Source organism: Camellia sinensis, chromosome 9 (assembly GCF_055761805.1).
Source record: "Camellia sinensis isolate YWXY chromosome 9, ASM5576180v1, whole genome shotgun sequence".
NCBI lineage: Eukaryota > Viridiplantae > Streptophyta > Magnoliopsida > Ericales > Theaceae > Camellia > Camellia sinensis.
The window spans coordinates 113,221,295-113,365,473 of NC_138969.1; positions in this window are offsets into that span (position 1 = coordinate 113,221,295).

The following is a 144,179-nucleotide window of genomic DNA, read 5'->3' on the forward strand; positions in this document are numbered from 1 at the left end:
AATTCGCCCCAATAGCGAGGCCTCCTGCAGTATAAAGTTCCTGGCATACAATGTGGTTGGCGGTGGAGCCGACATTCCGTAGGCTAGATCAGCCACAGATCTCTGAAGATCGCCAATCACTCGCATCAACTCGAAAGTGGTGGGCTCACGGGATTGAAATAGTTGGGGTTCCCAGATCGGATGTGCGGCAGGTGACCTGGGCAGGTGTGGCATGTCAACATCGGTCTCACCCTGCATAGTGATTCCCTAGTTTAATGCGGCTGCCATAACCACTATTTCGTCTGAATTCAGTGTCATCACAAATTCGCTGAACTGATTGGAGGTGATGTGACTGGTGACTGACGGATTAGACGTCTACCTTGTCCCAACGAAGAAGAACACCGGCTATTCTCAACTAAGTCTCTGAGCCCCCCTGAAAGAGAAAACAAGTAGCATTTCAGCCCAATTTCATCGGAATTGACACAGGCATAGCTGAATGACTGTACTCTACTACTGTAGACGTCCCCGAACGCCCCGGGGAGGAACGAGTCCCCGTTCCGTTCAATATTGGGCTCACTACAGTTCGGACTCTCAATTTGTCATGGTTCTAAATCTGAACCAAAGAGTCCAAATCTGGCAAATTGTTTTGAGAAAACAGATTTTCTGAAAGAAGTGCCAAACATGGACTGCTTTGCCAGATACAGAGTCGTCACCTAAATATTTTATTTTGGGGGAATTTAGGAAACCCTAACTCGTTTGCCTAAGGCCACGAGTCCGTCATCACCAAAGTTGCCTCGGCTTGGGAACTTGGGTACGATTGGGGAAGGTCACTCCGTGAGCACTCCCGCTCGCCCAATCAAAGATCGGCCTCTACTAACCATGATATCTATTTTTGAAAAACATTGTGTGTTCTTATTCCGGTTATTAGCCTAGATTTACTATGTGATGCGCACAGCATACAAGTATAGACTGGATCGCCTGAATTGGAACAAAATATTTCATGTTTGTTTTTGAAAGATGGTTTGATGGTGTTACTCGCAAGTAGGCTAAGACATGGATTTGCCACCGTCGGGTGGGCTTAGAAAACATGATTTTGCCACTATCTAGTGGGTTTAAAACACACATTTGATGAATTGTTCCAATCCAAATAATCCAACCTTCACTCACAGGCATTCAGGCAGTCATATCGCATAAGCAAATAGCCTCATGGTAAGCATGCTATCATGGCAGTCACTCACACACATGCAAGGATGCTAAAGCATAAAACTCACCGAGTACTCCAAGCCAAAACAGAAGCTACGTTAGAAATCCATGCATGATCCTAACTATACAGAAATGTCTAATGCAACACATGCAAAAATGAAACTATAGCAGGCTCGGCTATTCTAAACATGGCATATGAAATGCTACAGCTAACATGTATTCAACTTGGTATTGAAAATACAATGCAGTTAGTATGAAGCGTCGAGCCCGGTGCATGCAAAATAGATGAATGAATGCAAGCATGCTATCATACTGTATGCTAATTGAAACATGCCCTAATCTAACCATCATAAGCGGGTAAATAAAACGGAGAAAGACGTGGGGTTGGAAGACATACATCACACACACGCACACTTATTACAGTTGTGCCCTCACGCAGAGGGTCCGAATAAATAATACAGTCCCGAATAAATATTACAGTCCAAATAATTACAAAACCCTAATTAATTAACAAATTAAACTGGGTAAGTTATAAACTAGCATGCAAGCTAGGGACTGCCTTGACTCTTCTTCAGATAATGAATGATGCATGTCCGGGTTGCCTTGCACGGAAATCCATTGTGATGCCCCAATTAGCATCTGTTTTGCAATAACTTTTTGGAAAGCGTGCCAAGCCCCGGAAGACTGCTGATTATTGATTTGCTGCAACAGAGAGTAGGAAAGGGACATGGCAATGTATTTTCACAAATGTATGCGTGCCTCGATCCTCGTGCCAACAATCACGCATATCGATGCATGATGGCCGAGGAGTCGAATTGCACAACTCAATATGAAATGAATGCACATATAAACACAACAAAACCTAAACTCCATCATGGATAATCCAGAGTGTCGGTGACTGGGAATTGAGACACGTTCCGTCACTCGAAGTACGAAACGTCCCTCGTTTTCCGTGCTCAGGCTAACTCCTATCCCAAGCACAATGCAATATGCATGACATGCATGAATGCAACTAAGATACAACCTAACATGCACAATGCTATGAAATGGCATACACGATGCACGAGGTAAAATGGCATACACAATGTGCTAACATACAACCTAGCATACACAATGCTATGAAATGAAATGGCATACACAATGCGCAATGGACTTACACCAAAATGAGTGGACCTCAGCCACACTCACATAAGAGGCCATTAGATGAAAATGAGATACTCGAAATGCGTACACACGTGCACGCAAAGCGAGGACCGAACTTAAGGCACGAATGCCACTCTACCAAAGCATGGCAAGGCATGGAACATGGTATGCAAACATGTAAATTTCAGTAGCAAAATATGATGCAAAACAGCCCTGAAACATGGAAACATGGCACCCGATGCATGAAATGAGACCCGAAACTCGAAACTAGGCGCATGGAATGACTTATAGCTATACAAAGCATGCATTATTTGAATATGAAGCATAAAGACAGAATCAAGGAAGTCCCAAAACAAGTATATTTCCAGTTTTAAGCAAGGCCAAAAGGTGAACACAAGTAGGGCTAAGCTAACATGCAAAAATGGCCTCAAAAGAGAGGTAAAGAAGCAAGTAGCAGCTTCTGGCCCCAAAAAATGAAGAGCCCTTCAACAAAGTTGAAGAGGGGCTCAAAAAAAGGTATTTTATAGTTTATGGCTCAGTGCACAAGTAAGCTTAAAATACTATGCAAGAAATAGGCCTAAAAGAAGGTTTAAACACAAAGTGTAAAAAGTGAGCCTCAAACAGCAAAAGACCCTTGTTCAAACATGAAGAGATGGTCAAAATATGACTATTTTTAGTTCGGGTTGGAGCCCAAAAATACAAGCACAAGGGGCTAACAAAACATGAAAAAATAAGGCCAAAAGAGGGATAAAGAGGCACGTGACAAAAGGAAGCCTCAAACAGTGAGGAGCCCTTCAACAAAGTTTAAGAATGGCTCAAAATAAGCCACTTTACAGTTTACAACATGCCTCAAAACAGTTTAGAAATAGGCCTAAAATTCTATGCAAGAAAGAGGCATACAAGAGGGGTAAAGAAGCAAGTGGTAGCTGGAGCCCTTAAACAGGGAAGGACCCTCAATCAAACATGAAAAAAGACCTCAAAAAATGACTATTTTCAGTTAGGGTCGGAGCCCAAAAATGTAAGCAAGTAAAGCTTAGATATAGAGCAAAATAAAGCACAAAAGAGGGAAAATGGGACTCACCCTTGTAACCTATATCTTTGACAACTCTTGAACAAAGGAAAGGTGCTCTTTGCCTCTGGAAATGGCCTCCAAGCTGCTGGTATGGAGTGAGGAGGAGTGGTGCTATGGGTTGTAGTGTAAAAATGGTCCAAGAACAAAGGGTTTTGGAGCTTGGAAGAGAGGGAGAGGGAGGTTGTGTGTATAATGCTTCAAAAAAAATTTTGTGACCTTCAAAAGAGAGCTGGAGGGTCTGGTTTTATAGAGGGAGAAGTGGAGAAAAAAGGGGGGGAAATGAAATTCAAATTTGCCCCCAAAATAGGCCTAAAAGAGAGTTAAAGAGGCAAGTGATAGTAGAAGATCTCAAACCGAAGAGATCCCTTCAACAAAGTTGAAGAGGTTCTTAAAACAAGACACTTTTTAGTTTATGACCAGCCACGAAAATAAACACAAGTAGGCCTAAAATAACATGCAAAAATAGGCCTAAAAGAGATTTAAAGAAGTAAGTGGTAGCTGGGGTTCTCAAACAACAAAAGGTCCTTAATCAAACATGAAAAGGAGCTCAAAATATGACTATTTACAGTTTGGTTCGGAGCCCAAAAATTCTTGCAAGCAAGGCTTAGATATAGAGCAAGATAGGAACAAAAAAGAGGGAAAAGAAGCTTACCCTTGAAGACCAATGGACCAGCAGGTCTTGGTCTGAGAAATGGTGCTCCCAAGCTCTAAAAAACAGCTCCAAGTTGTTGGAATGGATGGTGGTGGGGTGTATACCAAAAATCGGGGCAAACGGAGGTGGTTAAGCGGTCCCGAACCGAGGCACACGGCCGTCGGCTCTGAAAAATCAGAAACCGGGCTCCAAACGGGAAAAATAGCCTACGACCACGAAACGTAGCCTACGGCCACTGAGAGATGATCTATGAGACCTCTCCCTCCCTTCGGGAAGAGAAAACAGAGAAAACAGAGCCTAGTTCGCAAACCGAGGCAAGACACGAAAGAGCCCGAAAGTCCGGAGGCAAGGCTCGCAGCCGAGACTCTGAAACTTCTGAATGAGTACAATATGCACCATCACCGAGCGCTCAATCGGTGACGTCTGAGTCTTAAGGTCGGTCAAAAATGGGGTGTCTACAGTTGCCCCTCTTTGACAGAACTCGAAAGTCACACGTGACGGGAGTGAATGTCAAAACCCAAAGACGACCCATTTTTGACAAGGCCGAAGACTTAGACAAACAGGCAAGATAACAAAGATGTGCCCACAGGCATGCCCGCAGGCAGGGGGCAAGATGCAAAATGATATGCAATAAGATTTTGATAATTGGACTTATACGATACGCGAAGCCGGTTTGAAAATTGGACTTATACGCTACGCGAAGCCGGTTTGATAATTGGACTTATACGTTACGCGAAGCCGGTTTGAAAATTGGACTTACACGCTACGCGAAGCCGGTTTGATAATTGGACTTATACGCTACGCGAAGCCGGTTTGATAATTGGACTTATACGCTATGCGAAGCCGGTTCGAAAATTGAGGATTCATGTAATGCACTGTAATGTAGTGGCTAAAATGCAATGTAATAGCTAAGAGGTAAAGGTACCTTACAGGGGCAATTGGCATTGACTTACCTCATGCTGCTGGGGATCTTTCGCTTCTTCTTGGTTGAACTGCAGGTACTAGTAGACACCCCATTTTTGACCGTCCTCAAGACTTGGACGTCACCATTTGAACAATCGATGATTATCCATGTTTGTGATCGTTTGGAGTTCCCGAAGGTCTCGGCTCGCGCGCCTTACCTCAGGATCTCCGAACTCAACCGTTTAGTGTCTGGTTTCACACCAAACACTTGTGTTTTGCCTTGGAGGGGTAGGGAATGCCTTGTGAGGCATCCCCACTCACCACCGGCAGTGGCTAGAGGCCACCGGCTGGTTTTTGCTGCCACCGGCAATGTATATTGTCGGCCGGCACTATTTGTTGCCGGTCAGCACTATTTTCTGCCGGTCGGCACTCTTTTTTGACAAAATGGCATTTTTGGCCGGCCGATTACTGTGCATCTGCTTTTGCAGATATTTTATGACAGTTGTCTTGCTTTTTGCTCCCCTCCATACACGTGTGTGGAGGGATCTCCCTCTTATGAAGCTTGTCTTGTAAGCTTTACAAGACAAGAAGTTCTATAAAGAGAGGGGCTCTCTCTTGTTACAAAGGTTAGACACTTGAGATATTTTAGAGAGCTTAGACAGCCATTTTTAGGGTTTGAGTTCTAGGGTTAGGGTTTGATACACATTATCTCTCTCTTTTTCCCTCTTGTGTGTGCTAAAGTGTGTTTGTGTCTTACTATTGCACACAAACACATAGTGTTTCACCTTCCTTTTGCTCCTGAGGTTCTAAGGGGCTGATTTTGGTGTTTGGTGTTAGATTCAAGCCAAGGAGGGTCATTGGAGCATCATTGTTGAAGAGGTCTTCAAGGGTGAGAATCTTACCCCTTTTTTACCCCAATCTTGCATTGTATTTTTACCTATCTTAAATTCGTTTTTGAGCTTGGTGTATAATACAAAAAAGTTCTGTTTTTTAGCCCTCTTGATTGTTTATTAAGGGTGTTTTGTGGTTTGAGGGTGTTTGACCCCTCTTAGGCCTTGAAAGGCCTCATTTTGTGCTATTTTGTGCTAGTTTCGAGACTTTGGTGTTTGGGCCTCTTCACCACTGAAATCTTGAGGGATTTCAGTCGTGAAGATGGTGCCTTAAACTCTCTAAAAGGAGAGCGCCACCCCTTCTCCTTGTTGTCCTTAAAATGGACCATTTTTGGCCTCTTGAGGGAGCACCATGTTAGAGTGTGTATTGACCATGCCTTAGTTGTTTTTTGTGCTTAATATGTCATATTATGCCTCTGTTTTTTGTTGGTCGTGGTACACCATACATGCTTAACATACCTACCATGTAATGCCATGATATTGCCTCAATGTGCCTTAGGTTGTTAGCCCTTGTTAGAGCATGTTTTTGGCTTAGTCTTGTGAAGCTTTTGTGCATATTTTGCCATGTTTTAGGTCTGTCCATGGTTGTTTGGGTCGGATTTGGCATGTATCATATAGCCCCTTTGCATTTTGGCTTGTTGGCCTTAAGTGTGTGCATGTGTAGCATGACATTTTTGCATTGATTTGGTGATTTGGAACCATCCACCATGTCATTTTAGTCCCATTTGCATGCCTATATGTTTACCTCGGTTGCATCTTTAATGCTTTGGAAGCTTGTGTAGTATGCTCCATGTTTTGGCACTTGTGCATGCCTTTGAATTTGAGCCATTTAGATGCCATCTAAGTGGTCTTTTGGGCTTTATTTTATGTGTTAAAATTATGTTTTTAGTCATTTAGTCCATGCCATGTTTGGTCTTGCTAAGTGTAGTTCAATACTCCATTGGTTTACTTTGAGCACTTGGACCATTTGCATGCTAATGTTTAGCCTATCTTGTTGCTTGGTTTGACACCACCTTAACATGATTTTCAATGCTTACTTTGCATGCCATTAGTCCATGTTATACCCCTTTCAAATGTGTTTGAGAGTTGTCCAATTTGTGCCTAAGTGTCGGCCCTTTAACATGTGCATGTGTGTATGTGTTTTGGTCCCTTGTTTTGGTCACTTTGGCCCTTGTTTTAGGCCTAACTAGAGCTGCCCAAATCATGTTTTAGACCACCTTTTCATTGGTTGGTTTTGCCTCATGTTTGCTTGTATGCTTGCATAAGTGCCTTGCCATGCCATGTTGCATCCTTAGCTTGCATGCCTAGGTTGCATTGCATCTTGCATGCATGCCTTGTTCCTTGACTTGGTGATAGGAATTGGGCCTTAATTTGTTTGTTTGGTTTGCATTTCATTTGACATGAAAGTTGCACACTTGGCCACTTGGGCCATCATGCATGGAAATGCGTGATTGGTGGTCCAAGAACCGAGAAATATGTCCCTTTGAGTCATTACCATGATAAGAGACATGATTGGTGCATATATGCCTTGAATTGTGCTGCCATGCTTTGCCTTGCCCTCTGTTGCTGTCAATTGCAGATTCTGCAGGAATACTTTGCCGACCGGCAGTGTCAAGTGCCGACCGGCAATCCTTTCTCTGCCGATATCTTCACCAATGGCCGGTGGCCACATCTCATTGCCGGTGGCAATTTCATTCAGCCGGTGGCACTCCTCAGTGTCCAAGGAACCAGTTCTGAGATTTTGGCAGCCTCCAGAGGAGTAAAGGAAGGAAAACAGAGGCAGCCTATACTGCTTTTCCTAGATTAATTAATTTGCTTAGTTGATTAGGCAATTTGTAATATTTAATTAGCTTGCGTAGTTAATTAATTTGTAATATTTATTTGGTCCCTCTGAGTGAGGGTAAATTTGTAATAAGTGTGGGTGAGTGTGTGAATGTCTTCCAATCCCAACTTCTTTCTTCCCTTTTACTTACCCGCTTTGATGGTTAGTATTAGGGCATCTTTAAAATTAGCATTCCTTATGCTATGCATGCGTGCATTTATTCATTTGTATTGCATGCATCAGGCTCAGTACATCACGCTAACTGCATTTGTACTTCAAATTCAAAAACTGAATATGTGATAGTTGTGCATTTTCACATGCCATGTTTAGGTTAGCCGAGCCTATTCTAGCAACATTTTGTATGCGATGCATTAGGCACTTAACATGGACTTGGATCATGCATGTTTGCTAACGAGTTCTTTGTTTTGGCACGGAGTACTATGTAAGTATTTTAATGCTTTAGCATATCGCATGCGTGTGAATGCTACCATGACAGTATGTTTACCATGTGGCTAGATGCTTATGTGATAAACTGTTTGAATGCCCGTGGGTGGAGGTTGGATTGTTTGAGTTGGAAAAACTCGTTGAAATCCGTATTTTAGCCTACTTGCGAGTAGCAAATTCCAAAGCGCTTTTCAAAACTGAACGGATATGCAATGCTTATTTCCAAATTAGGCAATCTAGTCTATACTTGTTTGCTGTGCGCATAACATAGTAATTCTAGGCTAATAATTGGAATAAGAACACATAACGTTTTCAAAATTGGATATCATGGTTAGTAGAGGCCGGTCTTTGGACCGGGCGAAAGGGGGTGCTCATAGCTGACCTTCCCCGATCGTACCCAAGCTCCCGAGCCGAGACAACTCCAGTGATGACGGACATGTGGCCTTCGGCACTGAGTCAGGGTTTCCTAAATTTCCCCATTAAAAAAATATTTAGGTGGCGACTCTGTATCTGGCAAAGCAGTCCATGTTTGGCACTTCTTTTCAAAAAATCTATTTCTCAAAACGATTTGCCAGATTTGGACTCTTTGGTTCAAGATTAAGAACCGTGACACAACAAAATCGAGTCCGAACTATAGTAGCGAAGGCCCCCTCCACGGGCGCGTCTACAGTTTCTGGCGACTCTGCTGGGGATTTTAGAGAGCTTGACTCGAACTCGTGATATCCTGTTTTGATTTCACTTATGTGTTTCTTTGCATTGCATGTGCATTGGTGCGCCTAGGAACATAGTGTTTGCCATCTGCCATTCCTGAACGGTTTGCCGGAGGCTTGTCTTGTCAAGGCATGACCATAAGGCTGACCGGTTATGGCCTTTGACAGCATGGGAACACAAACCCCGATTTACCAGGGCACCCCGATTTACCGGAGCATCCCTTTTCGACCATTCGACCTAGTGCATATTCGGATCCATAGTGACCATTCCAAGTTAGGACAGGCTGCTTACCCGATATTAGGTTGTTTGCAAACTGCTGCGTGCATAGTGAAACCCTAGCTCCTGACGAAATAGGACAAGGAAACCCTACCCTAACATAGGGGTGTTTTGGTCCTCTTTACTTGCTATATGCTTTTAGAATGTATTTCTACATGGAAAGTATATATCAGTTTGCAAGTTTGAGTATCAGATCTGAGGACACCAGTATCAGTGTCAGTTATGAGAATTAGTTATCTGCGGGTATCGGGTTCAGTTTTGGGACAGTGATTTCTAGGAACAGTGATCAGCAGTAGAGTACAGTTGTTCAGCTACACCTGTGTTTGATCTGTTTGGCCTGAAATGCTGTTTGTTTCTCCTTTCAGTTCAGAGTGTCCAAGAGCCGGTACAGAATAACCAGTGTCCCCCTTGCCGAGGCACGGCTTATGATGACGCAGAATTCAGAAGAGATCGTAGTTATGACGGCTGCATTGGAGCAGGGGATCACTCTGCAAAGTGAGGCCAACACTGATGTGTCACATCCACCCAGGTCGCCTGTTGTGCACCCGGTCTGGGCCCCCCAACTATACCAGGCTCGCGAGCCTACTACATTTGAGCTAATGGGGATGATAGGTGATCTCCAGAGGTCTGTGGCATATCTCGCCTACGGAATGTCAGCCTCACCCCCAGCGGCACCGTATGCCGGGAATTTCATACCACAGGAGCCCCCGCTGCTGGGGCGGATTGTGATAGAGCTCACCCAGCCAAAGGTGGCTTCCAGCTACAGCCACGACATGTCAGCAACAACCGGGCTTCGCTCTGAAGTAGCAACCCAAACCCTTGACCAGGCTGAGGCCGGAGGAAAAGATAAAATGAAGGCAGATGCCGATCCTATTGAACAACTGTTGTGGGCAGTCGAGGCTTTGAAAGCCGGGGGGATGAACAAGCAACAGATATCCGCAGTTGTGGCAAAGACTGTGGAGGATGCTTTCCCCACTCCACCTGAGGGTAGTTCAAGCCAGTCAGAAAATCGGGATAGGCCCCGTCATGCCAAGGCAGTTCCTCCTATTCCCGCCCCTGTACTTGGGAAAGATCCGAAAGCTAAGGTGGCGCCTGCCGACCCTTTCGCCTGTGCAGCTAGTAAGAGCGCTCAGACCCCAAAGTACCTGCCCCAGGGGCGCAGGACTTTTCATGCTCTCTACATGCCTTTGTCCAAGGCACTTTAGATCCTTGCCGAGAGAGGGCACCTTAAACCCTTGGAGCCTCGGCCTCTCCCAAAGAATCTCCCCGCTACGCATGATGCTGCTCAGTACTGCGCGTACCACCAGCAGACGGGCCATGCGACCGACAATTGCTTCCGCCTCCGTCATGAGGTGCAAGATTTGATTGACAACGAGGTTATCCTCCCGCCCACCTCAGCGAAGTTTGTTACCACCGAGCTGTTGGACTTTGAGGATACTCCAAGTATGTAATCAGGAGGTGAACCACCTGCGGGCGGCGTCCGGTGTATTTTGAATCTGGCGTTTGGCACGCATTTTTGAGTGGCTGTGAACGCTAGCTTTGTAAACCCTGGCTTGGGTATCGAGTCAGTCTTTTGTTTTGAGTCTATCTCTTTGTCTTGAGTCAGTCTTTTTGCTTAAGGGTCTGTCTTGTTATAGCGAGTCAGTCCCCTTTGTATAGAATACCAGGTGATTCTGGGGTTGTTGCCTCGAACACCATTTTGTCTTGTAATTACCTGTTTTTGTTTTTGAGTCTGTTTCTGCCGAGGCGCCAGTTGCACCAACAAATCTGAATGAAACAGCTGTTGCTATCTCACTTTCATGCTTACTTTCAACATAAGTGCCAGAGAATTTGATTGGGCTGACAGTACATCTCGCCTGCTCTCCTGCGCGCCAAACTCATTGCATTAACCTAAGTTTTTCAAAAAAAAACCTTTTGAACACTGCGGTGATGAAAACCAAGAGGAAGGAATTCCTCGGGTTTTGCAAAATTTTGATCATTTTGAGAGAAAGAGAGGCGTGCTAAGCCTTTTAATGAATGAAATCATGCTTGTCGGCGTGAGTACTGAGAAGGATCCTGGCTTGATCCAGATTGGTTCCACACTATCTTCGGCACGAGCGATTTGTCGCTTTCTTAAAAACTTTCAAAAACAAATGTTTTACGCGGCCCTGTGAAGACCCGTGTGGAATCGCTCTTGAGATTGCGCAGCCTAGGACCGCTCTCAGCCTCAAGATTCAACCCGTTCGCTTTCAAACCTTAAACCCGTTTAGAACATCCAACAGTCAACTGTCAGAGGAGGCCCGTGTGGCCAGTCTTGAAGCAGCCCTCGACCAAGAGGCGCCGAAATTGAATCAAGAAGATGAAAGAGCTCGTGGAGCAGCCATGACGGAGTCTCCTACAAATCATTGCAACAGCCGTTCTCCTAGACACAGAGAGGCTTCAACTCAAAAAACCATTTGGCATGGACTTGTTACACTTTTACCCTTGAGAGGCTCGCTGGGCCGACAACCCGGAAGGGCGGCCCAGGCAAAAGTTAGAGCAAGAGAAGAATGCAGAAAAGAAAAAAAAAAAGAAAAATACAAAAATACAAAAGAAGAAGAAAGAAAAAGAAGGAAAATTCAAAAAATAAGAGAAAGAAAAACTCGCAAGGTCGAAAACCCGCATCGGGCGCCTTGGCAAAAGTTAGAGCCTGAAAAGTGAAGGTTAAAATACCCGAGTGTACCTTAACCGGAACTACATAAGGCTTGATTCCCATGTTTGGGATATGTAGGCACCTTCATCATGAAGTCCAGCCCCCAACGCTTTCATAGCGTCTCAGTCCATGCAATGGTTTCGATTTCATCTCAAAGTCCAGTCGTCAACACCTTCCAAGGCAACTGTGTCCATATATTTGTTGTGACCGTCCTCGTCATCTCTGTGTCCGAAAGTTCGACCACCACCAACAAAGACTGTTTGCGGACTGCTGCGGCATCATCCAAACAAGGGGCAACTTTCCGTTGCCACGAGTCGCCATGAGCCGCCATTCAAACCAGGGGCAACTTTCCCTTACCATCCACCCCCTTCAAACCAGGGGCAATTTTCCATTGCCTCTGATCCGAGGTTGGGCATCTCAAAGAGTAAGTTCCATGCCCATTGAGCATTGACTGTTTGAAAAATAGTTTTTGAAATTTTTTACTGAGGTTGACTATTTTCTCGGAAACTATTTCATTTTCCAAAACTGGACCATTGTCTTGGACCCAAAAAGGAAAATTTTCAGTGCTTACAGCCTGACTTGCATGATTTTCAAATCAAAAATCGAACAAGTACGTTAATCCGACTCTCATTTTGATCAAACTTGTTTTAGTAGAAAACCAAAATGAAAAGAATGGTTAAAATGATGAACTAGGGGCACAATTGAGCCAGGCGTTCTGTCCCCCCCCCCCCCCCGTTATCGACGTACTTGCCAGAAGAGCACTCTACCCGCCAGAAGAAATAGCCGTGAGCTAACGGTGTTGAGCATGAACCCACACCTTTCTATTTATCCATCAATCACCCCGGGGAGGGATGAAAAATGAGAGAATGAAGAATAGAGAGGTGTAAGTTGAGAGAAAAGTGAGGAAAAGGGTTTTGAGAGAAAATCCGAGTTTGAGAGTCGAGTGATGTGAGAATCACAAATCAGAAGGGGGTGGGAAACAATACCCAGACTAAACTGGCTTCTCGTGGTCCGAGGTCCCCCATCTTCGCTAACGCGTCTGTATGCCGTGTCTTTTGTTTTGTTTATCTCAACCTTTGTTTTAGGTCTTTTTTCGAGCGTGTCTCGTTGTGTTTAGGTCGTGTACCTTTTTTTGTTCGAGTCCTCCCCGTTGTGTTTAGTTGTAGGCTCGATACCCCGGTTGAAAAACCCTCATTCGATTTCAAAAATCATTTATACCCAGAATGCGGTGCCATTCTCTACATTGGAACATGCTTCAACTCCAACCGGTTCCGTCTTTGAGCTCCGTCTTGTCAGACTGGGCTATTTTGCTTAAAGTTCGCTGTGTGCAGAATGAACCGAATGCTGTGCTATGGGCTGTATGCAGATTAATCCCCAACAGAGTAAGGGTTGTGTGTCCAGAATCAGGCAGTGGGTTGCTTGGGTTTATTTTGCTGTTGGCTGTTTAGTTATCTGATTATGACAGTGCAAGTGTTCAATTTTCAAACAACCAATCAATTTCATTTACATTGAGGTGTAACATGATGGAATGCGATGCAATACATGAGATATGCAAATGTAACACTTTTTAAGCAAAATGTGTTCATTTCATAATCTCTTTCAAAGTACAAAGTTTTGAGGAAAACAAAATCTGCCTGCGGCGGTACAAAGTATCCTAACCAACAAAAAGGAAAAGTACAAGAAAGAAGAAAAACAACAAAAATCTATGTCAAGCGACTCCAAGGGCCATCAGTCTGTCCTAGTCCTATTCCTGGATGAGGGTCCAGGAGCATCATCAGCATTGTCGTCAGAGCCCGAGCTAGAACCGCCTCCGGTCTCCTCCTCCGATGACTCGGACTCCGCCTCTGCCTCCGCCTTTGACTCCTCGTCATCATCATCATCCGGGACTGGAGCTCGCGAGCTGCTCCCGACATGAGTGCGCCCCGCTTTGGAGCGAGGGAATACTCGGCCGTCCTCATCTCTCCCTCGGGCAGGGACGGGAGGTCCAACTGGAGCACCTCCTGCCATAGGAATCTGGAATGGAGGCTGAAAAGGTACACAAAAGGGAAATGCATCAGTATACTGTGGATAGTTTGACGGTGCAGAATGCAGTGTATGAGTACAGTGTGTGGATGCCGTGGGCAGTTTAACAGTGCAGAATGCAGTGTATGAGTACAGTGTATGAATGCCGTGAGCAGTTTGTCAGTCCAGAATGCAGAGTACAGTGCAGAATGCAGTGTATGCAGTGTGTCAGATGCTGTCAGATCAGTGTATCAGGTGTTGTGCCGTGCATCAGATTATGTGAAGCGGTGTATGAATGGTTTGAGGCCAGTGTCAGAAGAACGTACCGGACTGCTGTAGAGGGCCAGGAGATCAAAGGTCCGCTGGAGCATCCCCATCATGGAGGCATTCATCTCCAATGACTGTCGGGTGTACGCAAAGGAAGCCTGCAAAAATATCAGATGCATCAATATTCTGTGGAATATCAAATAAACTGAAATGAAATGACTATACAAAAGTGCAGTAATACATACCGGAGGTAAGTCTGGGACACCGACGAACTCGTGATCAGCTGGCGGAGGGGCGAAGGGGATCTGATAGGTCGCCCCACCCTGCCCCTGGAAAGTCAGTACAGCAGGCAGGGCGGGCCAATCAGCCCCCCGTCCTCCCTAAGCTCCGCCCCTGCCACGGACTCGGGGCCTCCTCGAAGCTCCCGCTCCAGCTCCTGCCCCAGCCGCTGACGCCGTAGGCCTGGCCCCCTCCGCTCGACGGCCCCCGCTCAGAGGTCGCATCAGGTACATCTGCACGTACTCCCGGTAGTCGCCGGTGCCTCTGAAGCGGGCCTCCTCCTAGCCGATAGTGAAATCATCCATCTGCTCGGTCGTGAGCCCCTCGGTCTCCCTCATATCCGCAGGAGGGTGAACCGGGACTATCTGCTCAGGTAACCCTAGGGTCTGGCGTAGGAAACGTTCCCCCAGGTACCAAGCCCGACAGACCGGGCCCTCCAACAAGATCCGGAAACGTGAGGTCTCATCGGCACCGGCAAACCGATCTCGAGTCACAGCTGGCAACGGAGCCCACGGCTGCCAGGTGATCTGAAAATGCAACACAGTTTGTTATCTACTGTTATTGAAATATGCAGTGGAAAGGCGAAGCTTAAATAAACTGTAAGTAAAACATACCTCCGCGGGGGTAATGGTATCGAAGTATCGGCGGAAAAAGCCGAATGTCTCTCGTGGCCTCCGGGTGCATCTGCCGTCAAAGCAACGTGAAAAGGGGACGACCAGAGGAGTCTCTGTGACTGGTACGGGAGCGAGCCTAGGAAAGTAGGCGTAAACCCACAACTACAAGGTAAATACCAGTGCATTTATCAGATGAAGCAGAATACAGAATAAAGCAGAAACGGCAGAGCCGCGTGTCGTGCAGTGTATTGTGCAGAGTGTACAGTGTGAGCAGTGTACAGTCAGTGTAAAGCAGAATGTATGTGTGTGCCGTGTGTACAGTATACAGCAAGTATAAAGCAGACTACAGTGTGTGCGGTGTACAGAGTACAGAAAATATAAGGCAGAAATGAAAAGCGGAGAAGAAATGTACCTCCCAAGCCCGCCAATAGCCTCCGAGCAACTGGCCGCTGCCGCGGGAGGCTGAGCTCATGTATCCATAGAGGGTGGCCAGAGCGGCGCCACCCCAGTCGTAGTGCAAAATGTCCCGGACGTCCACCAGTGCGCTGAGAAGGCAGAGAGGCACGGTGTTCGCCCGGTCAGCGAAGATGGTCGTCCCGAATAAGAACATGAGGAAGCCGCGGGCGTACCTCTCCTCGGCCTCCGGGGTCATCGGATCTGCATCACCGAGAGTGGGCTGGACCCTAAACTGTACCACGAACCAGGAGTACCGCACAAAACCTGGGCGAGCGAGAGGTGGGGCCTCCCCCAGCAGATGGACCTGAGCGGCGGTCCACTCGTCCATATCAATATCAAAGGGGATCGGATCACCCCCTACCCCGATGCCTGTGAGCATCGAGAAGTCGTAAGGGGTCATCGTCATGTCCCCTACTGTGGAGAAGTGAAATGAATCGGTGGTGTCCCACCACCTCTCCGCCCGAGCGGCAAGTAGAGGTCTGCACGTGGTAAGCCTGGAGAGTCCTCGGCAGAAAGCGCCGAAGCCCGCCCGGTCCACTATGCGACGGACCGCGTCAGGGAGCTCGTCGTACCACTCCCGAGCGCCAGTGTTCCCATACCCGCGGATGGTATGGGAATCCTCCTGTAAACAGAAAATAACAATTGCAAAACAACACTCAAAATGCAGTTTTAAGAAGCATACAGATGTAGCATGCGTGCAAGTTTAACAGATTTTAACAGATACCGGGTGCCGGTGTACTTACAGTGAACTACAGCGTGTGATGCGTCAGCGTGTTCGGGTGGTTCAGTACAGTATAGCATGTGTGCATACGTTCAGATTCAAGCAGATATCGGGTACCAATGTGAATACAGTGTGCGCCGTGTGTTTGGATGATTCAGGGCTAGTGCAGTGTGTGTGCATGCGTCAGTTTCAAGCAGATATCAGTTGTGTGTATGTTTATAGTCAACTACGGTATACGGTATATCAGCTAAAGCAATTAAAGAGTACAACTAGCAGTTGACAGTTTTGTATCCTACATTGTAGAAAGTAAAGCAGAGGAAAGAGAGTTACCTCGGAAACGCCGAACGACAGGTGAGAGGTAGGCTCGCGCAGTAATAGCTCGGGTGGCACATGCCTCTCGAAGCTCCGAAACTGGCGGAGTCCGTCGGGGGGCAGAACATGGATCGCCGGCCGGTAGGTCGCCGGGTCGAACGGGCGCTCGCGCAAAGGTAGAAGCTCGACCCCGGGATCCATCTCGTGGTCCGGGGGAGTCCCGCCGCGTGGAATGTCGTCCGCCGTGTAGAGAATGATGAGAAAATAGCCGGAGGAAGGAAAACCGGGCTACAATACGAAGAGTCAACCGAAAGGTCAACTCCCGGGAAGGCCAAAAATGACCGGAAAGGCCGGGATGTGAAAGGGCACGAAAATCAAGAGAAAAGCAAGGGGAACAAACTCCAAAAAGGCAGGAACGCCAAACGAGGCACCGAAACGAAGATGTGTTCGGTTGAAAATGTCCGAAACGCGAAGGAAATCGCAAATCCGACGACGAAACGGGCGTAGAACGCGAAGAAACGGGCGAAAGAGGGGAGAAAAACACTCTAGAGAGAGAGGGTTTGGGTTTTCGGCGGTGGAGGAAATGAAAAATAGGGTTTGGAAGCCCTATTTTAAAACACCCGAAGTGAAATCTCGAAACTGCCCCGACTCAGCAACTTTTTGCCGGTCGGCAATGTTTTGTGCCGGTCGGCATAATATTGTGCCGATGGATTTATTATGCAGCCGGTGGATAGCCGGTGGCCTCCCCTCCCGGCCGGTGGTGTTCCCACAGCCTTGTTTAGGCCATATGAGAAGTTTATGGTCTTCATAGCTCAAGAAAGTGCAAGAAAGTGTATCTCCGATGCTCAACCGGCCTCCGTTGTGACCTCGGGTCGTGTCTTCTGTGCGTGGCACTCGAATTTGTGCAAGGTGTATCCTTTTTGTATCCTTTTAAATTCAAAAGTTACCCCATGTACGTTGCACACGTTTATCGCACTACTTCGGTGCATTACATCGTGCTGTCATGAGCCTCACATTCGCATTGTCACGCACATCTCTCATGCATTGTCATTGCATTTTTATTTCATGCATTGTCATGCATTCCGAAACACGTGCGTTGTTACGCATTTAAGTCCATTTACATTTCGTGTGGCACGCGTGTCACACTTGGCATCATTTTACATTTCGGTGTGGCATGCGTGTCACACTTAGCATCGTTTTACATTCCGTGTGGCATACATGTCGCACCGAGCATCATTTTGCATCTTGTGAGGCATGCGTGTCTCATTTATATCATTTGGCATCCTATGGGGCATGCGTGTTTCATTTTGTGTCATTTTCATCGGCCTGTGCGCCTCGTTTGCATAGAACATGCATTCACTCGCACTATCTTGTGCGTTTACACTTTGTATCTCAATCGCACTGTTTTGTGCATTGCATTTCAATCACACTGTTTAGCGCATCGCACTGTTTTGTGCACTGCAAATCCATCGCGCTGTTTTGCGCATCGCACTGTTTTGTGCATTGCATTTCAATCGCGCTGTTTAGCGCATTGCACTGTTTTGTGCATTGCATTTTAATCGCGCTGTTTTGCGCATCGCACTGTTTTGTGCATTTCAAAATCACTCACGCTATTTTGCGCACCGCACCGCACTGTCTTGTGCACTCGCGTTGTCTAACGCATCGCACTGTTTTGTTCATTTCAAATCAATCGCGCTATTTAGCGCATCGCATTGTTTTGTGCATTGCATTTCAATCGCGCTGTTTAGCGCATCGCACTGTTTTGTGCACTGTTTTGGGCATTTCAAAATCCCTCGCGCTGTTTAGCGCATCGCACTGTTTTGTGCATTTCAAATCAATCGCGCTGTTTTGTGCATCGCACTGTTTTGTGCATTGCATTTCAATCGCGCTGTTTAGCGCATCGCACTGTTTTGTGCATTTCAAAATCACTCGCGCTATTTTGTGCACCGCATCGCACTGTTTTGTGCACCTTATTTGCATCTTGCATCTTGCATCTTGCATGTATCCTATCGCGCTATCTTGCGCGCCTTACTTGTACTTGTTAGTACATTGCATTGTTTTGAATACAAACCGGCTTCGCGTAGCGTATAAGTCCAATTGTCAAAATTTTGCATTCTGTGTGGCATGCGTGTCACACTTGCATCATTTTGCATCTTATGAGGCACGCGTGTCTCATTTGTTTCATTTTGCATTCCGTGTGGCATACGTGTCACACTTGCATCATTTTCCATCTTATGAGGCACGCGTGTCTCATTTGTTTCATTTTTGCATTCCGTGTGGCATACGTGTCACACTTGTATCATTTCGCATCTAATGAGGCACGCGTGTCTCATTTGTATCATTTTGCATTCCGTGTGGCATGCGTGTCACACTTGTATCATTTTGCATCTTATGAGGCACGCGTGTCTCATTTATATCATCTTGCACCATGTTTCATTTGCATCGGCATGAGTGTCACATTTTCGCTGGTATGTGTGTCGTCATTTGCATTAGCATGCGTGCCGCATTCTTGCATTGTCATGCATGTTGCTACGTCGGTCTGGCGAGACCTTAAACACGCGCGCTGGTCTGGCGAGACCTTGAACACGCGCGGTCTAGGAGACCTTAAATCCTTGGGAGGTGCGAAACCTTCGGTGCATTGGTGTGCACAGTTCATTTGCATTGCCATGCATGTCTTAAGCCGCACGTGTTGCGCATTTCAAATACACATGCATTGTCATGCATATATTTTGCATCCCAGTCTAGGAGACCCTAAATCCTCTGAAGGTGCAATTCCTTTGGTGTTTGTCGTGCCCGAACGACTTTCGGTGGTCTGGTAAAGCCACCTGCCTATGTTTGCGGTGAGTTCCTAGAAGACCAACTGGGACGGTGGAAACTAGAGTTCGAACGGCTAATGCCTAGAACGCAAAGGTTCGGAAGTTCCGAGACTAAAGTCTGGTTTAAATACCCAGGGGTGTATCCTCGGCTTGAAATCTATATGGAAGCCCCATAGATTGAGGCAGCATGTCGGCGCCTCAATTCTGGATACTGAACCAACCTAGTATATCGCCCTGTTGGTAAGATAGGGAAAGTCGCAATCATAGTCGTTGCATCATAGTGCATTGTCATGCATTTCCATTGTAGCTTGCATGCATCCATTGCATTTTCCCCAGTAGATCGCATCATACTGCACTGTCATGCATTTTGTAAATATCTATCCATTTCCATTGCATATTTGTAGATATTGCATTATAGTTTGCATGCATTCATTGCATTACATCCATCTATGGATCGCTCCTTTCCATGATTGAGCTTGGTCTGGTATGTGCCCTTACTTTTCACGTTAAAGCACAGTTCTGCATGTGTGCGCGCCTATTCCATGCTGGTATGTTGGTTTGGGGGTTGCGGCACCTTTTCTATGTTAGACGCGGCTTGTATGTGTACATGCATTTCCTAGGCAAGATTCGGTTTGGCCTACGTGCCATATCCATTGCATTGTAGTTTACATGCATCCACCGCATTACTTTTATCTATGGCTTGCGCCTTTCCATGTTGAGCTTGGTTTGGTATGTGCCCTTACTTTTCACGTTAAAGCACAGTTCTGCATGTGTACGCGCCTATTCCACGCTGGTATGTTGGTTTGAGGGTTGCGGCACATTTTCTGTGTTAGACATGGCTCGTATGCGTACATGCCTTTCCTAGGCAAGATTTGGTTTGGCCCGCGTGCCATATCCATTACATCCATTGCATCGTAGATCGCGTGCATTCATTGCATCATCTTCCATTTATGGCTTGCGCCTTTCCATGGTTGAGCTTGGTCTGGTATGTGCCCATACTTCTCGTCTCGAAACATAGTTCAGTAGACCGTTCTGTGTTAGACGTGGCTTGTATGCGTACATGCCCTACTTAGGCAAGATTTGGTTTGGCCCGCATGCCATATTCATTTCCATTACATTGTAGTGTAATTTTTGCATCCGGCATTAGGATCATTGTCCTTTCTCCAGCGGGTTGTTTCCCCACTTATGTCAATCCCCCCCAATACTCGTTCTTGTGTCTGTCTACAATGCTCATAGTTCAGTTGACCGTTCTATGGTAAACAGACTTGTTACCTCCATCAATCTATTTGACATAGGTGTGGTCTCGAACCACTCGTGATTGGATCGTGATTCGATTGTTTTGCATATAGTTTGCATTGTTTCAATTACATTGCATCTTCATTTGCGTTGTTTATACATTGTTTTGTATATATTGCATATCATTTTGCATCCATTCTTGCATTGTCATGCATGTTGCTAACGATATTGTACCTGTTAAGTTTGTTTTCTTTTCAGGCACGATATTGTATGTACGGTTCATTTGAGGCTGGTGCAACCAGACGAGCCGCACAGGTATTGTATCCTCCGAGTGAGACGTAGTGAGAATTGCATAATTCTCTTACATCCTTTCTGCATTGTAGTGTAGTTTGGTGTATCCTGGCTTAAAACTGTCGCATGTGTGCTTCGTTACAGCTTTCTTTGCATGACCATAAGTTATGTCCGGCTCTGTGCATTGTCTTGCATTTTGCCCCTGCCTTCGGGCGCATATCTTGTTTGTCTTGCATGTTTGTCTGAGTCTTCGGCCTTGTCAAAAATGGGTCGTCTCTGGGCTTTGACATTCACTCCCGTCATTGTTATGACTTTTGAGTTCTGTCAAAGAGGGGCAACTGTAGACACCCCATTTTTGACCGTCCTCAAGACTTGGACGTCACCGTTTGAACACTCGGTGATTATCCATGTTTGTGTTCGTTTGGAGTTCCCGGAGGTCTCGGCTCACGCGCCTTACCTCAGGATCTCCAAACTCAACCGTTTAGTGTCTGGTTTCACACCAAACACATGTGTTTTGCCATGGAGGGGTAGGGAATGCCTTGTGAGGCATCCCCACTCACCACCGGCAGTGGCTAGAGGCCACCGGCTGGTTTTTGCTGCCACCGGCAATATTTGTTGTCGGTCAGCACTATTTTCTGCCGGTCGTCACTCTTTTTTGCCAAAATAGCATTTTTGGCCGGTCGATTACTGTGCATCTGCTTTTGCAGATATTTTAAGACAGCTGTCTTGCTTTTTGCTCCCCTCCATACACGTGTATGGAGGGATCTCCCTCTTATGAAGCTTGTCTTGTAAGCTTTACAAGACAAGAAGTTCTATAAAGAGAGGGGCTCTCTCTTATTGCAAAGGTTAGACACTTGAGATATTTTAGAGAGCTTAGACAGCCATTTTTAGGGTTTGAGTTCTAGGGTTAGGGTTTGATACACATTATCTCTCTCTTTTTCCCTCTTGTGTGTGCTAAAGTGTGTTTGTGTCTTACTATTGCACACAAACACATAGTGTTTCACCTTCCTTTGGCTCCTGAGGTTCTAAGGGGCTGATTTTGGTGTTTGGTGTTGGATTCAAGCCAAGGAGGGCCATTGGAGCATCATTGTTGAAGAGGTCTTCAAGGGTGAGAATCTTACCCCTTTTTTACCCGAATCTTGCATTGTATTTTTACCTGTCTTAAATTCGTTTTTGAGATTGGTGTATAATACAAAAAAGTTCTATTTTTTAGCCCTCTTGATTGTTTATTAAGGGTGTTTTGTGGTTTGAAGGTGTTTGACCCCTCTTAGGCCTTGAAAGGCCTCATTTTGTGCTAGTTTCGAGACTTTGGTGTTTGGGCCTCTTCACCACTGAAATCTTGAGGGATTTCAGTGGTGAAGATGGTGCCTTAAAGTCTCTAAAAGGAGAGGGCCACCCCCTCTCCTTGTTGTCCTTGAAATGGACCATTTTTGGCCTCTTGAGGAAGCACCATGTTAGAGTGTGTATTGACCATGCCTTAGTTGTTTTTTGTGCTTAATATGTCATATTATGCCTCTGTTTTTTGTTGGTCTTGGCACACCATGCATGCTTAGCATACCTACCATGTAATGCCATGATATTGCCTCAATGTGCCTTAGGTTGTTAGCCCTTGTTAGAGCATGTTTTAGGCTTAGTCTTGTGAAGCTTTTGTGCATATTTTGCCATGTTTTAGGTCTGTCCATGGTTGTTTAGGTCGGATTTGGCATGTATCATATAGCCCATTTGCATTTTGGCTTGTTGGCCTTAAGTGTGTGCATGTGTAGCATGACATTTTGGCATTGATTTGGTGATTTGGAACCATCCACCATGTCATTTTAGTCCCATTTGCATGCCTATATGTTTACCTCGGTTGCATCTTTAATGCTTTGGAAGCTTGTGTAGTATGCTCCATGTTTTGGCACTTGTGCATGCCTTTGAATTTGAGCCATTTAGATGCCATCTAAGTGGTCTTTTGGGCTTTATTTTATGTGCTAAAATTATGTTTTTAGTCATTTAGTCCATGCCATGTTTGGTCTTGCTAAGTGTAGTTCAATACTCCATTGGTTTACATTGAGCACTTGGACCATTTGCATGCTAATGTTTAGCCTATCTTGTTGCTTGGTTTGACACCACCTTAACATGATTTTCAATGCTTACTTTGCATGCCATTAGTCCATGTTATACCCCTTTCAAATGTGTTTGAGAGTTGTCCAATTTGTGCCTAAGTGTCGGCCCTTTAACATGTGCATGTGTGTATGTGTTTTGGTCCCTTGTTTTGGTCACTTTGGCCCTTGTTTTAGGCCTAACTAGAGCTGCCCAAATCATGTTTTAGACCACCTTTTCATTGGTTGGTTTTGCCTCATGTTTGCTTGTATGCTTGCATAAGTGCCTTGCCATGCCATGTTGCATCCTTAGCTTGCATGCCTAGGTTGCATTGCATCTTGCATGCATGCCTTGTTCCTTGACTTGGTGATAGGAATTGGGCCTTAATTTGTTTGTTTGGTTTGCATTTCATTTGACATGAAAGTTGCACACTTGGCCACTTGGGCCATCATGCATGGAAATGCGTGATTGGTGGTCCAAGAATCGAGAAATATGTCCCTTTGAGTCATTACCATGATAAGAGACATGATTGGTGCATATATGCCTTGAATTGTGCTGCCATGCTTTGCCTTGCCCTCTGTTGCTGTCAATTGCAGATTCTGCAGGAATACTTTGCCGACCGGCAGTGCCAAGTGCCGACCAGCAATCCTTTCTCTGCCGATAGCTTCACGAATGGCCGGTGGCCACATCTCATTGCCGGTGGCAATTTCATTCAGCCGGTGGCACTCCTCAGTGTCCAAGGAACCAGTTCTGAGATTTTGGCGGCCTCTAGAGGAGTAAAGGAAGGAAAACAGAGGCAGCCTATGCATGGCGGTGCATTTCCGAGCAAGATCCGGGCATGCGCTGCATTTGGCTCTCCTCCCGAGGCGGTTTACTGCTTTTCCTAGATTAATTAATTTGCTTAGTTGATTAGGCAATTTGTAATATTTAATTAGCTTGCGTAGTTAATTAATTTGTAATATTTATTTGGTCCCTCTGAGTGAGGGTAAATTTGTAATAAGTGTGGGTGAGTGTGTGAATGTCTTCCAATCCCCACTTCTTTCTTCCCTTTTACTTACCCGCTTTGATGGTTAGTATTAGGGCATCTTTAAAATTAGCATACCTTATGCTATGCATGCGTGCATTCATGCATTTGTATTGCATGCATCAGAATCAGTACATCATGCTAACTGCATTTGTACTTCAAATTCAAAAACTGAATATGTGATAGTTGTGCATTTTCACATGCCATGTTTAGGTTAGCCGAGCCTATTCTAGCAACATTTTGTATGCGATGCATTAGGCACTTAAGATGGACTTGGATCATGCATGTTTGTTAACGAGTTCTTTGTTTTGGCACGGAGTACTATGTAAGTATTTTAATGCTTTAGCATATCGCATGCGTGTGAATGCTACCATGACAGTATGTTTACCATGTGGCTAGATGCTTATGTGATAAACTGTTTGAATGCCCGTGGGTGGAGGTTGGATTGTTTGGAAAAACTCGTTGAAATCCGTATTTTAGCCTACTTGCGAGTAGCAAATTCCAAAGCGCTTTTCAAAACTGAACGGATATGCAATGCTTATTTCCAAATTAGGCAATCTAGTCTATACTTGTTTATTGTGCGCATAACATAGTAATTCTAGGCTAATAATTGGAATAAGAACACATAACGTTTTCAAAATTAGATATCATGGTTAGTAGAGGCCGGTCTTCGGACCGGGCGAAAGGGGGTGCTCATAGCTGACCTTCCCCGATCGTACCCAAGCTCCCGAGCCGAGACAACTCCGGTGATGACGGACATGTGGCCTTCGGCACTGAGTCAGGGTTTCCTAAATTTCCCATTAAAAAAATATTTAGGTGGCGACTCTGTATCTAGCAAAGTAGTCCATGTTTGGCACTTCTTTTCAAAAAATCTATTTCTCAAAACGATTTGCCAGATTTGGACTCTTTGGTTCAAGATTAAGAACCGTGACACAACAAAATCGAGTCCGAACTGTAGTAGCGAAGGCCTCCTCCGCGGGCGCGTCTACAGTACTACTTTTCTCCCTGACTATGGTCGCAGTTTTCCCTATTCTCCAACAGGGTGACAGACTAGGTTGGATCAGTATCCAAAATTGAGGTGCATACAGATGCTATCTCAATCTATGGGGCTGCCATACAGATTTCAAGCCGAGGATACACCCCTGGGTATTTAAACCAGACTTTAGTCTCGGAAATCCCGAACCATTGCGTTCTAGGCATAAGCCATTCGAACTCTAGTTTCCACCGTCTCAGTTGGTCTCCTAGGAACTCACCGCAAACACAGGGGCTATACCAGACCACCAGAAGTCGTTCGGGCACGACAAACACCAAAGGAATTGCACCTTTAGAGGATTTAAGGTCTCCTAGACCGGGGAGTGCACAAGACAGTGCGAATAAAGATGCAGGATTTAAGGTCTCCTTAGACCGGAGGATTTAAGGTCTCCTAGACCAGACAGTAAAATAGATACGATGTAATAGATGTAATAGATGTGGTGCAATAGATGCAAAGGGTGAACACACGCCAACCACGCTGGACTCGTGAGTGGAGGAAGAACAAAGAAGATCAAATCAGGAGCGCGTTCCACACACCCTAAGAAAAATTCCAAACACGCTGAAATCATGTGAGGGAAAAGAACACTCTAACCACGCTGAAACCGTGAGAAGAGGTCCGAAAACAATTGCTCAAGTGTGCACACAACGCAACTAGAGATAAAATCCAAACACGCTGAAATCGTGTGAGGAAAAGAACACTCAAACCACACTGAAATCGTGAGAAGAGGTCCGAAAACAACCGCCCAGGTACATACACAACGCAACCTGAGATGAATTCCAAACACGCTAAAAACGCGTAAGGAATGGAACACTCAAACCACGCTGAAATCGTGAGAGGAGGTCCAAACAACAACCGCCCAGGTGCGCACACAACGCAACCTGAGATAAATTCCAAACACGCTGAAATCGCATAAGGAATGGGACACTCAAACCACGCTGAAATCGTGAGAGGAGGCCCAAACAACAACCGCTCAGGTGCGCGCACAACGCAACCTGAGATAAGATCCAAACACGCTGAAATCGTGTGAGGAAGGGGACACTCAAACCACGCTGAAATCGTGAGAGAAGGCCCAAACAACAACCGCCCAGGTGAGCGCACAACGCGACCTGAGATAAATTCCAAACACGCTGAAATCACGTAAGGAACGGGACACTCAAACCACGCTGGAATCGTGAGAAGAGGTCCGAAAACAACCGCCCAGGTGCATACACAACGCAACCTGAGATGAATTCCAAACACGCTGAAAACGCGTAAGGAATGGAACACTCAAACCACGCTGAAATCGTGAGAGGAGGTCCAAACAACAACCGCCCAGGTGCGCACACAACGCAACCTGAGATAAATTCCAAACATGCTGAAATCGCGTAAGGAACGGGACACTCAAACCACACTGAAATCGTGAGAGGAGGCCTAAACAACAACCGCCCAGGTGCGCGCACAACGCAACCTGAGATAAATTCCAAACACGCTGAAATCGCGTAAGGAACGGGATACTCAAACACGCTGAAATCGTGAGAGGAGGCCTAAACAACATCCGCCCAGGTGCGTGCACAACGCAACCTGAGATAAATTCCAAATACGCTGAAATCGTGTAAGGAACGGGACACTCAAACCACGCTGAAATCGTGAGAGGAGTCCAAACAACAACCGCCCAGGTGCGCGCACAACGCAACATGAGATAAATTCCAAACACACTGAAATCGTGTAAGGAACGGGACACTCAAACCACGCTGAAATCGTGAGAGGAGGTCCAAACAACAACCGCCCAGGTGCGCGCACAACGCAACCTGAGATAAATTCCAAACACGCTGAAATCGTGTGAAGAAAGGGACACTCAAACCATGCCAAAATCGTGAGAGGAGGTCCAAACATTAACTGCCCAGGTGCGCGCACAACGCAACCTGAGATAAATTCGAAACACGCTGAAATCGTGTAAGGAACGGGACACTCAAACCACGCTGAAATCGTGAGAAGAGGTAAACAACTCGGGAGCGTGTTCCACGCAACCTAAGTTGAGTCCCGGGGGACAACGATCCTAAACACTGCACGGCACAAAAGGATATAAGATAACACAAGATGAAAATAAACGCAACAAGTGCGATGATACAATACATGTTACAAGCAATGTAGAGCATGATGTTTAGGGAATGCAATGAATAGACAAAGTGGCACTCTAGAAAGCACCTCATGGAGTGAGTGCCGCTGAACCGCTTTACTCTGACGGGGAACGGTACTCAGGGAGAGCACTTCTGATCGCCATTCTAGCTTGAAACAGTGAAACAGTCAACACAGTATTCTGTTCACTTTGAACACACAACTCGTATCGGCATATTGCTTATTCTGAACACGCAGCTCATAACACAATATTCTACTTATTTTGGAACATACGGCTCACGCAGGACACCGCTGATTCTGAACACACGGTCCGTTCTGAACACAACTCATTCTGAACTCACAGCCCATAACACAGTATTTGCTTTATTCGGCACACAGCTCATTCTGAACAGACAACCCATAACATAGTATTTTGTTTATTCGGCACACAGCTCATACAAGACACTGCTCATTCTGGACATATAGGATGCAAAGACGAAACTTGCAGAAGTTGAAACAATCTCGAATGCCCGACATTTTCCCTCTTTTCTTTTGCTTCGTAGCCTGGAACTTTCATAGCTTCAGATGGGTCCTGGTTTTACTGTTTTCATATGACCTGGGTTGAATCCCGCGGCTTTATGAAAGAACGAATCCTGATTTGCACAAATGTGGAGAACGACACGGCACTCTGAGCACAAAACGATTTTTGAAATTGAAATGAGAAATGGGTTCTCAACCAGGTATTGAGCCTACAACTGACCACAGCCAAAACGACTCAACAATGGAAAACAAAGGTAGAACGACCTAAACACAGCTCAACAAAGGAAAAACAAGGTAAAATGACCACATTTGTTGACACTCAAACGACTTAAAACAAGAAACGAGACAAACAAAATGCACAAACACAACACTCAGCTGTGTTACAAAGGCGAGAGACCTCTCGGTGCACGAGGAGCTAGTTTCTCCGGGTACTGTTTCCCACCCTTTCTCATTTGTGATTCTCACATCACTCGGCCCTTAGGCTCCGTTTTTCTAAAAAAGCCATTTTCTCACTTTTTCTCTCAGCGCACATCTCTCTATTCTTCAATCTCTCATTTTTTATCCCTCCCCTGGGTGGTTGATGGACAAACAGAAAGTTGCGGGTTCTTGCCCCTAGCATTCCGATAGATTCTTCTTCTTGTTCACAACAGTGAGTTTCTCCCATAGAGGGTTGTGATGCGGCTGGATGTGCAGCAGATCTGTAATTGACATTGGTTGATGATGCTCCACCGGGGAGTTTGGACGTGATCAGATCATTCCAGTTCGTGCTTTGCACTTGGCTTGATACCTCGCTGCTTAGAGGATGTTGAGAGCTTTCAGCCCTTTTCTGCTAACTTCAGTTGTGCCCTCTTCTGGCGAATACGATGCCCTTTCTGGCAAGTAGAGTGCCCTTTCTGGCAAATGCATTGACAACGAGGAAAAGACAGGAAGCCTGACTCAACTGTGGCCCTAGTTCATCAATTTGACCATTTTTTTTGTTTTGGCTTTCTAAAACAATTTTGATCAAAATGAGAGTTAGATTAACGCGCTTGTTCGATTTTCTGATTTGAAATCATGCAAGTTAGGCTGTGAGTACTGAAAATTTTCCCTTTTTGGGGTCCAAGAAATGGTCCAGTTTTGGAAAAATGGAATAATTTTTTAGAGAAAATTAGTCAACTTCATTAAAAATTCTCAAAAACTATTTTTGCAAACGGCCACTGCTCAACGAGCACGGAACTCGCTCTTGAGATGCACAACTTCAGATTCGAAGGAAAATTGCCCCTTGCTTGAGGGGAACAGCATGGCAACGGAAAGTTGCCCCTTGTTTGAATGGCACCGCGGCGCATTGAATGGCAACGGAAAGTTGCCCCTTGTTTGGATGGCACCGCAGCGCATTGTAGGCAGTCCTCAGAGTGACGAACACAACCAAATCCTCAGATACAGAGAAGACAAAGATGACCAGAACCATTGCATGGACGCAATCGAATTGTTTTACGGCTGGACTTCAGAATGAAGTTGCCTGCGTATCCCAAAGATGGGAATCAAGCCTTACGTAGTTCGGGGTTAAGGTACACTCGGGTGTTTAACCTCTCCTTTTCATGCTCTAACCTTTGCCAAGGCGCCTGTTGCGGGTTTTTGACCTTGCGAGCTTTGTTTTTCTTTTCTTTTCAATTCTTTTCATTTCTTTTCTTTTTTTGATTTTCTTTTTTTTTTTGTTCTTTTCTTTGCATTTTTCTTTTTTTTTTTTTCATTCTTTGCACTTTTCTTTTTTTTTTTGTTCTTTTTGTTCTTTTTTTTTTTTTCTTGCTCTAACTTTTGCCTGGGTCGCCCTTCCGGGTTTTCGGCCCAGCGAGCCTCTCAAGGGTAAAAGTGTAGCTTTGTCCATGTCCAATGGTTTTGAGATCCTGAAGTCGTCTGAATCCAGCAGAATGGCTGTTATTTGCTGACGAAGTAGAAGTCCATCTAATGGGGGCTAAATTTTCCCCTAGTGTTGTGGATAGGAACTCGACTGTCCTTCAGCAATACTTTCATCTTTCCTCCCTTCTGGGATTTGGCATTCTTGCCGATCTTCATTGACTTGCGGAATTATCCACCTTTGGCTCTTCGAGCTGTCTGACATTTTTTTTGCCCCTAGTTCGAAGGGTGCTTCTGACCTAGCATCGCAAGCCTCTTTTGATGACATCTGGTCTTCTTGATCTGACTTCCTTGCCTCTTGTTCGAGGGCTGCTTTGAATCTGGCCACACAGGCCTCACGTTGTAGTTGACCGTCAAACGTTCTAAATTCGAGTTCAAGGTTTTGAAAGCAGAGGGGTCGAGTCTCGAGGTTGAGAGTGATCCTAAGCTGCACAATCTCAAGAGCGATTCTACACAGGTCTTCGCAGGACCACGCAAAACATTTTTTGAAATCTTTTAAGAAAGCGACCAGTCGCTCGCGCTGAAGACAGTGGAGAACCAATCTAGATCAAGCCAGGATCCTTCCCAGTACTCATACTAACAAGCATGATTTCATTCATTAAGGGCTTAGCACGCCTTTCTTTCTCTCGAATGATCAAAGTTTTGCAAAACCCGAGGAATTCCTTCCTCTTCGTTTTCACCGCAGTGTTCAAAAAGTTTTGAAAAACTTAGGTCGATGCAATGAATTCAAAGCACATAAAAGACACAGCTTCTAATCAAATACTGCCATCTCATTTGGAATTTCTGGTACAACTGGCACAAGGCAGAAGCAAATGCGAGAGCGTGAAAATCACTGCTGTTTCATTCAAAATCTGTTGGCACAACTGGCTCCCTGACAGAAACAGACTCAAAACAAAACGAAAAGACAAACACAAAACAAAATGGTGATGCCCAAGGCAACACCCCCTGGAATCACCCGACTCCTATACAACAGGACTGACTCGATACAACAAGACAGACCCAAAACAAAAAAAAGAGGCTGACTCAAAACAAAAAGACAGACTCAAAACAAAACAACAAGACTGACTCAATACCCAAGTCAGAAAGCACAAAAGCTAGCATTCGCAAATGCTCAAAACAGTGCATGCCATCCACCATATCTGGAGTAAACTGAGCGCTGCTCGCAAGTGGTTCATCCCCCCAATCACATCACATTTTCCCCCAAATTCACTGATCAAGTGCCGATAGGCTTTGCAGGGCCTGGTGCGGGGATGACCCCGTTGTCAATCAAATTTTGTATCTCGTGGTGGAGACGGACGCAACTGTCGGTGTCATGACCGGTTTGTTGATGGAAAGGGCAGTACTGGGTAGCATCATGCATAGCCGGAAGAGGGTTCGGGAGAGGCCGAGGCTCAAGGGGTTTGAGATGGCCTTGTCCAACAAGGATTTGGAGAGCTTTGCACAAAGGCATATAGAGAGCATGGAAGACTCTCTGACCTCGGGGTAGATACTTCGAGGTTTGTGGATTTTTGCTGGACGCACCAGTAAAGGGATTGGCAGGTGCTGGCCTAGTTTGTTGATCTCTTCCGAGTGCAGGATTATAATTGAAAGGAACGTTTCTAATACAACAACCCTTCTCCCGGTTTGCCCCTTGATTCAAAATGCTCTCATTCTGAGTGGCAAAAGTGTCGTCCACAGTTTTTGCAACAACTGCGAGCACTTGCTCTTTGTTCAGTCCCTCGGCTTTCAAAGCCTCAACAGCCAACAGAGGATGTTCATGGGGATCCATGTCCGCCCCTATCTTGTTTTCACCACTCGCCTCCACTTGGTCAAGTGATCGGCCTTCTTCAAATGCAGCCCGTCCCAAGATTGGGGAGCCTTTTGTCGTGAAACTCCTAGCATGTGCTGTGGTCGATGATGGAGCCAATGTCCCAGAGGCTAGATCTGTCACAGTTCTTTGAAGGTCTTCGATCATTCTCTTTAGCTCAGAAGTAGTGGGTTCATGGGTTTGGGATGATTGGGGTTCAGATGCACCCATCATGCATAAGTCCATGCTTTCCGGGATAAACACCTCAGGCTTTGGTAGATAGGCCGGGGTGATGTATACGCTGGGGTCATAGGTGGACGGCAGTATATGGATGAGGTTGAGATGGGGAGGTGACGAGTCAGTACTAACCTGAGGTCCTTTGGGTGGAGCTAGGGTCTCTTCGTCAATAAGATCCTGAATCTTATGACGGAGGCGGATGCAACGGTTTGTATCATGACCATGTTGTTGATGATAGACACAGTATTTAGCTGGGTCATATCTTGGTGGAAGAGGATTTGGAAGGGGTTGGGGTTCTAGGAGTTCTAGGTGTCCTTCTTCTTGTAGCTTTTTCAAAGCTTGGGAAAGACTCATGTAAAGAGGGTGGAACTTTCGGGCTTGGGGCCGAGTTGAAGTGGTTGGTTTTTGGCCATTAAGGGAAGTGGTGATAGTGTCTACTTCTGAGCATTTTGCAGCTGTGCTACCATCAGTAGTAGCATTGGAACTGCGAGCAACATTCCTCTTCAAAGGCTCATTATCTTCTGTTTGATGGCATCTGTTTGATGGCGTCCTCGATTTGAACCCCCATTTCATGAAGGGCTGGAAAGGTAAACAGAGGTAGAACGACCATCTTTTGTAGCAACTTGCCATGCAGATTCCGGATAATCATCCTGATCTGATCTTTGTCGGAAGGCCTTGTAGTCATCATTGAGGCCTTCGCTCTCCATCTCGTCACAAACTCTGAGAAACCCTCATTTGGCTCTTGGGGGTGACTTCAAGATCACAAGTTGTGACCTCGATCTGTGTGTTGTAGGAGTATTGAGCAATAAAGGCCTCAGCTAGCTCTTCCCAGTTCCATTTCACTACAACATTTTCTTAGTTTAGTGACATTTGAAAGTGCCACAAAACTATTCTTCTAATGACATTTTTTGGTCTTGTGGCATTTTGAACAAGTGCCACTTCTATCGGTGCCACGATAGATACGAGTGCCACGGTAGATACTTGCAAGTGCCACTGCACCATCATGGCTGAAAACTTTCAATGACATTTTAATGTCATGGTAGATATTATTTGTGGCACTATCAAGCGCCATTAAAAAAAGAGTTAGTGACACTTGTAAGTGTCATTACACCATCAAGACTAAAACCTTTTAGTGACACTTTAATGCCATGGTAGGCACTATTCGTGACACTATCAAGTGTCATTCATGACGATAATTCGTTGTAGAACAATTTGATCCGCTCTTGCAGAGACTCGAACCGCCAACCTTCCGCACCATAAACCTTATACACCACACTCTTTCCACTACACCTCTATAGCACCACATGATTATATATGCAACATATATTATTTATATAGTACATACATCCATATTAATATAAAAGTATATGTATAAACATAATTATTTTATTGAACATAATTTATGTAAAATAAACTATTTATTACCAAAATAAAAAAAAGACCACTTTTGGTGACTAAAAATATTTTTTAGTCGCCAATTCTATACTTTTGGCTACTAATTATTTTTTAGTTGCTAAAAAACTTAACTTTTGTCGACCAAAATCGGATTTGGTCGCCGAAGATGCACTTTCAGCTACCAAAATTTTGGTCACCAAAAAATTATATTCCCGCCTTAGGATTTTAGTTCTCTCGCGCTAAAAATGACCACTTTTGTTGACTAAACTTATTTTTAGTCGCCAATTGTAGACTTTTGGCTACTAAAATTGTTTAGTCGCCAAAAAACTTTACTTTTGACAACTAATGCTGTTTTGGTCGCTGAAAGCTATACTTTCAGCGACCAAATTTTTTTGGTCAGGAAATTTAGTCGCCGAATATGCTTTTTCCTGTAGTGTATATTGAGTTTAATTCATTTATTTTTAATCATTTACTGCATTTTAAAAATTTAGAAAATATATTGGCATTTTTTGTTTTTTCAAAAATGTCATTATAAGCTTGGAAAGTTTTTGGCTTAGTGGCATTTCTCAAAATGCTATAAAATATTTGTTTATGACACTTTTCACCTAAGTGCCCTAAAAAGTAATTTGCACCTACCTAGTGTCCTGACATTTTTTAAAAAATGCCATTGCAAATATTCATAAAAAGTTTTTGTAGTGACATTTTTGTTGTAGTGAAGTGACACTTTTTTTAATTAAATGCCACTAGAGCCTTGTATGTTTGTGGCTCTATGACATTTTTCTAAAAAATGCCACAAAATATTCTTTTTGTGACATTTTTTAAGAACATGCCACTAGTATGGTGTCACTAAAATATGTTTTTGTTGTAGTGTTGTGACACTTGTTCATTGAAATGTCACTAGAGCCTTTTATGTTTGTCGTTTTGTGGCATTTTTCAAAAACGTGCCACTAAATATCATTTTTGTGGCATTTTCTAAAAATATGCCACTAGTGTAGTGCTACTAAAGTATGTTTTTGTTGTAGTTTTGTGACACTTGTTCATTGAAATGTCACTAGAGCCTTTTATGTTTGTCGTTTTGTGGCATTTTTCAAAAACGTGCCACTAAATATCATTTTTTGTGGCATTTTCTAAAAATATGCCACTAGTATAGTGCCACTAGAGTATGTTTTTGTTGTAGTGTTTCACAGAGTTCTCCAATTTTGCATACCAGATTGCAGCTATCCCAGACAGGGTTCGGCCGAATAGTGACAATTTCTGGGCTGTGGTCAAACCCATTGGCCTCAAGATATCAGAAAACAGCTGGAGGTGCACCATTGGGTCTTTAGAGCCATCGAATCGATCGATATATGGCATCTTGAACCGATCCGTTAATGTCACCACTGAGTCGGTATAACCGTTCTCTATATCGGGAATAGAGTGGGCCCCCTGAGACTTTTTGAACAATTTCTCAAGCTTGCTCACTTTTAATGCCATGGGATCCGTCTCGAACTCAAAGTGGGAGTCCGGTGGGTTGATTGGTGCTTTAGACAACTGGGGTAGAACCGGGGGCGGAGCTGGCCCGCCTGGAATGTCCGTATCATCCTGGACGTGGGTTACCTCCCCGAGTATGGGAACTCTTGGTGGGGGAGGAGCCTGGTGTGAAGTAGATACTCCGGTTTGCTGCTCTAACCTGGCAATTGTCTCTGCCTGTTGGGCTATGACCACAGCCTGTTGCTTGGCGAATTCCGCTTGATAGACAGCATCTTGCTGCATGGCTTTCATACTATCCTGGAACTGGCGCACCATCTCTTCTAAGCCTGACATACTGTCCTGATCTGATTGAACCACCAGTATATCTATCTCTACAGTAGACTCAAAATCTCAACCTGGCTGTTCAAAGACCACTGAGCTGGTAGCTACTGTACTGGTGGTTTGTGCCTGACTGACCTTTTTACCCTGCCTCTATTGCCCATGAACTGAATCTCTGACCCGACAAAGTCTATCAACACAAGTTCGGTGTACCTGGGGGATATTGGAGCCTTCTGAAGCTATGGTTCCAGGACTATCTAGCAAAGGAGAAAACATGCAGCAGCTCAGCCTGATTTCACCAGAACAGATATGAGCATAACGGGATGATTGTGCCCTTTACTGAATTCTGCTCCAAAATTTGGCCTGTAAACTGTTACCCTCGGGTAAACTGAATCCCAAAATACTAAGCTGGTGCCCACAGGCCTGATGCCCAAACTTGCAAGCTGATACATGCATTCCTATAGAGACGCACTCTAAAAGCACATAACAGATAAGTGAGAGCCAAAACACCCCTATGTTAGTGTAGGGTTTCCCTGTCCTATTTTGTCAGGAGCTAGGGTTTCACTACGCACGCAGCGGCTTCAAACAACCTATATTGGGTAAGTAACCTGTCCTAATTTGGAATGGTCACTATGGATCCGAATATGCACTAGGTCGAATGGTCAAAAAAGGTGCCCCGGTAAAACCGTGGTTTGGGTTCCCATACTGGCAGAGCCCACAACCGGTCAGCCTTATGGTCATGTCTTGACAAGACAAGCCTCCGGCAAACCGTTCAGGAATAGCAGATGGCAAACACGGTGTCCTAGGCGCACCAATGCAAATGCAATGCAAAGAAACACACAAGTGTAATCAAAACCAAATATCATGAGTTCGAGTCAAGTTCTCTAATTCCCCAGCAGAGTCGCTAGAAACTGTAGACGTCCCCGAACGCCCCGGGGAGGAACGAGTCCCCGTTCCATTCGATATTGGGCTCACTACAGTTCGGACTCTCAATTTGTCACGGTTCTAAATCTGAACCAAAGAGTCCAAATCCAGCAAATCGTTTTGAGAAAACAGATTTTCTGAAAGAAGTGCCAAACATGGACTGCTTTGCCAGATACAGAGTCGCCACCTAAATATTTTATTTTGGGGGAATTTAGGAAATCCTGACTTGTTTTCCTAAGGCCACGTGTCCGTCATCACTAAAGTTACCTCGGCTCGGGAACTTGGGTACGAGTGGGGAAGGTCACTTCATGAGCACCCCCGCTCGCCCGATCAAAGATCGGCCTCTACTAACCATGATATCTATTTTTGAAAAATATTGTGTGTTCTTATTCCGGTTATTAGCCTAGATTTACTATGTGATGCGCACAACATACAAGTATAGACTGGATCGCCTGAATTGAAACAAAACATTTCATGTTTGTTTTTGAAAGATGGTTTGATGGTGCTACTCGCAAGTAGGCTAAGACGTGGATTTGCCACCCTCGGGTGGGCTTAGAAAACATGATTTTGCCACTATCTAGTGGGCTTAAAACACACATTTGATGAATTGTTCCAATCCAAATAACCCAACCTTCACCCACAGGCATTCAGGCAGTCATATCACATAAGCAAATAGCCTCATGGTAAGCATGCTATCATGGCAGTCACTCACATACATGCAAGGATGCTAAAGCATAAAACTCACCGAGTACTCCAAGCCAAAACAGAAACTAGGTTAGAAATCCATGCATGATCCTAACTATACAGAAATGTCTAATGCAACACATGCAAAAATGCAACTATAGCAGGCTCGACTATTCTAAGCATGGCATATGAAATGCTACAGCTAACATGTATTCAACTTGGTATTGAAAATACAATGCAGTTAGTATGATGCGCCGAGCCCGGTGCATGCAAAACAGATGAATGAATGCAAACATGCTATCATACTGTATGCTAATTAAAACATGCCTTAATCTAACCATCATAAGCGGGTAAATAAAAGGGAGAAAGATGTGGGGTTGGAAGACATACATCACACACACGCACACTTATTACAGTTGTGCCCTCACGCAGAGGGTCCGAATAAATAATACAGTCCCGAATAAATATTACACTCCAAATAATTACAAAACCCAAGTTAATTAACAAATTAAACTGGGTAAGCTGTAAACTAGCATGCAAGCTAGGGACTGCCTTGACTCTTCTTCAGATAATGAATGATGCATGTCCGGGTTGCCTTGCACGGAAATCCACTGTGATGCCCCAATTAGCCTTTATTTTGCAATAACTTTTTGGAAAGCGCGCCAAGCCCCAGAAGACTGCTGATTCTTAATTTGCTGCAACAGAGAGCAGGAAAGGGGCATGGCAATGTATTTTCACAAATGTATGCATGCCTCGATCCTCGTGCCACCAATCATGCATATCGATGCATGATGGCCGAGGAGTCGAATTGCACAACTCAATATGAAATGAATGCACATATAAACACAACAAAACCTAAACTCCATCATGGATAATCCAGAGTGTCGGTGACTGGAAATTGAGACACGTTCCATCACTCGAAGTACGAAACGTCCCTCGTTTCTCGTGCTCGGGCTAACTCCTATCCCAAGCACAATGCAATATGCATGACATGCATGAATGCAACTAAGATACAACCTAACATGCACAATGCTATGAAATGGCATACACGATGCACGAGGTAACATGGCATACACAATGCTATGAAATGAAATGGCATACACAATGTGCAATGGACTTACACCAAAATGAGTGGACCTCAGCCACACTCACATAAGAGGCCATTAGATGAAAATGAGATACTCGAAATGCGTACACACGTGCACGCAAACCAAGGACCGAACTTAAGGCACGAATGCCACTCTACCAAAGCATGGCAAGGCATGGAACATGGTATGCAAACATGTAAATTTCAGTAGCAAAATATGATGCAAAACAGCCCTGAAACATGGAAACATGGCACCCGATGCATGAAATGAGACCCGAAACTCGAAACTAGGCGCATGGAATGACTTATAGCTATACAAAGCATGCATTATTTGAATATGAAGCATAAAGACAGAATCAAGGAAGTCCCAAAACAAGTATATTTCCAGTTTTAAGCAAGGCCAAAAGGTGAACACAAGTAGGGCTAAGCTAACATGCAAAAATGGCCTCAAAAGAGAGGTAAAGAAGCAAGTAGCAGCTTCTGGCCCCAAACAATGAAGATCCCTTCAACAAAGTTTAATAGGGGCTCAAAAAAAGGTATTTTACAGTTTATGTCCGAGCCCAAAACAGTGCGCAAGTAAGCTTAAAATACAATGCAAGAAATAGGCCTAAAAGAAGGTTTAAACACAAAGTGTAAAAAGGGAGCCTCAAACAGAAAAATACCCTTGATAAACATGAATAGGGGGTCAAAATATGAATATTTTCAGTTTGCGTCGGAGCCCAAAAATACAAGCACAAGGGGCTAACAAAACATGCAAAAATAAGGCCAAAAGAGGGATAAAGAGGCACGTGACAAAAGGAAGCCTCAAACAGTGAGGAGCCCTTCAACAAAGTTGAAGAAGGGCCCAAAATAAGCCACTTTACAGTTTACAACATGATCGAAACAGTTTACAAATAGGCGTAAAATACTATGCAAGAAAGAGGCATACAAGAGGGGTAAAGAAGCAAGTGGTAGCTGGAGCCCTTAAACAGGGAAGGACCCTTAATCAAACATGAAAAAGACCTCAAAACATGACTACTTTCAGTTAGGGTCGGAACCCAAAAATGTAAGAAAGTAAAGCTTAGATATAGAGCAAAATAAAGCACAAAATAGGGAAAATGGGACTCACCCTTGTAGCCTATATCTTTGACAACTCTTGAACCAAGGAAAGGTGCTCTTTAACTCTGGAAATGGCCTCCAAGCTGCTGGTATGGAGTGAGGAGGTGTGGTGCTATGGGTTGTAGTGTAAAAATGGTCCAAGAACAAAGGGTTTTGGAGCTTGGAAGAGAGGGAGAGGGATGTTGTGTGTATAATGCTTCAAACAATTTTTTGTGACCTTCAAAACAGAGCTGGAGGGTCTGGTTTTATAGAGGGAGAAGTGGAGAAAAAAGGGGGGGAAATGAAATTCAAATTTCCCCCCAAAATAGGCCTAAAAGAGAGTTAAAGAGGCAAGTGATAGTAGAAGATCTCAAACCAAACAGAGCCCTTCAACAAAGTTGAAGAGGTTCTTAAAACAAGACATTTTGTAGTTTATAACCAGCCACGAAAATAAACACAAGTAGGCCTAAAATAACATGCAAAAATAGGCCTAAAAGAGAGTTAAAGAAGCAAGTGGTAGCTGGGGTTCTCAAACAGAAAAAGGTCCTTAATCAAACATGAAAAGGAGCTCAAAATATAACTATTTACAGTTTGGGTCAGAGCCCAAAAATACTTGCAAGCAAGGCTTAGATATAGAGCAAGATAGGAACAAAAAAGAGGGAAAAGAAGCTTACCCTTGAAGACCAATGGACCAGCAAGTCTTGGTCTGAGAAATGGTGCTCCCAAGCTCTGAAAAATAGCTCCAAGTTGTTGGAATGGATGGTGGTGGGGTGTATACCAAAAACCGGGGCAAACGGAGGTGGTTAAGCGGTCCCGAACCGAGGCGCACGACCGTCGGCTCTGAAAAATCGAAAACCGGGCTCCAAACGGGAAAAATAGCTTACGACCACGAAACGTAGCCTACGGCCATTGAGAGATGATCTACGAGACCTCTCCCTCCCTTCGGGACGAGAAAACAGAGAAAACGGAGCTTGGTTCGCAAACCGAGACAAGTCACGAAAGAGCCCGGAAGTCCGGAGGCAAGGCTCGCAGCCGAGACTCTGAAACTTATAAACAAGTACAATATGAACCATCACCGAGCGCTCAATCGGTGACGTCTGAGTCTTAAGATCAGTCAAAAATGGGGTGTCTACAACTACTGATCACTGTTTTCCAAAATTACTGCCCCAAAAACTGAATCTGATACCGGTAGATAACTGATTCCCAAGATACCGAGCTGGTGCCCACAGGCCTGATACCCAAACTTGTGAACTGATACATGCATTCTTATAGAGGCGCACTCTAAAAGCACATAGCAAGCAAGTGAGAGCCAAAACATCCCTATGTTAGGGTAGGGTTTCCCTCTCCAATTTCGTCAGGAACTAGGGTTTCACTACGCACACAACGGTTTCAAACAACCTATAATCGGGTAAGCAACCTGTCCTAGCATTGGAATGGTCACCATGGATTCCGAATATGCACTAGGTCGAATGGTCAAAAAGGGTGCCCCGATAAAACCGGGGTTTGTGTTCCCGTCGTGGCAAAGCCCGCAACTGGTTAGCCTTATGGTACGCTTCTCAAAGCAAGCCATCGGCAAACCATTCAAGAATAGCATACAGTAAACACGGTGTTCTAGGCACACCAATGCACATGCAATGCAAAGAAACACATAAATGTAGTCAAAACCAGATATCACGAGTTCGAGTCAAGTTCTCTAAGTCTCCAACGGAGTCGCCAAAAACTGTAGACATCCCTGAACGTCTCGGGAGGGAAATCCCCCCCGTTTTGTTCATTTGGGCTCACTACAGTTCGGACTCAATTGTCACGGTCCTGTATCTAATCTCGCAGAGTGCAATGCAACACCGATGAATCATCAAAGAGTCCAAATCCGGCAAATTGTTTTTGAAAACAGATTTTTTTAGAAGAAGTGCCAAACATGGACTGCTTTGCCAAATACAAAGTCGACACCTAAATATTTTATTTTGAGAAATTAAGGAAACCCTGACTCGTTGCCTAAGGCCACGTATCCGTCATCACCAAAGTTGCTTCGGCTTGGGAACTTGGGTACAATTGGGGAAGGTCACTTCGTGAGCACCCCCGCTTGCCCGATCAAAGATCGGCCTTTACTAACCATGATATCAAGTTTTGAAAACAATATGTATTCTTATTCCGGTTATTAGCCTAGATTTACTATGTGATGCGCACAGTATACAAATATAGACCGGATCGCCTGAATTGGAACAACACATCTCAAGTTTGTTTTGAAAATGGTTTGCTACTCGCAAGTAGGCTTAAAATGCAGGTTTTGCCACCCTCGGGTGGGCTTAGAAAACAAGATGATTTGCCACTCTCAAGTGAGCTTCAAAACTCACAGCCGATGAATTGTTCCAATCCAAATAACCCAACCTTCACCCACAGGCATTTAGGTAGGTATATCACATAAGCAAATAGCCTCATGGGATGCATGCTATCATGACAGTCACTCACACGCATGCAAGGATGCTAAAGCATAAAACTTACCGAGTATTCCAAGCCAAAACAGAAGCTGATTAGAAATCATGCATGATCCTAAATATATAGAAATGTTTAATGCAACACATGCAAAATGCGACTATAGTAGGCACGGCTATTCTAAGAATGGCATGTGAAATGCTACAACTAACAAGTATTCAACTTGGAATTGAAATACAATGCAGTTAGTATGATGCGCCGAGCTCGGTGCATGCAATACAGATGAATGATGCAAACATGCAAGCATAAGTATGCTAATTGAAACATGCCCTAATCTAATCATCATAAGTGGGTAAATAAAAGGGAGAAAGACGTGGGGTTGGAAGACATACATCACACGCATGCACACTTATTACAATTGTGCCCTCGCTCAGAGGGTCCGAATAAATAATACAGTCCGAATAATAATTACAGTCCGAATAAGTACAAAACCCTAATTAATTAACAATTTAACTGGGAAAGCAAGTAAATTAGCATGCAAGCTTATGGACAGCCTCAGCTCTGTTCCGAATGATGAAAGATGCATGCTTGAGTTGCCTGGCGCGGAAATCCATTGCGATACCCCGATTCGCCTCTGTTTGCAATTAATCCCGGAATGCTATGCCAAGCTCTAGAAGGCTGTTGATTTCTAATTCACTGCAACAGAGAGCAAGAAAGGGGCACAGCAAAGTATTTTCACATATGTATGCAGGGCTACTCCTCAAGAAGTGTAGTCCTCGATCCTCGTGCCACCAATCACGCATCTCGATGCATGATGGCCGAGGAGTCGAATTGCACGACTCGAAATGATATGAATGCACATGAAAACACAGCGAAACCTAAACTCTATCATGGGTAATCCAGAGTGTCGGCGACCCAGAATTGAGACACGTTCCGTCACTCGGAGTACGAAACGTCCCTCGTTTCCCGTGCTTGGGCTAACTCCTATCCCAAACACAATGCAAATGAGAGGGCATACACAATGCGACTACCATACAAACTAGCATACACAATGCAAGCTAGGGGCCCGGGTACCGAAACTAGTGAAGTGCGTTACACTAGAGGTACCCAAAGCAATGCACCAAAGGCAAAACCAACCCCAAACAGATCCTACGCAGGTCTGAAACAGTGGGGAAAAGGCCTAAAATGATGGCTCGGAATGCAACGGAATGGAGCTCATTCAATGGTCGGTAAACGAGGCATACAAGCCCGACTCTCAAACGCATTTAAAGAGATGAAAACATGGCAACATGGCATTCGTATAAGCTCTAAAATTTGATGAAAAATGACCCCAAGGCATGAAAATACCTCAGTATGTGCATGGAATGGATCTCAAAACTCAAAGCTAAACATGGACCTTGAACTACAAGCATGCGAAACTAACATCATTCAACCACAAGACCAAAAAACAGAGCTAGGGCAGTCCAAAATAAGCACATTATCAGTTTAAGGCACAACCAAAATATGCTAACATGAGGGGCTAAAACAACATGCAACCTAGGCTAGTAAGCATTGTTTACATGGCATGTACGTGAAGTATAAGAGAGGTCACCAAACCAGCCAAAAATAGGAACATGATATGTCAAATAAACCCCAAATAACCATTGAAATGCATCCAATGTATGCAAAAATGATGAGCTCCTTTGGAGGGCCATGCAAGGGGTTACTCAACACACACAACAAGAACACTTAACATGGAAAAACCAACTCTGGAAATAAATTATGATAGCCCTAAAACTCACCAAATTGGCCTTGAAATGGGTCAAGGAAGCGCGTAATGAAAGGCCCCTTTGAGAGGCCTTGAATGGAATTGTTCTACACATGCATTATAGACATAAAATATGGTCAAAGAGGCTCTGGACAGAACTAAGGCAGACCTTGAAACTCACCAAATTGGGCCTAAAAAGTGACTTCACAACATGCAAGTAAGGGGCCCTTTGGAAGGCCAACAATGCTAGTAAAGAGAACAAGGGGTGAGAGGGTCACCCCTCTCTGATTTTGAAGCTCAAAAACACATCTAAGCCACTAAAAATCCACTGGATTTCAGTGGCTAAAAGGCCAAACCAAGGCCAATGCAAATGCTCAAATGCAAGGCTCAAAACATGAGGAAATGAAGCATGAAAGGGGGAAGATGATCCCAAACAGAAAAGTGATCTTAAGTAAACATGTTTATAAGCTCACAAGGAAACTTTTTTAATTTTATTAAAAATCTCGAAAATGCTCACAAGTAGGACTAAGATATGAAGCAAGATAAGCCTAAAAAGAGGGATAGAGCATACAAGGAGGTATAGGACCTCAAACAGAAAAGTGTCCTTAATCAAATTTTAAGAGGAGCTCAAAATAAGACACTTTTAAGTTTATGACAAAGTCCAAAAAAACTTGTAAATAAGGCTAATCAATGGAGAAAAATAATGCAAGAAAAAGGGAAACAAAGACTCACCCTTGAAGAGCAGATTTCCAGCAACTTCTAGACCAAGAAAGGAGTTCTTCAACCTCTAAAAATCAGCTCCAATATGCTTGAATGGATGGTGGAGGTGGTAGGCTAGGAGGTGTAGTGCAAATGGTGTGAGAATATTAGGGTTTGGAGCTTGAAGAAGAGAGCTATGGAGGGTGGAGTGTATATGCCTTAGCAAAAATTGTTGAACCCCTCAAATGGAAGAGGAGAACCTTTCTTATAGAGAGGAGAGGCCAAAGCTTCTCTTGGAAGCTTCAAATATCCTCCATGTATGGAGGATGGTCCAAATGCCCCCTAGCTGGCACAGCTATGATGCATTCAGAGAGAGCAAAAAGCAAGAAGCAGGCCGACCAGTTAAGGTGTCAGCCGGCCACTCCACCTAGTCGGCCAACTAGGGGTCAAAAGGGTCAATGAGAAATGCTGGTCGGCCATACCAGAAAGGTGGCCTCCCAAATGAGTGCAACACAGCTATATAGTGGAAAACCAGAAAATGTGACCTAGAAGAGAGGAAAACCAACTTTTTAGGAAGGTTCAAAAGGGTCAAGAAGAAATACTGGTCGGCCTACCCATATTGGTGGCCTCCCAGATGAGCACAACACAATGGTGGCATGAAAAACCAGAAATTATGGCTCAAAAGTGAGAAAAACCAGCTTTTTGTCAGAAAAATCAGCTTTAGGAGAGAGAAAAAGAGAAAACTAGTTTCCAAGGGGAAAAGGTGGCCTCCCACCATACTACCACCTCCCTAGCAATGAAAATAGGGTTCCTGCCAAAAATGAACCTTAACCGATGCAAAACGAGGGTTCGGGGGCCAAAACGCGCGGTCCGGGGCCCCGAAAACAGGCTGTTAAGCACCGGAGGTGGCATACGACCACGAAGGTGGTCTCCCGGGCCACAGTGTCCCTCTAAAGAGAGGAAACAAGGTGTGTGCCAAAAACCATAGCAAACGGAGGTAGTCAAGCGGTCCCGAACCGAGGTGCACGACCGACGGCTCTGAAAATCGGAAACTGGTCTCCAAACGGGAAAAATGGCCTACGACCACAAAACGTAGCCTACGGCCACTGAGAGATGGTCTACGAGACCTCTCTCTCCCTTCGGGAAGAGAAAACAGAGAAAATAGGGCATGGTTCGCAAACCGAGGCAAAACACAAAAGAGCCCCGAAGTTCAGAGGCAAGGCTCGCAGCCGAGACTCCGCAACCTCAGAACGAGCGCAATATGCACTCTCACCGAGCACTTAATCAGTGGCGTCTGAGTCTTAAGGTCGGTCAAAAATGGGGTGTCTACACATGCACCGGGCTCGGCGCATCATGCTAACTGCATCTTATTTCAATTCCAATTTGAATACATGTACCAAGTCGCATCTCACATGACATTCGTAGGATAGCCGAGCCTATCTTAAATGCATTTTCGCATGTTTTGCATTAGCCATTCTAACATGAACTAGGATCATGCATGATTTTAACTAGTTCCTTGTTTTGGCTCGGAGTGCACTGTGAGTGTTTACGCTTTAGCATACTGCATGTGTGTTAATGTTGCCATGAAAGCATGCTTGCCGTGAGGCTATTTGCTTACGTGATTAACTGCCTGAACGCCTATGAGTGAAGGTTGGATTACTTGAATTGGGACAATTCATCAAAATCCGTATTTTAGCCTACTTATGAGTAGCAAACTTCAAACCATCTTTTAAACACACGGATATGCAATGTTTTGTTCCAAATTAAGCAATCTAGTCTATACTTGTTTTGCTGTTCGCATCACATAGTAATTCTAGCTAATTAACCGGAATAAGAATGCATGTATTTTCAAAAACTCGATATCATGTTTAGTAGTGGCCGATCTTTGATCGGGCAATCGGGGGTGCTCATTAAATGACCTTCTCCAATCGTACCTAAGTTCCCGAGCCGAGGCAACTTTGGTGATGACGGACACGTGGCCTTAGGCACGAGTCAGGGTTTTCTAAATTCTCCAAAAATAAAATATTTAGGTGGCGACTCTGTATCTGGCAAAGCAGTCCATGTTTGGCACTTCTTTCTACAAAATCTATTTTCCAAAACGATTTGCCGGATTTGGACTCTTTGGTGATTTATCAATCTCACATCACACGTTGTGAGATCAGATTAAGAACTGTGACATTTGAGTTCGAACAGTAGTAAGCCAAATCCCTCGGGCACCGTCTACAGTGGGCTGCAATACAGGTTCTATGGGCAATTCCATGGGCTGCTCTAGACTGTTTTGGTCTGGTCTACTTCTGTCTGTGGCTGCTGCTGCTATGGGGTGTTCTGTTTTGGTCTGTTTCTGTTGGAATCTCCATGGTTTGGAGCTAGATTTATTGTTGTTCTACTTGATTGGTTTTTGTTCGTTTTCGATTGGCTTCTCGCCAATCTTAGGTTAAGTGCTTACATATGATTGTGCTTCCTTTATGGTGCCAATGTAGTTGAGATTGTGAAGGTTAGCTATGATGCTTGTTGTAACAACCCACATTTATGTCTTAGTCATGTTCATGAGCATTTGTATGATTATGACTCGTTAAGCTTGCATTTGTATGTTTGTGACTTGTTTTGCCTAAGTAAGGTCCATGTCTTGTTTTGTGTTTATGTGATTTGCCTAAGTGTTGTGTACATGCTTTGTTCCTTCCTTGGTGTCTCAAGCCTAAGTTATGTTAAGCCTAGATCATTCCAAGCCAAGGTCATCTTCAGTCTAGAATTATCTTGGAACCACTTTGTTCGACCTCCACCTTCGCCCTGACGTATTGGCCAAGATGTCATTATCTAGGCCGAGGTGTTCATCACCAAGGCCGAAATGTGTATTATCTAGGCCGAGATGTTACCTTTGCACCTAAGCGATCTTGTCCTGGAGTGGTATGACCTAGACCGAGGTGTGGCACATCTAGGCCAAGGTGTGGCACAGTTTAGTCAAGTGTTGTCCTTCCTAGCCGAGGTCATTGTCACCTTAGTTGCCGAAGCTTTGTCCTTAGCCGATGTCATCACTTGCTGGAGTGCCTTACCGGGTAGCTTGTTAGATACACTTTGTCATAGTCTTGTCTTGTCAATCTATCACCTTTTTTTAGGAGAACCAACCAGCCGTTGCCACGTATCTGAGCTGAGTGTTAAGTCAGTCGGCAGAGAGAGAAACCTATCATTTGTTATATCCTTGTTTTGAAGAAGAGAAAGAAGCTCTAGAAGAGGGAGAGGAGTTCTTGAGGGAGAGTAGATTTCCAAGCTTGATCCCTAGAGATCGGACCGTTAGATCCGTGTTTTAAGGTTAGATTCTTGATCTGCTCATGTTGTTCTTTATGTTCATGTTATTGCATTGCATGATTGATATGATTTGTAAGCCATGCATTGCTTTGAAGTTCGATTTTAGAAAGAGAAAATAGTATTCATATGTTCTTCAAGAAAAGTCATGTTTTGATCCTAAAGCTCATGCCAAGATCCATGTTTTTGTGTTTATTTTCATATGATTTTCAAGTATGGGTTACCAGGTCTATGTTTTCGAACTCATAGCATGAAATCCTAGATTTTTGTAATAAAGAAGTTATGATTTTAGCATTCATGTTCTTCATGATCTTCATGTTCATGTTCTTCCTATTCTTCACGGGTGGAAACCCAGATCTCCAAACCTCACTTCCCTAAGTGTAGTCGCCGAGATCACTCCTACCTAGACCTCACACTTAGGCCAAGCATCGTATCTCATCTTGGCCTATCTTGCATGATCACTTACACCTTTAGTTTGTCTTGTGCGCACCTCGACATGCAGCCGCACGTCGAAGCCTAGGTAGCCACACCTCGGCCAGGAGGTGTGGGACCTCGGCAAAGACCTGGTTGGTACCCAACATGTCTTCTTAACATGTAAAACAGTGTTTTGACTTCCAGCATGTTTTCCCGAGATCATTTGCATGCATGTAAGACTTATTTTGAGAAGTACGTTCAGTAGACTTTGCCATGTGTTTGTAGGACTTGGACCTTTGCCTTGATCCCGACGTCCCAAGAACTATGTGAGTGGTATTTCTAATAAAGTTATGTTATCACGTTTTGATAAAGCTTTGCCTTGTTTTGATAAAAGTATTTGTTAAGCATGAATGATATCCCTATTTTATGTATCAAATATAAGCTTTGTTTTGGATGACATTCTTGGAACCGTCCTTTCGTGTTAGGGGACGTTAAGCCTAAGTAACATCGTCCTTTCGTGTTAGGGGACGTTAAGCCTAGGTAATATAGTCCTTTCGTGTTAGGGGACGTTAAGCATTTGTGGCACTAGGCCGTATGTTCCAGGGGACTTTAAGCATTTGTGGCACAAGTCCTTCCGTGCTAGGGGACTTTAAGCCTAAGTAGCATAGTCCTTCCGTGCTAGGGGACTTTAAGCCTAGGTAGTACCGTCCTTTCGTGCTAGGGGACGTTAAGCCTAAGTAGCACCCTTGTTAAGATATCGGCCACTAACGGACTATGAACGGGTGTGCTCGATGCCGAGGTTATGTTTTTGTTTTGCCCGGAATGTCATCACCCCATGTTTTACGTTGACGTATGTTAAGTATCCCAAGCAAGTTTTGAAAGACCAAGGTTCGATTGATGTTTTATTTCAAGTCAAGCTAAGCTATGTTATGTATGGTTTTGATAAAGATATACTATGTATTGTTTTGAAAAGATCTCGGGTATCATTCATTTAACCCCTTTATTACTTGTACCATTCACTGAGTATCCAAGCTCACCTTCCCTATGTATATATGTAGGTAACAAGCAAAAAGTCGGCTACGCCGAGATGTGTGTTTTGTATGTATGTTATGTCGGCAGTGAGAATGTTGGCAATCTGGAAGATTATGTTGCTCGACTTGTAGTTCATGTGTTTGTACATGTCGGCTTGAGAGGCCTTTGATCAAGATGTAATATGTATTTTGCTTATGTTATATTCAAGATGTAAGACCATGTCAAAGATGTATGTCATTTCATTTGACTTATGCACTGCTCTTATGGACCACTTATATTGTAAATTATTGCTTCCGCACATGTTAGCCCCCTATGTAATACTCTGATTGTTTGTGAATTTTGAAAGTTGGCCTTCGGTAATCTCGAATTACTAGCCATCACGGCACCATACTACTAGGGGCAGTTTGGGGTCGTGACACTTGTGCACTTCCCTGTTTTGTTGATGTCTTTGAATGTAATTTGTTTTTTTTCATCAATAAATCTTTTCTTTTGCTAATCAAAAAAATGTATAATGTTAAATATTAAATTTTTTATTTTTAATTTTTTATTGTGATAGTGAGTTGGTGGTGGTAGTGGTAGAGATAGAGAGAGAATGATTATAATGATAGTGGAGAGGTAATATAGTAGAGATAAAAAGAGGGGTGATAGTGGTCGTGTAAGGATGGTAGTGTTGAATGGTGGTGATGGTTATGTGAACAGTGGCAATAGAGGTAAAAGGTTGTAATAGTAGTTGTTGTGATGGTAGTAATAGTAGTAGCGATTGTGGTGGTGCTTGTGGTAACAATACAATGGTGATGAAGATAATGGTCATAGAAGTGTGTTGGATGGTGGTGGTAGCGATAGTAGTGGTAATTGCGGTGGTGGAGGCGGTGGCAATGATGGAGGTGGTGGTGGCAGTGATGGTAGTGGTGGTGACAGTTGTGAAATTATAACAGCCTATGTTAATACTTATATATAAATATTTATAAACTCAATCAAAATTAAGAAAATTTTCTATTACTTACGTTTCTAAAATTTTTAATTTACATTTTAAAAGTTAATTAAATTTTTAAGCGATATCATTTATAGTTATCAAATGAGCTTAATTGATTTTCACTTAAATTCCGTTTGTTTTGACGTAAAATGTTTTTGTCAAAAATGTTTTACTTATTTTTTGTTGTTCAGTTTAATAAAAAGTAAGTAAAACATTTTTTAAATAAAATACTTTTGCATCATTTTTTTTTTAAATGACTTACTTTTAAAAATTTCGTAAGTTAATTTTTACAATTTGACTCTCACTCACTACCTTTCAACACATTTATCCTTTTCAACACATTTAGCCTTTTCCAATTTTTTTTTTTTTAAATAATGAAATATTTTTATTTCAAGGGTCAACCAAACACTTAAAAACAAAAACAAAAACATAAACATTTTTTTTTTGTAAAATTAATTTGCAAGAAAAATATTTTACGTCTAAACAAACGAAACCTTAATGCATTTAATTTTAAGTATTGAATTAAATTATCAAAGATCAGCTTAATCATTCTATGATTTGAGAGATTGTGTTATTTTAATTTTGTGGACAAACAGCAATTAATTACTATCATTTTTGCCGTGTTAGACTTGGCTTACATTTTCTAAGCTCATTGTAAAAAACGTGATTAATTGTGACATTTTCAGAATACATGTGCGTTTGACTAAAATTTTTGATCTATTCTATGTAGATGATGCATGTGTTTGACGGAGGGAGACAAGACAAGCTAATCGCTACTGGGGCATGGATGATATTAAAATGAAAAATATTTGGGAGTTTTAATTAGGCACTCTTAATTCACTTTTAATAATATTTCTATGATTTATATGAACCGATTTTATACTATTTTCCTTTTATTTTTAACCCCTTCTAATTCTATATTATTAGGAATGGAATTTGGGGAACAGTTATATTATAAACTTAAATTTATCAACCTAAATATTATTTAAAATTATTTTATGATTCAAATTTATTTTATATATAGACTTCATATTACACAAATTTAATTTCAACCATACAATCACTCATCTAAAAAATCTTTGTAGATAAGTCTAGGACAATAAACTTATTCTTTTTAAAAACTCATCTAAACTAAAAGAATGAAATCGTCATCAGTGACAATAATTTCAGTAGATTGGGAATCTGACACGTGATTCATTAATATTTTTTTTTAATTATACGCGTAATTAGATAGTTAAGATTAATATTTTTTAACATGATTAGCAATATGACACGATCTGAAAACACAAATATTAATAGATTGCGTAAATATGTGTAACCCAAATATAACCATCTAACTCATAAAAATCTGTATCAACACATGGACATGAAATTGCTATTGACCTGCAAGTAGCCCAAATGTAACTTGAACCCGGTAGTCATAGAACCTTAATGTTTTATTTTTAGTCACTGAATTAAATTTTAGTATTAGAAGATTTTTTTTTTTTTGCTTGTGAAGTTTTGTTGAATGTTTGGATATTAATAGATGTTAACAATTCGTATATATTAAATGCGTAATGAATTATTCTTGAATCTTTTAACTTATTTTCATGAATATTGACATATATATTATGTGAGTGGGTGCTAATGCTTAAAAAAATTACCTTTATACATGTGAATTGAAATAAATTTACTTAAAATAATCTGTATAATTTGCTTATTATTATAGTAATTGTGTGAAACATATCATTTTCAGGTTAATACGATTATAAGTATATTAGGTTCGTATCAAAATAATTGACATATTTAATTAAATAAACTGTATCAATGTTAAGATATTTTGAATATAAACTCATGTTTACATTACACGAAAATGACATGTTTCCTAACTTAAATTTCAGCATGTGAAATTTATCACTCTCAAATGAGTGATGCCAAGGATCCTAAATTATCTATCAAATTTTCTACCAAACATCTTATATAGGTGTGGGACACACACATGTGAATTTATGTGGGTCCCACACCCATGTGAGAGGTTTAATAGAAAATTTGATAGATTATTTGGAATTTATACCATTTTTCCTCTCAAATTGGTGAGGATTAATATATGGTTCTCATTAATTCAATGGTCTGTATTGGGGATAACGTTCAACATGTCTAGGAGATTTATGGAAGCTTTTAAATTTCAGCACGTGACACTTATCACTCTCAAATTGGCTAGGATTAATATATGGTTCCCATTAATTCAAGGGTCTATATTGTGGGTAACGTTCAACATGTCTAGGAGACTTGTGGAAGTTTCAAAAATGCTACTTCGCTTGTTTTGACAGAGAATTGTTGTCCACAAAAACCAATTTTATAGAACCTTAATTCTTTCTTCTTCATTTTTAATTTTTTTTTTTTTTTTTTATCTTTTATAATAAGAAAAAACCGATTTTATTGATGTAATTGTTTTTCTTCAAAAGCAATAAAGAGTACAAGAAGATTACATACAAATTCACCAATAAAAAGCTGGTCAAGTTTAAAACACCAAAAATTGAAAGCTTATTCTAACAACAGATAGATTCTCTTTGATTGCCAATTCTGGTTCAGGAATTGAATATTTTAATTAATTTTTTTTAATTTTTTTTTTACAAAAAGACGTGCAAAAAAATAAAAAAAATATATTTGATTTTTTTTTTCTAGTAATTTTTTTGACTTTTTAACTATTTTTTGACTTCTCAAACAACTCCTAATGGAGAGGGTTGTTGGGCTTAAATAGGCCATTTCGATAATCTAAATGATTCATCTTATAAGTTTTACTAAGTAAAAAAATGATAGCGGTAATAAATTATAATATTACATTTGTCTTCAATAAATTAATGAAATATATATATATATATATATAAATATATATTTTTGGATAATTACACTTTTTACCTATGTAATTTGATTCAAAATTTCACTTTACTCCCTATACTTTCAAATTGAACAATTTAATCTCTATACTTTAAGTGTAATTTCAATTTGGTCTTTTTGTCCAAATTGAATGTTAAAATTAACAATTTTGGACTCTCAAAACATTTTTTCTAAGGTGTACACCTGGACAAAATTATCAAAAATTTAGATAGAATGACTAAATTAAAAAGGGCAAATTACATATACCTCTCTTGAGGTTTGGCTAAATTACAGGTACCCCCTTGAGATTTCAAAAATTACGTCCTGCCCCCTAAGGTTTGTATTTTCATAACAATTTATCTCCTAAGGTTTAAATTTCATAACAAATTACCCCCTAATTTGTTATGCAAATATAGCATTCAGGGGGGAAATTTGTAATTTCTCAAACGTCAGGGGTATTTGTAATTTAGTCAAATCTCGAGGGGGGTATATGTAATTTGCCCAATTAAAAATGGACTTAAAATGTAAAGATCAAATTATTCAAATTGAAACTATATAGAATAAAATAAAATTGAGTCAAACTATAGGGGTGAAAAGTGTAATTAAAACTTTTTTTTTTTCTTTAAAGACAAATGTGACTTAATCATATGACTACCAATATCTAATCATTGTAATTTTTACAAGAATAATTTACTTCAAGAAATTTTATAAAATAAATGTTGTGCGGAGAGTCCCGGAAAACACTCAATCACACCAAGATAGTTGATAGTTGATAGTTTCAAATATGGAGTAGAAAAATCAAAAAAATTCAAAATAGAGAAACAACTACAAACTAACAAGATATCAAGATTTACGTGGTTCGGCCTAAGCCTATATTCATAGACTTTCACAAAGAGAAAGATTCTACTAGCAAAGATAACAATGTCTTGAAGGGTTACAATAGTGACAAAATAATCTCTCCCAAGTAATTAAACTCACCAAAAAACTAAGCTTTAAATTTTTAATAGTTCTCTAAAAAACTCTCTCAAAAAACTCTTTCTAAAAACCTCCACCTCGGGGCCTCACCGCTGGCCGGCCGGCCGCCGCCTTGGTCATGGCGGTCGGCTAGCCTATCTTTTTTCTTCTTGTGTTCTTGGGTTTTCTCCTAATAAACTTGAGCCCCTTTAGTTTTCTCTTTATCCTTTTCAGATCTAATCTCTAGATTTGCTTAGGTTGTTGTTTTGGTTATTTCGTTTTTGTGTAGCCTCCTCCTTTGGTGCCCAAGATAGCTTTGATGGGTGATTTTGGTGGGTTTTTCTCTCGGTTGGAAAGGATCGGTGGTAGTGGTGCTTCAGCCATGGTGTTTCAGCTTCAGCAGTGGGTCTTGGTTTAGGTTGGGAGCGTTGAACAGAGGTGGGTTGGTTCAGGAACTTCATTCGGGCACTTCTTTGCGAGCAGGAGTTTGAGGGGTGGAAGATTTAGAGCTGTTTAGGATCTCCATTCGAGCGCTCCTGTGCGAGTGGGAGTTTGAGGGGTGATTTCCGTTCTTTTCTATGGTGGTCGGTGTCCGTGTTCGGTTTTGAGGAGATTGGCGCTGGTTAAACAAAGAGGGGACTGCCCAGCGTTGTTTGGTGAGGTTTCAATCGAAGGAGTTTGTTTGGGTCACGGAGGAGATCCAAAGGAGGAGGCTGCAGCAACTGAAGTAGAGGAGAGTGAAGCAAGTAGAGGCTGTCGTTGTTCAGCGGTGAAGCAGAGTTGTTTCGGTCCCGGGTGGTTCTCGATGGTGAAGCAAGAGTAGTTTCGGTCACGGGTGGTGCAGGGTGCTCGGCGGCATTGGAGCCTGAGGGTCCGACAGTTTGGAGGTTGAGTGTCTGTCATTGGTGCAGGGTGGGTGGGTCAGGCGTGGGGCTCAAGTGTGTAATAGTGCTTGAGTCAGAGTGTGGTTTGGGGTGTGTAGCTGTGTTTTAGGTGGGGGCTCATGATTGTGGTTTTTTAATTTATTTTGTTTGTTGTTTTTTCAAATTTAAAATCGTGAGGCTAGGGGTTGGTTGTAAGAACGCGAGTAGCAGTAGTAGGAGAGTGAATTTTTACTCTTCGAATCTCTCTCAGTGCGTTTTATTTCCTTGAACCTGTAAATTTCATGTTTTTAATGAAATTTTTCTTTGCCGATCAAAAAAAAAAAAAAAAAAAAAAAAAAAAAAAAAAAAAAAAAAAAAAAAAAAAAGAAGAAGTAATTAAACTCACCAAGTCCAAATACAAGTTTTATCACCAAACCCAAATTCTTTCTACACAAGTCTTGTGAAACTAAAAATTCAATAAAAAAAACACCAAGTGATCAAATGTTATGTCAAAGACCGGAAAGCCTACAAACAAAATCCCCATAGAGGGCTCCGTGGAACTGAAAAGTTCTGTGAATGAAACTGAAAAGTTCAATTGAGTGAATGAAAGACTCTACATATTTATAGCCAAAGAATTTTTTTATAAAGCAAAATAGGTTTCCTTCAATACAAAACCAACTAGGAAATACTAAATCCAAAACTTTAGAAAGTCCAAATTAAGTCAAATAGGTCTCTCACAAATCTAAGCCAATATTAGAGTTAAAACCAAATCAATGTTTAATTATTCACAAATCCTATTTCAATTAACAACTAGAATACCAAATTCAAATCATATTGGGAATAGACATTAAGCTAATAATCTAACAGTAAAAACTTTTGAATCACTAAATGAGCTCTCAAATTCCCATTTAGATCCAATAGAACCTCTCCAATTAGATGATCAACAGGAGAGGATCCAATCCGTCCTACAACTGAGAATAATCTTCCGATTTTTGCAGAGCTAATAAACAACATCAGAAAAGATCAGATCAAAAAAAGTTGCCAAGTAACCAGCAAAAGGAGCACCACACTGAACCCAGTCATCTCAATCAAAAAAAAAAAAATAAATAAATAAAATAATGATGGTGCTTGTAATCATGGTGACGGATTGATAATAGTGATAATGGTAGTGTATGGCAGTGATAATGATCGAGTGGTGGTACTGGGGAGAAGTTATTAGTTGGTCTTAGACACTTTAATGGAGAGAGTAGGGTTCATTAATTTGTGTCAAGTAATTAAAAAATATGAAATGCAATATAAATTATAATTGATGAGAAATTTAACAACGTAATACATCAGAAGCAACCAATAATTTTTTATGCTGGTGGTGCCAACCTTGTTTCGCTGTAAGGGGACCAAGGGTTGTGACTTTTAGCGGAGCCATTGTTACGTCAGTGGTGTTTGATAAGTACACCACTGAGTTGAATTTTTTTTTGAAAATATATGTAAATTTTGATCTAAATCTTTTGGGATTTTGCGAAATGACATCAGTACAATTAGAAAACATAAAAATAAAATTAAGATTTCGTTCGATTTAATGTTTAAATTATAATTTGAGTTTTGAGTTATATTTTAAGTTTTGAGTTTTTGAAACTAATTTTGAAAAGAAAAAATTTATTTGGTTACAAATTTTAAAAAGAGCTTTCAAAAGAATTTTGAAATATATTTTGAGTTTTGAATTTTTGAATTTTGAGTTGTACTTTAAAAAATTTTAAGTTTATTTTTTTAAATATTTCAAAATTATTTTAATTTTAGTCTTTTTAGAGTAAATATGTGTTGTAGTTACTACATTTGTGCACTATATTTTTTTAAATATTTAAAAATTTTAATTTTTTAATTTTAAATATATAATTTTTATTTTACCTATTTTTTAATTTTTTAATTTTAAATATTTTCATTTATTTTTTAAATATTTTAAACATTTTAAATTTTTTTTTGAATATTTTCAAAATATTTACTTTTTTTAAAATTTTAAAATTTTTTGGTTCACCCATATATATCTAAATCATAAAAAATTATTTGGCTAATACTTAAAAAAATAAAAAAAATATTTTTTTTGGAAAAATAAAAAAATAAAAAAATATTTTCTTTGAAAATAAAAATAAATTGTTTTTTTAAACAAAATTTTTTTCAAAAAAATAAAAGATAAAAAATAATTTTAAAGAACAAAATAATAAAAAAAATTAAATTTTTTATTTTTATTTTTAAATAGAGTTTTGAAAAGAGTTTGGTTATGAGTTTTAAAAACAGTTTTTTGAATTGAATTATGTATTTGGTTATGAGTTTCGAAAAATGTTTTGAAACTTTTTAATATAAATCAAGATTTGAGTTTTAAACCAAATGCTAAGATTATATAAATTGATCTCAATATAACGGTAAAAAATATAAAAATAAATTTTGGTAGTGTTTAATACTAGAATAAAAAGTGAAATAGAATGAAAGGATTGTAAAATGCTCATTATCGTATAATGTGAATGGTAATTCTATATGCAATCAATTTTGTATTACCTTTTTAGCGAATCAAAAAATATGAGAACAAACATACGATTATTTCATTTCACTTTCATATCAATAAATCAATCACTACAACCCGCCCGTCAAAATTGTGATAACCTACATGCTACGTTCTCATGTTGTGTCCCAAATTTCCTTCTCTTTTGCCCTACTCTTCTCGTCACCATCTTTAAGAAATCCGTAGATAATTGGCCTCTAGAAGTTTTGAAAATTGGCCTCACTAAATCAAAACATTTTGGGAGCATTCATTGTTGTCGCCGAATAAATGAGATTAAAGAAAACTATTAAACTGGCCGATTTAGCAAACATAGTGCCGGTAAAGAAGAATGGCCAGATCAGGATCTATGTAAACTTTTACGATCTTAACAAGGCCTGTCTGAAAGATGAGTTCCCACTACCTTATGTTTATACCCTCATGGACTATACCGCAAGCCATCAAATGTTCTCTTTTATGGACAGGTTTAGCAGTTACACTCAAATGAAGATGGCAGAAGAAGACGCTAAGAAAATAGCTTTCAGAACACCCTTGGGTAATTTCTTATATGCAATGATGCCCTTCGGTCTAAAAAATGAGGGGCAACTTATCAATAAGCCATGACTGATGTGTTCTATGACATGTTACATCACGAGGCAGAGGTATATGTGGATGATCTAGTGGTAAAGTCTACTAAGGTAGATCAACACTTACAATACTTAGAAAAGGTATTTTAGTGGTGTCGAAATCTCTTGAAATGCGCCTTTGGAGTTGCTACTAGGTAGTTTTTGTGCGTTTTAGTCCACTCGCAAGGTGTCAAAGCGGATGGAGATAATATCAAGGCAATCATGAAAAAGCACCCACCAAATTCCCAAAAGGCCTTGAAGAGATTCCTAGGTGGAGTGTCATACCTTAGGAGATTTCACTACAACAAAAAAGGGTTTTTACGGTGCGCAATGCACACCGTAAAAACCCTTCTACGACGTACAGGCACACGTCATATTATGACCAGTCATGGAAAGTCATTCACTTTCAACGACATGTTTTGTACGCCGTTAAAAACTATTTAATGACAGATTTTGTGCGTCGTTGTTACTTTTTCTATGACATGCTATAGTACGTCGTTAAAAACTATTTAACGGCAGATTTTGTACGTCGTTGATACTTTTTGTATGACTACTTTTACACGCCATTAATTGGTGAGACAAATAACGACGCTGATTGCGCGCCGTAAAATATGTAATACAACGTCTTATTATGCCTGCCGTAGAATATGCAGTTTTTTATTATTTTTTATTTTATTATTTTATTTTATTTTTTTAAATTCAGCAGGTTCCATTTGACCAATTTTGTACAATCTAACAAATATTACAAATAAGCATCACAAAACATTAATCAACTATCGAAATACTGTTTGAAACATCAAAAAGACACTATATCCATAAATTATAAACATTCAACAATTATCTATACATTCCAAACATTCGAAAACTATATCATTGAAGTTCTAAACGGTACAAAAAGTTTAAACCATCCAAAACTATGCATATCTAACTTTCTAAACATATTGTGAAAAATGCCATTAAATTAAAATAAAATATCAAAAGTCACCAATCCTCTTATTTCGTGAACTCTCAACTGTTTTAGATTCTTTTGGTGCCTCTGCAATGGCTGGAGCTAGGTTCTGCAATGATATTAAGGCGAATAGTTCATTATCCAACTAATATTTCATTAAGGAAGACTGCAAATTAAAGAAATGAACAAACACAACAGATAAACAAATTAAATAGTCCAAAATTTAAGCACAAACATAGAAGAAAAAAATTGTTCAATCTGATAGTTGGCAAAGGTAACATATAAATAACATTAATTAAGTCGAAAACCGTCAAATGAAGTGAAGTATTGAAGAAGTTAAGGGTTGAGATGTTAACAAAATGATCATTTATTTACATTGCAATTTGAATTTTTGTTGTAGCTATTCTTCATAATGGAAAGTAAAGCTGATTTTATCTTTTTCTTTCCACTATTAAAAATCTTTTTGAAAATAAATTGAAAACTTAAAAGTTTGGGAACAAAGGGAACCAGAACTCCACCACTCTTAAAAAGGAGAACTATTATTTTAAAGAGAAACATAATTCCACTACTTTTTAGTTTATAACTAGTACAAAAGTAACATCAAGTGTAGAAAGAACTAAAACATAGACCCTCCTTATAGAAAATGAGCCCACCCTCAATTTTAATGCTTTTTAAGTCCAATGCTTCATGTGGAGAAATTATGGTATTAGGATGTTTTATTTTACTCCTTTTTGACATTGTAATTGGAACTCTAATTGAGACCCTTCAGATTTCAATATAATAAAGGGCACCTAGCTTTATTACCTAAAGAAGAATGTCAGGGTAGTATAACACATGACCCCTGTGAAAGAAACTCCTATTTTTTTACAAAAATAAAGCGCATCAATAAACAGGGTTAAAAATTATCAATGTGCACTTTAGGTTGAAGATTTGGGGAAAGAATAAGAAAGCAAGATGCAAAAATGTTCTTGGTTGACTTTAAAATAGAGGAAAATAAAAATAAAGGTCACTTCTTTATATAGATAAAGATGTATCTAGCAGAAATGTTGCACTTAGAAGAGTAAAAAACAATTAGAAAAAGTAATCCACAAAGAAAAGCTAAGTCATTATAGAGGATCCAGACCAAAAAGAAAAAGAAAAAGTTCCATCATAAAGAAAAAGCAAAAGCCCAGTTGTTCATTTGTTCTGCAAAAGGAAGGTATTCAAGGCTAGAAAGTGGTCCGTTAGCATTCTCAAGAACTCTCTATCACTAACTCACAAGAACAAGAAAGTGGTCCGTTAGAGTCACCATTGTTTGTAGACGATACAGAGCATCCATTTTGGTTCCATTAACAGAAGATATCACAATTAATGTAACTCAAAGAAAAAAAAAAACTAAAACTAAAGTAAAGAGAGAGAGAGAGAGAGAGAGAGAGAGAGAGAGAGAGAGAGAGAGAGAGAGAGGAAGCTAGCAGAAAGTCTCCACTCCAAGGCATTCAGGACTTGTACTCTGTAAACACACAATTCATCATTAGATTTGCAAGTTATCCACCAAAATCAAAACCCTTGTAACTAGCTGCCATTAACACATAATTCATCATTAGATTATAGATTCTTATCCACAAAATTGAAAAAGAAAAGTCAGAAAAATCAAAACCCTTGTAACTAGCTTCCTTACATTTCATCAATTGAGATGAAGAGTGAAGCTGAGAACAAATCACGGTTGTGCAGCCAAGAATTTCAACACTAGGAAATTCCCAAAAAAGGGCATTCTTCTGAGCCATCTTCCTTAGGAGGACTGGGATCAACTTAACAAATTTGACCAAATTTGTCAAAAGTAATTCATACCACAATGTTAGATTAAAAAAATAAAACTAGAAAAATGCAGAAAGCTAAGTGAAATTCATCAACAACACATGCTTGAACTCAATAATGGCAATAATGATAAATAAATAAATAAATAAATATTGAAAACCGAACTTTGTAGGAGTATTTTCAAATTACAAGTACATAAATCGCACTTGATTTTGGGTTTTAAGGCCAAACTGCGAGAATACTTGCATAAAAACTTTGAATTTCAAACCTGGAAAGAGAAATCGAAGAACATAGAAGGATCGAAAAATAAAGAAGAAGAATAAGAAGAAACATCGAAACTAACCTGTTAGGGCTGGAAGAAGAAGAAGAAATGTCGAAACTAACCTGTTAGGGCTGCAAGTCGAAGCTATGTTAAAGAAGAAGAAGAATCGAAGCTCTGTTCAAGAATAGGAGTCGCAACTTCTGTTTTCCCTAAGCCGATTAATGTCGAACAACTTTAGGGCTATGTGAGAAAAACATAGATATATATTAGATAGTTTCAAAGATTCAGAAAATAGCTTCAAAGTGTTGAGGCGTTGGTTTCAATCGCCTTATGCCTTATCACGAATTACCTCAAATTTGGACAAAGAGGACTGAGACGAGGGACTGAGATACAAAGAATGATGCAATTACATACCTGACAGACGAAGAAAAGGTCACCGACAGAAGCACTGGTCGCCGTTGATGATGGAGAAAATGGTTATGCTGTTCTCCATATGATGTGTCTATTCCTATTTTTTTTTTAATTCTGATAGTGCTAGTGTTGTTTTGGATTATTATTATTTTTATTTTTATTTTTTGGTTTGTTTTCGTTCGTTTGCCGCTAAATTTTTCATTTTAGCGCTCAAAAATTTTTATTTTGGCACTTTTTTTTTCTTCTCTGATCGTACGTTTCACGACAGCAATTGCGCGTTGTGAAAAGTGTAATATTTTAAACGGCTTGCTTTTGTGCATCGTGAAAAGTGTAATTTTTAATGGCTGGCTTTTTGTCCGCCGTGAAATGTTCAATAGTTTTTAACGGTTGGCGTACTAATGTCGTGTATAGTTGATGTATTAACGGCATGCCATATGCACGTCATAGAAAATTTTATTATTTACGGCTAACATTGCAAGCTATAAAAAAATCATCATTATTAGCATTCACGACATACGCAATAGACACGTCGTGGTTGGGAAATTATTTATGACATGCTAAAAAAGTAAGTCGTAAAAGTGAGAAATCACGGCTTGCATTTACTGTATGTCGTTGATGTGAAGTCGTAAAAACTCAATTTTGTTGTAGTGTTTATCCTCACCCTTGCTGAGATGACCTCTCCCTTTGGGACGTTGCTCAAAGGAAATTATAAGTTTGAATGGCTACAAGCCCATCAACGGGCTTTTGACACAGTAAAAAGGGTGCTTACTTTGCTACTCACTATGATTGCCCCACAACCTAAAAAACCTCAACTATTGTATCTCACCTCTACCTCTCTGTCCATTTGTGCCTTATTGGTACAAGACATAGATGACATTGAAAAGTCGGTATACTACATTAGCAAAAAGGTTAACAGCACGGAGTTGCGATATACCACAATTGGGAGGCATTGTCTTGCTTTAATATTCACTATCCAGAAATTGCAACACTATTTTCTAGCACATCTGATCCAAGTGGTGACTAAAAGTGATCTAGTTCACTACTTACTGAGTGAACCAGCACTAACAGGACAAATGGCAAGATAGTTACTGCCGTTGGTAGAATACGACATCACATGCATCATGCAAGGCCTATCAGGAGTTAAGCACTTATTGATCTATTAGTACAATTTCCATCTTGAGAACATGAACCTATTGGAATACCTGGCAAGGCCTACACCTCAACTGTGGAGGGTGACACTTACTGGGATCTGAAATTCGATGGGGCCTCAGGAGTTAGCAAAGGTGGTGCCATGCCGACATTACATTAACTAGTCACACAAGCGAGAGATTGCACATGTCCTACAAGCTAGACTTTGAATGCTCAAACAATGAGGTCAAGTATGAGGCACTGATATTAGGGTTAATCGCAGCACAAAAGAATGGCATCCGATGACCAAAAATCTAATAAACTCCAAACTGGTGGTAAAACAAACACTAGGTGCCTTTGCCTTGAAGGAACCACTTTTGGCGCCATACTGCAACATAGTCTAACGGTTACTTACTCAATTTGATGACATCCAAATCCAGCGCACCCCCGCGTACAGAATCGCTTTCTTGATGCCTTGGCTACATTGGGGGCAAAGGTGGATATCCTTGAAGATAGTACAGTCATCATCATTGAAAAGCGAACAACACCTGCAGTAGTAACTGAGGGACATGTGGACCAAGACACTGAGGGGTGGTGTAACGCCCCCAAATTATTTGAAACAAAACAATATTCGACATGACATATATATATATATATATATAATAACAAGCAGTGATTGCAAGATTAATCCAAAAGGCTCTCTTTCTCACTGAACTACAGGTTGGGAATCACAAATTACATGATAAGTTGTCATTGTTCAAAATGCTAGAAAGAATCATAACAAATGCCCTGCGAGCTTACAATCTTTGAGGCAAAGCCTTCATTGAACAAAAGGGACTCATGGTGCCAAAACAAAACTAAAACTCCGAAATGTCATACCACATGTTTCAAAGTGTTCTTGGTTGAAACAAAAAGGTTGATCCACTCCTGCTTCATTAGGGTGGTTGCTGCTCACCAAGTCCTGGAATTTGTTAGATAACAATCAACCATTGCCCAGTAGAGAATATATTTAACAAAATATATAAACATTTGATTTAAATCATGCATAACCCATGATTCCTTACCCATGAACACTAGTTCCATAATCTCATATTTCAATGCACATCGTTTCTTTTAATTCCACATTTCTCCATCCTCACACGAATAGCTAACGGGCACCTCAAACCTTTCACGTTCATGGTTCTCACATGATCGAGCATGTGGACACCTCAAACATTCACACATTTATCGTGCTAGCATGATTGGGCAAGTGGGCACCTCAATTTTCCCACGCGGGTAACATTTCATTACCCATCAAATAACTATCCAAAAATCTAAATTTATCTCAACACAAAATGGCTCAACACATTCTTAATTCACCCATTAATTTCCATCTATTTACCAACCAAGACCCATGAACAATGATTAGAGATTCACAAGAAATTGGGGCTTTTCCTTTTGTTCTTTCATTTTCCAATATTCATAGTGTACAAATTATTTTCATTAAGAGATAACCCTTCATTTCAAAAAATTAAAGGCAAGAACCTCAAATCACCATAAAAGTCCATATATCGATCACCCATCTCACATCACACACATATCATGAAATCAACATATAATCAAACCAAAACATAAATATACAAGGGTATAGATATTCCTCTTTGTAGACACCCCATTTTTAACCGTCCTCAAGACTTGGACGTCACCGTTTGAACACTCGGTGATCATCCATGTTTGTGTTCGTCTTGAGTTCCCGGAGGTCTCGGCCACGCGCCCTGCCTCAGGATCTCTCAACTCGACTGTTTTGTGCTTGGTTTTGCACTAAACACTTGTGTTTTGCCTTTGAGGGGCAAGGAATGGCTTGTTGGCCATTCCCACACATCACCGGCCATGGCTTGAGGCCACCGGCTGGGTTTTGTTGCCATCGGCCAAATGTTTGGCCGACTGCCACTCTAGATGGTCGACCGGCCATCTATTTTGGTCAAATTGCATTTTTGGCTGGCCGACCACTGTTCATCTGCTTTTGCAGATATTTTTGTGCCAGCTGTGATAGCTGGCACCCACTTTACTCCCCTTCATACACGTGTATGGAGGGATCTCCCTCTTGACTAGCTTACTTGAGAAGCTTTGCAAGAGTGAGCTCTATAAGAAGGAGCCTCTTCTCCCTCCATTAAGGTTGACAAAAAAAGCTCCAGAGCTCTGAGTTTTAGGGTTAGGGTTTACATATACTCTATCTCTATATCTCTTCCTTCTTTTGGTGTATTAGTGTGTTTGTTCTTACTATTGCACACAAACACCTACCATTACACCTTTCCTTAGTTGTTGAGGCATTAGAGGGTTGATCTTGAACTTTTTGAGCTAGTTTTGATCCAAGAAGAGGTCTGGTCTTGTGATCTTGGAAGTGTTCTTCAAGGGTGAGTGTTCTTGCCCTTTATTCCCCATTTTTGCATAGCTTTTTTGACTACCTTACACATGCTTTCGAGCTTAGAATATAACATATAAAAGTCTTCTTTTTTCTTGCTCTAAATTGTTGTTTAAGAGTGTTTTGTCGTTTGGGGTTATTTGACCCCTCTTAGGCCTTGTTTGGCCCTATTTTTGTGTTATTTTGGTGAGCTCCAGGACCACTTTGGTTGGGCCTCCTCACCACTAAAATCTTGAGGGATTTCAGTGGTGAGGATGGTGCCTTAAGGTCCTAAGAAGGAGAGGGCCATCCCCTCTCCTTGTTGTCTTCAATAATGGCCATTATAGCCTCATGTGTGAGCATCATTTTTAAGTGCATGTTGGCCATGTCTTAAGTGTTATTTGGTAGTATTTTGCCATATATTACCTCTGCTTTTACTTGGTTTGGACACACCATGCTTGCCTTGCATACATGTCTTGTAATGCCATGGATTGCCTTAACATGCCTTGTGCTTTGCGCCTTGTTTCTAGCATGCTTTTGGCTTAGCTTTGTGAAGCTTTTGTGCTTGTTTTAGCATGCTCAAGCTCTGTTTTTTGCTTGTTTTGGTCGACCATGACATGTTTAGTATCGCCACCTTGCATTTTGGTTTATAAGCCTTGGGTGTGTGAGTGTGGAGCATGCACTGCTTGCATCATTTCAGTGGTTTAGAACCGCTTAGCAAGTCATTTCAGTCCTCATGGCATGCTTGTATGCTTGCATTTGATGTCTCTTTAATGCTTTATAAGGTTGCCATCTTATGCTCCATGTTTGGCTTCTTGTATGCTTCCATTCGTAACTCATTCAGATGCCATCTAAGTGGTTCTTGGGGTTCATTTTGACATGCTAAAACCCTGACTTTAGTTGTTTAAATCCTACCATGTTTGGTTTTGCTAAGTGTAGTTCAATACCCTTTTAGCTTGCCTTGAGTTTTGGCCATGCTTGCATGCTTTGCTTGTGTTGATTGGTCGGTTTGGCACCTCTTTTCCATGAAATTTCAGAGCTTATAATGAATGCCATTGGTCCATGTTTATTCTCTTTTAAGTGTGCTTAAAAGTTGTCTCTACGTGCCTAAGTGTTGGACCTTGCATGCATGCCTATTTGTATGTGTTTTGGCTTTCCTCCTTGAGCATGTTGGCCACTGTTTTAGGCTCGTTTGAGGGCTGCCTAAATTAGTCTAAGTCCATTCTCGCATGTTGTGGCATGCTCACCTTGTGTGTTGATTGCATACTTGGCTTATCATGTGTCGTTTCATGTTTAAGTGGCTTTGCATTTGGCATGCATTTATCTTGGTTAAGTTGCCTAACATGTTGTCACATGCCTTGCCTACTTGCATGGCCACATTACATTTTGTATGCTTGTCATTCCATGCCTTGCATGATTGATTCCTTAGGTTGTGTGCCTAGCATCATTACTTGCTTGCATGTTCATATTGCATGCCTAGTTCACATGCCTAGGTTGCATTACATTGGCATGCATGCCTCACCTCTTGATCAAGCCATGATAGAGGTTGAAGGCTCCCTTGTATGTTTATATACATTGCATTACATTTGAAATCAAAATGGCACACTTGGTCCCTTGGGCCATCACGCATTGAAATGTGCGATTGGTGGTCCGAGAACCAAGAACCATGTCCCTTTGAGTGATAAACATGATAAGGGATGTGTTGGTGCACACATTTGCTTGGAACGCATTGCCATGCCCTGTTTTGCCCTCTGCTACTGTCAAAACAGGATTCTGCAGGAAGATTTGGCCGATCGGCCATCTTTAGTGCCGACCAACCAAAAATTGGTGGCCGATAGCTTAACCAGTGGCCGGTGATCATTTCCCTTGGCCGGTGACTATTTTCCTTGGCCGGTGGTATCCCACAGGGTTCATAGAATGCACCTTAGGAATTTTACAATGATCAGAGAAGGAAAATAGTGTGGACAGAGGCAACTTGTGCATGACAGTGGACTTCCGAGCGGAGCCGAACACGCATTGCATTGGGTCCTCTTCCCGAGGCTATTTACTGTTTTATTAGATTAGTTAATTTGATTAACTAGTTTAATTGGTCTGTAATATTTAATTAGCTTGTAGGTTAGTTAGATCTGCATTATTCTTTCGGTCCCTCCGAGCGAGGACAAATTTGTAATAAGTGTGGGTGCGTGTGTGCATGTCTTCCAACCCCCACTTCTTTCTCCCTTTTACTTACCTGCTTTGATGGTTAGTACTAGGACATATTTAATTTAGCATCCTTATGCTATGCATGCGTGCATCTTTCATCAGTATTGCATGCATCGGGCTTGGCGCATCATACTAACTACATAGTATTTCAAATCTAAACTTGAATATATGCCTCAAATGGTTGCATTTCACATGACATCCTAGGATTAGCCGAGCGTATCCTAATTGCATTCTGTATGCGTTGCATTAGGCACTTAACATGGACTTGGATCATACATTGATTGCTAACAAGTTCTTTGTTTTGGCTTGGAGTGCTCTGTAAGTATTTTGTGCTTTAGCATCTCGCACGAGTGTGAATGTTAACATGACAGCGTGCTTACCATGCGGCTAGATGCTTATGTGATATGAACTGCCTGAATGCCTGTAGGTGAAGGTTGGATTGCTTGAGTTGGAACAACTCATCAAAATCCGTGTTTTAGCCTACTCGCGAGTAGCAAATTTCAAAACATTTTCCAAACAAATGGATATGCGATGCTTTGTTCCAAATTAGGCGATCTAGTCTATACTTATTTTGCTGTACGCATCACATAGTAATTCTAGCTAATTAAACCGGAATAAGAACACATAACGTTTTCAAAACGGGATATCATGGTTAGTAGAGGCCGATCTTCGGATAGGGCAAGAGGGGGTGCTCATAGCTAACCTTCCCCAATCGCACCCAAGTTCCCGAGCCGAGGAAACTTTGGTGATGACGGACACGTGGCCTGAGGCAAACGAGTCAGGGTTTCCTAAATTTCCCCATAAAAAATATTTAGGTGGCGATTCTGTATCTGGCAAAGCAATCCATGTTTGGCACTTCTTTTCAAAAAAATCTGTTTTCTCAAAACGATTTGCCGGATTTAGACTCTTTGGTTCAGACTAAGAACCGTGACACAAAAGGGAGTCCGAACTGTGGTGGCATAAAGCACAAGGGCGCGTCCACAGTTTCTGGCGACTCCGTTGGGGATTTAGAGAGCTTGACTCGAACTCATGATATCTTGTTTTGACTGCACTTATGTGTTTTTTGCATTGCATGTGCATTGGTGCGCCTAGGACACCGTGTTTGCCTTCTTCCATTCCTGAACGGTTTGCCGGAGGCTTGTCTTGTCAAGACATGACCATAAGGCTGACCGGTTATGGGCTCTGACAGTATGGGAACACAAACCCCAGTTTTACCGGGCACCCTTTTTGACCGTTTGACCTAGTGCATATCAAAATCCATTGTGACCATTCCAAACTAGGACAGGTTGCTTACCCGATGTTAGGTTGTTTGAAACCGCTGCGTGCGTAGTGAAACCCTAGCTCCTTTCAAAATAGGACAGGGAATCCCTACCCCAACATAGGGGTGTTTTGGCTCTCACTTGTTTATTATGTGCTTTTAGAGTGTATCTCTACAGGGAATGCACATATCAGTTTGCAAGTTTGAGTACCAGGCCTGAGGGCATCAATATCAGTGTCTTGGGGAATCAATTATATTTGCGGGTATCAGTCTCAGTTTTGGGACAGTAATTTTGGGGAACAGTGATCAGTAGCAGAATACAGTTATGTAGTCATGTCTATTCCGTCTGGGCTGAACTACTGCTTGTTTTCCCTTTCAAGGTTCAGAGATTTAGGTTCAGAGATGTGGGTTCGGAGATTTGGTGTTCTCCTTCGCTGAGGCAAGGCAGACGTCCGATCCGTCAATCGCCGGTTGCATCATCACCATTCAGTTCGGCAGACTTATGATGACGCAGAGTTCAGAAGAAATTGTGGTTATGGCAGCCGTGTTAGACCAAGGGATCATCTTGCAGGATGAGGCCAATGTTGATGTACCGCATTCGCCTAGGTTGCCTGCTGCACACCCGATCTGGACCCCCCAGTTGTATCAGACTCGTGAGCCCACCACATTTGAATTAATGGGAATGATCGGCGACCTCCAGAGATCCGTGGCCGATCTGGCCTATGGAATGTCGGCTTCGCCACCAGCTGCACCGTATGCCGGGAATTTCATACCACGGGAGCCCCCGCTACTGGGGCTGATTGTGATCGAGCTCAGCCAACCAGAGGTTGCCTCTAGCTACAGCAACGACGTGTCAACAACAACCGGGTTTCGCTCTGATGTAGTAACCCAAACCCTCGATCAGGCTGAGGCTAGAGGTAAGAACAAAGTGGGAACAGATGCTGATCCTGTTGGATAACTGCTGTGGGCAGTCGAGGCTCTGAAAACCGGGGAAATGAAAAAGCAGCAGGTGTTCACAGTCATGACTAAAGCTGTGGATGATGCTTTCCCCACTCCAACCGTAGGCAGTTCAAGCCAGGCGAAAAACCGGGATGGGCCCGTTCATGCCAAGACAGTTCCTATCATTTCCAACCTTGCACCAGGAAAAGATTAGAAAGCCAAGGCAATGCCTGCCGACCCTTTCGCTAGTGCGTCTAGCAAGAACCCTCAGACTTCAAAGTACCTGTCTCGAGGGCGCAGAGTCTTTCACGCCCTCTACATGCCTTTGTCTAGGGCATTCCAAATTTTGGCTAAAAAGGGGCATCTTAAACCCCTCGAGCCTCAACCTCTCCCGAAGAATCTCCCTCTCTCACATGATGCTGCCTTGTACTGTGCGTACCACCAACAGTTCGGTCACAGCACCGATGGTTGTTTCCGCCTTCGTCATGAGGTGCAATATTTGATCGACAATGAGGTCATCCTCCCACCTACCTCAGCAAAGTCTGTCACTACTGAGCTATTGGACTTCGAGGATACTGCAAGTTTGTGATCAGGGGTTGGACCACCTGCGGGCGGCGCTCGGTACATTTCGGATGTGGCATCTGGTACGCACTTTTGAGCATCTGCGAATGCCCTTTTTTTTGTGGTTTCTGACTTAGGTGTTGAGTCAGTTCGGTGGTCTTGTTTTGAGTCTGTCTCTTTGTTTTGAGTCAGTCTTTTTGCTTAAGGGTCTGTCTTGTCGCATCGAGTCAGTCCCATTTTATAGAATGTCGGGTGATTTCGGGGTTGTTGTCTTGAACACCCTTTTGTTTTGTAATTACTCCTTTTGCTTTCTTTTGAGTCTGTCTCTGCCACGGAGCCAGTTGCAACCAGGGAAATCTGAATGAAACAGCTACGGTTATCATGTTTCCGTGCTTACCGCTTTTTTGAGCTAGTTGTGCCAGAGGATTTGAATGGAATAGCAGTACATTCCACCTGCTCTCTTGTGCCCTGAAAATCATTGCATTGACCTAAGTTTTTCAAAACCTTTTTGAACACTGCGGTGAAAACAAAGGGGACGGAATTCCTTGGGATTTGCAAAACTTTGATCAAATTGAGAGAAAGAGAAGCGTGCTAAGCCCTTAATGATTGAAATCATGCTTGTCAGCGTGAGTACTGAGAAGGACCCTGCCTTGATCCAGACTGGTTCCACACTATCTTCGGCGTGAGCGATTTGTCGTTTCTTTAAAAACTTTCAAAAACAAAATGTTTTGCACGGTCCTGCGAAGACCTGTGTCGAATCGCTCTTGAGATTGTGCAGCTTAGGATCGCTCTCAGCCTCAAGACTTGAGCCCTTGCTTTAAAACCTTGAACCACAATTCGGAGTGTTCAACGATCGACCATCAAGAGAGGCCTGTGTGGCCAGATTGGAAGCAGCCCTCAAACAAGAGGTACAAAAGTCAGATCAAGAAGATCAGATCTCATCAGAAGAAGCTTGTGAAGCTAGAACAGAAGCACCCCTTCGACTAGGGGCAAAAATGTCCGATGTGCTCGAAGAATCGAAGATGGGTCCTTCAGCAAATCAATACAACAGTCACTTTCCTGGATTCAGATGACTTCAGGATCTCAAAACCATTTGGCATGGACTTGTTACACTTTTACCCTTTGAGAGGCTCGCTGGGCCGAAAACCTGGAAGGGCGACCCAGGCAAAAGTTAGAGCAAGGGAGAATATAAGAAAAAGAAAAAAAAATACAAAAGAAATGAAATGAGAAAAATAAAAAAAAAAGAGAGAAAAAAAAAGAAAAGAAAAGAATTGAAAAAGGAAAGAAGAACAAAGCTCGCAAAGTCGAAAACTCGCAACGGACGTCTTGGCAAAAGTTAGAGCCTAAAAAGTGAAGGTTAATACCCGAGTGTACCTTAACCCGAACTACGTAAGGCTTGATTCTCATGTTTGGGATACGTAGGCAACTTCATCTTGAAGTCCAGCCCCCAACGCTTTCATAGCGACTGAGTCCATGTAATGGTTTTGATCGTCCTTGCCTTCTCTGAATTCTATAGTTCGGTTATAACCGGAACTACGTAAGGCTTGATTCCCATGTTTGGGACACGTAGGCAACTTCATCCTGAAGTCCTGCCCCACGCACTTTCAAAGTGACTGTGTCCATATATTTGTTTTGACCATCTTCGTCTTCTCTATATCCGAGAGTTCGGTTGCGATCATCACTAATGAGGACTGACTACAGTATGCTGTGGCGTTATCCACACAAGGGGCAACTTTCTGTTGCCATGAGTCGCCCTTCAAACCAGGGGCAATTTTCCATTGCCTCCGATCTGAGGTTGCGCATCTCGAGAGTAGGTTCTGTGCTCGTTGAGTAGTGGCCCTTTGCAAAAATAGTTTTTGAGAATTTTTTACTGAGGTTGACTATTTTCTCGAAAATTATTCCATCTTTTCCAAAACTGGACCATTTTCTTGGACCCAAAAAAGGAAAATTTTCAGTGCTCATAGCCTGACTTGCATGATTTTAAATCAAAAAATTGAACAAGTATGTTAATCTAACTCTCATTTTGGTTAAAATTGTTTTTAGTAGAAAACCAAAACAAAAAATGGTCAAAATGATGAATTAGGGGCACAATTGAGTCAAGCTCCCTATCTTTCCCCCGATTGTCAATACTTGCCAGAAGGGCACTCTATTCGCCAGAAGAAGACACAACTGAAGCTGTCAGTAAAGCGCTGAAAGCTCTCAACAACCTCCAAGCAACAAGGTATCGAGCCAAGTGCGAAGCACAAATTGGAACGGATCAAGATACTTCATTCCCTTGTCTGGGGCATCGATCAAACGCCACTAGAAGAAATAGCCACGAGCTAACTGTATCGGGTGTGAACCCACAACTTCCTATTCATCCATCAAACACCCCGGGGAGAGATAAAAAAAAAATGAGAATAAAGAATAGAGAGGTGTAATTTGAGAGAAAAAGCGAGCCAAAGGGTTTTGAGAGAAAAACCGAGCCTGAGAGCCAAGTGATGTGAGAATCACAAATGAGAAATGGTGGGAAATAATACCCGAAGGAACTGGCTCTTCGTGATTTGAGGTCTTCCATTTTTTCTGTAAACACGTCCGTGTGTCGTGTCTTTTGTTTTGTTTAGCTCAACTTTTGTTTCGAGTCTTTTCCGAGTGTTACTCATTGTGTCTAGTTAGTTTACCTTTTGATTTTCGCTGTTGAGTCTTTTTCACTGAGTTCAGTTGTAGGCTCAATACCCCGGTTTGAGAAATCCTTTTTTTTCAAAAACAAATCATTTTGTGCTCAGAGTGTTGTGCCATCCTCCATATTTGTGCAAAACAGATTTGGTTCTTTCGTAAAGCCGCGGAGGTTCAACCCAGGTCGCACGAAAACAATGAGCATATGGATTCCAGATTGCATCTAAGTGTGTTTCAGATTCGGCAAATTCAACCTTTGTATTTCGTCTTGTCAGATTGAGCTGTTTGTTCAAGATTCGCTGCATGCAGATTAATCCCCAGCAGAGCATGAGCCGAGTGTTCGGACTGAGCAGTGGGTTGTTTAAAGTGTTTTGTTGTTAGCTGGTTCATTACCTGGTTATTACAATACAAATGTTTGATTTTCAGACAGGAAATCAATCTCATTTACATTGAGGTGTAACATGATGTAATGCGATGCAATGTATGAAATGTACAAATGTAACACTTTTTTAGACAAAAGCTTTGTTTCATTTCATCATCTTTTTCAAGTACAAAGTTTTAGAGAAAACGAAAACCTACCCGCGGCAGTACAAGGTACTCTAGCTACCAGCAAAAAAAAAAAGAAGAAGAAAAGCAGCGAAAATCTGGATCAATGTCAAGCGGCCTCAGGCCTAAGGATCTGTCCTCGTCCTCTTCCTGGACGAAGGTCCAAGAGCATCCTCATCAGCGCCGTCATTTAAGCCTGAGTCAGTGCCATCTCTAGTCTCCTCCTCAGATGACTCTGCCTCCGCCTCTGCCTCAGACTCATCATCATCTGGGATAGGTGCCCGAGAGCTGCTCCCAACATGAGTGTGCCCCGCCTTGGTGCGGGGGTATACTCTGCCCTCTCCATCTCCCCCTCGAACAGGAACGGATGGTCCAGCTAGAGCACCTCCTATAGTAGGAATCTGGAAGGGATGCTGAAAAGTACAAATGCTAAACGCATCAGTATGCTACAGAATGCCGTGTATGAAAACAGTGTGTGAATACTGTGAGCAGTGTATCAGTGTAGAATGTAGTATATGAATATAGTGTGTGAATACTGTGAGCAGTGTATCAATGCAGAATGCAGTATATGAATACAGTGTGTGAATACTGTGAGTAGTGTATCAGTGCAGAATGCAGTGAATGAGTACAGTGTATGAATGCCATGAGTAGTCTTGTGAACAGTCTATGGGCTACAGTATGTCAGATGCCGTGAGGGCCGTGTATCAAGTGTTGTGTTGTGCATCAAATTGCGTGAAATAGTTTACGGCTTGAGACCGTGGTCAGAAGAACATACCGGAATACTGTAAATCGCCAGAAGGTCGAGGCTCTGCTGGAGCATCCCCATCACAGAGGCAGTCAACTCTAGGGACTGGCGAGTGTACTTGGAGGAAGCCTGCAAAAGTGTTAAAAGTCTTAGTATTCTGCGAAATATCAAATGAATTGAAATGAACTAACTGTGCAGAATTCAAAATGTAGTAGTACATACCGGAGGCAAGCTGTAGAACTCGACTAGCTCGTGATCAGCCGGAGGGGGAGCAACGGGGATCTGGTAAGTCGCCCCACCCCGCCCTCTGCATGTCATCGTCGTGGGCAGTGCTGGCCAACTAGCCCCCCGTCCTCTCCGAGCTCCACTCCTGCCACGGACTCGAGCCATCCTCGATGTCCCTGCCTCTACTCCAGCCGCTGGCGCCGCAGGCCTCTCTCTCTCAGCTCGACGGCCACTACTGAAAGGCCGCATGATATACGTACGGACGTACTCTGTGTAGTCCCCTATGCCTCTGAAGGGTGTCGAGTCCCAGCCGATCGTGTAGTCGGCCATCTGCTCAAGGGTAAACATCTCGGTGTCCCTCATATGGTCAGGATGGTGAACCGGGACTATCTACTCTGACAAACCCAGGGTCTGGCGCAAGAAGCGCTCACCCAGGTACCACGCCCGATAGACCGACCCCTCCAGCAAGATCCTGAAGCGGGCAGTCTCCTCGGCATCGGCAAATCGCTCCCGCATCATGGCTGGAAATAGAGCCCAAGGCTGCCAGGTGATCTGTAAATGGCATGCAGTTTGTTATCTACTGTTATTGAAAATACAGTGTAAAATGAAGTTTAAATAAACTCTAAAGTTGAACATACCTCTGCGGGGGTGATGGTGTCAAAGTAACGGCGGAAGAAAATGAATGTCTCCCGTGGTCTCCGCACGCATCTCACGTCGAAGCGTCGGGAGAATGGAACGACAAGAGGGGTCTCCTCATCAGGCACTGGCGCAAGCCTCGGAAAGTAGGCGTAGACCCACAACTGCAGAGTAAGTATCAGTACGCTTATCAGATAAAGCGAAATACAGAATAATGCAGAAATTGCATAACCGTGTATTGTGCAGTGTATTGTGCAGAGTGTATAGTGTGTGCAATGTACAGTCAGTGTAAAACAGAGTATGTGTGTGCCGTGTGTGCAGTATACAGTCAGCGTGAAGCAGACCGCAGTGTGTGCAGTGTACAGAGTATAGAAAATGTAAAGCAGAAATGTAAAGCAGAAAAGAAGATTTACCTCCCAAGCCCGCCAGTAGCCTCCGAGCAACTGCCCGCTACAACGGGAGGCTGAGCTCATGTATCCGTACAGAGTAGCCAAGGCAGCGCCACCCCAGTCGTAGCGCAGGATCCGCGTGACGTCCACTAGCGCACTCAACAAACAGAGAGGCACGGTGTTCGCCTGATCGGTGAAAATGGTCGTCCCCAGCAGAAACATCAGGAAGCCGCGAGCGTACTGCTCCACCTCTTCCTGGGTCATCGGTGCCTCTTCAGCCAAGCCTGGCTGAACCCTGAACTGGACCTCGAACCATGAATATCTGACGAAGCTGGGGCGTGCGAGAGGCGGCATCTCGCCCAACAAGTAAATTTGAGCGACCCTCTACTCGTCCATGTCGGTGTTGAAGGGGATCGGATCACCCCCTACCCCGATGCCGGTGAGCATCGAGAAGTCATAGGGAGTCATCGTCATGTCTCCCACGACCGAGAAGTGGAAGGAATCGGTGGTGTCCCACCACCTCTCCACCAGAGCGGCAAGAAGAGGCCTACTCTCAGTGAGCCGGGAGAGTCCTCTGCAGAAGGCGCCAAAGCCGGCCTGGTCTACGATGTGGTGGATCGCATCGGGCAACTCCATGTACCAATCGCGGGCGGTGACATTTCCATACCGCCAGAAGGCATGGGAATCTCCCTGTATTAAAAAAAACAACAGTTGCGAAGCAATATGAAATATACAGTTTTGAAGAACAGTCAAAATTGATGCAAATATAGCGTGTGTGCACGTTTTCGGATTCAAACAGATATCGGGCGCCGGTGTGCTTACAGTGAACTACAACATGTGATGTGCCAATGCGTTTAAGTGGTTCGGTATAGATACAGCGTGTGTGCACGTGTTCAGATTCAAACAGATTTCAAGTGCAAGTGTGTTCATAGTCAATTACAGCATATAGTGTATCGGTGTATCCGGGCTAAGCAGTTAAACAACAGAATCAACTATAGCAGTTAACTGTTCTACATTGCGAAAAATGAAATGGAGAAGAATATACCTCAGAAGCGCCGTATGATAGATATGACTCCGGCTCGCGCAGGAGAAGCTCTGGAGGCACCGTCCTATCGAAACTCCTGAACTGGCGAAGTCCGTCAAGAGGCAGTATGTGAATCGCCGGTCGGTAGGTCGCCGGGTCGAACGGGAGAACGCTCAAGGGCAAGAGCTCGGCCTCGGGATCCATCTCCTAATCTGGGGGAGTCCCGCCCCGTGGAATATCGTCTGCCATCTCAGAGAAAGTGTGAAAATGACCGGAAGAGAGAAAACCGGGCTAGAATGCGAAAAGTCAATGGAAAGTCAACGTCGAGAGGGCGGAAAATGGCCGAAAAAGTCAGAATGTGGAAAAGGCATGGAAATCAAGAAAAACTTGAGGGAAACAAGCCCCGAGTGGTGAAACTCAAGAAAAAGACACCGAAACGAAGTTTCGTTCGGTTCAAAACGTCCGAAACGCGAAGGTATTCGCAAATCAAGCGACAAAACGGGCCCTAAAACCGAGGAAAATGGTGAATCGAAGAGAGGAAAATGCTCTAGAGAGAGAGGGGGAGGATTTTCAAGCAAGAGGAAATGAAGAAAATAGGGTTTAAACCCCTATTTTAGAAGACCTGAGGCCAAAAGACCAAACTGCCCCGATTCAAGCACTATTGGCCGATTGATGGCCGGTGAGCAGCCGGTGACCTCCTCCAATGGCCGGTGAGCCTCCTACACCTTTGTTTGGGTCAGATATGTGGTTTGGGGGCATCATTGCTCAAGACAGTGCAAGACAGTGCATTTTCGAAGCTCAACCGGTCTCCGTTTTGACCTCAGACTATGTCTTCTGTACGCAGCACTTGAATATGTGCAGGGTGTATCCTTTTTGTATCCTTTTGTCTCTCGTGAGATTCAAAAGTTGCCCCACATGAGTTGCTTTACAATGCTTTGCCATGAACATGCGTTGGTCATACGTCATTTCATACACATTGTTATGCACACATCTCGTCGTAACAGGCACGACTTGCATTGTTACACACCTCTCCCCGGTCTGGCGAGACCTTAAACACGCTCGGTCTATGAGACCCTAAATCCTCGAAAGGTGCAAGACCTTTGGTTTTCGCATGCGTACATACGTCGTAATAAGCACAACTTACATTCATGTGCACTGCTCACATGCATTATCATGCATCTCAAGCAACACGCATTGTTGCGCATTTGAGTCCACACGCACTACCATGCATTTCAAGCGACGCGCATCGTCGCATATTCAAGTTCACATGCATTTCAAAAGCCGCGCATTGTCGCGCATTCCAAGGTCATTTGCATTGTCATGCATCTCAAAAGCCGCGTGTTGTCGCGCGTTTCAAAATCATGCATCATCATGCATTTGCATTTCAAAAAAAAAAAGAAAGAGAAAACAACAAAAACAACAAGCATCATTTGCATTTCAAAAACAAAAGCACAAAAAAAACATGCATATGTCATACACTGTAAATAGCATGCATTATCATGCATTTTCATGCATTTGTCATGCATCCACTATGTATAGTACATATGCCACGCATCATTGTAAGTGTCATGCACAACATTGTAAATATACCATTCCATTGCATATTTGTATATATTGCATTGTAGCTTGCATGCATCCACTGCATCACCCCCATCTATGGCTTGCGCCTTTCCATGATTGAGCTTGGTCTGGTATGTGCCCATATCTTTTCACGTCGAAGCACAGTTCTGCATGTGTACGTGCCTATTCCATGATGGTATGTTGGTTTGAGGGTTGCGGCACCGTTTCTGTGTTAGATGCGGTTTGTTTGTGTACATGCCTTTCCTCGGCAAGATTTGGTTTGGCCCACGGGCCTTATCCACTGTAAATACCATACCACCCATTGCATATTGTAGATATTGCATTGTAGATTGCATGCATCCACTGCATCACCCCCATCTATGGCTTGCGCCTTTCCATGATTGAGCGTGGTCTGGTATGTGCCCATATCTTTTCACGTTGAAGCACAGTTCTGCATGTGTACGCACCTATTCCACGCTGGTATGTTGGTTTGAGGGTTGCAGCACCGTTTCTGTGTTAGATGCGGTTTGTTTGCGTACATGCCTTTCCTGGGCAAGATTTGGTTGGGCCCGCGTGCCTTATCCATTGTAAATATACCATTCCATTGCATATTTGTATATATTGCATTGTAGCTTGCATGTATCCACTGCATCACCCCCATCTATGGCTTGCGCCTTTCCATGATTGAGCTTGGTCTGGTATGTGCCCATATCTTTTCAAGTCGAAGCACAGTTCTGCATGTGTACGCGCCTATTCCACGCTGGTATGTTGGTTTGAGGGATGCGGTACCGTTTCTGTGTTAGATGCGGTTTGTTTGTGTACATGCCTTTCCTAGGCAAGATTTGGTTTGGCCCACGTGCCTTATCCACTGTAAATACCATACCATCCATTGCATATTGTATATATTGCGTTGTAGATTGCGTGCATCCACTGCATCACCCCCATCTATGGCTTGCGCCTTTCCATGATTGAGCTTGGTCTGGTATGTGCCCATATCTTTTCATGTCGAAGCACAGTTCTGCATGTGTACGCACCTATTCCACGCTGGTATGTTGGTTTGAGGGTTGCGGCACCGTTTCTGTGTTAGATGCGGTTTGTTTGTGTACATGCCTTTCCTAGGAAAGATTTGGTTTGGCCCGCGTGCCTTATCCACTGTAAATACCATACCATCCATTGCATATTGTATATATTGCATTGTAGATTACATGCATCCACTACATCACCCCCATCTATGGCTCGCGCCTTTCCATGTTGAACTTGGTTTGGTATGTGCCCATATCTTTCACGTCGAAGCACAGTTATGATATTATGTGTACGCACCTATTCCACGCTGGTATGTTCGTTTGTGGGTGACGGCACCGTATCTGTGTTAGACGCGGCTTGTATGTGTCCATGCCTTTCCTGGGCAAGATTTGGTTTGGCTGCATGCCATATCCATTGTATATATTACATTGTAGTGTAATTTTTGCATCCAGTATTAGGATCATGTTCTTTCATTAGTGGGACATTTCCCCACTTATGTCATTCCACCCAATTACTTGTTCATGTGTCCATCTACATCACTCATAGTTCTGCATGTGTACGCGCCTATTCCACGCTGGTATGTTGGTTTGGGGGTTGCGGCACCTTTTCTATGGTAGATGGACTTTGCATCTCCATCATCCTTTCGACATTTCTGTGGTTTTGAACCGCTCATGATTTGATCATGATTCAATTGCATTGCATTTTCATTTGCATTATTATACATAGTTTTGTATATGTCGCATATCATTTTGCATTCATTTTGCATGTTATGCATGTTGCTAACAATATTGTACCTGTTAAGTTTTCGTTCTCTTTTAGGCACGATATTGTATGTACGGTTCATTTGAAGCTGGTGCAACTAGACGAACCACGCAGGTATTGTATTCTCCGAGTGAGACGTATCGAGAATTGCATAATTCTCTTACATCCTTTCTGCATTGTAGTGTAGTTAGATTGTTGTATGCTAGCTTAAAACTGTTACATGTTATGCTTCGTTACGGCTTTCTTTGCATGATCATAAGTTATGCTCGGCTTCTTGCATTATCAGTTGCATTTCGCCCCTGCCTTCGGGCGCATATCTTTATTGTCTTGCATGCTTTGTCTAAGTCTTTGGCCTTGTCAAAAATGGGTCGTCTCTGGGCTTTGATACTCACTCCCGTCATTCTTATGACTTTCGAGTTCTGTCAAAGAGAGGCAACTGTAGACACCCCATTTTTGACCGTCCTCAAGACTTGGACGTCACCGTTTGAACACTCGGTGATCATCCATGTTTGTGTTCATCTTGAGTTCCCGGAGGTCTCGGCCACGCGCCCTGCCTCAGGATCTCTCGACTCAACTGTTTTGTGCTTGGTTTTGCACCAAACACTTGTGTTTTGCCTTTGAGGGGTAGGGAATGGCTTGTTGGCCATTCCCACACATCACCGGCCATGGCTTGAGGCCACCAGCTGGGTTTTGTTGCCATCGGCCAAATGTTTGGCCGACCGGCACTCTAGATGGTCGACCGGCCATCTATTTTGGTCAAATTGCATTTTTGGCTAGCCGACCACTGTTCATCTGCTTTTGCAGATATTTTTGTGCCAGCTGTGATAGTTGGCACCCACTTTGCTCCCCTCCATACACGTGTATGGAGGGATCTCCCTCTTGACTAGCTTACTTGAGAAGCTTTGCAAGAGTGAGCTCTATAAGAAAGAGCCTCTTCTCCCTCCATTAAGGTTGACAAAAAAAGCTCCAGAGCTCTGAGTTTTAGGGTTAAGGTTTACATATACTCTATCTCTATATCTCTTCCTCCTTTGGGTGTATTAGTGTGTGTTTGTTCTTACTATTGCATACAAACACCTACCATTACACCTTTCCTTAGTTGCTGAGGCATTAGAGGGTTGATCTTGAACTTTTTGAGCTAGTTTTGATCCAAGAAGAGGTCTGGTCTTGTGATCTTGGAAGTGTTTTTCAAGGGTGAGTGTTCTTGCCCTTTATTTCCCATTTTTGCATAGCTTTTTTGACTACCTTACACCTACTTTCGAGCTTAGCATAGAACTTATAAAAGTCTTGTTTTTGCTTGCTCTAAATAGTTGTTTAAGATTGTTTTGTCGTTTGGGGTTATTTGACCCCTCTTAGGCCTTGTTTGGCCCTATTTTCGTGCTATTTTGGTGAGCTCCGGGACCACTTTGGTTGGGCCTCCTCACCAGTGAAATCTTGAGGGATTCCAGTGGTGAGGATGGTGCCTTAAGGTCCTAAGAAGGAGAGGGCCATCCCCTCTCCTTGTTGTCTTCAATAATGGCCATTATAGCCTCATGTGTAAGCATCATTTCTAAGTGCATGTTGGCCATGTCTTAAGTGTTATTTGGTAGTATTTTTCCATATATTACCTCTGTTTTTACTTGGTTTGGACACACCATGCTTTCCTTGCATACATGTCTTGTAATGCCATGGATTGCCTTAACATGCTTTGTGCTTTGAGCCTTGTTTCTAGCATACTTTTGGCTTAGCTTTGTGAAGCTTTTGTGCTTGTTTTAGCATGCTCAAGCTCTATTTTTTGTTGTTTTGGTCGACCATGACATGCTTAGTATAGCCACCTTGCATTTCGGTTTATAGGCCTTGGGTGTGTGAGTGTGGAGCATGCATTGCTTGCATCATTTCAGTGGTTTGGAACCGCTTAGCATGTCATTTCAATCCTCATGGCATGCTTGTATGCTTGCATTTGATGTCTCTTTAATGCTTTATAAGGTTGCCATCTTATGCTCCATGTTTGGCTTCTTGCGTAACTCATTTAGATGCCATCTAAGTGGTTCTTGGGGTTCATTTTGACATGATAAAACCCTGACTTCAGCTGTTTAAGTCCTACCATGTTTGGTTTTGCCAAGTGTAGTTCAATACCCTTTTAGCTTGCCTTAAGTTTTGGCCTTGCTTGCATGCTTTGCTTGTGTTGAATTGTCGGTTTGGCACCTCTTTTCCATGCAATTTCAGAGCTTATAATGCATGCCATTGGTCCATGTTTATTCTCTTTTAAGTGTGCTTAAAAGTTGTCTCTACGTGCCTAAGTGTTGGACCTTGCATGCATGCCTATTTGTATGTGTTTTGGCTTCCCTCCTTGAGCATGTTGGCCACTGTTTTAGGCTCGTTTGAGGGCTGCCTAAATTAGCCAAAGTCCATTCTCGCATGTTGTGGCATGCTCACCTTGTGTGTTGATTGCATACTTGGCTTATCATGTGTCGTTGAATGCTTAAGTGGCTTTGCATTTGGCATGCATTTATCTTGGTTAAGTTGCCTAACATGTTGTCATATGCCTTGCCTACTTGCATGCCCACATTACATTTTGTATGCATGTCATTCCATGCCTTGCATGATTGATTCCTTAGGTTGTGTGCCTAGCATCATTACTTCCTTGCATGTTCATATTGCATGCCTAGTTCACATGCCTAGGTTGCATTACATTGGCATGCATGCCTCACCTCTTGATCAAGCCATGATAGAGGTTGAAGGCTCCCTTGTATGTTTATATGCATTGCATTACATTTGAAATCAAAATGGCACACTTGGTCCCTTGGGCCATCACGCATTGAAATGTGCGATTGGTGGTCCGAGAACCAAGAACCATGTCCCTTTGAGCGATAAACATGATAAGGGATGTGTTGGTGCACACATTTTCTTGGAACGCATTGCCATGCCTTGTTTTGCCCTCTGCTGCTGTCAAAACAGGATTCTGCAGGAAGATTTGGCCGGCCGGCCATCTTTAGTGCCGACTGACCAAAAATTGGTGGCCGATAGCTTAACCAGTGGCCGGTGATCATTTCCCTTGGCCGGTGACTATTTCCCTTGGCTAGTGGTATCCCACAGGGTTCATAGAATGCACCTTGGGAATTTTGCAATGATCAGAGAAGGAAAACAGTGTGGACAGAGGCAACTTGTGCATGGCAGTGGACTTCTGAGCGGAGCTGAACACGCATTGCATTGGGTCCTCTTCCCGAGGCTGTTTACTGTTTTATTAGATTAGTTAATTTGATTAACTAGTTTAATTGGTCTGTAATATTTAATTAGCTTGTAGGTTAGTTAGATCTGTATTATTCTTTCGGTCCCTCCGAGCGAGGGAAAATTTGTAATAAGTGTGGGTGCGTGTGTGCATGTCTTCCAACCCCCACTTCTTTCTCCCTTTTACTTACCTGCTTTGATGGTTAGTACTAGGACGTATTTAATTTAGCATCCTTATGCTATGCATGCGTGCATCATTCATCAGTATTACATGCATCGGGCTTGGCGCATCATACTAACTGCATAGTATTTCAAATCTAAACTTGAATATATGCATCAAATGGTTGCATTTCACATGACATCCTAGGATTAGCCGAGCCTATCCTAATTGCATTCTGTATGCGTTGCAATAGGCACTTAACATGGACTTGGATCATACATTGATTGCTAACAAGTTTTTTGTTTTGGCTTGGAGTACCCTGTAAGTATTTTGTGCTTTAGCATCTCGCACGAGTGTGAATGTTAACATGACAGCGTGCTTACCATGCGGCTAGATGCTTATGTGATATGAACTGCCTGAATGCCTGTGGGTGAAGGTTGGATTGCTTGAGTTGGAACAACTCATCAAAATCCGTGTTTTAGCCTACTCGCGAGTAGCAAATTTCAAAACATTTTCCAAACAAATGGATATGCGATGCTTTGTTCCAAATTAGGCGATCTAATCTATACTTATTTTGCTGTACGCATCACATAGTAATTCTAGCTAATTAAACCGGAATAAGAACACATAACGTTTTCAAAACGGGATATCATGGTTAGTAGAGGCCGATCTTCGGATCGGGCGAGAGGGGGTGCTCATAGCTGACCTTCTCCAATCGTACCCAAGTTCCCGAGCCGAGGCAACTTTGGTGATCACGGACACACGGCCTTAGCCAAACGAGTCAGGGTTTCCTAAATTCCCCCATAAAAAATATTTAGGTGGCGACTCTGCATCTGGTAAAGCAGTCCTGTAGACGCGCCCGTGGGCCTCACTACAGTTCGGACTCAATTTGTGTCACGGTTCTTAATCTGAACCAAAGAGTCCAAATCCGGCAAATCGTTTTGGAAAACAGATTTTTAGAAAGAAGTGCCAAACATGGACTGCTTTGCCAGATACAGAGTCGCCACCTAAATATTTTTATGGGGGAATTTAGGAAACCCTGACTCAGTGCCAAAGGCCACGTGTCCGTCATCACCAAAGTTGCCTCGGCTCGGGAGCTTGGGTACGATTGGGGAAGGTCAGCTATGAGCACCCCCTCTCGCCCGATCCGAAGATCGGCCTCTACTAACCGTGATATCCGTTTTTGAAAACGTTATGTGTTCTTATTCAGGTTATTAGCCTAGAATTACTATGTTATGCGCACAGCAAACAAGTATAGACCAAATTGCCTAAATTGGAACAAAACATTTCATGCTTGTTTTGAAAATGGTTTGCTACTCGCAAGTAGGCTGAAATGTAGGTTTTGCCACCCTCAAGTGGGCTTTAGAAAAGATGGTTTTGCCACTATCTAGCAGGCTTAAAACTCACAGTTTTAATGCATTATCCCAATTTAGTTAATTCAACCTCCATCCACAGGCATTCAAGCAGTTATATCACATAAGCAGCTAGCCTCATGGTAACCATGCTATTGTGGCAACACTTACACGCATGCGGTATGCTAAATCATAAATGCTTACCTAGTACTCTGAGCCAAAACAAAAGCTAGTTAGTAATCAATGCATGATCCTAGCTCATGTTAAGATGGCTAATGCAACACATACAAGATGCAACTACAATAGGCTCGGCTATTCTAAGATGGCATATGATGATACTACAACTAACATGTATTCAACATTGGAATTGAAATACAAATGCAGTTAGTATGATGCGCCAAGCCCGATGCATGTAAGACAAATGTATGGATGCGCGCATGCTATCATAAGGTATGCTAATTTAAATATGCCCTAGTCTACCATTATAAGCGGGTAAATAAAAGGGAAGAAAGACATGGGGTTGGAAGACATACACACACTCATGCACACTTATTACACAATTGCCCTCGCTCGGAGGGTCTGAATAAATATTACAGTCCGAATGAATAGTGCTAAATTAATTATTACAGAAGTTCCAATTAATTAACAACTTAAACAAAGAATTAAAGTGGCCACAACCCCTGCCTCAAAATGCGTGGATGATGCATACTTGACTCGTCTTGCCCAAAAATCCGTACCATGCCACTGTTGCCTCTGTTTACACTGCCTTGCTCCTTCGAAAATTGTGAAACTCCCAAGATGCACTCTCTGGACACTGGGAAGCATCACCGACCAAGTGGAATTTCCACCGGCCATGTCCAGATGGTTGTCGACCATTTTTAAATCCATCGGCAAATGATTAATGGCCAGTCGGCAGTATAGGTGGCCGACCGGCCAAAGATTCCTGCAGAACCTGTTTTTGATAGCAGCAGAGGGCAGACAGTGCATGGCAAGGAAATTCAAAGCAATGTATGCATGGCCATTCTTCCTATCATGCAATGGACTCAAGGGAGCATGGCCCTCGACCCTCGGGCCATCAATCACGTACTTCAATGCATGATGGCCGAAAAGCCAAGTGTGCAACTTCGATATCAAATGAAATGGAAGCACGAAACACATCAAAGGGCCCCAACCCCTATCACGGTTGGTCAAGAGGCAAGGGAATGCACAACGATGCACATGCGACCTAAGCATGCAAACAAACATACGAACATGCAATGCAACTACATGGCACACACAATGCTAACAACATAACATGTACAACGCATTGAAATATGTCATACACAATGCAGGATGGACTTACACTAACATGAATGGACCACAGCCACACTCACATCAGTAGCCATTAGGTGAAAATGAGACACTCGAAATGCGTGCATACATGCACGCAAAACGAGGACCAAGCTTAAGGCATCAAATGCCACTCTACCAAAGCATGGAAAGGCATGAAATATGGCATACAAACATGCAAATTTCAGTACTAAAATATGTTGCTAAACAGCCCCGAAACATGGAAAAATGGCACCCGATGCATGAGACGAAACCCAAAACTCGAAACTAGGCACATGGAATGACTTACAGCTATACAAAGCATGCATTATTTGATCATGAAGCATGAAGACAGAGCCAAGGAAGTCCCAAAACATGGATATTTTCAGTTCAAAACATGGCCAAAAGATGCTAGCAAGATGGATTAAAATAGCATGCGATTTTGACTAACAAACATGGTTTACATGGCAAGTATAGGATGCACATGGAATTTCACCAAACCAGCAAAAATTAGTGAATAAAACATGTGAAAATAGGCCCAAATAACCACTGATATGCAACCATGGCATGCAAAAATGATGAGTTACTTTAGAGGGCCATGCAAGGAGTCATTAAGCACATGCAAGATAGACATTTGGCATGGCATAAAAAACTATGAAAATAAAATATGGCAATCCGAAAAGTCACCAAATTAACCCTAGAAAGTGACTCCAAAGCATGCAAGATAGGGTCTCTTTGGAAGGCCAAAATGACCACCAAACAAGTCAAGGTGAGAGGGGGTCACCCCCCTCTGATTTGGAAGCTCAAAATAGTGTCTTAGCCACTGGAAATCCACTGGATTTCAGTGGCTAGAAGGCCAAACCAAGCATGCAACAAGAGCTTAGGTGTAGGGCTCAAAATGAGGGACAATCAAGCATACAAGGAAGCATATGACCTCAAACAAGAAAATGCCCTTAAACAAACTTGAATATGAGATTAAAACAAGATATTTTTCAGTTCATAACAAATCTCAAAAGTGAACACAAATAGGGCTAATCTATTATGCAAAAAAAAAGGCCCTAAAAGAGAGATTAGAGACAAGGGACAACAGCTGGCTCCAGACAGTGAAGAGCCCTTCAACAAAGTTGAAGAGGGGCTCAAAATAAGGTACTTCACAGTTTGGCTCGAAGCCCATAAATGCTCAAAAATAGGGTTAAAATACCATGCGAGATAAGCCCTAAAAGAGAGATTAAACACAAAGGGTGAGGAGGAGACCTCAAACAGAGAAAAGTCCTTGATCAAACATGAATCTTAGCTCAAAATAAGAATATTTCTAGTTTGGGTCGGAGCCCAAAAATGTAAGAAAAAGGAGCTAAAGCATAGAGCAAAATAGTGCAAAAAAGGGGAACATAGGAGCTTACCCTTGTAGAACAACAACACAACAGCTTTTGATCCAAGGAAATGAACTTCTAGCCTCTGGAAATCAGCCCCAAGTTGATGGAATGGAGTATGGAGGTCGTAGGCTTGGAGGTGTAGTGTAAAGGGTGCAAGAACCTTAGGATTTGAAGGGTTTGTGAGAGAGAGATAGGGAGAGAGAGCTGAGAATTTTTTAGAGAGGGTTTGTGAGAGAGAGATAGGGAGAGAGAGATAGGGAGAGAGAGAGGAAAATTCTTCTTTCTCCAAGTTGTATCTCCCTTTTTTTCTCTCCTTGTGTGTCTCTTTGTCAAGAAGCTTGATTGATATAGAAACATATCAATCTGCAGCTCCTCAGAGCTCCCGCGTCCAGGCATGGGCTGGGGTATGGCCTGGAATGACAGCTGCCAGCCGTCTACAGAAATATCTGTTGAAAACCACATTTGGCCGGCCGGCCATCAAAGTGGTCGATTGGCAGTCAAATTGGTCGGCCGGCCATCACATTTGGCCGATGGCAACAAGACACAGCTGGTGGCCTCAAGCCACGGCCGGTGGAGTGTAGGGATGTCCCAAAAGCCATTCCCTACCCTCCAAAGCAAAAACACAAGTGTTTGGTGCAAAACCAGACACAAAACGGTTGAGTCAAGAGATTCTGAGGCAAGGCGCGTAGCCGAGGCCTCCAGGAACTCAAGACGAACACAAACATGGATGATCACCGAGTGTTCAAGCGGTGACGTCCAAGTCTTAAGGACGGTCAAAAATGGGGTGTCTACTGTTGCCCCTCTTTGACAGAACTCGAAAGTCATAACAATGACGGGAGTGAATGTCAAAGCCCAGAGACGACCCATTTTTGACAAGGCCGAAGACTTAGACAAACATGCAAGGCAAACAAGATATGCGCCCGAAGGCAGGGGCAAAATGCAAGACAATGCACAAAGCCGAACATAACTTGTGATCGTGCAAAGAAAGCTGTAACGAAGCATAACATGCGACAGTTTTAAGCTAGCATACACCAAACTACACTACAATGCAGAAAGGATGTAATTTTCGATACGCCTCACTCGGAGAATACAATACCTGCGCGGTTCGTCTGGTTGCACCAGCTTCAAATGAACCGTACATACAATATCGTGCCTGAAAGAAAGAAAACTTAACAGGTACAGATATTGTTAACAATATGCATAACATGCAATCGAAAGTGCGTGACAACGCAAGTTGAGTGGGACGCATAACAATGCTGTGAAAGCACAAACATATGTAAGTAACGAACACGTGACAACGTGCACAATGTGTATGAAGAAATTTGAACACATGTAAGTAAAGCATGCGGTTTACGCAAGCAATGTGTATAGAAACTTGAAATTGAACACATGTAAGTAAAGCATGCGGTCTACGCAAGCAATGTGTATAAAAAAGAACTTGAACACATGTAAGTAAAGCATAACGCAACAATGCATGCAATGTGTATAAAAGGAACTTGAACACATGTAAGTAAAGCATAACGCAACAACACATGCAATGTGTATAGAAACTTGAAATTGAACACATGTAAGTAAAGCATGCGGTCTACGCAAGCAATGTGTATAAAAAGGAACTTGAACACATGTAAGTAAAGCATAACGCGACAACGCATGCAATGTGTATAGAAACTTGAAATTGAACACATGTAAGTAAAGCATGCGGTCTACGCAAGCAATGTGTATAAAAAGGAACTTAAACACATGTAAGTAAAGCATAACGCGACAACGCATGCAATGTGTATAAAAGGAACATGAACACATGTAAGTAAAGCATAACGCAACAACGCATGCAATGTGTATAAAAAGGAACTTGAACACATGTAAGTAAAGCATAATGCGACAACGCATGCAATGTGTATAGAAACTTGAAATATGGTAAGGACCAGTTATTCATGATGTTGAAATGCCAAGCACTGTAACATGGTATAATTGAAGTGATTTGTGGAATTCACAAGATACGAAAAGGATACGGGAAGGGACGTTCCTTGGGCGTACCAAGCATCGCTCATAGAAGACACGGCTTGAGGTCAACTCGAAGGCCTACTAATGTTCCGAAAGTGTACTTTCTTGCACTGTCTCGAGTAATGAAGGCGCCAAACCACATAGTTGACCCGAACAAGGGCGCGGGAGGTACGTTGACCACAAGGGGAGGTTACCAGTATCAATTCCGATACTTTGCTGCCCTGCTCTTATTTTTGCCTTACTTTCCTTTTTACTAGTAGTTTGAACACATTGCACTGCCTTAAGCAGGTTTTACCTTTTCAAAAATGTGTATTTTGCAAAACACATGAGGGAAATGAAACAACCATTTTATTCAAAATGATGTTACATTTGTGCTTCCTAAGCATCTTATCGCATGGTATCACATAACAATGTGAATGAAATTGAACTCAGTTTGAAAATTGAGCATTCGCATCGTAATAATCAGGTAGTGAACTGACTTACAACTCGATAAGCAAAGCAAGGAAACTCAATAAGCTAGCACGTGCGAGTACAACTCGATAAGCAACAAAGACTTAAAAAGAGTGAAATACAACTCGATAAGCAAATTTACAACAACTCGATAAGCAAATGGGTGTGACGCCACAAAATCCATCATCGGGGGGGCCTTGGAAGTGGTGGCATTCCCCAAATTCTCAGCATAAACAGTTCATAGAACAAGGAGGAAGACCACCGGCCAGGGGTGGAGGCCATCGGCCATGATAACTTGTCACCGGCCAAAACTGGTGGTCGGTCGGCACTATATTTGGCCGGCCGGCCGTGAATGAAAGAATCACCAGAATGTTGACACCTGTCCTCCACTAAATCTTATCCCCTACAAAAGGCCTCAGCTTCGTAGTTCTACTCAATTCAACACTGATTTGCTTGAAATGGAGGGATTTCTTGCCCAAAATCTCTCGTCCTGGATTAACAACTTGGATGGCTCGGAAAAGTTGAATTTCCGGGGTTTCAGCATAAATGAACTATTCACTCTGAGTAGCACCCCGCTTCACTTTCCGTTTCTTCATGTCGCAGCGAGGTTTTGGAACCCGGTGACTCATGTCTTTAGCTTTATCGGGCAAGAAATATGCCCTACCTTCGAAGATTTTCAAGCTTTAATGGAATCCGAGCGTGACGAGGAGATCTTACCCCAGCTTAACTTTGGTCATGTTCAGAGCTTAGGGCGAATGTGTGGACTCACTATGTATGACGCTCGATCTCTGATTTTTAATGGAATGCTAGATATTCCAAGTTTGATTCATCGATTTTCGGATACCGGTGACCGCGACGGCCATCATTGGCAAGGCTTCCGGCGACATGCCCTCTGTTTGTGCACACTATCTCATTTTCTGTTTTCCTCAGGCTCCGGGGGATCTAGCGTCCAATTGATCGACGTTGCCCTAGGCTTAAAAGAGGGCAAGAGCTGCATTGACATGACTCTGGCAGAGACGTTGATGGGCTTAGACGCCTTTTAGCATCGAGAGACGACTAGATTTGCGGGGAGTCCACTACTGCTGCAGGTAATGTTTCCCACCCAATCTTACATATGTATTGCTCACATCACTCGACCCTCAAGCTCGGTTTTTTTCTCACAAAATCCCTTTTCTCACTTTTCTCTCATCGTACTTCTCTCTATTCTTTATTGTCTCATTTTTCATCCCTTTCCAGGTGTGGTTGATGGATAAGTTACAGGTTGTGGACGCTTGGCCAGCATACTCAGCTCGCGGCTACTTCTTCAGGCAACGCCTAGTCAATGCCCTTGACGAGGGATGGTGGTTTGATTGGATGTGCAGCCTGTCCGCAGACCGCATTGCTTGGCGGTGCCCTTGGCTCAATCTACCGGCAATGGGCTACAGCATGTCCCGACAGATCAGGATTCAGTTGATTGGCTTGACCCACTGCATATTCTATTTCCCGTTCCGGTTCCAGCGCCAGTTTGGCCACGACCAGATTTGCCCCGTAGAGGGGATAGAATATCCAGCTGCCTTTCCATTTCGAGGTGCGCAACTTGCTCGGCAGGCTGCAGCGTGGAGGACTAGAGAACTCCTGGCCCCCGCTCCTACTTTCAGTTGTACTTTGTCCGATGAGTGCATAGATTGGCTTAATGAGGAGGCACAGATCGGGCCCAGCTTGGCACCGAGGGTTTCGACCTGCTCTGGGAGGGGGCGCAGGAACACCTGACTTGGCTATGCCCCAAATTTATTGCTTTATTAGTACTTTCAAGTTTTCCTTATGAATGTAATAAACAGCAACTTTAATTTATATGCAAGAGCAGGAGGACTTTGTACGGAAATCAATGAACTTTGAAGGTTATGGTACTGAAAATTTCCCGTTTTGGTCTAGAGATGGTCTTAGTTGTAAAAAGATTAATTTGAACAAAGTCAACTTTTATCAAAACTTTTCTAAACTATTTTCGATATGGATCAGAACTGGACACGCCTGAAATCTGTCACTGAGATGCACAACCCCGGATCCCTGCAACTGGAAAGTTGCCCCCAGTCTGAAAAGTACTGTATCGGAGATCACCACCGAAGCTTTTGAATGCTGAATAGACAAAAATGACCGAGATGATCAAATGGACAAAGTTAATCGGGGAAAAGTTTATGGCTGAACTTCAGGATGAAGTTGCCTACGTATTCCAAAGATGGGAATCAAGCCTTACGTAGTTCAGGCTTAGGTTCACTCGAGTATTTTCACTCTCCTTTTACGCTCTAACTTTTGCCAAGGCCGCCCTTTGCGGATTTTCAACCTTGCGAGCTCAGTTTTTATATTTTCCAATTTTCTATGCTCTAACTTTTGCCTAGGTCGCCCTTTCGGGTTTTCGGCCTAGCGAGCCTCTCAAGGGTAATATTTCTTCAACTTGTCCATATTGATCGGTTGGGAGAACTCTAGGCCATCTAGATCCATCAGAACCACAGCTCCACCAGACCAGATAGCTTTGATGATGTAGGGACCAGTCCAATTGGGTCTGAACTTGCCCCTTGGGTCGTGGATGGGAGCTCGGTTGTCCTTGAGTATCAAATCTCCTTCCTTTAGATTCCTGGACTTGACTTTCTTGTTGAAAGCCCGAGCAATTCTGCGCTGATAACCTTGAACATGGTACAGTGCTTTCAGTCTTCTCTCATCAAAGAGCATGAGTTCCTCAAACCTGCTCTGCTGCCAATCTGCTTCGGCTATTTGACACTCAGCCAATACTCGCAATGACGGAACCTCAATTTCAATAGGTAGAACGGCCTCCATCCCATAAACCAATGAATACGGAGTCGCTCTAGTAGAAGTTCTAATTGAAGTCCTGTAGCCCCACAGAGCAAATGGCAGCTTATCTGGCCAATCCCGGTAGGTTTCCACTATCTTCTACAGTATGTGTCTGATATTTTTGTTGGCAGCCTCGACCGCTCCGTTGGTTTGCGGCCGATATGTGGATGACTTGTGAAAAGCCACGTTGTATTTCTCCAACAAGTCAATCACTTCCTTCTTGAAGTGGGAACCGTTATCCGAAATAATCTCATTTGGGACCCCGTAGCGGCAGATGATGTTGTTTCTAATAAACTTTGCAACGTGCGACGCCTTCAACACGGCATATGATTGGGCCTCGACCCACTTTGTAAAGTAATCTATTGCGACCAGGATGAACTCTTGTCCATTCGATCCCTTCGGAGTGACAGCCCCGATCACATCAATTCCCCAAACTGAAAATGGCCATGGCGAAGTCATATTGTACAGCTTCGACGGCGGAATATTCATGCGATTTGCATGGATCTGGCATTTGTGGCATCGCCAAACAAAACCGATATAATCCTCCTCCATGGTGGACCAGTAGTAACCTTGTCTGAGGATCTTCCGTGCTAGCATCACTCCGTTCATATGCGCACCGCATTCTCCTCCATAGATGGCCTCCATCAGGCGCTTCGATTCCTCGGCTTCAACACACAGCTTATGCATTCCCAGATGACCTCTCTTATACAGCTTACCCCCACAGATGATGAATTGAACGGCCATTCTTCTGATTGCCCTTTTATCCTTGGCATTTACCCCTGGCGGGTATGCTTCCTTCTCCAAGAAATTCCAAATGTCGTAATACCAGGGGTTTTCATCTTGAACCTTATCTATAGCAGCAATTGACTCACAGGCTGGCGCAAATTTCTGGTCAATGATGACTGGACGCATCCGGACTCCGAATGGGGTGTCTATCATGGAAGATAGAGTTGCTAAAGAATCTGCGAACCTGTTATTCTCTCTTAGTAGATGAGCAAAGTTTAGCTTTTCAAACCAAGGAATTAACAAGTCCAAGGTCCGGTGATACATCATCATCTTTTCTTCTTTGACTTTCCAGTCTCCTTTTGCTTGAGACACAACAAGGTTCGAATCCCCAATGACGTCCAACCGTCTTGCCCCTAGTTCCAGGGCTGCTTCTAGACCGGCAATGCATGCCTCATATTCTGCTTCGTTGTTCGAGACTTTGAACCGGAGTTTGAAGGCTAGAGGGATATGGGAATTGTCGAGTGCTATTAGCAACACTCCTATCCCATACCCGTATTGATTTGACGCTCCGTCAAAGTACATCGTCCGATATTCGTCGTCGATGTGCAAAATGGCTTCATTTGGGAATAAGTACTCAACTGCTTCACCTCCTTCGACTGGATGATCGGCTAAGAACTCTGCCACTGCTCTTCCCTTGACTGACTTGCGTGTTATATATTTCAGGTCGAATTCGGAGAGCAACAACAACCAACGAGCTAGCCTACCCGTAAGTGCTGGTTTCTCGAAAAGATATTTGATGGGATCGAGTCGTGAAACCAACATTACGGAGTGAGCTAACAGGCAGTGCCGCAGCTTCCTGGTAGCCCATACCAAAGCTAAGCAAGCCTTCTCCAACGGTGTGTAGCGAGTCTCATACTCTAGCATCTTCTTGCTCAAATAGTAGATGGCTCTTTCCACTTTGTCCTCTGATTCTTGCGCGAGCATGCAGCCCATTGTGGTCTTAGTCACTGAGAGGTACAATATCAACGGTTTCCCCGCCTCTGGCGGTGACAACACGGGCGGGTTCTGTAAATATTCCTTGATCTGTTCAAAAGCAGCTTGGCATCGGCCGTCCCATTGGAATTTCTTTCCTTTCTTCAAGAGACCAAAAAGTGGTTCACAAGTCAAGGTTAATTTTGAAATAAACCGTCTTATGAATTGCACTTTACCCAGAAAGCCTCGCACCTCCTTTTCAGTCCTTGGTGGTGGCATTTCTAAGATGGCCTTGATTTTTGAAGGGTCGACCTCGATGCCCCTTTGTGTGATCAGAAATCCTAGCATTTTTCCCGCTGTAACACCTAATGTACACTTCTGAGGATTCAGCTGCAACCAGAATTCTCTGATCCTTTGAAAGAACTTTTGCAAGGCGGTGTAGTGGCCCTCCCTTTCTTTGGACTTGACAATCATGTTGTCCACGTACACCTCAACCTCTTTGTGGATCATATCATGCAATATTGTAGTTGCGGCCCGTTGATATGTAGCTCCAGCATTCTTTAACCCAAACGGCATCACTCTGTAGCCGTATGTCCCCCACGGGGTGGTGAAAGCAGTCTTCTCCCGGTCTTCGGGTGCCATCACTATCTGATTATAGCCTGAGAAGCCATCCATGAACGAGAGCAAAGCATGCCCCGCTGTGAAATCCACCAACTCGTCAATATGCGGCAAGGGAAAGTCGTCCTTCGGACTAGCTCTGTTCAAATCCCTGAAGTCCTCGCATACTCGGATCCTGCCTTCTTTCTTCGACACTGGAACAATGTTGGCCAACCAAGTCGGGTATTCGGATACCAGCAGGAAGCTTGCATCGATTTGTTTGGTGACCTCTTCCTTAATCTTGATGGCCCAGTCTGGACGAATCCTTCTAAGTTTCTGTTTGACAGGTTGGGCCTCGGGGTCAAGAGGGATCCAGTGCTGTACAATCTCTGGATCGATTCCAGGCATGTCTCTCCGGATCGATTCCAGGCATGTCTTCGTAGGACCACGCGAAAACATCTTTGAAATCTTTTAATAAAGCGACTAAGTGCTCGCGTTCCTCTGAAGACAACGTGGACCCAATCTGGACTAGCCACGGGTCCTTCTCAGTACCAATATTCACAGTAGCGACTTCATCAACTAAAGGTTTAACAAATCTTTTCTGCTCTTGATCAATTAATCGTTGCAAAATCGGAGGAATTTCTTCCTCGTCGTTTTTGTCAAAATTTTGAAAGTCCTGATTTAAGCAATATATCAAAGGCACAGAAAAGTACTCGGAAACCACATCCACATTATTCTCATTAAGTACTTCCAAACCGTCCGATTCTTCTATTACAACAGACTCAAAGGAGAAAGAAAAAGACGACCTGGACAGGACTGTGGCATCTGGGTTATCACCTCCAGGAATACCGGACTCAGACTCAGTCGAGCTGGAACCTGATTCCGACTCACAAGACTCGGTGGAATCAGATTCTGGCTCACTACCTAACCCGGTGCTGCTAGACAAAAATCCCTCTTCATATTGCCAAATGAGAGAGGGTGCGACGGATGCATCCAAAATAGTTGATGGTAGGCCCGCAGCCATTTCATTCCCGATCATGCATACCGAGAAGTTATCCCCCAAGCACTTATGTTCGATCGGAGGATCTGAAAGTAGACATGCCAACGCTACCCCCATTTCATTTTCAGCGTCCTCAGACTGCACTTCCTTACTCTGCTCAGCCTCAGCTAATAGGTCTGTCTGTTCTTTGGCAATGTCATCCCCAGGTAACTGCAGGTCAAAGAAAATCTCAAACCCCGGCACGCGCTTCCTCTCTGCGTTCAACCACGGCTCTGGGAAGCCACAGAACGGAAAGTCCTCCCCCTCCCGGACGAAGCGTCCTTTTAGGGTACCCTGAATGGGCCGGTGCGTTAAGTCAAAAGGCTTCCCCATCTGTTTCGCTCTGGCTCTTCCGGCCATTTCCTTTCCTTTCCTTACCCAATCCTCTTTGGTGGGCAGATAACCCAAACCAAAGGTATGTGGGTTATGTGGCACCTCGGCCAATGCTGCGATGCCCTTCTGGCCGCTCTTTCCCAATCCCATCCCGGAGATATGTTGAAGCTTGTTCATGAGGTATACCGCTTGAGCACTGACATATACCCCCTCGTTAGCAGCCATGATGTTTTGTACAACCCGAGCCTCAACAAGGGTGAAACCTGACATAAACACGTCCTCCATGCCGTGCTCAATTTCCAAAACTGGCGTAGATACTTCCGGCGGTGGATGGATCGATGAATTCCCAAAAAAAATGGCTACTCCCTTTTCATAGGGGTATTTCATCATTTGATGCAAGGTAGAAGAAACTGCCTTGACTTGATGCAGCCACGGCCGCCCCAAGAGTAGATTGAAAGTGGCGGGAACCTCTAGGATGTGAAAGTCAATTTCATGCTGCCCTGGCCCAACCTTGGTTTGGATCTTCACTGTTCCCATGACTTCTCGGCTTGTATTGTCGTATGCCCGAATCACCTGGGCTGTTGGTACGAAGTCTGCAGTTTTCAAGCCAATTGCATAGGCAGTCCTCGCCGGACATACATTGATGGTGGACCCTGTGTCGACAAGCACCACGGGTATCCATTTATTCCTGCACTCCACGGAGATGTAGAGTGGCTTGTTATGGTTCGCACCATCAGGTGGCAATTCTTTGTCAGAAAAGGTCAGCATCGGGGTAGCTCCTCCCAGAAAAACTAGGCCCACTAGCTGTTCGGGCGTGGTGTCTATAGAAAGCTTGGCCTTGTCCATGGCTGATAAGATAGCTTGTTGATGTACTCGCGATGCCATAAGCAGTCCCCAGATAGAGATGTCTGCTTGTGTCTTCTTTAACTGCTTCAGTACAGCCTCTTCTTTGACTTGCCTCTCTTTCCGTCTCTCAGCTTCCTTATCTTTCCCAGATGCCTCCGGCTGGTCTAGGTGCGGGGGCTTGAAATACCGTCCGCTTCTTGTCATGTGGTCGACTTCTCCAAGGTACAGATTGAAACATGATATAATCTAGTAGCTAAAAACTAGTGAAGGAGCCCTTAAGACAACGGAACTCACATTATTCATAGTCCTCGCTGGAGAGTTATATTTCTGCAACCCAAATATCTTGTTGGCAAGGTGCGCCGGAAGACAAGAGGCAAGTTACAGACTTAAGAAGCTTCATGACAAGTTTTGTGGAGACGGGGATATCAACCTATACCGACGCATACAAAGACAATGGTATTACTGGCCAGAGATCGAAAAAGACAACATCGAATTGCAAAGGCAATGCAAAAAATATCAGTCTTATCCCACGGAGGAAGAAACTTGTTTCTTAAGTTATGAAGAATGGAGACAGCCATACATAGAATTCCTAGAGAATGACATACTTCCTGAAAAGCATGCTAATGCTATCAAAGTCAAGAGGCGAGCCACTCATTTCTTCATGAGCCAAGAGAAATTGTACTGAATGAGTTTTGAGATGGCACCCTGTAGACACCCATTATGACTGGCCCCAAGACTTGGGTGCTCTTTTCTGGACATCCAATGATGAAATAGAGATGTACTAATCCTATGAGTTCCTCAGCAAGAAGCCCGAGAGTGAAGCTTTAAATCCTAACCAAGTACCTATTTTGGCCAAAATGCTTTTTGACTAGTTGGAAGCCTTTTCCAAAATGTGTTTCATTGCACAGTTTCATACATTTCTACAATGTCCTGAGGCTCACCTTTTCAAAATTGAAGGTGCTGTCTTCTTTCAACTAGACGAAGTGAAGGATATAGTGTGAATGAATAGAGGGGGTCAAATCCTCTAAAGTGCTTATTTCTCCTTTCAAATCCTGCTAACTTTACTTTACTTATCCAACGATGTATGGTCCAACTGGCCAAACAACAATTCATGATCAGATGATAACATAGTCAGTCGAATATATAATGGTAGGGCCAACTAAATTGTCTAGGAATAGAGCATTTTCAAGAATTTTGGCATTAGCTACGAGATTTTCATAAATATCTCCGATATCTATGTCCAAACCTTTATAAATAGATGTCAAAAACTTCATTTCATAAGGTTACAAGAATTACCCAACACTTAAAAGAGAGAGTGGAGACCCATTCTTCCCTACTTCATCTTCAACATTCACTTTACCAACTTCAACCATCAAAACACAGTTAGAGCTTTACTCCAAGCCTCTTGCTAAGAATCTTAAACATCCTAAGCTACATCCAAAGGACCTTGAGGGTGCTAAGAAAGAGTTTAAGAACCAAGAAGCTTATCTTCTTTAAAGTGGTGAACTTTTGAACTTTGTACCCATCTCTCTCTTGTTCTTTCATTTCTAAGTTTTGAATTTCATTGTTTACTTGTTCTAATCTTGTAATAAGTCCTCATGGATGTGGTTGGGGGTAGAAAGTAGCTACCTATCCTTTGAATTGATAGTTTTCCTTATTTTATGATAGCTTTTCTCTCTTTTCTTACTTTCTAGAGTTATAATCCATTGTTGTTGTATATTGGAACCTTGTGGATGCGATTAGAGGTAGATATTAGCCATTCATCCTCAAGTTTGATTATGTACAGTAAATTCTTTCATTTTTCCACACTTTCTCATCAGATATCTCATCATTCTAGCATGTTGGTTTGTAACATTCCCGATCTGTGATTAGCCCATGATCCTTGATCAAGATTGCTTTAACACGTGATTAAGATGAAATTCTATGTTAATCACATGTGTTATATATTATTTGCCTTTATATCTGTTCATGGTAGGGATATCTGTCTGTATTTCCGATTCGGTATGCGAATGGAAGGCCTTATCGGCATCTGATCACGAAATTGACTTGGTTTATGTGTTACTTGAAATTTTAGAACATTATGGTAGGTTTAATTGGAATTTGATTCGAAACCGAATAATTAGAATAAAATAATTATTATTGCTTAGCTTAACCTAGACTTAATTATGTTTCTCTAATTAAGCCTAAATAAGGCCTATTTGACTTAAGACTTTCAACATTACACCTACATTCATTTTCTTGACACAAAATGTGGTTGGGCGAGGGGGGGAGAAGAGAGAGAGAGAGAGAGAGTAAGGAAGAACTGAATTCAAGCTTAAGGATTGTAGAAAATTAGAAGAAATTAGAGGTTTTGGCTTGGAAATTCAAACAATTAGCCATCCAGAGCACAATTGAGAAGCTAAGGTAGGAATTTAACCCTTAGTTATGTAATTGAGTTAGCTAGTGTTAGAAGTCAAGTGAATTGGGAGATGAATCACATGAATTAAGCTAAATTTGAAGAATTAAAACTCAAGACAAGCATGCATGCATATTTCATAGCATTTTGACGTTGATTTCAAGAAATTCTCTTATGCATGTCATTATTTCACCTTGGTTTTGGCAATTCATCAAGTTTCATGCCATGTTATATAATTTGATCATGTTTTAGAAGGTTAGAGTTCATGACAATTCATGCATGTTATGTTTTGGAAGTTTCAAGTTGAATTTTGAACAACTGGCTTATTTTTAGGCCTTGATTTTGCGAAATGATCCTTAATTCTTGATGTTTTACAAGTTTAGGCATATTTTCTCAGGTTTTGGGGTCCAAAGGATTTGTTTTTAAGCTTTACACTTGAGATTTGCATCTTGAACCTCAATTTGGAAATTCCAGAATTCTACATCATCGCTCGAGCGACAGAACCTGTGCTTGTGCGACCACTCTTTGTTTTGCACTTTTGCTCAAGCGACTCAAAGTTGGCTCGAGCATAAAATTCATGCTCCCAGCACTTTTGCAGATATGAGCCTCCGCTCAAGTGACTGCACCTATTTTTGAACGTTGGCTTGAGTAACCAGAAGTTGCACTCAAGCGTAAAATGAGAGCTCCCAGAAGTTTTACAGAATTTTACAAACTGCTCGAGCGACTAAAGTTATGCTCGAGCGAAGGCCCTGTTTTGAGAAATTTGACTAAGTGTTACAACCCATATTTTGGCATCCTCATTGCATGTTAGGCATTTCTGAACCTTAATTACGACATAATAATGAGGAAAAGGATTAAAAACACACCAAGATAAAAATAAATAAATAAAAAAAATGAAACAAGTTAAGTGTTTTCTGAATGTGTGTTTCAATGTATATCCGTTGTATGTTTGTATAGGTCATGCGCTGTAGAGTATCTGGTTCGTCTACTTTATCTGTTCTGCTATTGCAGCCATCTGTGAGTAATAACTCTATAAAGTTATGTTTAACTCTAATTATTTTCTGAGGATATGAAATGATCAATTTTTTGAAATGCTATGTTTTGTATGAGTGAATGATTGTCAAAGTTTTTGAAATGTATTCGTGGCATCCTTCACATCATATGATATGCATCCCTTTATAGGTCATCGGAATGCTTTTATGGTCGTCCCTTTACGGGTCATTGGAAACATCTCTGTGCACATGAGTCAACAGAATGCCTTTATGGCCGTCCCTTTATGAGTCATCGGATTTGTTAACGCTAATGGATATACCACGTATGATCTTATGGAATATGTGAACTTTGAACACGAATATGAATTTGTTTCTGATCTAAATTCTGAATTCTGAATTTGTTATGGATATCATTCATTAAAACCTTTACCCTGCTATTGTTCATTGAGCTCCAGCTCATTGTATTATTTATGTATGTAGGTGATCAGGCTCGTGATTAAGCCTAAGCTGCTACCTGGATTCTTTTGTGTCGGCCAGCCACTATGCCTCCCGAGGAGGTTCCCGTTTTGATGTGATCATGTTCTTTTCTCAAAACTTTTGTCTTCTTCTAATTAATTGAACAAGTTTTTGTAAGTTGTATTTATGTGGGTTTTGGTGGTGTAAGACTAATCTAAATATGACATCACTGATATATATGTATATAAAGTTCTAAATTTTTTGTCCCATGTATGTCTATATAGCTCTATGGACATTATATGTTTGTATTTGCTTCCGCTAGCCCGTATATTTTGTTTAATTCATTCAGAGGCCTTTGGTAATCCCAAGATTACTAGCCGGTTATGACACTAAACCTATAGGGGCAGGTTTGGGTCGTGACATAGTCCATACACTTCAATCCATGGTCAATCTAAATGAGTAGAGGGGGTTGTTTCATTGGGCCATAAGGATGATCGATCTTTGAGATTTGATGTTGAGAAAGTCATTGTATTTCATAGTGTTTGATTTTTCTTGGAAGTAAAGAAAGAAGCTTTAGGTCAAAGACGTTGAAAACTCTCCTCTATTAGTTGTGAACATAGAAAGGGGTGGAAACACCCTTGTACCATGAATAGAAGATGATTCTTCAATAGCCTTTGATGAATTTCTTGCTTTAAAGGAAAAGCTTCCACTAAGAAATAATGGACATTAACCTACTCTCTCTGATTGATAGCCTCAATCTGGGTACTAACCTACCCTTATTAACAAAGAAATGATTGTAGGTTCCTATCAATTTCTTGGCCTTGAATTTCTATTTGTTTAATTCATTTAATTTGATAAACTGTTTTAGAATATCCATTGTACATAGTTATTTGTTTGATTGCTAAGGGTTGGATCCTATCTACCTCTTCATTAAGTGTTCTCTACAAGACGGGGAGATAGAAAGGATGAGCACCCCTTGGAAAATCTACTTTGTTTCTATTATGGACCTTTTTGCACCAGAAGGAGTTTTCCCCAGAGGATATGTATGGCCGAACATCATTTAAGTCGACCGGTTATATTTGTGGCCGGCTAGATGAATTCTTCAAATCAAAATAGTGCAGCTTCTAGGGAATGTTTTCCTAGGTATTTTGGAGTTGCTGTGTATAATTCCTTATTTATTTTAGTGTGATTTGTTAGATTCAATAGTAATTTGGTTGGATCAATTCATTTGTTGTAATAATTCTTCCAACCCCATGTCTTATTCATTCATTTGCTATCATAATCCCTTCCTCCCACCTCTCTTTCTTATTCATTCAAGTTGTTGTAATAACTCTCAACCCCACGTCTTTCTTTCTCTTTTATTTGTGTACTTTCCATGTATGTTGTAAAGCATCACATTTTATTTATCATATCCATGTTGTGCATCCATTTTTCAAGCATATGGATTTGGTTCATTAGCATTTGTGGATGTTATCAATTCAAAGATGGTTCCATGCGCTATTTTATGTCTTGAATTATACACATGCCATGTGGTAGTAAGTGAATCCTTAGTTGCTTATTGTGGGTGTCTTGCATTAGTTATCTGTATATAAGATCATGCATGTGTATATATACATTATTTTTTTTCTTGCCATCAAGGAGTACTAGGTGAGTATTTTTAACTTTAGCATCTTGCATGTACATGTTATTTATTATACCCGGAATCATACTGTGTAGCTACATGCTTAAATGGAATATGTGTGCGAATGCCAGTGGATAGAGGTTGTGCTGCTTGTGTTGGGATGTTGTTAAGTCTTATGCTGCTTTTTTTTCTTTTTTTGTTTTTGTGCCAAATTGTACAAAAGGCTTTTCAGAAAATGCATGGCATCAAAGCATAACCAGAACAAACGACACAATCTATATCTGCATGCCTCCAATAGTAATATTAGCATTATTAAAACCATAATATGAATATATGGCTACTATAAAATTCACATCATGACTTAGTAGAAGCTGATTTTTTGATCGGGTGAGTGGGGTGCTCAATTTATGTGCTTTTCCTTTCATACCTAAGTTCTCGAGCCGAGACACTTTGGTTATGATAGACAGTGGTCTTTGGCCCGAGTCACGGGTTTCTTTGTTTTTCCAAAAGATTAGATGGCGACTTTGAGATCTAGTGATGTAGTATATTTTCTGGCAAATGTTTTTGCAATAAAATAGATTTTCTGTACAAAAGATCTCGACTATCAATCATGTTTCACATTGCAGTTGTGAAAACTAGATCACGAGCTTGGGAGTCCGAACTGTAGAACTTGATCGGTAACCCCGAAAAGGCATTCCACACACCCCTAGTTTGTTTTTCTAAAGATGAAGCAAGAGAAGTGTTGCGAGAAGCTCACAAAGTGGAACATCAAGGAGGGAAACAATTGTATGAACATCTCATCTGCCTCAGTTATTATTGGTCGACGATGGAAGAAGATTCTAAAACTTATGTGAAGAAATGTCAGTCCTGCCAAAAGTTTGGAAACCTAATACATGCACTAGTTGTCAAATTGCACAAGATTAAGACATCATATGTATTCCATACTTGGGCGCTCGATTTGATTAGATCAATTGCTCAAAAGTCCAAGGGTTGCCGATGGATACTTGTAGCCACTAAAGTTAGCACTAAGTGGGTAGAGGCCATACCCATGAGAAAAGAAAATGGGGCAGGAGAAGCCAACTTCATTTGAGAAAAACATCATTTGTCGGTTTGGCATACCTAAGGTGATAATATCTCATAATGGAACTCCTTTTGTGAACCGACATGTTGAGAGGTTGCCGGAAACATATTAGATCAAACATCATAAGTCCATTTCTTATTACCCTCAAGGGAATGGACAAGCTAAAGCAACTAACAAAACCCTTATACGGATAGAGACTTGTCACTTGAAGCAATACTTCGAGGCTCATCCAATCATAGTGCTCACTGAGCACCCATTGAAGTCTTTACTGCAGCATAGAGACTTGTCAGGAAGGATTGCATAATGGGCTATCATTCTAGGTAAGTATGACATGGAATACCGACCAATGATAGCAATCAAAGGTCAGGACTTGGCTGACTTTGCTGCTAAGTTTACACTGAATTCTATCCTAAGGCGTAAACTTGTGAACTTCGGACTTGGGAGAATAGTAGGACCGAAAGACACACAAATCAGAATTCAACCCCCAAAGCTTGCTGAAGAGGTGGGAACCCAAAAGAAAGAGTTTGAAAAGTCGAAGCCTTGTAACATTTATCTTGGCAATTCCTTTTGGCTCTTAAATCAAGTTAGGATTTAAGGACTCAAACAACAAGGTAGAATACGAGGCGTTGATCGCAGGATTGAAGTTGGCAGCAATAGTCAAAGTCGATGACGTGGTGGTCTGCTATGACTCCTAACACATCATTAGTCAAGCGGCGAGTTTGCCGCCCGAGATGAGAGAATGCAGCCTATGTAAAAAAAGGTCATCCAATTGTTAGGATAGATCAAAAGTTGTTGTCTTCAGTAGGTTTGCTAAGAAGATAATAGTCATGTAGATGCATTAGCCAGCCTGGCTTCGGCTATAAAGACAAAGTCTCCCAAAATCTGGTAGACTATTTGTTGGGTCTAAGTGTTGAGCCCATGATTTGTAGAATATTGTGTTGAACTCGGTTCAAGTTGAATGAACCCAATTGTGAAATTCATTAGAGATGGAAAGTTACCAAAGGATAAGAAAGAGGCGCACATGGTAAGACTTAAGTCGGCAAGATTCTGCTTGTCGGCTGAAGGCCACCTCTACGAAGGTCTTTCATTGGACCATTACTGCGTATGTGTACATCCTTATTGTGTTGAAGACTTCTTATACGAGATACACGATGGAGTATGTTGAAGCCATACTAGTGTAGACACCCCATTTTTAAGACATGGGCTCTTTATTCCAAATACCCGATGATGAAAGTTACACTATACAATCTTTTAAATTCTCAGCGAAGAAATTTGGATTCAACCTCTAATCCCAAACCATACACCCCATTTTGGCTAAACTATTTTAGACCTTGAAATCCTCTTTTCAAATTTTTTTTTTCAAATGTTTCTATGATGTTTCGAGGCTCACATTTCGATTAAAATATTGCACTTTTTAGTAAAACTTGTAAGGACAAAGTGCAAATAAATGAAAGGGAGGTGAAGTCTTTGAAAAATCATTAAACATCTTATTTATAGGTTTGGAGTAGAAGGAAATAGGAGGGGATGCAAGAAAACTAGTTTAGGAAAAGGCATCAAATTGTTTAGAAAGAAAAGAACAGCCTTCACTAAATTAGGCATATCTCTTTTTAAACTTATATTTTAGATGTGAGCCACCACTATTGGAAAGTAGATTTCTAGGGTTTCAATTTAGACTCAAGAATCACCTAAAACCGAGTCCGGATGAGGGAGATATGTCCGTTTGAATTCGGGTTTGAAAGCAGTTTTTTTGGACCCGGCTGAGTTTGTTTAGATCCGGTCGTGGCTTGTTTAGACCCAGCCGGGTTTCAATGAAAAATAGTCTATAGTACCATTTTAGACCCGACCTTTCATTTTTGGGCCCAGCCGTGTGTTTTGTGCCTCGGTCAGGTCTCATTAGCGATAAACAAGACAGTTGATGAGAATTCGCTAGCTGTTGTTTTTTGAAGATATTTTTGACCAAAACATCTCAAATTCTATAAATAGACCCTTTGCCTTCAAAATTAAAGGTTAGCAAATTTTCCAAAAGCTTTGAAGAGCTAAAGAGACCCCATTCATCTTCAACACCTTTCTTCATCTTCAAACATTCTTTGGCTATACATACACAACAAATACACCATTAGAGCTTGTTCTTGAAGCTTTTTGCTAGAGATTCAAACCATATTTCAAAAACTTGAGGGTGTTTTGAATCAAGTTTGTTAGCTAAGAAGTTATCTCTGTTTTCAAGAGGTACAACTTTGCATCTTCTTCCTTACTTCTCCCTCACTCTTTTCCTTGCTTTATACACTATTTTTGGACTATTTTGGGGCTGAAATATGTGATTTAAAATTGCGAAAAGTGGAGGGGTTAGCCAACCCTCCTTAAGCTTTGTTCCATAACTTTTTCTCTACTCTTTTTACTTGCTTTCTCTTGCTTTTGCCACTATTTTTCTTGGTATTTATGGGTTGTTTAATAGTTTTTTTAATTTATGTTTTGAATATCATGTTTGTAGTGTTATAAGTCCTTATGGATTTGGTTGTTTAGGCCTTAGACACCAATCCATTTGAGTTGATTGTACTTAGTTTTCAATTAAATAGTCACACTTTTGTAATAATCAACTTTGCATAATCATCTTTGAAAGCTCCCTCCATTCTTTGTTTTTTGATTAAAGAGTTGTTTTTAACAAAATGTTGTTGTTCAAGCATAAGAAAGAGACTTTCCATACTTAATAGTTTAATCTCTTCGGAGGCTCATTACCAAGGCATTACATCTCTCTTATGCTAAACACAACCTCTTGTTTTTCATTCCTTTTTATCACTAGTGTATTTACTTCTAAGGGACTAACTTTCTAGTTAGATCCTTGGAAATCACAAAGGAAGGTTTCGTTATAGCTTATTATTGGGTTTAGATTTAGAGTCATTATCGCTCTCTCTCGGGTTTGACTCTGAATCCTTTATCGCTTATAATTGAGTTTGACTCCTTCTTTGCAATTTCCCCCCGAAGAAAAGGGCTTGAAAGGTTCATTTCTTGGGTTAAGTCGATGCTTGTTCATATTCATTGCTTTTGGACTTAGTGGACGTAAGCATCACTTTTGGAAAAAATGAAATAAAAGATAAGAAATGGAAAGGCAAGTTGAAAAAGGCTAATAAAATGGGTTTAAAATTGGATTGAAACCGGCATAAAGGGAACTAATAAAATTGGTTGGATTCGGCCGGACGTTATACCGAATCCATCGCTTCTAGAGTCATTTCATACTAATTTATGATGTTTCATAATTCTTGAGGCCTGTCTACCTCTCTTCTTGAATTTCATGATAGGAAGGAGGTATTGTTTGTCTTTCATTGTATTCATTAAACTTTTGAAATCATCATGCAATCAATTTGCGACCACTAATGGTTTGGGAACCGAACCCGCTCCTGACTTGAATATCTCCATAATAGAGAAGGGGCAGAAAGGACAAACATTGCTTAAAAGCACTCTGTCTGAACTGTTTTCACCTTAGTACACAAAACAGTTTTTTGCCAAAAATTAGGGCAAGGCCGGATTTGTTTGGGGCACGGCCGGGCCTCATTATGGGCCAACCGGCCTCCAATGTGTGGTACACATGGTATTTTTAAGAAATATAGAGCAGTGGCTAAGGGTGAATGCAAGGCAGTTTCCCAGGAAGGCAAACATAGCAGTTTTTAAGGAACATTATCATTGGCGCGCACGAGATTATTGGTTTATTTTAAATAGATTGTTGTAATATTATTATTGTAATAGATTAAGTAGTTATTCATTCAAATTTGTAATAAGTAGTTAATTCAGAAACTTGGACATTCGGACCCTCTTGCACGAGGACAGACATGTAATAATTTTTGTATCTCTTCCAACCCCCATTTGTTTCTCCCTTTTATTTATCCGCTTACCGTGGTTGTATAGCATCATATTTTCCTTAGCATTTTCAATGACTCACATCCATCCATTTTGCCTGCAAAAGGGTTCAGCTCATCATACTAATCAATGTCAATTTCAAACTCCTTACTCGAATATGTGCTTTATCGCATGCCTCAAATTGACTCACATGCCATGCTAATAAACCGAATCTCGTAGTTGCATTTTGTATGTATTCCATTAGTCACCTTGCATGCTAGGGCATGCATTTTTCTAATGGTTTTATTTCTTTTGGCTTGCCTCGGTTGAGTACTAGGTGAGCATTTTTTGCTTTAACATATCGCATGTATGTTAGTGTTGCCATATCAGGCATGTTTACCATGAGGCTAAGTGCCTAGTTGATACAACTCTTGAATGCCGGTGGATGAAGGTTGTTTTGCTTAAAATGTAAGTTCCCGAGCTGAGACACTTTGGTTATGACGGACAAGTGGCATTTTGCACGAGTCATAGGTTTCCTAAATTTTTCAAAAATATTTAGGTGGCGACTCTAAAATCTGGCAATGCAGTCTATTTCTAGCATCTTTAATGATTAAATGAATTTTTTTAAAAACTGCTGGATTTGGACTTGTTCGTGTTTTATCTGTTTCACATTGCACTTGTGAAGCCAAATTCAGAACCATGGGAGTCCGAACTATAGGGCTATCATATCAGAGGAGACTAAACCCCTCTGAGGAGCACGAAAAGCAAGCTACAACTAGGGGCAGGTCCCTAGCCCGTAGAGCAATCTTAAGGATACTAGTGGCCTTATATGCAAAAAGTGTCAAAGGTTTACGCATTTGATACACAACCTGCTGAAGACTTGAACCCAGTATCTAGTCCTTAGCCTTTTTCCCAATAGGGCATGGATCTAGTTGGGCAATTGCTTCAAGTGATTGGCTAGAGAAAGTTTCACTTAGTTGCCACTAACTACTTTACCAAATTTATAGAGGCAGCCTTTAGCCAAGAGCCGAGATGTGGACGTCAAGAACTTCATCTAGAAGAATATCGTCACTGGGTTTGGGATACTGATAGCCATAGTAGCTGATAATGGCACGCAGTTCGACATCAAGCAGATCAAAACTTTATGTGCTAAGTATAAGATCAATAATTATTATTCAATGCCTAGCTTTCCTCAAAGAAATGGCCAAGCCAACGCATCGAACAAGACTATTCTGGACGGAATCAAAAAGAGATAAGAAACAACTAAAGGTAAGTGAGTAGAATAGTTGGCTAACGTACCATGGCAATACCACACTACACTAAGTAAATCAACAGGAGAGACTCCTTTCACCATGGTTTATGGAATAGATGTAGTAATACCTTTGGAGATTGGCATTCCAGGACTAGGGACACAAGCAGTAGAGAATGAGCAAAATGAAATATTTCTAGCCTGAGATCTTGATCTGATTGAAGAAACAAAGGACATAGCAACACTTCAGTTGGAGGCACACTAGCAAGGACTTGCTAGAGAATACAACAAAAAATTCAATCCAATAGAATTCAAGGTGGGTGACCTTATCTTGAGAAAGTTGTTGGCAATAAGAAAGATCCTAGGGAGGGAAAACTTGGCCCAAACAGGTAAGGACAGTACAAGATCATCTTGGTTGTTGGTGAAGGAGCATATCGGCCAAAAGATTGTGATGGCAAGCAATTGCCAAGACCATGGAACACTAGCAATTTGAAATTTTTCTTTCGTTAGTTTTTTTTTCATGTAACTTAGAAGTTGTTACTTGAAGTTTTGATTAATAAAATCTTATTTTGATTTGATTCTTGTATGATTTTATTTTGTAATTTTGGTAGAAAGTTAGGATCGATTTAGGCCAATGTGATGCTTGAACGGGAAGCTGGACGTTTAACTTAGACTTACTAAGAGGGTAGAGTAGAACTAAGTTAAAGGGGTGTTTCAATGAGAAACAAGACAAAATTAACTACGACTCTGCCATGGGGCAGTAATGTCTATTTGCCGACCTGGTTAATTTGTAACCAAAAGCCGAGGTAGTTAGTACCGTAAAATATGAACACTAAGGTTAAGCCTTCAATGTTTTGTTTAGATGAGCTAAACATGATGACATCGATCATAGATGTCTAGGTCTGCAGGATTTAAGCAAGAATGAGATGTTGGCCCATTAATGTGAAGGTAAGTTGTACTTACATTCACATTAGGGGGCAGACAACAGGGATAAGTTAATGGAGACTGAGTCAGTGATTTAAAAGTGATACTTGGTGAAATTTTCAAACAAATTTTGTTGAAGTTATTTGAGATAACAGTTATACCTGAGATGATGTAATCCAAGGTAGTTGTGTTGTTTGAGATGAGATTTGAATCCAAGATGTTACACTTAAATTTTTTTTTGAGAATTAAGTATTGAAGACATGGAAGTAAAGGAAGGCATTCATTAACAGAAGTAAAGAAGACATTCAACATTTTGCAAAAAATAGAGATTGCATTTGCACTAAGGAGTTGTGATTACATATGAAGGCACATCGGCCTTGTTCAAACAAAGATAATATTGACTAAAAGTAAAGACAAAAAGAAAATATCTTAAGTGCTGGCTTCAAGATTGGCAATAGCAGAAGTTTCAAACTAACCAACTTCGGTGGTTGGCGCTGGGTCGGCCTTAGCGGTTAGCAAAGTAGTCTTGTCAACCTTAGAGTCGGTTGTTATCTCCTCATCAATCTCGTTCACAGTCTTTTCGACGCTTCTGTCAGCCACCGTCTTGTCGTCCTCTTTAGTGGCAGAGGAAGTGCTCTTAGCAACCTCTTCATTATCCCCTATATGATCCAGGACTTCATCATTGAGAGTGGGGGACTTGGTGCCAGTAGCAAGTTCTTCTTTTTCTTTTTCATCGCTTTCCTCTTATATGGAGTCGGTGGCCAATGTGTCTGGGATGCCTTTCAGGGTTACTAAGTGCACCTAGTAGTTTGGACTCCCAGTCTCTTGATGTAGTTTCACAAGTGCAGTGTGAAACATAAATGATAATCCACATTCGACATTTTGTAGAAAAAATCCATTTTATTGCAAAATCTTTGCCCAAAAATGGACTACTTCTCTAGATGTTAGAGTCATCACCTAAACTTTTGGGAAAACTTGGAAACCTGTGACTCGTGCCAAAGGCCACTATCCATTATAACCGAAGTGTCTCGGCTCGAGAACTTAGGTATGAAGAGGGAATGTCATAAATTGAGTACCCTTACTCACCTGATCAAAAGATCGGCCTCTACTAAGTCATGATGTGATTTTTATAGTCTCCATATATCCATGTTTCGGTTTTAATAATGGTAACATTACTATTTGAGAAATAAATATAGATTGTGTCATTGGGTTTTGTTATGTCGTGATTCCATTCAGTTTGGAAAATCTTTTTGTACAACTCTAAATAAAAAGAAGCTCAGAAATATAAGAGTCAATTGCATTACAACACAAGTAACTGTAGCTCGACTTTCTTCGCACCCCCTTTCGGAGAGCTCGAATTGGTCCTACAGTTCGGACTCCTGTCACGGTTCTGAATCTAATCTTACAAAGTGCAATGTAAGACTGATAAATATCAAAGAGTCCAATCCGGCAAATCATTTGGGAAAATCGATTTTGAATCAAATAATGCCAAAACTGGACTGCTTTGCCCCATTACAGAGTTGCCACCTAAATATTTTATTTTTTGGAAATTTTGGAAACCCTGACTCGTGCCAAAAGCCACGTGTTCGTTATCACCAAAATTGCCTCGGCTCGGGAACTTGGGTATGAGAGGGGAAGGTCCTGAAATGAGCACCCCCGCTCGCACGATCAAAAAATCGGCCTCTACTAAGCATGATATGTTGTTTTTATAAATACATGTGTTCTTATTCTGGTTATTAGCTAACTTTACTATGTGATGCACACACCAGCAAGTATAGACTAAGATCGCAAGAATTGGAACAAAACAACTCATGTTTGTTTTCGAAAATGGTTTGAAGTTGCCACCCTCAAGTGGGCTTAAAAATGCGGATTTGCCACCTCAAGTGGGCTTAAAACATGATTTTTCCACTTCGCAAAGTGGGCTTAAAACTCATACTCGTCGAATTATTCCAATTCAAGTAATAAAGCCTTCATCCACAGGCATTCAAGCAGTTAGTCACTTAAGCAAATAGCCTTATGCAAGCATGCTATCATGGCACCACTCACACTCATGCAAGTATGCTAAAGCGTAAAACTTAAAGTGTACTCCAAGCCAAAATAGAAAGAAAAAGTTAGAGAGATGCATGATTCCTAACTATGTTAAGAAGCCTAATGCAACACATGCAATAATGCAACTAAATAGGCTTGGCTACTAAGATGGCATATGAATACAACAATTTGATAACATGCTTTGAAATACGTATTCAAATAAGTATTGAAATACAATGCAGTTTGAATGATGCGCCGAGCCTCGGTGCCTGCAAGACAAATGAATGATGCAAACAGGCAAGCATAAGGTACGCTAATTGAAATATGATCCCTAATCTAACCATCGAAAGTGGATAAATAAAACGGAGAAAGACGTGGATTTGGAAGACATGCACACACGCACACACACTTATTATAACATTATGCCCTCGTGAAGGAGGGTCCGAATGAATAAGCTAAGCTACACTAAGCTAAGCTAATTATTACAAACCAACTAATTAACTATTCTAGCTAATTAATTACAACAGTTGAAATAAATTAACTGAGTATTCTAAGCTAGCTAAAATATTACAAATCAAATTGAACTTATTAATTACGACACTTGAATTAATTAGTTACAACTAGCTAATAAAACAATAAAGTGGCCTCGCGGGCGAGGGAGATATGCATGCTCGGTTGCGTCCTCCCGAAAATCCATTGCCTTGCCATCGGCTACCTCTATTTGCATTTGCCTTGGTCTCTGAAAATTGCACCAACTTCCAGACTGCTTCTGATCCAAAACAGGAACACTTTTGCACAAAAATGGACTGGTGGCCGGTCGGCCACAAAAAGTGGCTGCCGGCCACCTTAACTAGCCGGTCGGCTAGTATAAGTGGTCGGTCAGCTACCTCAAGTGGCCGATCGGCCACTCCTTTTTCCAGACTTCTGTTTTTGCTACAACAGAGGGCAACAGAGGCAAATCAATGCATTTTTCAAGGAATGTGTATACTGCCACTCTCCTTATCATTTCTCAAGCTCACAGGAGTATGGCACTTGGCTCTCAAGCCACCAATCAAGCATTTTCAATGCATGATGGCCAAAGAGTCAAGCTTGTACAAGCTTAACGAATGCACAAATAAGACTCAAAGGACCACCACCCTATCATACATGGTCAAGGGTGACGGCAACCAAGAAACATGACACGTTTCATCACTTTGAGTATGAAACGTCCCACATTTCTTGTGTTTGGATTAACGTCTGATCCAAACACATGCGATGCAACACAACATGCTTATCTTGCTCTAGTTTTACTTGGTTCATTTTGTTTACTCATTTTAGATTACCGATTAGTCTTTTAACCGATTAAGTCCAAGGTGATTGTCCTCTAATGAGAGAGGGGTCAATCAAAGGATGATTTAAGACATGAGAGAGATCATGCCATTGCTTAGTAGAAACCCTCAAAAAGAGGATTAAAACCATTAAGCACAAGTCTCAATCTCAAGCTTAAACACAACCCTAAGGCTAACCAACCCTCAAAGCAAATGAAAAAGTGAAGAATTAAGGGAGGTTGCAAACTTTTTAGTGCTGAAATGGCATGAAAAATGATACAATAACATGCAAGCAACTCATGCACAACATGTTTAAAGCCTCAAAACAACAAACTAGTGAAGAGCACTGCACTAGAGGCATGCCATACCAAGGCCAGCTGACCAAACCAGCTCAAAAAAGAGTTAAAACATGCCAAAATAGTGGCTAAAACATGCTGAGATGGAAGTACAAAAGGCAAGAAAAACATGCTCACATGTTAATTCGCAAACAAGGCTCAAGGCACAACTCTCAAAAGTAATGAAAGAGTGAAACAAGTGAGAGTGTGATAGAGCTGCATGCACTAAAATCACATGCTAAATGATGCTACAACATGCAATCATCTCAAGCAAAACATGTTAGAGGCCTTAAAACACTAAGCTAGTGAAGGCATTTGCACTACAACCATGCAAGACAAGGCTCATATGACCAAGACCACTAAAAATAGAGTTAAAGCATGTCAAAACATTAGCAAAAATGTGCTGGAGTCAAGCTAACACAAGCTAAAATAATGGGCCAACTCATTAGGCATGCTAGACTAGTAAGCATAATTGCACTACAAGTACAAAGAGCAAGCTTCAAGTGCACCAACCAATTCAAAATAGAGTTGAAACAAGCGAAAACAAAGCCTAAAACATGCTGAGATCAAGTCACAAAAAGGTAGAAAAACATGCACACGTGTTAGGCCATCTACACTTGCAAACAAGACACAAGGAGGGGAGGCCACCCCCTCCTATTTTGGACCTCAAAACCAAGTTTTCACCATTGAAATTTCCCTAGAATTCAGTGGTTAAAAGGCCAAAAAAGAGTTGTTTTAAAAGCTTTGAAAAATGGCACAACACTTACCCAAACAAACAATAAGAAGGGTGGACAACCCCTTAGCACAAAATGACTTCAAACCAACATGTTAAGGCCCAAAAATAAAACTTTTTTGTAGTTAAAAACCAAGCCAAAAATGGTGTAAAAAGATGGCAAAACAAGCAACTAAAACAAAGCCTAAAAGAGGTAAGATTTATATCTTTGAAGCACAGCAACAAACAACCAAAATTCTAAGCTACAACCAACCTTAGAAGCTCCAACAAGGCCTCCAAGAACATCAACTCCAAGATGAAGTTGTTTGGTCAAGGATCTCTATGCAAAAGTGTAGAGAATTGTCACTTTCAAGCACAAAATAGGGTGAGAGAGAGAGAGAGAGTGTGTGTGGAAATTTTGCTCACAAAATTTTCTAACCCCTCAAGTGGGGGAGAGACCTCCCTTTATATAGAAATACAAGCCAAAAGCTTGCATTCATCCCTCCATATACATGTATGGAGATGGCATCAGTGGACAATAGCTAGCACAGCTGGCAAATAAATATTTGAAAAAGGAGAAAAATGGCCGTCGGCCACCTCCCCTAGCCGACCGACCATTTCAAGTGGCCGACAAGGGGAAAAAGTGGCCAACAAGGCCCTTCCCCTATTCCAAGCAAGAGGCACCAAGGTTTGCTCCAAAAACAAGCACAAAACAAAGAGGGTTTAGAGGCTCAAAGACAAGGCACTCGGCCGAGACCTTCGGGCGCTCAAAACTAGCATAAACAAGCATAATCATCGAGTGCACAAACGATGACGTCTAAGTCTTGAGGTCGGTAAAAAATGAGGTGTCTACAATAACACAACCTTTATCCACTGACATGCACACAAATATTTTACCTAAGCATCTAGCCTCATGGCATAGCAATGGATATGACAGATAACATGGACATACAGTATGCTAAAAAAAAAAAAAAACTCACCTAGTACTCCATGGTAAGCTAAAAAGAATGTGTTAGAAATGTATGCATGATCCTACATACAAATAGCTAATACAATACATACACAAAATGCACCTAGAGGTTGGACTACTAACAAATGCCATGTGTATTATCTCAAGGAATGAGGTAGTGCACAAAATCATGTTAGAAATAATAAATCCCACAAATGTAAATGGGCAGAACTTGGATGTGTGAAGAATGAATGCAAATCATGAATATGATAAATAAAACATGATGCTACATACAGAAAACATGTAAATAAAAGGGATAGAAAGACGTGGGGTTGGAAGTTATTACAATAATTTAAATGAAAAAGGGAGAATGACGGGAGGGAAAGATTATTACAACAAATGAATGAATAAGAAAAGAAAAGATATAGGGTTGGAAGTTATTACAAGAATGAATTGATTCAGCCAAATTAATGACGAATCTAACAAATCATTACTAAAATAAACAATGAACTTTACACAACAGCTCCAAAATGCCGAGGAGAACACTCCACAAAAACTATCATGTTTTGCTCTGTGAAAATCATATGAGCGTACACAAATTCATCCAACCAACTAAAAAGATGTCTAGCCGAACATATCCTCTGAAGACAACTCCATTTGGTGTAGAAGGTCCAGAACAGAAACAATGTACATCTTCTAAGGGGTGTTCATCCCTTTTACATCTCCCTCTTGCAGAGAACACTTAATGAGGAGGTAGATAGGCCTCAACCCTTAATAATTACACAAATGGCTATGTACAACAAATATTTTGCAACAATTTAACAAATTAAATAAATTAAACAAGCAGAAATTCAAGCCTAAGAAATAGATAGGAACCTACAATCATCTCTTTTTGAATAAGGTAGGTTAATATCCAAATTCATGCTATTAATTGTAGAGAGTAGGTTAATGCCCACCATTTTTTAGTGGAAGTTTTGGTTCTAAAACAAGGGATTCATCAAAGGCTATTGAATACTTCTCTCCTATTCATGGAACAAGAATGTTTCCACCCATTTCCATGCCCACAAATGATTGAGAAGAGAGTTTTTGACATCTTTAACCCAAAACCTCTTACTTTACTTCCAAGAAAAATCAATGACTATGAAAAAGAACAACTTTCTCAACATCAAATCTCAAAGATCATCCATCTAGCCCCATGAAAAAACCACCTCTACGGATTTAGATTGAGTATGGATTGAAATATATAGACCAATATGGCAGAATGATGAGTTACGTGATGAGAAAGTATGAAAAATAAAAAATAAAAAATTAACTCTACATAATCAAACTTGTGCGTGGGTAGCTACTTTCTACCTCCATCCACATCCACAATGTTCCAAAATATACAACAACTATTGGTGTATATCTCTACAAAGCAAGAAAAGAGAGCAAAGCTATAGAAAAGTGATGAAAACTATCAACTCAATGGATGGGTGGCTACTTTCTACCTCCATCCACATCCGTGAGGACTTATTACATGATTACAACATGCAAACAATGAAAAATAGAGCTTAGAAATGAAGAACAAGAGAGATAAAGTGGTAAAAAGTTCAAAAATTTCACCTCTTAAAGAGAATGAAGTTCTTGGTTCCCAAACTCTCTCTTGGCACCCTAAGGTCCTTCAGATGTAGCTTAGAGTGTTTAAGATCCTCATCAAGAATCTTAGAGTGAAGCTTCAATGGAGTTTTGATGACTGAAGTTTGGAAAGTGAAGGTTGAAGATGGAATATGGCAAAGAAGCTCTCAAATCTCTCTCTAAGCCTTGGGCAAATTTTGTAACCTATTGAAATGAGGTTTCATCCTCTATTTATAGAGTTTTGGATGTATATATCTAAGATATTTGTGGAAACTTCATAGAAAAGACTGTAATTTTTGAAAATGCCCTACTCCTAGACAATTCAGCAGGTTGTACCGTTATGTATCAGGCCGACAATATTTCCATCCAGCTAGGAATTGTTGTCTGGCCAAATGGCAAATACATTGTTGGATTAATAAGGTAAAGCTAGCATGTTTTGAAAAGAGAAGCAAGAGTAGGGGATTCCACCCCTTCCATTCATTCCTACTATATCCTTTGCTTGGTCTTTTTGAAAGAAGACAACACTTTGAGTTTTGAAAAGGCGAGCCTTCGGACATGATGGAAATTTCTGGAATTGTGCAAGCAAACGTACGTTGAAAAAGATTTTCAATTGGTTGAAAAGCTTTTTGGCCAAAACAGTTACTTGGTTAGGATTTAAGGCTTAATTATCGGGTCTCCTACTGAGGAACTCATAAGATTAGCATATCACAGTTTTCATCATTGGGTGTTCAGAAAACAGAACCCAAGTCTTAGGGTTAGTTTAAAATAGGATGTCTACAGTTGTCCATCTTTGACAGAACTCGGTACATGATTTCATGACGTAAGTGAATGTCAAAGCCCGAAGATGACCTTTTTCGACAAGGCCGCAAGACTTGGGCAAACAAACAAAATAAAAATGCAAGTGGTTAAACCCAAGGGTTGCTAATGAATCCCTTTGCAAGGAATCAAACCAGCGTAGTTCAATGGCAAGATGAAAATGATATGCTTGAAATATATTTGAAAAGTTGGACTTACATGCCACGCATGGCCAGTTGTTTAACAGTTGGGCTTACGTGTACCACACTATCAGATTTTGAAATGTTTGATGATGTAAACTGTAGCGATCCCAGTTTTGCCACTTCGCTGAGTATGTCGGGGGTCAAGCTACCCGGTCAGCTCGCGGGGGTCCAGGGAGCAGCGCCTTGGCACGGTTGAAGGGAAGCGCCTCCAAAACAAAAATGCAAAACACATTCGATGTTGCTTGTCCGCTCAGTCGGTCTGGAGTGTCGGGAGTTGAACTGAGAGAGTTCCGGGTTGAGGACCAGGACTGCAGGTGTGGGGCCTTGGGCCACACATGCGGGAGGTGAGGCCGCATGTGCAGGAAACGGGGGAGGGGGTGAAGCACACTGCTAAAAAGGCAGGTGTGAGAATGAGGTGTGGAAGAGGAGGGCTGCACGTACGGAGATGAAGGCCACACGTACGGGAGTAGGCTCTGCACATGCGGGAGCAGGTAAGATCCGAATTTTCTTTCTTTTTTCTCTCTCTTGGGACTGAAGTTGTATCACTTTTGTATACCTCTCTCTCTCTAAAAACATTTTCTCTTCCTTCTCTCTACATTTCCTACCAAAAACCTCACAAGATCTTTGATTCCTCGAAATCCATTAGGATTTAGATCCAAGTTCTTCATCAAAGTTGGTTATCTAGGCAAGGGCTACGTTGTGTGCGGTGGAGATCGAGTTTAGGCGTCGTTGATTTTGGGGTTTCAACTCTATTCTTCTTCAAACTTGAGGTATGGATTTCTTTTGAGTTATATATATATATATATATATGTTTTTGCAAGATCTAGATGATTTTTGAAATCATCCTTTGTTTAGTTTTGAAAATTGATTGTTGATTCAAGAAGAAGAGTAATTTTGAAAGTGGGTTTACTTTCTTTTCCGTTTAAAATGAAAATTGTGGGCTTTGAATTATATTAATTGTAGAAAGATGATTTTGGTGAGATCCTTCTAAATATTTTGGAAATGAGTGGTTTTGGTGAGAAAACCTAGAAATAGGGGTTTTGAAAGATGTTGAAAATCCTTGGATAATGTTGACATATTTATTTTGGGGGTCAAAATAAATGGATGTTTTGAAAATTGTTTATTTATATATATATAAATGATGAAGTTTGTAAAATATGAGAATTGTTGTTCATTTTGGAAATTGTTATTCAAAATGTTGTTTTAGTCTTGAAATGGTTAAATTGTAGAGAATGCTCGAAATGTGGGAAATGTGTTTTTCCTCGGGGGAATTGGAAATCAAAGTTTATATTCATCTTGTGATATTATTATTTTGAAAAGAGAAATGGGAGATTTGTTCACAATGGAATTATTGTGCAGAAATATTGAGAATGGAAGAAATGTTGTATTGCATTTACTCATTTCATGGGCATACCAATTCATTTGATTATGTTGAGCTTTGAACGTTGATTTGAAAACCTTGCATTGAGAAAAGAATATTGGGAAATGAGTTTTTATGAAATGGTTTTGGAGTAAATACGGTGGTAAGTCTTGATAGGTGGTGTAGATGAAATTAATTAAGTTGGCCTGAGTGTCCTTGATGAAAGACCAGAAAGTCGTGTGGATAGGTGTCGAGCCTTTCAGTTAATACCGGTAAAAATGACAATTGGTAGTACTTGCATAGTTTACTTGCAGACGCCAACCTAGGGATTACCAGAGTTGTATTTACCACCCCTTAAGTTAAATTGGTTAATTTTGAACAGTTGGAGTTGCATGCCATCATTGAGCATGATGATCTTCAAAAGATGTAGGTGAGTCTTACTTTTAAAAGAACATAGCATGGCATGTGCATTCATCATCTTGAGACTTGTATAAAATGTATATACATTGTTAAGGATCTCCTACTGGGCTTTAAGCTCACCCTACGGGATTTTTGTTCAGGAAAGGACGTGGTGGTTTCACCCAACTAAGGGCGTGGAAGTGTGTGTGTTGGGAGCACAATGCTCTCACTTTGCGTGACTCTGTTTTGTAAGCCAAAGGCTATATTTCTGTGGTTTGAATAACCGATTTATGTAACCAGGCCTAAGCCTTGGGAACTTGTGAACCCATGAGGGTATTTATTTGTTTATGTTATTTGATTTGAAGCGAATGTGTTATCGCATGAAGACTATTTGTATCAGGTAATGCAAGTGTGGAGATTTATTTTCAGATTTACCTTGGAGAGCCATGATTATTGTATTGTCATTTGGGTATGAAAATTGGGGTGTTTCACAAATGCAATGAAATGCAATGAGATAAAAGAAGGATAATGCTGCAAAAATGGCAAGGGATAAGGCGAGCCTCATGCAAATGACATGAAGTATGCTAACTGATGCAAAAAGAATGCTATTCAAATATGCTTTCAACAAGATTGAAAAAAACAAGATGCATGAATGTGTTTTCTACATGAATGAAGAATGCAAATCCAAACGTGCTCCATGAGATAGAAGAGAAGGCGGCCAAAGCCAAACTCGCTCGTGACCACAAGTTACAGCGATAGGAAATTCCACAACCTCCTCCAAACACACTGCGACAAGAGAGGAGAAAGGGCAGCCGCAACCAAACTTGCATGTGACTGGCAGTCTAAAAAGGTGAACCCCAAAACAAACTCCAAACACATCGTAATGCAAGAGAAGAGATGGTGGCTGAAGCTAAACTTGCATGTGACTGGTAGTCACAGCAATAAAGAACCCCAATCTTGACCTGCAATCAATAAAGGTGAACCCTGAAACAAACTCCAAACACGCCACAATGTGAGAAGAGGGAGGGTGGTCGAAGCCAAACTTGCATGTAACCAATAGTCATAGAAATAGGGAACCCCAACTTAATCGGTAGTCAACAAAGGTGAACCTCGAAACAAACTCCAAACATACCACAATGTGAGAGGAGGGAGGGTGGCTGAAGCCGAACTAGCATGTGATCAGCAGTCAGAACAACAGGGAACCCTAATCCTGACCCACAGTCAACAAAGGTGAACCCTTAAACAAACTCCAAACACACAGCAACGCAAGAGGAGGGAGGGTGGTCAAAGCCAAACTTGTGCGTGAATGACAGTCATAGCAACACGGAACCTTAATCCTGAAAGGTAGTTAACAAAGGTGAACCCCAAAACAAACTCCAAACATGCAGCAATGTGAAAAGAGATAGGGTGGCCGAAGCCAAACTTGCATGTGACCGGCAGTCACAGCAATAGGGAACCCCAATCCTGACCGACAGTCAACAAAGGTGAACCCTAAAACAAACTCCAAACATGCCATGACGCGAGAGGAGAGAGGGTGGCTGAAGCCAAACTTGCATGTGACCGGCAGTCATAGCAAAATGGTACCCCAACCTTGACCGACAGTCAACAAAGGTGAACCCCGAAACAAACTCATAACACATCGTAATGTGAGTGAAGAGAGGGAGAAAGAGAGAGGTCGCAACCTCAAGAAAATAGGCCTAGACACATTTCACACAAAAAGGAAAAAGCAATAGGATAAAGAAACGATGCAACACACAACATGTAATAAATGCAGGAAAGTAGTATAGAAGATATACCTTACAACTTCATGGGTGGGCGTGCCAGCCACAAACTTCGAAGATCGCCTCAAGATCTCTAATGTCGACACTAAGGAAGCCTTATTTTTGTGGTGGGGAATGTTGATTCCAGTGCCAGCTGCTAAGGACTTAGGATAACCATGCTTTTGAAAAATGATAGGGCAACAACCATGTACCTTCTATGATCCTCTGTACAAAACACACTAATAATTTGCAACATCTTCTTTGGGTCAGATAAAATAATAACTGGCCGTATGAAATTATGGTCGATCAGATTAATTGGACGATGACAGGGACTGCTTGCACTTTTCACCTCCCAAAAGCTTTATAAAAGCACGAAACCATCTGTCTTCCACGCATACTCATCCAAAAACATTTCCTACACTCCTTTGAGCTGCTTTAGAACACCACCCATGGATGGCTACAATTTGCTTTCTTTCCTTCCTGGGTCTCTCATCGGTTTAAACGAACCGAATACCCCGAACAACAGTGATTCTTCCTCTGGTCACAACATTGAAGAAGCTTTTGTTCTTGCTATTTGGAGCACATGGATTTGGAGATAGTGTATGCAACAGTGTATGCTAGAGGTCGTGGTCGCTGGAGAGCTCAGGGCTGCAGGGGAGCTTGGGGACGTGGGAGAGCTCGGGACTGAGCATCAGGCCATGCTCATGCACGTGGGCGCTACTATGGGCCAGGCCGAGGTCCTAATGAAGGCCGAGGTCAAGGTCATGGATGCAGTCGAGGTCCTCTACCTCCAGGCCCTTTTCCTCCACACTTTTTGAACCTCCTGTATGAAGTTTCTTTCTTTGACACCTAAGCTGATTTGCTTCAAGTTGCTTTCATTCTTGTTTTTCAATTAACGGTTCACTTTTCTTCTTTGCAAGATGATGAGGTCGATCTATCTCCCTAGGTGATCGTCACTAGCAGTGACAATGACAACAATGAGGATGACCTTGTTGGCTATTTTGATGACCCCCATGACAGTAGTAGCAGTGATGCCAGAGACAACGATGGACTCGGCAGGGCCGTCTCTCCTTTGTTCCATTCGATGATTGCAACCGTAGCTTAGCTCATTTCCTAAACTAATCCTACTTTTGCCATTTCTTTTTCTTTTTTTCTTTCTTTTTTTGCTCTGTGAAAGGATGTTTTGTGTAGCTTTATCTTAGGGTACTCTGAACTTGTGAGCAACTTTTGTGTATCAAGCCAGTTGTAATTATCTCTGAATGAATGAACCTCTAATTATGTACATTTCTTTTGCAAATGAATGAATCAATGACTTTCGTTTTGTTTTTCTTTTTACTTAGTAGTTATCACATATTGTATAGCTTCGTATAGGTTTTTTTTAATCTTTGAAATCTCTTTTTTGTAATATTTGACCAAGGCATAACGCTAAAGCAATGAAAAGAAAGGTTTTTGCACCTCTTGGCGTGAATAGCACCGCACTCAAGCACAAAACACGTTATCTTGAATTTGAAACCAAGACTAGTTGTATTTAAAAACGAGTTCTAGATTAGATGCTAAGCCTACAACTTATCAAAATTGAAAATATAACTCAATAAGAGCGAAACAAAGTAAAAACAACCTATATGCACCTATTTACACTTGTTGGAATGAACAAGACTCAAAACAAGAACTGAAACAAAATTACAAGTAAAAGTTGCTGGACCAACTTGTTTTTGTACTATTTGAAGCCTGTTGTACCAAAATCTGTCCAGCCTAACATAGAATGTCCGACTGGCCTAAACCTTTGGCTGGACAGCTAGAAATAGTTGTCAGGCACTTAAACATCCTTATCTCCTTCAAAAGATGGTCTCCCACTACTTTCGCGACCAAAAGTCAAAAACTTGGAGTTTTGCTCTAAAGATGGACTTTCCATCTACTACTAGGCTCAAAGACTAGATGACCACTTTGGATGGCGCCGATAAAGTAAACTTCACAGGATTTGGTTTGAATGCCCTTTTCATCTTGAGTCGCGCTCCACTCCATTTTCCTTTATTTCAGGAAGTTGTTCATTGCTGGGATCCAATTATGTACGTGTTCTATTTCGGTACGCAAGAACTATGCCCAACCATTGAGAAGTTTTAGGTATTAATGGAGCTTCCTCGAGATGAGGAAATTATGGCCCAACCTAGCTTTGGCCACGCATAGGCCCTGGCATGGATGTTTGGTCTAGCATTGAATGAGGCTCAGTCCATAGCTCAAGGCGAGAAGTTAGATACATTCAACTTGATTCGTCGATTTTCCGTTGTTGGAGATAGGAGTGATCCTATTTGGCGCAGGTATTGCCAACATGCTCTTTGCATGCGTCTCTTGGCACACCATTTGCTTGCCCTTAGCGGTCATAGGGCTAGCGTTCGACTTATTGAGGTGACTCAGCACCACCGAGAAGGCCAAAGATGCATTTCACCGATAGGAGACCTCCTAGTTCGGAGGGAGCCCACTATTTCTCCAGGCCAAGACTTTGATGGGTTTGTAAGTTGTACTTTTGACCTTCCAACTTATTCTAATTTTACTTTGGCCCAGTTAATTTTTCAAAGTTTAGCCCGCGTTCTAATATAATTCCTCACCATGTAAAAAAAATAGGCAGAAAGAAGTCACAGGATGGGTACCAGAACACATTTTAAGAGCATAGAAGATATATATATATATATATGGAAAAAAAATTATACTTTCATTAAATTTTCCACTCAAATTTTATTCTAGTTATTCATTTTTCAATTTTTACTCAAACTTAAACGGTGAGGTAATGGACTGATTACATTAAAACTAGGGTAGCAGTCTAATGATTTAATTGTTGCAATTAGAATGTGAATGGCCATGAGAAAGTTAGATAGGGAAAAGTGTAATTTATCCCAACTTTTTTTAAACAATGTTATTAATTTAAATAAATTCAATTAGTATGAGTGATTAAAAACACAAAATTGATACGATTAAAATTAATTGACACCTAAAAATAAAATTACAAAACGACAAGTATCATTTGTCGTTTTCTTCTCTTTTGTTTTTTTTGTTTTTTTTTTTGTGCATTGTGTATTGTGTTACAAATTTGGCATGAATGGTTTGGGCTAAAATAGTCACAAATAGACAAAATAGGTTAAAAAGTCAAATGATAAAATGTCACATCCAAACCATAATCATTTCATTTTTTCTCTTACAAAAGTCAAAAAAGCTAAAAAGCCGATCCTAAATAAAGCTTTTTAGCTCTAGACTAAAATAGTCAAAAAGCCAAAGAAAAAAACCAACTCACAACTCAAAGGAAGGCAAACTATTAACTATTAAACGTGTTCTATTTTGTAAACAATGATAAAACATTGTTAATAAGTAAATGTTATACATGGGAATGTTAATTTTCTTTTGTTTAAACATGAAATCATATAAATCCAAAATGATTAGTACATATATAATATTTATAACAATAAATATGACATTGTTTTCCTAAATGCCCTAATATCATTACATATCATATGGATATCAAGAATGATATACTAAGGGCATCTCCAATGGTTCACCAAGTATTTCATCAAATCTGAATAAAAAAGGCACGAATTCCTCTATCTAATATCTGCTACTCCAACGATGCTGTCATCAAAACACAGGGCGACCAGGGGGACGACCAACCGGACGTCCGGCCGGTGGACCGGCAACTATTCTAGCTTACAGAGGCAGCATTCATCACCGTTCCAATCTGTGAAAAAATCAACCTCCTCCTCAGTCAATAAAGAACCAGCGGAAACATCTATTGAAGTCATTTTTGTAGCAGTCTTAACCCTCATAATCTGATCAATATCCATATTCAGTTCAGTTGCCAGTGTTCTCTTGTTAATCTCTAACCTTATGGCTTCCACTTCAATCACATCATCACAGAGGCACTAAAGTATCTCAATTTTTACTATTGCTGGTTGCTTGTAATAATCACTCTCAAATAACTTCAAGTATCTCAATTTTTATAATGAACTTTTCTTTGACAGATACTCTTCAATCAGAGAGAGAGAGAGAGAGAGAGAGAGAGAGAGAGAGAGGTGCTTCATAATGGTGGTTGTTGAAGAATGTCCAAAACAGAGCATCAGTGAGAGAGACAGTGAGAGTGTTCTTGATGAGTGCAAATGAGTGAGAGAAGAGAGCGACATTGATGGAAGCACTTTGAAAGTCAGGGGTGAGTTTATGAAAGTACCTGAGCTTTTTATGAAAGTGCCTCATCAACCACCACCACCACCTCCTCCTTTCCTTCTTCCCTCTTTTCTTCTCACTCTACTTCCTCCCTCTCTCCTCCCTCTATCTCCTCCTCTTCTTCTTCTTTCTATTACCCATTTGGCTCTCCTTATTCTTCTCTCTCTTCAGAGCCCAAACCATTGGGGATTTCTTTTCCAGGCCGAACATAAAGAAAGTGCAGAGTTGGGTGTTTCTAAAATAGGTCATCTTTAAAAAGTGATTTTTTTTTTGGGGGGGTGTTTTGAAGCTCAGGTCTTTTTTGTGTGAGCTCTGAATATTAATTAAGTAATCTTTGGAGAGGCAAGTGGGTTTTTGCAATCAGAAGTTGTATATCAGCACAAAACAATTCCATCTATTGTTCTTGGTCTGGCATTGGATGTAACTCCAGCAATTCCATGGTCGAAAAGCTTGATCTTACGCGCCGAGGGCTAGAAGGTAATGTTACTATCATTTCTAAGCTCAAAGCGTTGAAATGGCTTGACCTTTCATATAATAACTTCCATGGATCAATCCCACTTGCTTTTGGGAATTTTTTTGAGCTTGAGTTTCTTGATTTGTCTTCAAATAAGCTTGGAAATTCAATGAATTTTTCAAGGAAGAGGACAACTGGGGGGACATCAGGCCAGACTTCCGATTGGTCGTCCTGTGGGTCCCATTCTCAACAGTCATTTATAGTAAAATGGTGAAAAGTTCCCATATTCTTAGGTGCAAGATGTGCCATTTTCTTAGTTTGATACAGGTTTGGTGAAACCATTAGAGCACAAAAAGAGGTACTTTTTCACCAAATTTGAATTTGATGATGAATCTACTGAAGCGTTGGAGATGGCCTAAGTCTTACAAAAATAATAACTATGTCAGATACTTGACATAGAGATATACTAACTTTAACAAGGGTGTTAAAGGGTTTAGAACATAAAGATAAGCATGGTCAATAATCACCCGAATAGGTTAGTGATTGAGTGAGTTATTAATGTTTTATTATCAATTCAACTTTTTCTAGCAATAACTTTTGGGCCTAATTCGTGATTTGTGGACAATTACATATATTCAGTTGTTGGAGCAGAGCTGTTGGACAAGAGCTTCTACATCACACTCTTGCCATGGTTAGTTTTTCGGACAATCGAGTTTTCGGGTGACATTTGGCTTTACTACTATGCTGGTCATGGTGTCTTTCAGCGATGGAAGAGGTCTGCAAATGGTTCAATAGTTCGAGAGATGATTGGGTTGAGTGGCCGGTCGTGACTGTTAGGGAAAATCGATGTGATTCCCCACAAGTAAATCAATTAATGGGAATAAAAACTAATGCAGAAAAATTAAATCAAAGGCAACACAAGAATTTTTACGTGGTTCCCTCAATGTGAGGCACGTCCACGGGATCGAAATCCGATTCCACTATCAACCAAATAGTTCCAAACGATTACAAACGAGACACGAATGGTCTCACAAAATCACCTTTAGGTGAATTCCAAATAATCACAAATAAACAAGAGGAAAGACCTCACCAAATAGATGAACCAAAATCTTCAGAACCAGAGTTGTAGAAGATCCAAAATAACGAACCAAATCAACACCGAAAACGAAGCGAAGAACCACCCAAATTAATTCCACTGTTCACACACCCAAATAATTGATTTCACCAAAGTGGAGTATGTGTAGCAGCCGTTCTCTTCACCTTAGGATGAGCAAAAAAAACAAAAACCCTAAAATATTGTGAATCTAGGGTTTATTATCAAACCTTAGTTGTTTCCAAATTTGATTGGGTCTCCACAAATTAAATATAATATATAAAAATATATTATTATTAATACTAAACCAAATTAAACTCTTTTTCCAAAACCAATTGGGTCCCACACTTCAAAAAGGAGGTATACCCAACAATTCTCCCCCTACCGACTTAGGTGGAGAAATCAACCATACCCGCCAAAGTTTGACATTTTAAATGTTTGTCCCTCGACAAATCCTTTGTCAACATATCCGAAATATTATCATCCGTGTGAACCTTTTCGAGTTGTAACAATTTCGAATCTAACACATCACGAATTCAATGGTATCTCACATCAATGTGTTTCGATCTCGAATGAAAAGTAGAATTTTTGCTCAAGTGAATAGCACTTTGACTATCACAATAAAACACATATTTTTCTTGCTTTAAACCCAACTCTTGCAAAAATTTCTTCAACCATAACTCTTCTTTGCAAGCTTCTGTAATGGCAATAAATTCAGCTTTGGTAGTTGAGAGAGCAACACATTTTTTTAATTTAGATTGCCATGCCACAGCTCCCCCTGCAAAAGTCATCAAATACCCCGAAGTAGATTTCCTAGAATCAACATCACTGGCCATGTCAGAATCCGTGAACCCATCAAGCATCGGCTTACCATCCCCAAAACACAAACAAACCTTCGAAGTCCTTCGAAGATACTTTAGAATCCATTTTACCGCTGCCCAATGTTCTTTACCCGGATTAGAGAGAAAATGACTCACCACACCAACGGCGTGAGCAACATCCGGCCTTGTACAAACCATGGCGTACATCAAAGAACCAACTGCTGAAGCATAAGGAACTTTCAACATCTCTTCTTTGTCTTTCTCACTTGTAGGACTTTGATTCGAACTAAGTTTGAAGTGACCTGCAAGTGGACAACCAACCGGCTTTGCTTTATCCACATTGAACCTCTCAAGAACTTTCTCAATGTAGCTTTCTTGAGACAACCAAATCAGCCCCTCTTTGCAATCACGAACAATTTTCATACCAAGTATTTGCTTTGCCGGTCCCAAATCGTTCATAGCAAAAGACTTGCTTAACTCCAATTTCAACTTGTTTATCACGGTAGAATCTTGACCAACAATTAATATGTCATCAACATAAAACAAATGAATAATAAATTTGCCATCCAAAAATTTTTTCACAAACACACAATGGTCCGATGTGGTTTTAGAAAAACCATTATTCATCATGAAAGAGTCAAATTTTTTGTACCATTGTCGTGGGGCTTGTTTGAGGCCATACAAACTTTTCTTCAATTTGCAAACAAGTTTCTCTTTCCCTTTTTCCACAAAACCTTCCGGTTGATCCATGTAAATTTCTTCTTCAAGATCACCATGAAGAAATGCAGTCTTCACATCAAGTTGCTCAACTTCAAGGTTCATACTTGCAGCCATGCCAAGTACAACCCGAATAGAAGACATCTTTACAACCGCAAAATCTCATCAAAGTCAATACCTTTTTTTTGCCCAAAGCCTTTCACAACAAGACGTGCCTTGTACCTCAGATTCTTGCCATCGTTCTTCAATTTGAAAACCCACTTATTTTTTAGAATTTTCCTCCCTTTAGGCAACTTCACTAAATCATAAGTGTGATTTTCAAGTAAGGAATTCATCTCCTCTTCCATGGCCTTTTTCCAATCACCTTTCTTTGCATGCTCAATTGCTTCTTGGTAGCTCTCAAGCTCCCCTTGATCGGAAATCAACACAAATTCATTGGGAGGATACTTTCATGAAGGTTGTCGGTCCCTTGTAGATTTCCTCAACTCAAGTTGTGGTGGCAGTTCTTGAGTTGGATGCTCTTCCTCACTTTCTGACTCAACTTTATTAGGAATAGCATCATCCTCTACATCTTCAATAGGTGGCTGCACATCTCCCTCATTTTCATCATCCACCGAAGATCAAGGAGATGGATCCATGTCAATGAGATCACTAATTTTTGGCTGCGGTTGATCACCTTTGCCAAAGTCTTCAATTGTTTGGTCTTCAAGAAACACAACATCACGGCTTCGAATGACTTTCTTGTCGACCGGATCCCACAATCTATACCCAAATTCATCACGCCCATAGCCAAGAAAAATACATTGTCTTGACTTACTATCAAGCTTGGACCTCTCATCCTTTGGAATGTGAACAAAAGCTCGGCAGCCAAACACTCTCAAGTGCTCATAAGACACATCTTTACCGATCCAAACTCTTTCTGGAACATCACCATTCAAAGGATAGGAAGGAGACAAATTGATCATGTCAACCGCTGTCTTCAATGCCTCAACCCAAAAGGATCTTGGCAATTTAGCTTGTGAAAGCAAACACCTTGTTCTTTCCACAATGGTGCGGTTCATCCTCTCGGCAACTCCATTTTGTTGAGGAGTCTTCTTAACTGTCTTTTGATGCCGAATACCTTGGCTGCGACAATACTCATCAAATGGCCTAATGTATTCACCACCATTGTCTGATCGGATGCACTTTAATTTTTGCCCTGTTTCTCTTTCAACCATGGCCTGAAAATGCTTAAATGCTTCTAGAACTTGATCTTTAGTTTTTAGTAGAAAAGCCCAAACTTTCCTTGAATAATCATCAATGAAAGTAACAAAATAAAGTGCACCACTATGTGTTCTAACTTTTAAAGGACCACAAACATCCGAATGAATCAGCTCCAAAACATTTTCTTTTCTAGAAGCAACATTTTTATGAAAAGAAACTCTATGTTGTTTACCCACCAAACAATGAACACAAGTTTTAAGATGTGTACCTTTCAAACCGGGTAGAAGCTCTTTCTTGAACAAAAGTTGCAGCCCCTCTTCACTCATGTGGCCAAGCCGCTTGTGCCACAATTCGGTAGAAGTATCATCTTCAAGTGCATTGACAACACCTTTACAAATTTTTCCTCGCATCGAATAAAGTGTATGCGTCTTCTTGCACTTAGCCACCACCAAAGAACCTTTTGTGAGCTTCCATATTCCATCACCAAATTTGTTGTTGAAGCCTTCATCGTCTAGCTTTCCAGTAGAGATCAAATTGAGGCGAATGTCGGGAACATGCCTCACATCTTTAAGCAACAACTTGCAGCCCACATTTGTTTCCAAGCAAACATTACCCATGCCAATAATCTTGGACAAACCTTCATTACCCATTCGAACATAACCATAATCTCCTTTGGTGTAGGTAGTGAAGAAATCAACTCGAGAAGTCACATGAAAAGAAGCACCAGAATTAATCACCCAATTGCTCTCTTGGCCCACAAAATTGATACAATCATCTTCACAAACGACCATGAGATCACCATTGGTAGTAACTGCTGTTGTGTCTTCTTACTTCTTATCCACACTTTTGTCACACCTTTTCTCCTTGTTCTTGAGCTTTTGGCATTCCCGCTTCATATGCCCTTTCTCATGGCAATAATAGCACTCAATGTCTTTTTTTGAAAAAGAACCATCTTTTGATTTTTCACAGCTTTGATCACGACCATGAGGAGTCTTACTCTTCTCCCTTGTTTTGTTTCGGCCTCTCATAACAAATGCTTCCAAATGAGAGGAACCCGCTGATTTTCTTCTAGTTTCTTTATTCAACAGGCTACTAGTGACTTGGCCCATTGTGACAACTTCATCGGGCACTGAATTACTAACGGTCACAACCAAAGTTTCCCAACTTTCGGACAAAGAACTAAGTAGCATCAAAGCCTGTAACTCATCATCAAAAATAATTTTCATAGAAGCAAGTTGGTTAACAATACTCTTTATTTCATTCAAATGTTCTAGAATAGGGCTGCCATCTTTATATTTTAAATTAACCGACTCACGAAATGGAAAGGCTTTATTTGTGGCTGATTTTCTATCATAAAGACTCTCTAATTTTTTCCATAAATCATGTGTCGAAGTTTCAGTAGCAACATGATGAAACACACTGTCATCAATCCATTGACGGATAACACCAACGGCTTTTCGATTAAGCCTCTTCCACTCATCATCTTTCATACCCCCGGGTTTGCCAGAATCACCCTCAATGGGTCCATATAAATCTTTACAAAATAGTAGGTCCTCCATTTTAGCTTTCCAAGTTACCCAATTGCTTCCATTGAAGCTAGACATACGACCCACATTCTCCTCCATTGATTTACACAAATAAATAAACCTAAATAAACCGTAAGCTCTGATACCAGTTGTTAGGCAAAATCGATGTGATTCCCCACAAGTGAATCAATTAATGGGAATAAAAACTAATGCGAAAAAATTAAATCAAAGGCAACACAAGAATTTTTATGTGGTTTCCTCAATGTGAGGTACGTTCACGGGATCGAAATCCGATTCCACTATCAATCCAAACGATTACTAACGAGACACGAATGATCTCACAAAACCACCCTTAGGTGAATTCTAAATAATCACAAATAAACGAGAAGAAAGACCTCACCAAATAGATGAACCAAAATCTTCAGAACCAGAGTTGTAGAAGATCCAAAATAACGAACCAAATCAGCACTGAAAACGAAGCGAAGAACCACCCAAATTAATTCCACTGTTCACACACCAAAATAATTGATTTCACCAAAGTGGAGTATGTGTAGCAGCCGTTCTCTTCACCTTGGGATGAGCAAAAAAAACAAAAACCCTAAAATATTGTGAATCTAGGGTTTATTATCAAACCTTAGTTGTTTCCAAATTTGATTGGGTCCCTACAAATTAAATATAATATGTAAAAATATATTATAATTAATACTAAACCAAATTAAACTCTTTTCCCAAAACTAATTGGGTCCCACACTCCAATAAGAAGGTATACCCAACAGTGACTAACGCGGTGAAAGAGAAACAGAGTGTGCTGATGGAGCGTGGATTGAAAAATATGGGAAACAACTTCTTGTGCGAGACTGCGCCGTAATAGTTTTTTGTTGGCTGGGGGGTCAGCTTTGATTTGCGGTGGGCAGATTGTTTGGGGACTTAATGTATTTTGAATTCAGTAATATTAGAAATATTAAAATTTTTACTAAATAAATCATTAAATGTCTTATATTGCTGTGAACTCCACAAAAACGTAGACTTCACACTTATATGAGATATTTGGTCATTTATTTAGTAGAAAAGTTGGGATTTATAGCATTTTCCTTTTGAATTTAGTGAAGACCTACTTAACTTTTTTTCAAATCTTGTTTTCTTGTTTGTTTGTTTTTTTTTTTTTAATAAAATGGTTAGGCTATAAGTTGGTTGTAAAGATGCGAGTAGCAATTGGAATGAAGTTTTCACTTTCTGAAGTTCTCCCAATGCGTATTTTTTCCTTGTACCTTTAATTTTATATTTTTAATCAAAATTTTACTTTGTCGATAAAAAAAAATAAAATAAATTTCTTATATTCAATTGTCAATAGAGAACATGAATGAATAAAATAAATGAGGATTTACATATAGGTCATAATAAGTAGTAGACTTGCTGTTTAATAAGTCTTATGATAATTAATAACGTTTTTTATCAAATACTATTAAAAACATCACTAATTGTTAATTGTCAATAACAATTTGAAAATTTTATCAAAAAGAATGTCACGAATTATAATTTCAGCGATTGTTTAAAAAAATGTCACCAAAAAAATTTTAATTTTCAATTTTTAGTGACAGTTTGAAAAATTTGTCAGAAAAAAAGTCAGTTATTGTAAGTTTTTGTAACAATTTATAAAAATTATGACAAAAAAAGTCACTAATTATTAATTTTTAGCGACATGTAAAATATCGCCACAAAAAATTATTTTTAGCGACGACTTATTTTTAATAGGACATGATCAGAATTAAATCAAACTATTAGAAGTTATTAGTAATTTATTCCAAAATAAAATAAATACAATGTGGAAGAAGCGTGGTGAGAATGTGTTTGTACCAGATTTGACACTCCAATGAAGGATCACCACGTGTCTATTTGACAACTTAAACTAGGTTGCTTTATTTTGGTCGCGAATTGGTCGGAATGGATGGATAAAGCAATCATGATTTTTTTTTGGAAAATGATTGGTGGCCCTAAAAAATTTGCCCCTAATGCCCCTAATTTCCATTTTTAGAAACTGTTTTCTTTTTTTCTTTCTTTTTGCCTTTTTTTTTTTTTTTTTTTACCTAAAGTGGAAATTTCGGGGCATTCGAGCCCCGAAATTCGGGCCCTCAAGCAGCGCCGTTTTTTTTTTTTGGTACATCGGAAATGAGTTGCTCAAATCTTTAGGAAAAAAGGATCACGTGGACATCCTATAAATATATATATTAGTGTTATGTACATATATATTTAGAGGTAATGTATCGAGACGACAAGTGGTAGCAATTCATAAGATTCTATATAAAGTAAAAAAATAAATTAAGAGGAATATTTTAGTAAAGATTAAGACATTCAATTTATATTATTGTTATGTACATATACATTTAGAGGTAATGTATCGAGAGGACAAGTGGTAGAAATCCAGAAGATTCCATATAAAATAAAAAAATAAATTAAGAGAAACATTTATGTAAAGATTAGGACATTCGAGAATTAATTGGTTTAGTTTTATGTTTTAGCAATATATACCTTGAAAAGCATAGCAGATGGATTTTCGTGCAATTGTGGATTTGGAGAAGATATAAAAATATGAATAATGTTTAAGAGTCACAATTTGTGTGGCTCAAATGGCTCAAAACTGCCAAAACGACGTCGTTTTGGCATGTTTTGTGCTCAAAACGACGTCGTTTTGGCAGTTTTGAGCCATTTGAGCCACAAAAACTGTGGCCCTCTACCATTGTCCTAAAAATATATATATGAGTATCAATTATGTCATTTAAGACCTTGAAAGTCTTATTTAGATCTAGAATTTTTGGGGTGAGAAAAATAATTTTTTTTTTCTTATATATATATATGTATTAATCAACCTACAAATTCAAGATCGAAATATCATTGGATCCCAAATAGTAGTTTAACAAGTAGGTTTAGATGGCAAATATGCATAAAATATTTAAAATATCATTCTTATCAAGTGGGTGCTTGAGAGGTTGTTTGAGTTGCTCAAATCTTTAGGAAAACAGGATCACGTGGACATCCTATAAATATCTATTATTGTTATGTACATATACATTTAGAGGTAATGTATCGAGAGGACACGTGCTAGCAATCCAGAAGATTCCATATAAAATAAAAAAATAAATTAAGAGAAACATTTAAATAAAGATTAGGACATTCGAGTTATATTATTGTTATGTACATATACATTTAGAGGTAATGTATCGAGAGGACAAGCGGTAGCAATCCAAAAGATTCCATATAAAATAAAAAAATAAATTAAAAGGAACATTTATGTAAAGATTAGGACATTCGAGTTATATTATTGTTATGTACATATACATTTAGAGGTAATGTATCGAGAGGACAAGTGGTAGCAATCCAGAAGATTCCGTATAAAATAAAAAAATAAATTAAGAGGAACATTTATGTAAAGATTAGGACATTCGAGAATTAATTGGTTTAGTTTTATGTTTTAGCAATATATACCTTGAAAAGCATAAGAGATGGATTTTGGTGATATTGTGGATTTGGAGAAGATATAAAAAAATATATATATGAGTATCAATTATGTCATTTAAGACCTTGAAGGCCTTATTTAGCTCTAGAATTTTTGGGGTGAGAAAAATAAATTTTTTTTTCTTATATATATATATATATATTAATCAATCTACAAATTCAAGAGCAAAATATCATTGGATCCCAAACAGTAGTTTAAGAAGTAGGTTTAGATGGCAAATATGCATAAAATATTTTAAATATCTTTCTTATCAAGTGGGTGTTTGAGAAGTTGTTTGAGTTGGTCAAATCTTTAGGAAAAAAGGATCACGTGGACATCCTACAAATAGCTATTATTGTTATGTACATATACATTTAGAGGTAATGTATCGAGAGGACAAGTGCTAGTAATCCATAAGAATCCATATAAAATAAAAAAATAAATTAAGAGGAACATTTATGTAAAGATTAGGACATTCGAGTTATATTGTTGTTATGTACATATACATTTAGGTCATGTTTGATTCACTTCACTATTAGTGAAGTATTAATAATCCTATCAAATTAGTGTGGTGTTAACTATCCCACCCCTACTCCATTACTAATAATCCTACAAATTTGTTGGATTAATTATCCATTGGATTAATAATCCTAAACCAAAGTGTCAAAACAAACATAGGATAATTGAGCTCACGGATTAATAATCCCAATCCCATGCTTTAATCCCTCCAATCAAACATGCCCTTAGAGGTAATGTATCGAGAGGACAAGTGGTAGCAATCCAGAAGATTCCATATAAAATAAAAAAATAAATTAAGAGGGACATTTATGTAAAGATTAGGACATTCGAGAATTAATTGGTTTAGTTTTATGTTTTAGCAATATATACCTTGAAAAGCGTAGGAGATGGATTTTGGTGATATTGTGGATTTGGAAAAGATATAAAAAATATATATATGAGTATCAATTGTGTCATTTAAGACCTTGAAGGTCTTATGTAGATCTAGAATTTTTGGGGTGAGAAAAATAAATTTTTTTTTTCTTATATATATATTAATCAATCTACAAATTGAAGATCGAAATATCATTGAATCCCAAATAGTAGTTTAAGAAGTAGGTTTAGATGGCAAATATGCATAAAATATTTAAAATATCTTTCTTATTAAGTGGGTGTTTGAGAAGTTGTTTGAGTTGCTCAAATATTTAGGAAAAAAGGATCACGTGGACATCCTATAAATATATATTATTGTTATGTACATATACATTTTGAGGTAATGTATCGAGAGGACAAGTGGTAGCAATCCATAAGATTCCATATAAAGTAAAAAAATAAATTAAGAGGAACATTTATGTAAAGATTAGGACATTCGATTTATATTATTGTTATGTACTTATACATTTAGAGGTAATGTATCGAGAGGACAAGTGGTAGCAATCCATAAGATTCCATATAAAATAAAAAATAAATTAAGAGGAACATTTACGTAAAGATTAGGACATTCGAGAATTAATTGGTTTAGTTTTATGTTTTAGCAATATTTACCTTGAAAAGCATAGGAGATGGATTTTCGTGATATTGTGGATTTGGAGATGATATAAAAAAATATGTGTGAGTATCAATTATGTCATTTAAGACCTTGAAGGTCTTATTTAGATCTAGAATTTTTGGGGGTGAGAAAAATAAATTTTTTTCCCCTATATATATATATATATTAATCAATCTACAAATTCAAGATCCAAATATCATTGGATCCCAAATAGTAGTTTAAGAAGTAGGTTTAGATGGCAAATATGCATAAAATATTTTAAATATCTTTCTTATTAAGTGGGTGTTTGAGAAGTTGCTATTTTAGTAAACTACTTTAGTAAGTTAAAATTTTTGTATTTGGGAAGATGATTGGAATTTTTTGTAGTTGGATGTGATATTTGTGAGATAGAAAGTAATATGATTATGAGTTTGATGTGACATTTTGTCTTATTAGCTATTTTAACATATTTTATTTTTTAATGCTATTTTAGCCGAAAAAGCTAAAAAAGCTTCTTCCCAATGACTAACATTTATATTTTTCCATCAATTTGCTTAACAAAATAGACAATAGTTTAGATTAAAAAAAAATAAAAAAATTTAAGATTTAAATTGATAAAATTAAAACTCAAAATTAATTGACTAATATTATTGGACATCATTAAGTTAACAAACATTTCAAAGTGTTTTCCACAATGGCTGTTTTACAAGCACATAGATTGCGTGTTTTATTTAATATATTAAAGAATACGGTAACATTACGGTACATATTTTAAAAAATGAGTTTACGGTAGATTGCGTGTTTTAAAATGAGTTCAATATGTAAGTTATATTATTTATGAGGTTGATTATTATAAATATCAATGTATAATCAAATCATTAACTGCAGGTGATAACTAAAGACCACCAAAATTAGGCATATAGATAAAATTTCCCTAAAGAACAACTATCGCATTACATATACCCTTACGTCAAATTATTGATGAATTGTTTAAGCCTAACTTGTTGATTAACAATGCACATAAAATAAAATTGTTTGTAAAATGACTTTCACATGGCCTTAATTGTTTGAATTGTTTATAGATTTTTATTGTATCAGCTTGGGTGAAGGCCCACAATCTCTTTGTTTGATTACCCTGTTAATGACTTTCTAAGGTGCATTGATGGTGCTAGAAAGTCAAGAATTTGGAAGAAAAGGAAAAAGAGCTACGGGGTCTGGCTCCTTACATATTTTGTTTTGTGTGGTTGTTGTGTTGTTTGTTGTTATTGCATTGTCTTGTTGGTTGGTTGCCATTTGTGTCTCCTGTTTGGGTGTTTTTAGAAGTTGTTTAACTATTAGGCCACTTAATTTATTATCTAAAGTTCACACAAAAAAATTTCAAACAATATTTAATGTTGAAGGTCTCAATTTTTTAGGAGAATAATAAAATAAGACCTCATTTAAATGCTTAGCCTATTGTTGAGTGTCTCTTGTTGGGTTTTGATTTTGCATATGATTAACTTTAAAGCATTTTCTAACATAGTTGAGATATGTTTTAAACAATAATGTTCATTCTTTTTTTCATTCGTGTAATTTGGATGTATTTCTTGTACTTTCGATCTTCATCATTAACAAAGTTTACCATTATCAGGCTGGAAATCATACGAAATTTTCGATGTACTATTCTCAAGTGTGCTTTCAAACTCTCAAAAAAAGTTAATGATAATTTGTACCGAAAATTTCATATCCCTTAATACTTAAGTTGCCTGCAATTTCTGCCTAGTGTTGGAACCTAACATTATCTACCATTGGAAAAAATATTGAGTGCATTGGTATGACCGCTCAATAAAAAATTGTAAATGAGATTAAGTGAACTATTCATGTCTCTCACAAATTCAAAAATATTGTGGTTCTCAAAACAAGATTGTTCATTGAATAATAATATCATCATGTAATATGTTACATCTAATATTTACGCAATTGAATATATTTTTCACCTTATAAATGGAAGGAAATCCTCTCTAACACTTTTTTTTTGGTTCAATAATTGTCCGACACTTAATCCAAAGGCTACCAAAAGTCGTTATCATATTTTATAACCTTTAGATGGTGTTGAATGATAGATGGATGAAAAATCCAAATCCCGTATAAACTACTGTATATACCCATCTTAAAAAATATAAAAATAAATAGAAACAGACTATGTCTCTGTCATAAATATATATATATATATATTTTTTTTTGGGGGGTGTTAAGTATCTGTCATGTAAGTCGAAAGTGAAGGATCATTATTATGAGGGAAATATTATGGTATACACCTCTTAAAGGGTGTATATCATGTACACTTTTTAATTAAAAAAATAAAATTGTATAATTTCATATTTTTTGAGTCATCACTAAAAAAAATTGTCATAACTAAACAACATGAGACATAACTAATGAACTCATGAATCATAATTAAAATATTGTCATAAATAAAGAAGAAATTGACATAATTAATTGTGCATATGGAACATCCCTAATTGACATAATTAAATGTGCATATGGAACATTCTTTTAAGGGGGTGCATATTAGAATTTCCCTTATTATTATTATTATTATATTTTGCATTCATCAGATTTCAGTAGGTAGGCACCTAAGCTCAAATAGATATATGGTTAGACTGCTGCTATTAACACCTACATCTTTACTTTAGACCACCCAATTCTTTGGATCCCCACCCAACAAAATGAGCCCCTACCATTTTTTCTTTGGACCCCACCTTAATACCAGCTATATCCCTATCCTCAAATCCATACCAAAACCCTAGCCTCATTCCCAACCACCACCTCCGGCACCACTACCTTAACTCCGGCGAACCGCAACTCGAATCAAAGCCCTAAAACGTACCCCCTCTCAAAAAATCCCCACTGTTCTTCCAAGATTTCCCCTCCAATGGCCTCTCACTGCCACCACCCACCACCAGTTGCCGCCACCTGTTGTTACTGCCACTACTCCACCTAATGTATGCCTCATCCTCCTCCACCACCACCACCCTCTTTCCTAGTCCCAATTCCACTCTCCTTATCTCCACCCTCCTCACGAAACCTTTCTCCACCAACCACCACCGCCGACCCACCAACGCAAATACCAAGAAGAGTTTTAACTTGACTAGCAGACCCAGATACAGATCCAACCCATTGTGTCCTTTCTTCTCCGCTGCATCGCCGCCCTCAAATCCTCTCTCCGCCGCCAATACTCTGCTAATTTTGCTTCTATTTCTTTCCGTGATGTTACTGTCTCTACCATCCAAACCCACTTCAGAGCTTTTCTGGTTCGCAGATCACGAACGCCCCGTCAGCTCAAAGAGCTCGCTGGAGATAGAATGAGAGGTCACCGGCGGCAGTGGCAGTGGTGGTCGCTGGTGGAGATGGTGGTGAAAAGGTTGGTGAGTTAGGGTTTGAGAAATTAAGGTTAGGGTTTGGGAAATTAGGATTAGAATGTTAGGGAGGAGGGTAAAAATGTGACTTTATGTTTGGACAAAATTGGAATTAAAAAAAAAAAAAATAAGGGGTTTAAAGAAAAAAAGTAGGTGCTGTAGACACCCCATTTTTGACCGTCCTCAAGACTTGGACGTCACCGTTTGAACACTCGGTGATCATCCCTGTTCGTGTTCGTTTTGAGTTCCCGGAGGTCTCGGCTACACGCCTTGTTTTGTGTCTGGTTTTGCACCAAACACTTGTGTTTTGCTTTGGAGGGCAGGGAATGGCTTGTGAGACATCCCCACACTCCACCGGCCATGGCTTGAGGCCACCAGCTGTGTTTTGTTGCCACCGGCCAAATATTTGGCCGATCGGCACTCTAGATGGTCAACCGGCCATCTTTTTTGGTCAAATTGCATTTTTGGCTAGCCGATCACTGTTCATCTGCTTTTGCAGATATTTTTTATGCCAGCTGTGCTAGCTGGCATACACTCTGCTCCCCTCCATACACGTGTATGGAGGGATTTCCCTCTTGTCTAGCTTGCTTTGGAAGCTTGACAAGAGGGATTGTCTATAAAAAGGAGGCTCTTCTCCCTCCTCTAGGTTAGACAACATTTTCCAGAGTTTTGAGTTCTAGGGTTAGGGTTTGCACATATCCTATCTCTATATCTCTTTCTCTTTGCGTATTTGTGTGTGTTTTAAGTCTTAGTATTGCACATAAACACCCACAATTACACCTTCTCTTGGAACTGAGGTCCTTGGAGGTTGTTCTTGAAGTTTTGGAGCTGGTTTGGACCTGAGGAAGCTGCTGGTCCACCTTTTTTTTTTTGAAGAAGGTCTTCAAGGGTAAGAACTTCACCCTTTATTCCCCATTTTTGCATAGCTTTTTTGTCTATCTTGCAACTATTTTTAGGCTTTGTATATAACATATAAAATTTCTGTTTTTACCTTCTTAAAATAGTTGTTTAAGAGTGTTTTGAGCTTTGGGGTTGTTTGACCCCTCTTAGGGCTTGTTTGGCCCCATTTTGTGCCATTTTGGGTGAGCTCCAGGACCATTGTGTTTGGGCCTCCTCACCGCTGAAATCTTGAGGGATTTCAGTGGTGAGGATGGTGCCTTGAGGTCCTAAGAAGGAGAGGGCCACCCCCTCTCCTTGTTGTCCTTGAAAAGGGCCATTTTTGCCTCTTTAGTGAGCATCATGTTTAGGTTCATGTTGGCCATGCCTTGACTGATAATTATGCTTATTATGTCATGATATAGCTCTGTTTTTAATTGGTTTTGGTACACCATGCTTGCTTAGCATACATGGCTTGTAATGCCATGATTTGCCTCAATACATGCATAGCATTTAGACTACCATGCTCATGTGTTTTGGCTAAGCTTTGTGAAGCTTACATGCATATTTTGATGTTCTAAGGGACTGTTTTAGGTCATTTGAGTCATTCATGTCTTGCTTTGTATAGCTACCATGCAATCCCTCTTGAATGCCTTAAGCTTTGGCCTTTCTAGCTTGCCATCCTTGCTTTGTTTCAATGGTTTGGAATCACTTGGTATGTTATTTCAGACCTCATGATGTGCTTATATGCTTGCATTTTCCATCCCTTTCATGCTTTGAAGAGTTGATGGCTTATGCTCCATGTTTAGGCCCTTGTTGATGCATATTTGTGTGTGCGTTTTCATGCCTTTGTTGCATCATTTTGGCCACTGTTTTAGGTTTGTTTGAGGGCTGCCTAAATTAGTTTAAGTCCACCCCTTTGCATGTTGTTGCATGCTCACCTTGTGTGTTGTTGCATACTAGTGTATTGTTGCATGATTGAATGAAGCCACATGCTTGCTTGCATGCTTGAACATCCATGTTGTGTCTTGCATACTTGTAGGTTGCATTGCTTCATGCCTTACATGCTTCTTTACTTAGGTTGTGTGCCTAACCTACATTACACATTGCATTGCCATGTTGCATACTAGCCTCCATACCTAGGATGCATTGCATTGGCATGCATGCTTCACCTCTTAAGTTGAGTATGATAAAGGTTGAGCCCCCCCCCCCCTTTTGCTTGATTATGTGCATTGCATTCCATATCAAAATGCATACCTGGTTCCTTGGGCCATCATGCATGGAAATGCGCGATTGGTGGTCCGAGAATCGAGAATCATATCCCTTTGAGTCATGAATATGATAAGGGGTGTGATTGGTGCATACATTGCTTGAAATGCATTGCCATGCTATGTTTTGCTCTCTGCTGCTGTCAAAAACAGATTCGGCTGGAAGATTTGGCCGGCCGCCCATCTGAAGTGTCGACCGGCCAGCCATAAGCAGCCGATGGATTAATTTGTGGCCGGTGACCATTCTCCATGGCCGGTGACCAATTCCCTCAGCCGGTGGTGTTCCACAACATTCAGGGAAGCAACCCTGAGATTTGTGCAGTCTTCAGAGAAGCAGAACAGTCAAAGCAGAGGCAGCTTGTGCATGGCAGTGACTTCCGAGCGGAATCGAGCACGCATTGCATCGAACCCTCTTCCCGAGGCTGTTTATTGCTTAAATTAGATTAATTAATTTGTTTAATTAATTAGGTGGTCTGTAATATTTAATTAACTTGTTAGTCAGTTAAATTGTATTATTCTTTCGGTCCCTCCGAGTGTGGGCTAACTTGTAATAAGTGTGGGTGCATGTGCGCATGTCTTCCAACCCCCACTTCTTTCTCCCTTTTACTTACCTCCTTTTGATGGTTAGTATTAGGGCATATTTAAATTAGCATACCTTATGCTATGAATACGTGCATCTATGCATTTGTCCTACATGCACCGGGCTCGGTACATCATACTAACTGCACTTGTATTTCAATTCCAAGTTGAATACCTGTTAGTTGTAGCATCATCATATGTCATCCATAGATTAGCCGAGCCTATTGTAGCTGCATCTTGCATGTGTTGCATTAGCCATCTTAACATGAACTAGGATCATGCATATGATTACTAACTAGTTTATGTTTTGGCTTGGAGTACTCGGTGAGCATTTATGTTTTAGCATCCTTGCATGCGTGTGAGTGTTGCCATGACAGCATGCTTACCATGAGGCTACTTGCTTATGTGATATAACTGCTTGAATGCCTGTGGGTGGAGGTTGAATTACCTAAATTGGAATAATGTATTAAAACTGTGAGTTTTAAGCCCACTAGATAGTGGCAAAATCAACTTTTCTAAAGCCCACTTGAGGGTGGCGAAATCTACATTTTTAGCCTACTTGCGAGTAGCAAACCATTTTCAAAACAAGCATGAAATGTTTTGTTCCAATTTAGGCGATTTGGTCTATACTTGTTTGCTGTGCGCATAACATAGTAATTCTAGGCTAATAACCGGAATAAGAACACATAACGTTTTCAAAAACGGATATCACGGTTAGTAGAGGCCGATCTTCGGATCGGGGGAGAGGGGGTGCTCATAGCTGACCTTCCCCAATCGTACCCAAGCTCCTGAGCCGAGGCAACTTTGGTGATGACGGATACGTGGCCTTTGGCACCGAGTCAGGGTTTCCTAAATTCCCCCATAAAAAATATTTAGGTGGTGACTCTGTATCTAGCAAATCAGTCCATGTTTGGCACTTCTTTTCTAAAAATCTGTTTTTCTCAAAACGATTTGCCTGATTTGGACTCTTTGGTTCAGATTAAGAACCGTGACAATTTGAGAGTCCCGAACTGTAGTGAATCCAAAAACGAACAGAACGGGACTCATCCTCCCGGGGCGTTCGGGGACGTCTACAGGTGCTAATAGCAGTACTCATATGGTTATTCACATAGAAACTTTTAAAGTATTAAAAAATATTATTTGAGTCTCTTAAATTATAAAAATGTACAAATAAACTTTCTAAATTATTGAGAAATATCATTTTATCTCTTGAACTATAAAAGCATACAAATAGATCTCTAAACTATTGGCGTGTTTCTCTTTGATCCCTTCCGTTAGAGGCCTAATTTGTACGTTTTTATAGATTAAGAGGCAAAGTAATACTTTTCAATAATTTAGAGGTCTATTTATACGATTTATAATTTTGGGGGTCAAAATGATACTTTCTAATAATTTAAAGGGTATTCGTATAAACAGCCCAATAAATATATAAAGATTCTGACTTCTAAAAAGTTTTCTTGGTTTTGTTTGGGAGCTAAATGTACACTATGTTTGGTTGGATAAATTTTTATTTTTGTAATTTTTAACCTTTGGTGCGTCAAAGAATGAGTTAATAGAAAATGATTTTCATAATTAATAGAAAATGAGTTGATTTAGTAAAAGCATGTTGTGTTTGGTGTAAAGTTGTAATTATGACTTCACACCTATATTTGAGTATTGTGTTTGGATAATTCTCAAAAATTAATTCTATACCCATGTTTGAATTTGAAAATTTGGTCTACCGGTCGTCCGCCCGGATATCCTCCCTGACAGTTTTTGAATTTTTGGATGTGTTCGGTTGACCTTCCGGACCTCTGGCCGGTTGATAAGAACATTTTTTTTTTAGTTGTTATGTGAAAAAAAAAATTCCAATAAACTTTTTCAATAGTTATTTTTTGGAATTGAATTTTAAAAGAGTTTGTTTATGGTTTTTGAATAAAATTTTTAATAGAGTTTTGAATTGTGTGTTTGATTATGAGTTACAAGTTTTTGAATTAAGTTTTGAAAACCCTTTTGAAAACTCATAATCAAACAACTTTTCTTATTTTAAAACTCGTTTAAAAATTTTAACACTCAATTCAAAACTCTTTTCAAAACTCATACCCAAATAAATTTTCTCTTTTCAAATCATAATTTCAAAACTCACAAACTCAAAATATAACTCTATTTTCAAATCATAATTCTAAAACTCTACCAAGCGATACCATAAGTTTTCTTGTTTTTTAAATATATAGATAATGTTTTGTGATTTTAACCAAACTTACTAGAGTTTTACCTACTCTATTAAAATTGTTGTCACCATCAATTAACACTATTGTAGTTGTTGCTGTCACTACTGTGCTTTCCCAACTACTACCACCACTACCACCTCACTCCTCAGCCGTCAACACCACCACAACTACCACAATTACCAAAACCATCATTTTCAAAGTTGCATTTAAATATACAAAAATATTTTTCGGGAAAAATATTTTTTGCAAAAATAAAGAGAGGTTCGATGGAGCAGCGGTGGATGTTGAGGGTTGGAGTTGCCTGGTGCTGCTATTGGCATAACAACCGGTACACCATAGGTTGGCCCCATCTAGTCCTTTTGTACTAGGGTTGACTCCTCACAGTTCTCCTTCTAACACCAACGAATATTTGCTTAAGATTTTTTTCAGTTAAAACAAATAGAGCCATAAAATAAAGAAAAGTTAAAATTCTTGCGACGACTTTCGTATTTGGTTTTTAGAATTTCTAGTGGCATTTTTCTTTGCTATTTAGTTGTATGTCCCTTGTGGGTCTCACATAATAGACCTACTCTAAAGTTATCACATTAAAAATGTGTTGGGATTGAATTGACCATCGCAATAAAAGTGTAGTGGCCAACCTAATTCGTAGGAGATTATAATTATCAATTCATTTTGCTAATATTGGGTCCCTATCATGTGATAATTTAATAGAAAACTAAATTTAAAGATTTCATGTCAATTCAATGGAATAAAATAATAATAGTTGTGTACCTGACCCAATTGATGGAGGCAATTTAGACAGTAGAGTTCTTGGTGGTTATTATCTTCTACTCCAAAACCCTACTCTTATTTTCTCTCACATTATTGAAAAAAATATGGGATGGAGGCTAGAGTTAGAGTCATTACAAAAAATGAAACTTTTAGTGACGGATAAAAACAATCACTAAAAGTACACAATTTGTCGCAAAAAAGTATTAGCGACAGATATGTGACAGGTAAAAGTACAAAATTTGTGACGGAAGTTAGCCGTTGCAATAAGTTTGTAACAGAATATAGCTTTCTTTTGCAACAGATATAGTTCACCAATTGTGACGGTATTATTCCGTCGTTAAAAAATTGCTAAAGGTTAAATTACTGGAAAAAAAAATTCTCATTTTATTGATTTTTCTTTTGCGATGGTATTTAATCGTCGCAAAATATTATTTTAAAAAAATGTGAAACCATATATAAAATTACCTGTATAATATTTCCTGTGATAAAATAAATTCATATCTAAAATAAATAAATAACTAAGTAAATAAATAAATGAATGAAAACATATTTACAAAATCCCTGTATCAACTATTAATAT